General features: G+C 40.5%; 6 protein-coding genes and 1 pseudogene across 18 annotated transcripts; 3 read left to right on the top strand and 4 right to left on the bottom strand.

Annotated features, from left to right (window-relative positions):
- Positions 1-2,562: 2,562 nt before the first annotated feature.
- Positions 2,563-2,675, top strand: LOC122201499 (annotated as a pseudogene).
- An 885-nt stretch (positions 2,676-3,560) lies between these two features.
- LOC122200127 (membrane-spanning 4-domains subfamily A member 4D-like) lies at positions 3,561-9,754 on the top strand. 5 transcript variants are annotated; one of them, XM_042905586.1, is made up of 7 exons: positions 3,561-3,751; positions 6,439-6,608; positions 6,949-7,047; positions 7,264-7,320; positions 7,905-8,036; positions 9,070-9,171; positions 9,635-9,754. In XM_042905586.1, the coding sequence occupies exons 2-7, from the start codon at positions 6,489-6,491 to the stop codon at positions 9,722-9,724; spliced, it is 600 nt and encodes a 199-aa protein (XP_042761520.1). In that variant the 5' UTR covers positions 3,561-3,751; positions 6,439-6,488; the 3' UTR covers positions 9,725-9,754. The 5 variants fall into 5 exon arrangements, with proteins under 5 accessions (XP_042761520.1, XP_042761515.1, XP_042761519.1 ...); XM_042905581.1 differs by having other exon boundaries at positions 6,949-7,083; XM_042905585.1 differs by having other exon boundaries at positions 6,060-6,608; positions 6,949-7,083.
- Positions 9,755-13,044: 3,290 nt separating this feature from the next.
- LOC122200399 (membrane-spanning 4-domains subfamily A member 3-like) lies at positions 13,045-24,796 on the top strand. Its single transcript, XM_042905966.1, has 7 exons — positions 13,045-13,172; positions 15,389-15,545; positions 16,051-16,182; positions 17,183-17,239; positions 17,877-18,020; positions 19,390-19,491; positions 23,826-24,796. Exons 2-7 carry the CDS (start codon positions 15,390-15,392, stop codon positions 23,964-23,966), a joined length of 732 nt encoding a protein of 243 aa, XP_042761900.1. The 5' UTR covers positions 13,045-13,172; position 15,389; the 3' UTR covers positions 23,967-24,796.
- A 3,604-nt stretch (positions 24,797-28,400) lies between these two features.
- LOC122200295 (membrane-spanning 4-domains subfamily A member 4A-like) lies at positions 28,401-34,629 on the bottom strand. Of its 4 annotated transcripts, none has more exons than XM_042905829.1 (7): positions 34,387-34,629; positions 31,361-31,499; positions 30,506-30,754; positions 30,354-30,410; positions 29,851-29,967; positions 28,970-29,071; positions 28,401-28,589 (listed from the first exon to the last, which is right to left on the bottom strand). In XM_042905829.1, the coding sequence occupies exons 1-7, from the start codon at positions 34,455-34,457 to the stop codon at positions 28,503-28,505; spliced, it is 822 nt and encodes a 273-aa protein (XP_042761763.1). In that variant the 5' UTR covers positions 34,458-34,629; the 3' UTR covers positions 28,401-28,502. The 4 variants fall into 4 exon arrangements, with proteins under 4 accessions (XP_042761763.1, XP_042761762.1, XP_042761764.1 ...); XM_042905828.1 differs by having other exon boundaries at positions 31,361-31,470; XM_042905830.1 differs by having other exon boundaries at positions 30,620-30,754; positions 31,361-31,470.
- An 11,787-nt stretch (positions 34,630-46,416) lies between these two features.
- Positions 46,417-54,329, bottom strand: LOC122199840 (high affinity immunoglobulin epsilon receptor subunit beta-like). Its single transcript, XM_042905194.1, has 7 exons — positions 54,190-54,329; positions 53,012-53,135; positions 52,341-52,475; positions 50,230-50,286; positions 49,129-49,284; positions 48,685-48,783; positions 46,417-47,822 (listed from the first exon to the last, which is right to left on the bottom strand). Exons 1-7 carry the CDS (start codon positions 54,249-54,251, stop codon positions 47,724-47,726), a joined length of 732 nt encoding a protein of 243 aa, XP_042761128.1. The 5' UTR covers positions 54,252-54,329; the 3' UTR covers positions 46,417-47,723.
- A 9,849-nt stretch (positions 54,330-64,178) lies between these two features.
- MS4A3 (membrane spanning 4-domains A3) lies at positions 64,179-93,843 on the bottom strand. Of its 2 annotated transcripts, XM_042904463.1 has the most exons (8): positions 79,733-79,799; positions 78,236-78,738; positions 72,930-73,101; positions 72,149-72,283; positions 69,631-69,687; positions 67,572-67,730; positions 65,234-65,335; positions 64,179-64,610 (listed from the first exon to the last, which is right to left on the bottom strand). In XM_042904463.1, the coding sequence occupies exons 3-8, from the start codon at positions 73,083-73,085 to the stop codon at positions 64,581-64,583; spliced, it is 639 nt and encodes a 212-aa protein (XP_042760397.1). In that variant the 5' UTR covers positions 73,086-73,101; positions 78,236-78,738; positions 79,733-79,799; the 3' UTR covers positions 64,179-64,580. The 2 variants fall into 2 exon arrangements, with proteins under 2 accessions (XP_042760397.1, XP_042760398.1); XM_042904464.1 differs by lacking the exons at positions 78,236-78,738; positions 79,733-79,799 and adding an exon at positions 93,761-93,843.
- OOSP2 (oocyte secreted protein 2) lies at positions 73,055-133,462 on the bottom strand. 5 transcript variants are annotated; one of them, XM_042904466.1, is made up of 5 exons: positions 101,219-101,282; positions 96,801-96,979; positions 95,781-95,884; positions 93,761-93,965; positions 73,055-73,101 (listed from the first exon to the last, which is right to left on the bottom strand). In XM_042904466.1, the coding sequence occupies exons 1-4, from the start codon at positions 101,280-101,282 to the stop codon at positions 93,767-93,769; spliced, it is 546 nt and encodes a 181-aa protein (XP_042760400.1). In that variant the 3' UTR covers positions 73,055-73,101; positions 93,761-93,766. The 5 variants fall into 5 exon arrangements, 2 of the variants coding, with proteins under 2 accessions (XP_042760400.1, XP_042760399.1); XM_042904465.1 differs by lacking the exon at positions 73,055-73,101 and having other exon boundaries at positions 93,602-93,965; XR_006193499.1 differs by lacking the exons at positions 73,055-73,101; positions 95,781-95,884; positions 101,219-101,282 and having other exon boundaries at positions 93,879-93,965; positions 96,801-96,888.
- Positions 133,463-143,864: the final 10,402 nt, after the last annotated feature.

Here is a 143,864-nt window from a genome sequence, read left to right as displayed (position 1 = left end):
GAGGACATAGTCAAGATTACTATGAAGTTCAAAATGGTTGTTAAGATACTCCAAATTACATAAGCTTCAATAAAGCAATCTTTGCAAATCAACAGGCTTTCTTTCATGTTAGTGATGTCAGGAAAAACACGTAATAGGAGCTCGTGTCACTGTGTGAGTGTAACTACAAATTTGAGTGTCTGTATGATATAGTGGTTAATTATGCTGCATAGTCACTTAAGTTTGCTCTGTAGAGGAAGTCAGGGTGGGACATTTTGTCACCGATGAGAGTAGGTCAATCATTTATGAATGAGAGCAAGCACGGTCAATGGCAAAACTCATTTTGCTCAATCCTGTAAACTTTTTCTTCTTTTTAATGTTTTTTTTTTTAATTTATTTATTTTGAAAGACAGAGCACGAGCAGGGGAGGGGTGGGGAGAGAGGGAGAGAGAGAGAATCCCAAGCAGGCTCCACGCCATCAGCACAGAGCCCAATGCGGGGCTCAGAATCGTGAACCGTGAGATCATGACCTGAGCCGAAATCAAGAGTTGGACACTCAGCCGACTGAGCAACCCAGGTGCCCCCCGTAACCTTTTTCTATGCAGGATTTTAATTGGCAGGGGATTATTATTCTAAGGCTCATCCCCTTTGTGCTTGAACTTACCATCTGGGGGCCTCTGCATCTAGTTACCAGGGCTGTTGCTATGATGTGATCTCAGTGAAGATCTCAGTGAAGGTCTGTGGTCCAGAGACTTGGAATGTTTTCTGGGACATTCTCTGCCATTTTTATATTTACCTCATTGTTGTTAGCCATATAAAGCATATTAAAGTCCTGAGCCCCTGTGTCGTGTTACACATCTGTGTGAGAAGCCCCTCGTGTTCAGTTTTGCCCCTAGGATCCACGTGCATAAGATTAGACTGGGTACACATTGAGGAGGTGTCTAGGTAGGTGTAGGTGTTTGTATCAGAACAAGACAAAAGTAACCCCAAGAAGGATCCACAGGACATTGGGAGACCTAAGGCCACGGGCAAAAGACATACCATATGCTCCTCTGTTGTATGTCTTGATTTCTCCACAGATGGCAGTTGACTTGTCCTCCAGTGAGCATGGACCCTCTATAACATCTCCATATCATGATTATGATGATGTGGCTTCCCAACCCACTTAAGTTGTTTCATTTATCTCTTCAATGAGCAAGTCTTGGATTTGTTCTAGTTTGTGTTCTTGAAAATATATCCACGTCTCCATAGCAAAGAGGGCCTAAAGTGTCCTCAGAAATATGGGGGGTCACAGGTTTTTTAAAGCTGACTTTGTTACAGTCGCCTACTCTTTCCATCAGTGGATGACCATTGAACATAAAAAATTAAGTATACAATGTTTATGCCATCAGGACTGTCATCATGTCAGAGCCTTCTTAACAAGAAGAAAGAGACTGTTGGAAGTCTGTTGGAGATTTAAGACGCTGGTCTGCTCCTGCAGAGCATGTCTCAGGACCACTGATCCGTACAATTTCTGGAAAGTCATTCACTTCAGACCACACTGTGAATGCTATTTGGAATTATGCAATAGGCCATCTGTGCCACAGTGTGATTTTTCTGATGCTTTCTCCACAGAATATAAATAGCAATGAACTATAAATAATTAAAAATAAACCCTGTCCTTAACATCTTACCTTGTAGTAGGCTCCCCAGTTTCCTGGGTCTTTGGACTTGGACCCAAATTATACATTGGCTCTCTGGGCTCCAATTGGCCGATTGTGGAACTTGGGACTTCTCAGCTTCCATAATCACCCATGCCAAACCTTTGTAATAAATGCCATTGCCATATCAGTGCATCCTATTGGTTCTGCTTCTCTAGAGAACCCCGATTAATACAAATAGATCTGTATCATGAAAAGAAACTGAATTCGTAATTGAAAGGCTTGTCACACAGAGAAGACTGGGGGGAGATGGCTTTGCTCCTGAATTCTATCGAACGTTCAATGAAGAAATAATACCAATATTACACAAATCCTTTCTGAAAACAGAAGAGGAAGAAAACCTATAGAGCTTTTTAAAAAATGTTTATTTTTCAGAGGGAGAGAGAGCACACAAGTGGGGGAGTGGCAGAGAGGGGTGGGGGGACAGAGTATCTGAAACAGATTCTGTGCTGACAGCCCGATGTAGGGCTTGAACCCACAGACCATGAGATTGTGACCTTAGCCGAAGGCAGGCACTTTAGAGGTTATTTTTGAGGCAAGCAGTAACCAGCTCTCCCACCCCCCCCCCAAAAGGATTTAAAATATCATAGGAAAATAAAATATGGATATATTTACATGAGCTTAGACCCATATATCCTTACCAATATTAATAAATTAATCCCAGAAATATGTATAAAAAAAGATACTTCATAACCAAACTGGTTTATGCCAGGTGCATAAGATAGTTTTACACCTTTGAATACAGCATAAAGGAGAGAAACCGTATGGTCATTACAATAGGTGGAAAAAAAGCTGTTGAAAGAGGTGAACTCCTTTCATAATAGAGCTTTTCAGCAAATTAAGAATATATTGAAAAATCTTCAGGTTAAGAAAAGGCAGAGCAGGGCTCACTTCAGCAGCACAGGTACTAAAATTGAAACCATTTACAGAAGATTAGCATGACCACTGCACAAGAATGACATGCAAATTCACGAAGAAAAGGCAGAGCATTCCTTTTGATGGATTCAAAACAAAAGCTAACAAGAACAGTGACACTTAACTCTTTTATACAGCTGTTGCCAGACCCAAGGATAGGAAAAGAGCATCTTTTCTTCCCCTTAGAAGCTTTACCTCAAATGCTTATGCCTTGCAGGAAGCGGGGTGGTGGTGAGGAACAGTGAGATTCTCCATCATTCATGATGGGAACCCATGGGCAAGTCCCATGCAAGAACCCAGAGAAACCATAGAGTCAAAAGGATGCCATATTTCTTCTTTCTTTCTAAGTTAAAGGATAATTTAGCCAAGGCTATAGAATATGCAAAATCTCCCTTATATTTTTGGATAATATAATTCCAGAGATATGGGCATATAGCACATTACTCCCATCTCTGGGTTTCCTGGCTTAGGCTCTATAAATATTGAGTGCTATTTTCCCATAATGATTTGTCAGGCAGTAGAAATGGGAGTAAGAAAGCTAAAGTGACTATAGAAGAACTATCATTGTTAACCAAACATACAAAGTATAATCTGGAAGCAAAGAGGGTAAAAATCCCATATTTATGTAAAAATCTCATATTTTTTATCCAAGGTGAGGACTTCTATGGACAAATTAAGATTTAATTGTAAATCAAAATATCGCCCCAAACAGAGAGCACATGCTTCTTTCAAAAGGTCTTTGGGAGGGGGTGGGTAAATACGGATTGAGATTTGCCCTCACAATGAGAAAAGAGTGTGCAAAGCTTTGGCACTCAAAACTGTGGCTATCTGAACAGCAGAGATAAAGGATTATCTCTGTCAAAATGATGCAATTACCCCATCAGAGAAACCCATCTGCAAGAAATACAGCACAGAAAGACGCCTTTTAGGGTGAGGCTTCATTATCTCTTCATACAACAGGGAGTTATGTCTTGTTGAGGAAAACCTACGTATACCAAATTCCCACAGCTTATAGTCCCTGATAGGGACACAGATCATATACTGCTTGATGCTCTGGGGAACTTCCTTGGAAAGACTCTGAGACTGACTCTTTGGACTGATGTTTCCAGGTCCTGTACGGATATCTAGTTAAGACGCAATACAGTTTGGGGACAGAGGTATGTATTTTTCTTTTATTCTTATTTCAGTGGCTATTCCATCGGCCTGTAAGGGGGCACTAGTTATCTGAGAAGGACATAAACGTCTAAGGGGATTTTTTTCCCATAAAAAAAAAATGCTTGACTTTCTAGTAGCAAACTTAATGGTGCAATTTTATTTTTAATTTTTTTAATGTTTATTTTTGAGAGAGAGAACACAAGTGCATGTGAGGGGGAGGGGCAGAGAGAGAGGGGACAGAGGATCCAAAGTAGGTTCTGTGCTGAGAGCACAGAGCCTGATGTGGGAATCGAACTCACAAACCATGAGATCGTGACCTTGAGCTGAAGTCAGACACTTAACCGACTGAGGCACCTGGGGGTTCCTTAATGTTACAATTTTAAAGACCCATAGAACCTTTTCAGATTGTGCTTTGAAATTATCTCAGCCATGTAATCATTTTCAAAAGAGAGAAAACAAGTGGTCTAAAAATCATATTCTGTCTAGAATTTGCAATACAGAGTACTTTTCCAGTGTTCCCCAAGTCTAGCTAGCTAGTTCTTTTCATGCTGCATTATCCAATTTTTTGTAACAAATGATTACTTCTGATATTTTTTCTGAATAAAAGAACTTTGATCCAAAAAGAGATATTCTTGATCTGGAATGATCTTATAATCTTTACTCTTGCTGAGAAGAAGTATATGGCATTGAGTGGGCAATCAGTTCTAAAGACTGCTTTGTAAATCAGGAATCATTGAAAAAATATTTTTAAAAATGTTGACTTTACCATCATGAACAGTGAGTCACAGTCTGTTCAGAGAAACATGATATTTTTGCTTCAGATATGATTAGTAATAAGGAACAGGATTAAAGCTTTTGTAAAAAGCAAATTAGTGAAGACAGTATCATACTATTTATAATGTTACAAGATGTAAGAAAAAATACACATTTATTTCCATACTTAACATAGATACTCTGTTGGTAATAACAACAGAGATGATCAGTGTGAGAAGACAGTGTTCAGTAACTATCATTGAAACAAGGGTAGGAATAAAGTCAGAATGTCATGGAACAATTCTATATAAAAGATTATTGGTCTGCATTAAACACAAATACTTCTATTTCCACTTGGATCCTTAGGCAAATCTAGTGTCTAAATACTAGTTTTCTTTGTGCGTGGCTTTTCCCCATCCATTTTCCATTTGAAAGTAATTATTCGGGATGCCCCCCAATAGTAGAAAATCTCCCCAAACTCAACTGTTTAAAGCCTAGTGTTGAATGGAAGCCTTACCAATAACATAAACAGTCAATTAACAAATATATTTTATGTTACATGTACTACGTACTACATTCTTACAGTAAACTAAGGGAAATGTTACTAAGAAAATCGTAAGGGATAGAAAATACACTTACAGTAAATCCACATGTACTGTAAAAATCCACATTTAAGTGGATCTGTGTGGCTCAAAACTGTGTCATTCAAGAGTCAACTTTATAGTGTTTTTTTTTTTCTTGGTCAATCTCCTAAGAATACAAGGCATTAATTTCTGTAAAAGAACCATCAGATTTTATAGAACTTAATACAGGTAGCTGGAAGAAATATCGGTTTTATCACTACTGTTTTAATATATTTTCCTGATAAGTTTGAACATACCTGTACACCATGCAGCTAAAACTTTTTATAGTGAATTCTAGAGGTGACGTGAAATTGTGGCTGCATGGACCATATACCAAGATTCCCATGATCTCATTTCGAAAAGATCTGTACACAAGACAGAGTATCCATTGCCGTCATGATGAAGATAGCAAAGATGATACTATTTTTTGTTTATACTCAGGATGGTCCCTGTGTTCAAATAAAGAAAGATTTCTTGGTGTCAGAGAAGGAAAGCCTTCCGAACGTGAGCATTTTTGCTTAACATTTCTGTAAGCAGATCACGGGTGGAAAAGTGAGGATTTGGGCTTAGGCAGACACGGTTCCAAGCCACCTAGCTGGCTATGCCAGTGCGGAGCCATATGGTCCCTTCCGGACTTTCTGTGAGTTGTGCCTAGTTTGTATGGTGACTTAGAGGTAGGAAGAGGAAGCAAACTCGGAGTCTAAGAACACGCATGCTGCATTGTGGCTTCTTGAGTCAAATGCCGTTTGTTCTCAAACTTCAGAAAGAACTTCCTGAACCCAGAGACCAGGCAATAATAGCTCTGTCAGATACTACCTAGGAACAGAGGTGTAAATGAAAGAATTCTGCACAGCAAAATAAGGAATCAAAGTAACAAATATCGTCTCTCCATGGGGCCGGAATACCAGGACTAGTGGGCGATATGTATTTTCAGCTTCAGGGCTGAGATGGCCAACATTGTTTCAAGACAGAGGACCCATAAGACACACGCACCCAAGCTAAGATTCTCAGCTTCCTATAATGTAAGCGTACATTACTTACACAGCCTTCCTGAAACTCAATATAATAGAGAGTATGTCAATCTGAACCGCTTGAGGTACATCGTTAAATACTTAATAAGTGTCAGATTTCCCACCCTTGAGAACTGAAAAAATTACAAGTGTCCTAATTTCTTACATTTAGCACCGTACCTGTCTTTTACTTTAAAATATTTATGTGCGTTAACTATCGCATGGAATCAAAGAGACTAATCCTTTTACCTGATCTTTCTGGCCAACACATGCTCCACTTGTGTTGTGACTCAACACCCCCAGCGGGGTGAGCAACAGGGTTGTGAAGAACAACGGTACCAAGGGACACAACTATGGGTCTTCAACGAAGAGATCCAGCCATCTACCTGGGCCAGTCAGGGCCAATGCCTCTCCCTCAGGAGGCACAGAGCAATCTGCAGAATTTCCTAAAGGGGGAGCCAGTTATTCTTGGGGTAAGTACAATGAAGGTCATCTAAGGATTCTGAGGTGGCTCACATTCTCCTAAATTCGCTCTGGGCCAAAGCCACATGATTACCTAAAAGTGTGGAGTGGTCACAGTGATTCCTATATCGAGAGGACTATGGGACTTTTAAATAAGAGACCGCATATACCATTTAGCCAAATCACCGAAGTGTTTTATATTTGGGAACACTGAATGTAAATTTAGGTACTGATCATGGAATCCCCAAATGAAAGTAGTCCTGAGTCATTTACAACCTCAAAATGCGGGGCAAGTAATTCAAAGAGTAAAGCAAATTCCTCCTAACTCGAAGGTACTTTCTCACTTTCTAGGTGAGCCAGATCGTGATTGGCCTAATGAATATTTGCCTGTGGATCATGGTAAAGGTCTTTCTTTCATTCCACAAACTACATCTATTCCTAGAGAACACGGTATATACCTTCATTTTCCTTTTGGGACCAATCTTTGTAAGTAAATTGGAATCACTTTGATTTCTGTATTAGTTAGAGCTTACGTAAAATCCTTAATAGTTATCTATCAGCACAAAATTTAGGGGAAAGTATTGAGAAATATTTGGTGTTAGGAAAAAATACTATAGAATGAGAATACATTCACAGACTAACTCATTGAACTTTATCTTTGTACAGTTAATTATATCTGGAACTATGTCTATTGCGTCTGGAAAGAAAACAACAAAAAAAATGGTGCGTTTACCTACAATTTCAGAAAATTAAAAGAGGCATAGCATAAATCAGCCTTCATTTCCTGGGGTGCCTAGGTAGGTCAGTTGGTTAAGCATCCAACTTCAGCTCAGGTCATGATCTCAGGTTTGTGATTTTGAGCCCTGCATTGGGCTCTGTGCTGACAGCTCAGACAGAGCCTGGAGCCTGCTGCAGGGAGATTCTGTGTCTCCCTCTCTCTCTGCTCCTCCCACTCTCTCTGCCCCTCCCCTTCTCTGCTTATGCTCTCTTTCTCTCATTAATAAATAAACATTAAAAAAATGTTAAATCAACCTTTGTTTCCAGAATGATCAAGCTGTCTCAGACTCCCAGGTTTTTCTTTGCCTTGAGTTAAGATTCCAGAATGATTCCTTCCCTATTCCCCCATAGGTCATGCTGTCTCTGTCTGGCTCACATGAGAAATTATCCAATAGTGGGTAACAACCCTGGGCATAATTTTGATGAATTCCAATTTTACTTACATTTTAAATATAATGCATACATATGTACAATCATTTGCCAGAGTCAAGAGGGTAAGAACAGGGACTCCGTTTCTGATTCTCTTTCAGATCTGTAGCAGCCTTGGAACGAACACGCTGGCTGCCATATTGGCTGGAGTGTCGCTAATAATCCTTGCAATCAGAACGGAAGCCTCCAGTCACTTCTTATCAGAAACAGTCTTAGCTCGTTATTTCTTAATTGTAAGTATTGAAAGACCTAGTGGAAAAAATATCTCCTGATATCTATCCACATATATAAAATTCCTTGCAGATGTCATTTTCATCCCAAGGGAGCAAGGGGGGGAGGGGCGTGTGACGCCTGGGTGGCTCAGTCAGTTAAGTGTCTGACTTTGGCTCAGGTCATGATCCTATGGGTCGTGGGTTCCAGTCCCACGTTGGGTTCCTCACTGACAGTGTGTACCTGCTTGGAATTCTCTCTCTCTCTCTCTCTCTCTCCCTCTCCCTCTGGCCCTCCCCAACTCATGCTCTTTCTCTCAAAATAAATAATAAAATAAGCTTAACAAAATTTTGAAAACAAAAGCAAAAAACACAAGTGGGTAATAGGGCATAGCTTAAAACTGACAAATCACCTGAAGAAAGATGGTCAGGGCCTTGACCCTGAGTGAATAAATATCTCTGTACTACACATTATTGGTGATGTTAGGATCTAAGTACATCAGGTGAAGCTAAGTAAAACCCTTACTTTAGATAAAACCAGAATGGGTGCCAATGAATTCAGTCAATGATTGTGATTGCTGTCTTCATCAAGGTAAAGAGGAGTCTAGTTGTTGAGTCCATTCAGCACAATGACAGACAAAGTCCAGGATCCTTTCAAGAAAGTACGTTCAACAAAACCGACACTGATCTACTGATCATATGATGAAAATCACTATGAGCTACAAAGGGATCTTAAAACATTCCAATTTGTAGACACCTCAAGAAAGCATGGTTTGCAAATGAGCAGGCTTTTTATCAGTGGGTTATGTCAAGGAAGAAAGTGGATAACGGGATCTCACTTCATCTGTGTGAAAATTATAAAGGAATGAAATTGCAAATTTGGGAGTCTGTAAATTAGAGTCATTACGGGTATCTCTGCCCAGATTTTATCTGAAGGTGGGGCCAGACTGGGATATTTTCCTACCCTGGGTTATGAAGGAGAGTGTGCAGGGTCCACGGCAGGCCCTCTCTTTCTCAGGCCTTTAATCTTTTCTCTCCGCATGATTTTAATTTTCAGGGGATTATGATTATGAAACTGATCCTCATAATCCTGGGACTCATCGTCTCGGTGTTGCTGTCTGCATTTGGATGCAGTGCTGTCTGCTGTGATGTGACCTCAGTGAGTTTCTGTTATCCCGAGGACTCAGAATGTGTTTTAGGGTATTCTCCGCCATTTGTACATTTACCTCTTTAAGTTTTACTGAACAGTTCAAACCGTAAAAAACTCTTAAGCCCCTCTTTCATGTTCGGAGCCCCTCGCACTCTGTTTTGCCACTAAGAGCCGCCAGCGTTAAGATTGACCCAACACCTATACTGACAGGGCGGAGCTTGCCTGGGATTTTCATTCTGTCCCTCTCTCTCTCTCAAGATAAATGAATAAACTTAAAAAAAAGAAGAAGAGGAAGTAGATTGGACCAGGCATTAGTGGAAGGTTGCTTGGCTGGATGTAGACGTTCATGTCAGAAAGAGTGGCCCCAAAGAAGGTCTGCACGTTAGGAGAACTAGGACCAGGGGCAAGTGAAATGTCATATCATATCATGAAATGCCATCTACTGTGTTGTTGTTTTTTTTTTCCTCCACAGGTGGTTGTCGACTTATCCTCCAATGACTGTGGAGTTGCCGTAGCCTCTCTTTATCATTATTATGATGACGTGGCTTTGCAACATGCTTAGTTGTTGGAGATACCAACTTTTGAACCATTCCTGGACTTCCTCTAATTGTATCATTAAAAGTAAATCAGTAATCAGGTAGTAAATAGAGTCTTAAGTGTCTGGGACAGGGCGGGGGGGGGGGGGATCCAAGGTCATAGATTTGCTGATGTTGACTCTGCTGGGGCCCCCTACTCTATCCTCAATTATGATTCCATTTGGACATGATCAATGAAGTACGTGATCCCTCCGCATCGGCACTGGCATCGTCTCATACCGTTGGCGGTATGAAGAAAAGGAACACACCAGAAAGGTTGTAGGTATTTGGGGATTCTGGTCTGGCCTTGGAGGATGTGTGCCAGAACAGCTGATCCCCACAATTTCTGAGAAGCCCTTCACTTTGGACTATAATGCTAATGCTATACTGGGAGCTGTGCAATAGGCCAGCTAGGTAGATCATGTGCTTCCTGACACTTTCCCTAAAATGTACAATTTTCTATGACATAAATGAATTAAAATAAACCCTGCTTTTATCCTTTAACCTTGAAGTAGCCATAATTTTCCTTTATTTTCCATTTTGGTGTTCTCTGTCCCATTACGATTATACATCATGAAGTCAGTGATGGCCTTTTCAATTCAGGGTCCTGTAAAAGCAACCCAATGAGTAAACTGTGACTGATGTTTGAAAATAGGGAAATACACACACTTTCTGCACACAGGTTCTGCTTTTTCAGTGATTGAGCCCCTGCAGGTTCTTATTCTCCTTTGCGTCGTGGATCCTGACTCAGCCTGAAGTAACCCACACACTGTGTGCAAGGGAATAGTGATCATCACATTTCGACTTTTTGGAAAGGCCTGGAACACTATCAGTTTGTAATCTATAGTCAAAAGACACATGTGGCCTCTCTTAATATATGGCTAATCACAATTTAAGGAAGTGCTAGCAGATGGCTTAATGCAATTCTGCCTGTACCGCCTATAATAAGATCAGAAACTGGCAACTCACTGTGTGATTCTGGCTGAGCTGTTGCCACAGTCTGATAGCATTTCGTCAACTACAATATGTTACTGGCACTTAACACTGTCTTAAACACTAGACTAAGTCTATGGAAACAAACAAAAAAATGTAGAAAAAACATCCAAAGCAAACCTTATCTCTTCTTTTAATGCTTTTTCACAGAAAGGAAAGTCTGCTATACTCATTTACTAGTTCTAGATTTTTTAAAAGATTCTGTAGGATTTTCTACATAAACAACAATGTCTTCAATAGGGACATTTATATTTCTTACTTTCCGAACTTTAGGTCTTTCTTTTCTTGCCATATGACCCTGGCTATGACTTCCAGTAGATGTTGAACAGGAGTGGTGAGCACATATACGCTAGTATTGGGGAATAAGTAGTCAGTATCTCACTGCTGGGTATGTTGTAACTGTAGGTTTTTGTATATGACTTTTTCCAGATAATGGGAATCCACATCTTTTCCTAGTTTTTTGAGAGTTTTTTCTTTATCATGAATAAATAAATTTTGTCAGACACGTTTCCTGTATATTGAGAAGATCATGTGGGTTTTTGTATTTATTCTGTCAATATGATGAATTTTACACATTGATTTTTTTGTTAAACCACTGTTGCCTTCCTGAAATAAACTCTGTTGGCTGTGGTGTGGTATCTTTTGATACACTTTTGGATTTGATGTGATAACATTTTGCTGTGGATTTCTGGACCTATGTTGAGAGTTATTGCCACATAGTTCTTATATCTTTGTCTTGTTATGGTATTGGAGCAATGTTGACCTCATAACATAGAAGGGATTACATCCAACTTTTTTTCCCTTAAATATTTGGTAGAATTAGCAATATATGATGGAGTTGGTTTTGTTATTTTTGTTGTAATGGTTTTTGTCTAAACACTCAATTGTTTAATAGATATTAAACTAAGGAGATCATCTATTCCTGAGTCAATGTTCATAATTTGTGTCTTTCAAGTAATTATTCCATTTCCTTCAAGATGTCAAATTTACTTCCTAAATTTATTCACAGTATTTCTTTATTATCCTTTGAATATCTCTGGATTCTGCAGGGATGTCCCTTCTTTTATTCCTTACATTGATAATTTTTGTCTTCTCTCTTTTTCCCTTGGTCAAGCTGAAGAAAGTTTAATAATTTTTATTGATTTTTTGTTACTGTAATACAGTAATGTTACTGTAATACAGTTATATATTAATACTTTGCTTGGTATACTTGAGCCTGGCCATTGAAATAGATGATAGATAGGTAGATAGATAGATAGATATAGCTAGCTAGATATAAATTTAAGAGTCATTGGAAATATAATTATTTTTTGTTTTTGCTCATGTTTATGTTTATTTTATTTTAGTGAAGTTAGAGTTAATCAGGTGCTAACACAAAGACCAAGAAAAGTTTGTTGAAAATATGAATTTCCTAGAAATTGCTCCAAAGGAAAGAATTTTATTTAGTAAGTTAAAAGAAAAAATATAGTCTTTGTCAGATTAATGGAAAGAAATGCGAAGAAAGTGAGTGCAAAAAAAAACCTATAAATTGGTATTGAGGATTACGGTGCTAATGCTTGTAAAAAAATTTATTTATTTTTGAGAGAGAGACAGAACACGAGGAGGGGAGGGAAGGAGAGAGAGGGAGACACAGAATCTGAAGCAGGCTCCAGGCTCTGAGCTGTCAGCACAGAGCCCGACATGGGGCTCAAACCCATGAACTGTGAGATCATGAGCAAAGCCAAAGTCAGACACTTAATTGACTGGGCCACCAGGCACCCCACAGTGATAATGCTTCTAATTTTGAGCAACAAAACATGATTTATATCGATTTTATTGATGTACATCAAAACTGCTTATCTAGAGTTCTAGGTGTGGAAATATAGCAAATGAGGAAACACAGAGATCTGAGCATAGATTTCTCTCCCCTACATGTTGGCACAGTCTTTGATAGACATACAAGACACATAAGCTTAAGAAGACGACAGGCTCCCACATTTGTGTGGTGGAACAACACTAGGTAGGTAGAACTTTTTTTTCCCCCATTATCCAGAGCACCAGAAAGTACTTTTGTCTATGTTCTGAGAGGGAAAGCCGTGGAACCTGACAGAGACTGAACAGAATGTGGGCTCAAGGCAGAGACAGTTTTTCCTTTCTTTCCACTGGTAGATATTCAACGTCATATATTTTAGGAAATTTTTAAAGATAATGCAGAAAGTTTCAGTGACGTAGACACATCTGATCTTGTCTACATTCCTGCTTTCTGACTTTCTGATTATGCAAACAACTTTACCCATCAGCGGGTAGATAGTAAAGCTTAGCTTACCAAGGAAGTTTGTCTCCAGCCCTATTTTCTAGAAGGCCCAATGTGATACAGGGGAATACTTTGGTTAGAATTGTGACGCAGAAACTTTTCTGTCTACGATCTGCAAATGAAATTCAGAACATCAAGAATGGACATGGGTGAGTCAGCTAAGTTCATAATAATATTTTTAGAATCATGAGAGTTTTATAACTAAGCTGGTAGAGACACGACGAGGAGGATTAGGTAGGTCTGAAGCTATATTAACACATAAAGGGTCATTGGGCTTTGAAGTCAATACTTAAGGTGAGGACATCGTGGTAAACAAGACTAATTTTTGTATTGTTGAGTAACCAAGAAATACTGCAACGTCATTCTCTAAGTAGGCAACAGAGGTGGAGGGCAGCATTCGTTAGAAAGAGGACGGCTGTAAATGTGAAAGTCCTACTCAAAATACTGACTGTTTGGATGGTAGCTTCAAGGAGCACTAACAGGTTCAACTACAGGCTTACAATTTGATAGAATATTACAGATGATAATAACATAGCTGCAATAAAATATCATTAAAGGCATTAGTGAATAAAAATGTGCCCGGTATTATGGTCAGCATTTTTAATCTAAAAATACATACTTGTTGAGCGAATGGATGAATACATAGTGACATTTGCAGTGAGGCGTGATAGGGGATACTTTGGGGGGTCAATAGTGTGTTTCCCCCCCAAAAAAAAGTTACGTTGGGAGCAATGGCTCCCTCAAACACTCAAACCTGTTACGTGTGGGCTTCGGGAGGCTAAAAAAAGGATGTGTTAGTTTGAGGCAGGCTTCGCCTAAAGAGCAGATTTTTACTTATCAGACCCATAGCTCTTTGGTCCCACATCTATAAATATGTCTGAATTTGGGCAAGTTATTCACCATCTTTAGATATAAGGGTCACATTTTAAAAACATAGAACAACTGATTGATGAGATCCTCTCTATTTATGAAATATTAATGAACGAGATTCATCCACCAAAGAAATTGAAAAAAAAATCTCTCTCGTTTGCACTTCCAGTGTGATCATACAAAATAAATTCCTTGTTTCAGCTCTTTAATGAAAAGCAACTACTGGGAATAGAAACATCGAATACTTATGATTAATCTTAAGTGTCCCATAGGAGTTCCATGTCATGATATCTTAATCTTTTCATGGAGACTGCAAAGAAATTTACACACTCAAAGAGTGTTGGAACTGACATACACTAACTCTGTTTTTTTTTTAAAGACATTGAGCATGGATCTCAAGAGCCAGAAACTATGTTTCCACTTTGATTCAGGAAATCTAAACATAAATAGCTATATAAAGGGTCTAATCCCATATCATTAGCATAATAAGAGGAGAAAACATAAGAAGGAATTGTACAAATTGTAAGCAAAGCTAAACTGAAACCTAATAGGGAGAGTGATAGCATCACAAATACCAACGTAATAAGGAACAAAGTCTGCCCCTATTTCCCCAACTTAATTTAATGGTACAAAATAGTCCTAAAATTGATAGAGTAAATGATGATACAGAAATAAAAAGCGAATATTTGGTAAAAAAAAAAAAAAAGGTTCAAAATGAGTTAGTTTATGAAGGAAACCCCTCTTGGGTTTGTTCTACAATGGAAATCCATCATTGTTTTTGACGAGTACCAAAGCACACCCTACCTTCTTGAGAAGATAATACTAGAATTTATGCAACGTTACATCTCTGATGATACTAAAAAAATTGGATACATCATTTCCAGTGTCACACCTATGAAGCATAAGCATGATTATATTTTATGTTGACAAACCTAGGGTTTCAACTAAATACACCTCTCATTGCCACACAGTGATCAAAGTTAAGGTGGCTTTTACATAGTGTATCCCCAGGTCTCTCCTATAATTATGGATACCACTCCTATTCTCTTTCATTCCTAAGATTATCTTGGATGATAAGTTACATGATATATTTAATTCAATTAAAGGGAAATGTCTTTCATTCAAAACTCTTTGCGTTTAAATCTCAGGTGATTTTTACTCCACCAGGGATAAGGCTAAATAGATATATCACCATTCCCATTGGGGGTTCTTTATACAAGTCTGTGGCCACATGCAATGCTAAAAAGAAAAAAAAATCTTGGAGGCTATCTTACAGTTACATAGGATTTGGTATTTCTCAACCTCTGTCATGTCTCTCCATGCTGACCACATCAGTGATATCAGAGCAGCATGGACACATAAGCATCACTTGGCCAATGCCTTCCCTTCATACGATAAAGACTTCAGATAAAAGAAGCCCACTATCTACTTCCATTATAATAGCATTAACAGTATTGGGCATATGACGGTGCATATCTGATGCCATCTATTACAGAATGAGCAAAACTTCGGATTCTGATGGGAAGACTGTGGACATTCCTCCAAACCCAAACCAAAGTACCCCATTAGGAAAGACTGAAAATCCTGGTACCCTGAAACATTTGCTCGACAAGCTGCAGAAATTCCTGAAGGGGAATCTAAAAGCTCTGGGGGTAAGTAAGTAAACACTATAGAGAATTTTGAACCAGAAGCTGGGGCATATCATGAGGGTAGAGGGTTATTCTGGCTAATTATCCTGACATAGAGGCATCAGGTTATTATCCCTGTCGACCTTTCTGTGGTGTGGAAGAAAGACACTTCAATTAAAAGCAAAGGACCACATTTGTAGGAGGATGGGAGGGATGCATTAAGAGGAGACCGTAGAAGTCCTAATCTCTTAGATGAGCCTAATAGTGACTATATCTTATTGGAGCAAGGTTGACCCCCACGGGCAGACCTCCGGGAAAAAAGAAAAAGCAGACTTTCCAGGAACTGACTCTTCTTAGTAGATCTTTTCATAATATTCAAGGGATTCAAACCTTGAAAATGGGTGACCGTGATGTTTGGACCGAGGGCTTCTCTCTCTCCTGAGAAATGCTCACCATTGTCTTTAAGACATTGTTTTTGTTTTGTTAATTTGAATGGTTGGTAATTTGGTTTGTTTTGTCTCTTACCCAGGTGGCTCAGATTATGATTGGTGTGAAATGCATCTTTTATGGGATAATTGGATATTTTGCTTTCGATTCTGAAATGTACCCAACTATTTTCTTCTCAATTTACACAGGCTTCCCTTTATGGGGGGCATTGTCTGTGAGTATCTCACTTATATCTCAAATTATTATTATTTAATCCGTTATTCATTCATTCATCAACTCAACACACAATTTTTGTGACAACTTGCCAATTCTAGAGTACTTGCAATGACACTTAGTTAAGATTTAACTTTCAACCTGAACTTTATTTTACATTTTTTTATTTTTGAGAGAGAGAGAGAGAGAAACAAAGTGTGAGCAGGGGAGGGGCAGAGAGAGAAGGAGACACAGAATCTGAAGCAGGCTCCAGGCTCTGAGCTGTCAGCACAGAGCCTGTTGGGGGGGGGGGGGGGGCTCCAACTTGAAGACTTGACTGTGAGATCATGACCAGAGCTGAAGCCCGATGCTTAACTGACTGAGTCACCCAGGCGCCCCTCCCAACCTGAACTTTAATATATATTCTAATATAATAATACCCTTAAGTTCTATTCATTGCTGTATAGCCTGAAGCTATTCAGTAACGATCTTGCCATTTTGCTGAGAAGAAAATCCTGGGTTTGACACATGGGAGAAGCATCTCTGAAATGTAATAATATTTGGATTAGAGAATTTGCTGGGTGGGAAGGGTAAGCAGGTGTTACTCTTCTTAAGTCATCACCCTTCTTGGCCAAACACATTGAGAAAAGCGCCATGTAATTTGAGTTCACATGTTCCCTTTTCTGCACCCCAAAGTGTGTCTTTGGGTTATATTTATTTATTTTGTTCTCTCCACATTGAATAAGTCGTTTTGCCCTGTGGTTTTTACGTCCCCTTCTCTGATTTAGCTAAGGGAATTTTACTGGTCAGAAGAATAAATTATAACTGTGGTACTTTAATTGTGTGGTGCACACACTTTAATCATCTGCTTTCCTCTGAGTTCTGAAGGGATGGCCCTGGCAGGTGGGGGGTAGAGGGGGGAGGTACTAGGTATGAAGAAAGATATGCATCTGGCAACAGGGTGGAAAGGCGACTTGGAAGAAGCCACTGCTCTGTAGATACCTTTCTTATCTTCTAAACAGTTTATCGTGTCTGGATCTCTGACTGTTGTGTCTGCCAAGAAGCAAACAAAATCACTGGTAAGCTAACAACCTTCCCCTTCGTCATTCAGGGAGAAAATGAGCACTTACAACACTCTGAGTTTCCCACGTGAAGCCCAGTCACCCTGGGGATTCATTATTTTGTAGTACATTTCATCGTGTAACTGTCCCTTTGGCCCAATGAATCACGTGACCATCCTATGTCTAGACACAGACAGGCTGGATCTCCCTGGATTTTAGAATTCTGATCCCCATATCTCGTCACCATAAGAAGAGTGAGTAAAGATTTATGTAGCTATTCAAGCCTCGTTATGGTAATGGGGTGGGGCGACGTTTAATAAAGAGAAAAACATGGCTTAGGCTTGAGCAAGGCAGATTTTTATCTTTGGTGGAGGGAGGAGCTAATAGGAGGAGAAAACAAGAGATGCTGACAAAAACGCACGTAATATTTTTATCCTATCCACGGTATGTGTTCATGAAAGATCAATCTTCTCTAACTCTTCTTCTCGCAATTGTGATTTATCATTGAACCAAATTGGCACTATAAGGATGATGAATGCCTGTAGATCTCATGGATAAGTCAATGAAATCAGAATTCTCTCCCCAACATGTAGGGTCTAGAAACCCTTGGTCCTTAACTTATAAGCTAGTTATGTCTTTTTTTTTTTTTTTCCAGCTGAGGAAGAATATAGGTGCTAACACTCTTAGCACATTGGTCTCGATTGTTGGGATCTGTATTCTGTCATATAATTTAACAAAAAATTTCTGCTATGATTGCAAGGAGGAAACTCTCTGTTTGGGCATCAAATCAATTGCAATTGTAAGTATTATCCCCCTGAATTTGGAGAAGACTGAACACTTATCTGAGCATGATGAAGATGAAACCTGATCATTGGTATATTTCAAGAACATGACAAAAATTCTTGCTTCCAGAGTCCTTCCAAATGCCTCTCTACAGGTGCAACAATTAGAAAGAGAAAAAAACTATTTCTTTTCAATGGCAGAGAGCCCCAATTCTGTGGTCTAAATTTTATTTTTTCTGGAAAAACTAGAATGATATTAAAATCTGAGTCAAAGATTGGGGAAATTTTTACTTTATCCTTTATTTTTTAAAATTATTTTCTATTATAATATTCATTACTGCTAGGATTTTAAAAATAAGTTATTACCCAAAACTACCTGGAGAATGAATGTTTATTCTGACTTGCCACTATTTGAGCGTAATCCCTTTTTTTTTTTTTTTTTTTTTTTGCAATAAAGCCATGTGAAAGAAATGCAGACGAATGGTCTGAAATAGAGGAGAAAGAAATCAGGAAGAAACCAGTAAAAGAAACCAGGAACACTGGAGTGTGGGAAGACACATTTTACTTATGAGGACAATGACAAAAATTTTCACAACTGTTATTTAATTTTTACCCTAAAGCGTGTTCCGAATTTAGGAGACATTCTGGGTTTTTTTTTAAAAAAATTTTTTAATGTTTATTTCTTATTGAGAGACAGAGAGACACAAAGCATGAGCAGGGGAGGGGTAGAGAGACAGGGAGACACAGAATCCGAAGTAGGCTCCAGGCTCTGAGCTGTCAGCACAGAGCGCAACGCAGGGCTCGAACTCACAAACTGTGAGATCATGACCTGAGCCAAAGTCAGTCACCTAACCAACTGAGCCACCCAGGCACCCTGGAGACATTCTGGTTTTAATTAGAATTGAGTCCAGTGGAAAACTGGGAAATTTTAGTATTTCACTGGGGAGATCTGAACCCTTACCATTTCTGCCCTGTTTATTGAGAAAAGTCAGCTTTGCAAGCCTTGGCAACATTTCTGATCTCCATGACTGAGTAACAATAACTTCAATAGTAATATTACTAATAACCTACCCTACCACCAATAATAATAATAATAATAATTTTAATAAAAATCAAAAGTGGAGTAGTTATTGTGAATTCTGTAATGTTATCAAGTTTTACTTCCCATCTTGTATTAGTATGTTCAAGAATGTTTAATATCATCCCTAACTCTTGCTTTTCTGTAACAGCACATAGATTTCTGGGTTCAGACCCAACTTCATTGCACCATTTTGTATAATGTGATGTGTCCCCTTTTGACGGCCTGATGTGGGGCTCTGACATAAAACTTTCTAAACTATCATCAAAGTGGAAGGTAATGCATGACATTTTATTTTCTTTTAACAGGGACTTGTGATTGTCCTAATGATCCTAACTTGTCTGCAAATTTTAATTTCACTCCCTCTCTCCATGCTCGTCTATAATGTGGATGACAGGAATATTCACTGGGTATGTACAATTCTTAGAAGAAAGAGGATGATTTCAACTGTTTCGTTAAACAATGTGGTCGATGACTCTTTTCACCGTTGGTAAAATGAACAAAAGCATAAACTAGAAGTGATTCTGTGGACAACCTGGAAGCTACTAGCTGTGTGTTGAGCACACTTGGAATACACAGTGTGCAATTCTCTTTTCCGTACGGAAACTCTCACCCATGGGTATCTATCCATGACTTCAAACATCTGTCCATCCATCCATCCATCCATCCATCTATTAATTTACTATATGAAGTACACTCTTTAGTGTGATGAATATGCAACGTATATATCATCCAAAAACAATAAAATCAAGGTATAACTAATTTAAAAGCCTGAAAGAGATGAAATATATTATTGCAGGTATATAAAGTTGACAATACAGCTGACTGGAAACACAGATATAGTTAGAATTTTATGTTTTATTATTACAGGTAACAGACGTAGGTAACAGAGCTAGCAGCATACTTTTCTCAACCTCATTACCTGGTTCTTTTTTGTGCGTTGAAATTATTGCCACAACTGTGTGTCAGTTAGGGTTAATTCAGACAGAAAATGGAAAGGTTTCTGGTATTGAAATCCCCCTCATTTCAAGCGTATAACATTATCACAAGCAATTGGATTACATGAGTCTAAGGGCTGGTAAGCAAGTCTGAATTCCTCAGGGCAGGCAGTCAGGAAAGGAAGGCCATGGATGGGATGGACCCACGGGCACGGCAAAGGTAGATCAGAAGTCCCGGTGGACCTGAGTGGATTCTTTACTCAGAATCCAGTCATCTCATAAGGCTGAAGTCCATGTACTGGATGCCTGGACTCCCGGAAAGTCTGGGGATGGTCTGATAGTTCTCTGCTGTTGTTGGCAGAATCCAGCGGCCTGTGTTATGGAACTGGGATTGTTGGCCAGGAGTCATTCATCCTCAGCTCCTAGAAGCTGCTCTTGGATCTGTTCAAGAGGTTCCCTCCATTTCAGTAACAGAGAGCTTCCTCTTTGTCAAACAGTTCTCGTGCTTTGAATCACTCTGACTTCCTTTTCTACCATCCAGAGAACACTCTGCCTTGAAAGGACTCCTATACTTAGATTAGGCTCATCCGGATAACGTTTTGTTTTGTTTTGTTTTTCTGCCACATGATATAACACAATCACGGAAATGACACCATAATATTCTTCCCACCACAGAATACTTGTGCAGCACCCAATGAGAAAAGACACAGAGAAGGGGAAGACATATTTATTCTTGTAAGGCCATGGGTCTGAAGGAAAATGCGGATCTTCTCTCACATTACACTGGACAACATGTGTTGCATGACCACACTGAGCTGTAATGGAGGCCACAGAGTTCCATTAGGCTCAAATCTAGCTCAAATATACAGAATTTCTATTCTTAAAGGAAGATGAGGAACATTGTCAATCACATTCTTCTCTATAGGCACCAAATAGACACATCTACCTTCTTCCCCACACCTAAAATACAACTCACCAGCTCACGAAGGACAATAATCCAAACCATTTGTTGCTCTGGAGTTACTGTATCTTTGTCGTTCTCTACAACAAAAACAGAAGTAGTTCATTGCAGTGAGGGCTGAAAGACAAATTATTTGCCCTATTTCTACTTACATTATATAAATGTGGACTTGGCCAAAGACAATGATAAAACTTCAACCTGGAGATAAAAAGAGAAATGTGAAATCACTGATCTATGGCAATTACAATATGTTCTAAGGCAGGAATTATGGAGACACCCTGCCCCCCAAAAGCCATAAAATACTTAAGTTATGTCATAGTTCCCTTCTCGGGGAGGTATTAACTTATCCATTTTCCTCTCTGGCTCTTTGTATGCTAATTTTCATGGCCCTCGCTAGAGTAGACATTGGAGAGTATGCTCTTTTTAGGTATTCTTAGATATTTCTCAGTATTTGCATCTACTCTCTTCTAGTATACATGGCTTTTATATGTCAAATATTCTCTGGCTACTGTAAGTCAGGTTTTTGCCTTCTATGACAACATAGTTGCACCAAAAACAGGGATGGAAAGGTAGATTCTTTATTGTCAAAATGTGGCTTTCACCTCTGCATCCACGAAGGACCTCCTGCTATGACATCCACATCCCAATCAGCAGAAAGGAAAAGGGAAATGAGAATACATACCCTTCTTCTTAAGTGTGTAACTCCAAAGTAAGATTTACTACTTATTCTCACATTTTGTCGGCTAGTACTTAAATATTTTCCCATACTTAGCCGCAAGAGAGCCTAGGAAATATAGTCCCAATTTTATCTCCATTTTCCAGTTTAGAAACAGGTTATATTGTTAAGAGAAGAAGGGAAATGTCAGCAACAGCTCTATGGGTTAAGCATTATTTAAAAATTATGAAAACACAATAACCATCCTTTATTTATAAAACCTTATATTATTTTCTCTCATCAAATAATCGTTCATTATAAGAGACAGACATCAAATCACAAATACAAAATACAAAAATACTTAAAATTTTCTATGCGTAATCACACAAAACATGTTCAGACACTCAAAAACTTATGTTCTATTAGCAACTCATTATTTTCCAGCCCATCAGCAATGCATCACATGTAATGTCCCAATATTAGCTGGGTTGGCATTCTTTATACCAAAATGATTAAAGAAGGTCCTACTATCTCTCCCTATTTCTGTTGTTCAAGAATGATTTTAATGGATATGTTTATAGTTTCCTTTATCTTCCTCAAAACTAAATACTAGTAACCCAAGTAGATTGATACTCACCTGGCTTAATATCTGAAAAAAATTAACCATTGGGTAGGTTTTTTTTTTTCAAGTTTCATTAAATTATAGTTCATTAACATACAGTGTAATATCAGCTTCAGGTTAAAATATACAGTGATTCATTGGTAACATACAACACTCAGTGATCATCATGACAAGTACATTCCTTAATCCCCATCAACTATTCCACCCATCCTCCTTCGACCTTCCCTCTAGTAACCCTCAGTTTGTTCTCTATAGTTAAGAGTCTGTTCCTTGGTTTGCCTCTCTCTCTTTTTCCCTTGCTCATTTGTTTTGTTTCTTAAATTCCACATGTGAGTGAAATCATATGGTATTTGTCTTTCTCAGACTAACTTATTTCACTTAGCAAAATACTCTCCAGCTCCACCCACGTTTTTGCAAATGGCAAGATTCCATTCTTTTTTATGGCTGAGTAATATTCCATTGTGTATATATACCATACCTCCTTTATCCATTCATCAGTGGGTGGACACTTGAGCTGTTTCCACAATTTAGCTATTGTAGATAGTGCTGTTATAAACATTGGAATGCATGTGTCCCTTTGAATTCGTATTTTTGTATCCTGTGAGTAAATACCTACTAGTGCAACTGCTGGATTGTAAGGTAGTTCTATTTTTAACTTTTTGAGGAAACTCCATACTGTTTTGCAGAGTTACTGCACCAGTTTGCATTTCCACCAACAGTGCAGGAGGGTTCCTCTTTCTCCCCATCCTCATCAACACCTGTTGTTTCTTGTGTTGTTGATTTTAGCCATTCTGACTGGGGTAAGGTGATATCTCATTGTAGTTTTGATTTGCATTTCCCTGATGATCAGTGATGTTGAGCATCTTTTCATGTGTCTGTTGGCCATCTGGATACCTTCTTTGGAAAAATGCCTATTCAAGACTTCTTCCCATTTTTTAATTAGATTATTTATTTTTCGAGTGTTGAGTTTGATAAATTCTTTATAGATTTTGGATACTCTTTATCAGATATGTCGTTTGCAAATATCTTCTCCCATTCCATAGATTGCTTTTTAGTTTTGTTGATTGTTTCCTTCACTCAGAAGCTTTTTATTTTAGTAAAGTCCCAATAGTTTATTTTTGCTTTTGTTTCTCTTGCCTCAGGAGAAATATTTAGAAACAAATTGCTACAGACGATGTCAAAGAGGTTACTGCCTGTGTTCTCCTCCAGGATTTTTATGGTTTCATGCCTCATATTTAGGTCTTTTATCCATTTTGAATTTATTTTTGTGTGTGGTGTAAGAAAGTGGTCCAGGTTCATTCTTCTGCATGTTGATGTCCAGTTTTCCCAACACCATTTGTTGAATCATTGGGTAGTTTTAGTCATGATTGAAACTGAACTCACCCTCTACCTTTTTTGGAGAGCAACCATTAAGTTCCTCTGGCCCCAAATCCACACAATTAATCTTTAGAGTAAGAGAGCATATATTTGGAGACAAATCATTGAGGACTTAGATTATATTATTCTTTATGGCTTATTTTACAGACTTTACAGATTATTTTATGGATTATTCTTTGACTTCTTTACAGATTTCTGTATTTTTTTGCTGGAAATCACCTTCTGAAAGTCCTTATCAAGACTTGTTGCCTCAAACTTCAATCTATCAAGAACTTGAATGTAAAGAAGAAACACCTTCATGTTATCCCACAGATACTAGTAAACAAATATGAAGCTATACTTCTGTATTTTGGATCCACAGTGATAGCAAGAAGATCATACTGTGACCACTGAGGCATAAATATACACGTGTGAGAATACAACTGTGTGGTTCAAAGTCATAAAGACAGCAACTAGCATCTATAGCATCAAGAATTTGGTTGTCACTATTCTTTTGGTTGGATGTTATCACAGGCTAGGTGTATGCTCTGTAACAAAACTTAACTTTGAAATATTGGTGGCTTAACACATCAGAAGTTCATTTACTGCATACTTTACATGTTCATTGTTAGTTGGCTGTTTAGACCCACACTGATATGGGTTCTACAAAATAGAATAATATCTCAAAAAGTTTTTTTTATTTTGCCGAGGTAGGGAAAAAAAAGTTAGAAGTTGGACCTCTGGCAATGAGATACTGTGGTCGAGAAGCATGTGTCATTCTGGCCACAGCTCATTAAATGGTGACCTTCCCAGTGCTGTGTGGGAGACAGGAAATGTAGAGGGACAGAAAATATCAGTGAATAATATTATCTCCACCCCAGTGTTCTTCATCAGCCAGGATCTATTTTCTGAGATCACAATTCATTTTCCTTATTCATTCATTACTACATGTTAGAAAAAAATCTCAATTCCTCCAACTCTCAAATGTATGAACATAAAGCTCCATTCCTTTCTTAAAGCTCTGAAGTTTAACCTTTCTTTGATGAAGCACAGTGAAGTCAATGGAGACTTTCCTGGACCAGTCATGAACATTTTGCATGAAGTCTTTGGTCCATCATTTTTACACTCTGTGACTTTGGATGTGTTTCTTTCCTGACTAAACATCAGTTTCCTTATCTTTCAAATGGCCTCACTTGTGCTTACTCAGTTCTGATTGGGATATACATCAAGGAAAAGAGTAAATATACGCAAAAAATACTTTTAATCATACAAAATACTATAGATTATACTATTTCATTGGTCTAGTGTTAGGTTAATTAATTATATTGCATCATTCAGAGTACATTAGGCTTTTGTGATGATATTTTACATATGTAAGCTTATATATAAAAGCTTGGGTTGCTTCGTTGGCTCACTGACAATTAATCAAAGTGTTACCCATTCCCCTAGAATATACAACCAGAATGTTTCAAAGTCTAGTAAAATTAATAATGTGTCCATGAGATCCAACAATTCCATTCCTGTTCTATACAGTATCATAGCTACTACACATGTATGGCAATTAAAATTTAAGTTCTTTAAAATGAAAAAAAAGATTCAAAGCCTATTTTCTTAGCGTCACTATCCATGTTACAAGCGTTCAATGTCCACTTGTAGCTAGTCCAAAATATATGAGGGAAAGGGCTGATAAAACTAAAAGGAGAAATCGACAAATATCCTATTATATTTGGAGACCTCAACCCCTCTTTGACAGCTGATACATCACCCAGGTAGAGAAGCAGAAAGGATATAGATGACCTGAGCAGCAGTATCAATCAAGTTGACCTAATTGACACTTATAGACCTCTCCATCCAACAACAGAACATACATTGTTCTCCAATGTGCGTGGAATATTTGCCAATATTGGTCGCTTCATGTGTTAGGCAACACAGCTCAACAAATTTAAAACAATATAAATCATACAGTTGTCAGACAATAGCAGAATTGTGATAGGTGGAAAATTCAAAATTTTTGGAAATCAAACAACATATTTCGAAACGGTCCGTGAGCCACAAGAAAGTTTTTAAAACAGGTAGAAATATGGGGTTTCTTTTGCTTTTGGGGGACAATTCTTGTGATTTTTTTTCAAAGCCAGATGTGATACATCATATAATAGATGGCTAAAGATAGAAATATTTACAGATACGTGTATAAACATGGTGCAGTGGACTGTCTGTGTCTCCCCTTCCCAAATTCATATGTTGAAACTCTAGCCCTCAATATGATGGTATTTGGAGATGGGGCCTTTGGGAGGGAATGAGGTAGCAAGGGTGGATCTGTCATGATGGAATTAGTACCTTATAAGAAACAACATGAGGGAACTTACTTCCTCTCTTTGCTCTCTACTATGTGAGGATACAATGAGAAAATGGCTATCTGGAAGCCAGGGGGGAAAACTGAGCATGCTGACATCTGGATCTCAGATGTCCACCCTCCAGAATTGTGAGAAATAAATATTTTCTAAGTTACCCACTATATAGTGTCTTGTTAGAATAGCTCAACTAAGACACATGAATTAGTAGACAGATGTATGTTTTCCTCTGTTAGCTAAGAGAACCTAAAAGAAATGACATCCCAATAGTAACAAGCACGCCTAGAGCCCAGATCTTTATTTCTAGTATGGTTCTCCAATAAGAAGAAATGGGCTGCCTGATGAAATGGCTGATTCTAAGACGTGGGCAAGAAGTATGTAAGATGAGGGGCGCCTGGGTGGCTCAGTCGGTTGAGCATCTGACTTCGGCTCAGGTTATGGTCTCACAGTTCGTGAGTTCGAGCCCCGCGTTGGGCTCTGTGCTGACAGCTCAGAGCCTGGAGCCTGCTTCAGATTCTGTGTCTCCCTCTCTCTGCCCCTTCCCTGCTCATGCTCTGTCTCTCTCTCTCTGTCTCTCAAAAATGAATAAATGTTAAAAAAAAATTAAAAAAAAAAAGATGTAAGATGAACCTGAGAACATGGTCATGTCATAAAAAGAAGCAAGTGCCCCAAATGAGACACAATGATAGGGTCCATCAAAGGGACACAGGAGCCACTGAACAATCTCCCAGTGATCAAAACAGAAACAATTTGAGCAATAAGATAAATTGGTATTAGATTAAAACCCCAAGAATGTATAAGTATTCATAAATTCATACAAATACTTGAATGTATAAATAAGTGGGAGAAAATTGACAAAACCCCAGGGCAGAATATCAAATAACTTATGAGGTTACTCTACCCTCAAAGCAATAGATCTTAACTCCCTGACTCCTTGAGCCCAGGCTGCACACGGTGGCTGGATAGTGACATCCTTCTGAAGAGTACAGTATAAAAAGTCGGGGAAAAGCTAACTTTAGAGTGGAAAAAACTAAAAAACTGTACTCAGTGAGGTGATTAAAGCCAACGTCAACAGCGTAAGTCATGTTGATAATATGTACCCTTGATTGGATGTGATAAGGATCATATTGTACTTCTGACATCTTCCTCCCCAAACCTCAAAACACTAGTCTGATCATGAGAAAAATATCAGATAAGCTCCAGGTGAGGGACATTCTGCAAAATACTTGATCAGTATTCCACAAAACTATCAAGGTCATCAAAAACAAAGGAAGTCTCAGAAATAGTCACAGCCAAGAGGAGGCTAAGAAAACATGGAAGCTAAGTCTAACGTCGTGTCTTGGGTGGGGATCTTGAAAGAGGAAAAGGGCACTAACTAAAAACTAAAGACATCTGAATAATAATAATGCTGTAGTTAATGATAATGTATCAATATTGATTCATCCCATACTAAGGTAAGATGCCAACTGATTTGGGGTATATGGGAACTCTTTTAATATTTTCTCAATTTTTTAAAATAAGTCTAAAGCTGTCGTAAAAAGAAATAGTATTCAAATTATTGCAATGTGATACAAAGACATCAAAATGGTTAGAATGAAAATCACATGATATCAGGGTACAGATGTACAATACCTGGAATTCAGGCATGGCTAGAAGGCAGGTGCATATGCCATATGCACTTTGGACACGGCCCAGCAGTTCCACTGCTATACGTAGACCCGATGGAATTTTACACACGCACGTACCAAAATATACGGATACATTTTGCACGCACGGCATGATTCGTCCCAAATCGAAGCATCCCAAATATTCATCAATATTTACATATGTAATAGATTGTCCTGCAAGTCTTACAATAGAATATCTTGCAGCGGTATGAACATAGTATTACCACTGGCAATGGCGGGAACGAAGTTCACAAACATGCTAGAAGAAAGGAGCCATAGCCAGTGCATATATTTCACAAGACTCCATTTTATGAAATTCAAAGATGCAACTCATATTGGTGGTAAAAGTCAAGACAGCAGTTAAGCTGGGGATCTTAGTGAGTGAAAAGGGGAATTCACCATTGTCTGAAACTGGTAGTGTTTACTCATGGATTCGGATGCTGCTTACACGAGGATGTCCACCTTCTATATAACTAAAAATTGGGGGCACCCGGCTGGCTCAGTCAGTAGAACATGTGACTCTTGATCCCTAGGTTGTAAATGTGAGCCCCATGTTGGGGGTAGAGATTACTCAAAAATTAAGATCTTAAAAAATATTAGGCAGCTGTTACAACCATGATCTATTCAGTTTTCTGTATGTGTGGTATAGGGCCTTTACAAGTTATGAGAAATGACACTGTGCATCCTAGTCATTTGAGTGACAATAGGATGAAGTGGGAGATTGGGATGCAAAACCACAATCAGCAGCAATAGAGGAGAAAATGCACTTTATTTGGTTGTGTAATAACTATGCTCCTGTGCACAGATGAGAACACTTCCTGGCAGGCAAAGAGATACACAATGAATAATATTTTCAAAAGCAAGAATTATTCTATTCAAACTCCAGCTCCTCATAAATATGTTCATGGGGGGCTATTGCTGAAGACACCTTGTCATTGGTTGACTGGATAATCACCACCTGTGGATAGTGAGAATAATATATACCATTATTCACATCGTCTTTCAGCTAGAGGGATTCGCATTTATCCTGGTGATGCCTACCTTTTTTGTGTATTCTAGGACCTGAAAATTAAATGTCCCTTCCTTCAGGGCCTTACATCCCTCACTCGATAAAAATTGATATCCCGCAAGACCTATGAGGTTCCTGGAAACATACACCATAGCTCTATCCGTGTATTCCTCTGTCTCCTTCAGTTTCAAGGATGACTCATGTACATAACTATCTTTCCATCACTCTGCTTCCTTACCCTTCTCATTGGTCCAGAGAGGAGGAGAGAGACAGTGAGAGAAACAAAAACGTGACAAATTTGAACCCTCCATCAGGTCCTCAACACTCACCTGAGTGACAAAGCAGGTCACCTTGCACCCAAATACAGAGAGAGAGATAGCGATGCTGACTTCCAGCAGGGAGAGGACTAATATCACAATCTCAAACGTCCTCTAGAAAGGAGGAGCAGATTCCATGAGGAGAGAGAAGAGGAAAAGGAAAGGAATATTAATAACAGATGGATACTTCCCCTGGCCCTGGATCCTCTGATTCCAATCTGACTCCTTCTCCCCTACGGAAACAGGCAAATTCCCTCTCATAACAAACCAAAAAAAGAAAAATTGAAAAGCAAATGCTAAAATAGCGGAGGGGAGTTCTATTCTGGAACTTCATTAAGTGCAAGGAAATTCAGATGAAATCACATGTGTCTGCATAGTTTTCTGGGCTTAGAGATTCTCTGTGTTGTCCACTTCAGGTTATTTTCATCCCTGTATGAATTTATACCTTTTTCTCATCTAAAGAGCAGAGAACCTCCGGGTCTGTGAAAACGATATCATTGCCCTTTCCTTGTACATATACACACCCCCAGGGGCTCTGAGCATCTTGGCCTGGTGTCCTGACTCTCCTCAACCCACCCACAAATGACACAAAGCCTGCTGAGCCAGCCCAGCGGTCCACCCCCATCGTAACTTGACCCTGGAGACTAAAGAAAGAGCCTAATGATCAATTCTCTAACATAACTGCATTCAGAGAAGAATGAGAGAAAAAAAGGTAACTGTCCTGGTAGGTCCTAGCAGCAAGGGGCTGAAAATTCTCCCCGTGAGCTCAAAGTCCCAGATCTTACTTATGGTGATAAGCCAGGATTAACTGGGAGACAGTCATCTCACACTAGTATGCATTTAGATAATATAAATATAATTGCAGAAAATAAAAGCAGCTCAGAAACACTTACAAGAATAAGACACTTTTTCTCCGGTGCAAATAGGACAGTCAGTTCTATTATTAACACGATTATCCCTATCACTCCTGCAACAGCACTGAGCAAGTTCACTCCCAGGCTGCCTTTGATCTGGAAGAGAATGATCAGTGTCCCCTACAACCCTCTGTTTCTTCTCCTTCCTCCCTTCGGAGAACACAAAAACATTCATTCATTTGGAAGGGGTTGAAGACACATTCTCAAATAATTTTCCTAAGTCTGAGGGAGAAAAGAGAATACTGCTGAAGCATTGGATTCTATATTCACAGATTAATCCCAAGGATGGAGTTTCAGACAGTAGGGGCAAAAAACAAAAACAAAAACAAAAAGGTAAGTCAAACCCCAGTTTCCTTATGGAAGAATTTGCCATGACCCCCATAGAGCCCAGATGATTCAGAGAATCAGAGAGCATTTCTTCTGCCTTGAGATACAGCACTTCTGATTTTACTTGTTGCTTCTGGGCCCAGGGACATACTTACCAGGTTCAATGTCATTTTTCTTCCAGCTGCAATAGACACAGCTCCAGATAAGAAGAACTGAAAATGGAAGAAACCGCTCAGCCTGGTGAGCCCACACCTGTCCTTCCCCCTACCCTGGAGGTCATCAGAACCCCAGTCTTTAGGCCACATACTTTGCTCGAAGAAGTAAAATCCCAGGTCACATCATTGGTTTGTAAGAGGGAAGGCTGGAAGGAATGTTTGTGAATTCTACCGCGGAGGAAGCTGAGATATTCCAACATACTCACAAATAAGGATCCCCATACAGGATATCCTGAGACCATGGTAAGAGGATAACACCAGTAGGGAAAGTCAGAAGAATAAAAACACAGACCTATAACAAACAGGCACACTTTCATCAGACCAATCAGGATCTGAGTCACCTGGGGAGTGAAAAAGAAGATACGCTCAGAGTATGAAGCATGCGGGCTTCTAGGAAGACGATTTTGTGGTCTCTACACAGAACTCCCATCCCCTGGTTTTGAAAGGGTTCCCGGAATGAAATCCTTAGGAATCCATGGCGTTTTCTCAAGTTCAAGACTGTTTAGAAAGGTTTTATGGTGCGGTGCCTGGGTGGCTCAGTCAGTTAAGCATACAACTTCAGCTCAGGTCATGATCTCACTGTGAGTGAGTTCTGACAGCTCAGAGCCTGGAGCCTGCTTCGGGTTCTGTGTTTCCCTCTCTATCTGCCACTCACAGTCTGTCTGTCTGTCTGTCTGTCTCTCTCTCAAAAATAAATAAACATAATAATAATTTAAAAAAAAACTAAAGGTCTTATGGTAACCTTCTTCCCCACCCCCCTCACTAGGGAAACACATTTTCCTTTCAGATTCCGGATCTCTAGTTTTGAAAAAATCTATTTCCTGCCACTGGGAAGGTCAGTTTATGACACAGCTAATCACACCTCAGGAGCCACAAGGGACAACTCTTCCCCTCTCTGGAAATGGCTATTTCCCCAAATGCGACGCTTGGAGGTCAAGCTCACTCACCCCCAGTATTTGGGGCTCCCCCTTCAAGAAGATCTTCAGGTTGTCTGTCTCGTGTACTTGGATGATGTTGTCTTTCTGGAGAGGATTTGGGCCAAACCCTCCAGTTGTTCCTTTGGGTGTATCAACATAGTCTTTAGTGCTGTAAAATGTAAATATTTTACAGAGAACAGATCCACTCTCCAACCCCTTTATTCTAGGTATGAAGAACAGCCTTTGGAAAAATGGTATCATAAGGCAAGTTTGGTGTGACGGTAAGTTAAATTAAGTTATAATTTCACTCACACACTGTGTAAACTTGGGCAAGTCTTTTTTTACCATCTCCGTGCCCTAGGCTTGGAAACTATAAAAACGGTGTGCGTGGGGTACCCACCTCCTGTTGTTTGCCATACATCCATATGATTTCAAAAGATTCGTACATATACAATTAGAATTGGTATATTCTAGTATTTATTTATTTTTGAGAGACAGAGAGAGACAGAGCGCGAGCAGGGGAGGGGCACAGAGAGGAAGACACAGAATCCAAAGCAGGCTCCAGGCCCTGAGCTGTCAGCACAGAGCCCGTTGCAAGACTTGAACTCATGAACCGCGAGATCATGACATGAGCTGAAGTCGACGCTTAACCAGCTGAGCCACCCAGGTGCCCCAGAACTGGTATATTCTAAATAATTAACAGCGTCATTATTTTTCATGTATTATTATTAAATTTTAATGTAAACATTCATGCAGGATGCTTAAATTTATATCCTCGAGAAAAAAAAAATGACTGATGGAAAGTGAATCAATTGTTATAGAGAGTCCTGAAAGGGATATGTGTTATGCTTTTTGTTCACAAGCATACTATCCATTCATTCAGTCAGCAAATATTGATGAAATGTCTATCAATGAAATGTGCCAGACCCTGTTACAGGTTTTGTTGCTTAGGACCATAGCGACGAATAAAACACACACAATTCCTGTCCGTTGGAAGCCTACGATACAGTAAAAGAAAATAAGTATTTAATTTATATCATGAATTTATAAGTGCGTGTGAATAGAAACTACGTAAAATGAGAACCTTCACTTTCCATGTAAGAAAACTTAGTTTTAAGGGATTATATCACTTCTTCAATGTCAGTCAGCATTTCTGTGTTTGAAGCAAATGAGAATTCAATTTCCCTAGCACACTGGCCTTTGCTAATGTTCCCCTATACCACAAGCATAGTGCTGATCAACAAAAAGCTCTGATGAGCCAGAGCTGAGTCAACATGGTTTTCGGAGGTCCTTTTTTTTTTTTTAATGTTTCTGTAATGTTTTTATTGATTTTTGAGACAGAGACAGAACATGAGCAGGGGAGGGGCAGAGAGAGAGGGAGACACAGAATCCAAAGCAGGCTCCAGGCTCTGAGCTGTCAGCACAGAGCCCAACGCGGGGCTCAAACTCACAGACTGTGAGATCATGACCTGAGCCGAAGTCGGACGCTCAACCGACTGAGCCACCCAGGCGCCGCTCAGGGGTCCTTTTAATTGTCTTATACTCCCCTTGCAAATAGATTTGTTGCAGCGATAGCCCTTATTCTTTACCCTTCTCTGCATTCCTACAAGTGCCACATGACTTTACTGTCATATAAATATAGCTACTATCAAATAAATGTATTTCCTTCTCCCCTTAATTCTGATTTCAGCCATGTGACTCACTTTGGCCAGTGAGATATCAGCAAATGTTTTAAAAGCACAGGCTCTTGAACTCATGCCATGGCTAAGAAAACATAGCTGAGTCACCTTGCTTGAGGATACAAGACACTGAAAATGCAAGATGTCCTAACATTCATGTTGGCTGAAGTCATCCTCAATCAGATGGCAATTATTGACCTTCATTCTTATGAGTGATCCCAGAGGATTTCAGAAGAACCATGCACACCCATGTGCAGAGTTTTCAGCAATATACACGTTTATTGCTTTAAGCCATTAAGTTTCAGGAGGGTGTTTGTTATGCACCAGTGTGGTTTCTTTATATTTCCCAGAAACCAGTGTGGTTTCTTTATATTTCCCAGTTTCTTTCTCATTCTTTAGCCTTAAAGAAAAAAAGATTGGTCATTCCTGAATAGTTTCCCACAGGAACAGAGATAATTATAAATAGACTTGAGCAGTAACTTCACTACCTCTGTTGAGAAAAAAGATCACTGACAGAGCTTTGACAGCTCTCTGTTCAGGGATCAGGATCCAGGTCTAAGCAAAACATCCTGAAGACAAAACTTAAACTTGTGACCTTAGATGACATCAGCTCCCAGATCGTTTTTGTGTGTGATTAAGGCTCATAAATACGAGGCAATATCACAACATGCTATTATATGATCTTATGTGTCTCAAAAAAGAATAATAGCTTTTTAAATTTTTTTAAGTTATTTATTTTGAGAAAGAGGGAGAGCACAAGCGGAGGAGGGACAGAGAGAAAGAGAGACAGAATCCCAAGCAGGCTAAGCACCATCAATGCAGAGCCCAATGTGGGGCTTGAACTCACGAACTGTGAGATCATGACCTCAGAAAGAGTAATCTTTCTATCACAAGACAGAGAATAAAGAATGGACCACAAAAGTTTCCTTAGATGATCAACTTTCAGAGTTTCCCTCTCAAATCAGGTCAGGGAGAAGCCAGGGTGTGTTGAACTACCTTCTGCACATGAATATACACAACAGAGCCATTTACTAGGAAAGGAGGGCTCTGTCTGATACCTTCAGTCAGCCACTTCTTCCTTTTCCCTTCCTTCAATTTCTCTGGCTCAGATTCCATTTATTCTGGAAGTTAGTTGATGTTTTCCCTTTGAAGAAGATGTTGAAGGGGGCAAAATTCTGCAGCCTGAACATTCACTCCCACATAGATGAGAGCCTAGCCTTCTAAAGCCAGGTCAAGAGCAGGCTAACTTGTCCCAAAGTTCATTCACACCTCATCCTGTGCTAGATACTTTTGACCCACATTCCTACATATCACCTGCCAACAGCTCAACCCAGAACTCTTCCTAGAAGCTGAGAACAGAAGATGGGCTCTTCCTACCTTTGCATCCCTCTAGAACTGCACGAAGTGGGAGGTGCGAGCTCCTCCGGGCCATCATTCCGTAACACCATTTCCACTGAGGAGTCTGATCTGATCCGAAGAGTAATTGGGCAATCATCTTCGACTCTGTGTAGTCACCGTTATTTCCTGTGGGTCATCCTACCCAGCCCACCACAGTGAATAAACTGTGCTTGCATGAGATAGTGAAGCCACGGACAAACTAACAACAGAACTTGCTTTTAGATCTTGATGGCACTCCCAGGCTGTTTTCTTAAGTACCGTATTTAAGGCTTTTCATAGCAAAACCTCAGTCACAGGAGAACACGTGATTCTGACTTTTATCCAAGGGCCAAATAGCAGCTAAGAATAAACTTGAATTTGTGCAAATTAACATTTTGCTAACAAACATCAGGACAAAAATCACTAACCGCTACAATTGAGTATACTAATCATAGGTACCAACCAACCCTTTTGATAGCCCTTTTCTCTTGGCTACACTGGAAAACTCTTCCCCCTCTACCTTTATTGATTATGATTATGATTATGATTATGATCATGATTATGATTATGATTTTTCTTGAGATATAACACATGATGTTCCACCCTGGTCTTCCAAGATGGGTTTTCAAAAATTTACCCACAGCCCCTAGGTCCCATCAGTTGGTCTACAAAATCAGGAAAGGTATTCCATTTATTTTGTGGCTTGCTAATTACTTGATTTTTTTTTTTAATCAGAGAACCAATTGCTGCAGAAGATCAAGAGGTAGAAATCAGACCCCAAAAATTTGGTTTTTTACCGATACTATTTTTTTCTACAATATATAACATAAATAAAAATTATATTCTTCCCACATTGATTTTCCATGCCCTGCCCTTTGCATGTTTCACTGGATCTGAAAGTCTGCGAAAGGGAGGGCATTCTGTTAGGGCATGGGCAGACAAAAGTAGAGTTGTGCTGACAGTTCAGAACCTGGAGCCTGGTTCGAATTCTATATCTCCCTCTCTCTCTACCCTTCTTCTGCTTGTGCTCTGTCTCTCAAAAATAAAAGGGGAAAAAAAAAGAGATTAGAGTGGAAAAGAGCCAAAGCATAAGAGATTCTTAAAAATTGAGAACAAACTGAGGGTTGATGGGGGGTGGGAAGGAGGGGAGGGTGGGTGATGGGTATTGAGGAGGGCACCTTTTGGGATGAGCACTGGGTGTTGTATGGAAACCAATTTGACAATAAACTTCATATATTGAAAAAAAATAAAAGAAATAATAATTAAAAAAAAATAAATAAATACATGTAAAAAAAATTAAAAAACAAACAAACAAGAAACATAGTGATAGATTCTCTCTCTGTCTCTCTCCCTCTGCATCTCCCCCATGCATGTGCACATGTTCTCTCTCTCTCTCAAAATAAATAAATAAAAATTAAAAAAAAATTTAAACCAGTATTCAGTACCTAGAAAAGAATCATGCAGATGAAAAATAAAGGCCACCTACTTGGAGGTAATATTTGCAAGATATATAAATTGCACAAGATTAACACACACTAAAGGCTAAATGTTTGTGTACCCTCCCAAAAAGATGGCTAAACGTTTCAGCCTCCTGTGCTTTCAGCTGATGGTTCTGGGAGGTGTTTTACACACTTTTTCAAAGGTATTTGGGTAATCGAATCCCACTTTTGCAAAATGGTGGACCTAACCATCGTGTTTTGGCTTTCCTTCTCCCTTCCTGTCTACTCTCCCCACCCCTTCTCACAACTTTCTGAGCTGACCATCCAATAAACCCTCTGCACTCAAATCCTTGCTGCTTTTAGGGGAAGTGAGTAGAATAGAACCGGAAGTGGCTCTAGGAAGAAAATTTATTAGATTTTGGAAGTAAGTGTCTACACAATCAGATAATCATAAAGATTCCATATTAGGGGGAATTATAACGATGATCTCTAGCATGCTGTAACATCACTACTGAGACTCCAGACTGCAGTAGGTAGGAGTGAGGTCAGTGTAGAAGAGAAAGCTTTGAGTTAAGCAGTTTTAGTGCTTTGAACAATATGGGATAAGGATTGTGGCCGTGGCTGGTGATATTAACTGCATTAGAAATCTAGAGGAAAAGGAATAAAATTCTTAGGTCAGTTAAATATCAATGCAATACACACTATCGAAGTCATGAGGCTTCCCTTAAAACACTTATAAATATATATATTCTGCAGCCATAGAGCAGACTGTGTAAAAAACCAAGCACAAATTAAAAAATTTAAAGATAATACAACTGCAAAGGGCACCAGACACCTGTCTTTAATAAGGCTTTTATTGTATTGTCAGGGACCTCAGTTTTAGGGGAGCTGTGTGGCCACTGGTGGGGTTTTCTGCGACTTCCTACCATGGACAGCAGCAACCACATCTTAGTTTACTGGAAACAACTGTTATTTTCCAACTACGTCCCTTTCGTGCCCTTTGATACTCTTATCTGTCTCTTTTCTGATCTCCTCCATACCCCCACTCATGAAGCCTCAAAATTCAGGGTGCTACAGGAGAGAGGCAGTATCTTCCAAAATGATTGAATCCTTTTATGTTCCAGTTTCCCCACAATGATGCCAGCACTTGGTATGGCCAGTCTTTTTCATTCTACCACGCTAACAGATGTGAAGTAATCTCATTGTGATTTTAACTTGTGTTTTGAGCTCTTTTCATATCATCCTTTGTTTATTTGGTCAAGTGTCTGTTCAAATCTTTTGTCTCCTTTTAAACTGAATTGCTTTTTTTCTGGTTATTGAGTGAAATCTTTGTATATTCTGCATGCAAGACCTTTATCTGAAATATGATTTAAAACTCTTTACTCCCCACCTTTTCTCATCTTTTCATTCTACATCAACATCTTTCAAAGAACAGATGTTTTTAATTTGAATTCCAATTTGTATTTTTTTAAAGTGGATCATGCTTGCACTTCTCCAAGTTCATCAGCAAGAGCAAGAGAGATTTTTCTCTCTAGCAAGAAAGCCTCTGCCAGTTTACAGGGTAAAGGAAAACCTGGAAATTCAAATTTTTGAGTTTTCATGACCGTATCCCAATTCCAAAATCTCATCACCCCATTGTTTTTCACTGGGGTCCCTGACAATACAACTTGGCAGTTTCTTAAATGTAAAACATCTTTCGTAGGACTGAGCCTTTCCACTTCTAGGTGTTCACCTAAGGGAAATTAAAGCTTGCATCCATATAAAGTCTTGAACATGAATGTTCGCAGTAGCTTAATTTGTCATATACCAACCTGGACACAGTCCAAATGCTCATCGATAGGCAAATTGATAAACAAACTGTGGTGAATCCATACAATGGAATGCTACTGTGTACACACAAAAGCATGGATGACCACCAGTAGAAGGTTGCTGAGTAAAAGAAGCCCAACATAAAAGAGCACATGGTTGTCAAAAGAGATTACATATCTTATCACATTATGACTGGGAAAGGAAGAGAGGCAAGAAAGATAACGTTGTTTTTCAAAGAGGTTCCTCTTTCTGGAATAATCTACAAGGTCACCTTTTCCCACACAGGAAATGGAATTATCTTCAACACCATCACTGGGCACATTCATGTCACAATAACCACAAGGAAAGATTTTGTATTTAGTGAGTGAATCTACCCTCCAAGATGCAAAGGTTGGGCCACACATTATGCACCGCAATACAGACCCATAACCATGGTTGAACATTTTCACAGAGACATGGGAGAAAGACTGTCTTGAACCTATAGCTTACAGTCCTCACTTCCACACATACCAAAAACCCTCAGAGTTAGTAATGGCGAGTCATCTCTGGCAACAGACACCCGTGTCCATCCTGGCATCCCGTTCCATCCTAAATTTCTCTCTTCCTGGTAGAAAATATAAATTAACCCATACAGGAAAGGGAATATGCAAATAGGTCAACATCCAGCATTTGGTAAGATTATCTTAAATATGTATGTTGGATTTTTATAATGGAAACCGGTGGTGGCAGTGGGGGGCGCTTCTCATTCCATATCCTACTTTGTGTAAAAGGGGCTGGAAGACTGGGGTCAATACTTCCCAGATACCTTAGCTAGTGTTCTAGAGGCAATTTATACTCTGCCCATGATACATGCTAGAAGAAGATCTGGTAGGAGAAAGAGAGAAGTTACGTACTTTTTTCTAAAATGGCAGGAAAAGGGGTGGATGCATGTTTCAGCAAGCACGAGTTTTACCAGCAACATTGGTTTTCCTATCGGTCACTTGCCTCAGTGTTTTAGGGTAGCTGTCTGGCCACTGGTGGGGCTTTCTGCAACTTCCTTCCTATCATGGAACTTCCTATCATCCTATCATCTTAATATACTGGAAACAGCTGTAATTTTTTAAAAGGATAGGCAATGGCAGTGTCTTCCTGAATCTGGCTCCCCAATAATTTCCAACATTTTTAAAAATTTTTAATTATGGTAAAAAAAACACAACCAAAAATTTGCTATTTTAACCCTTTTTAAGTACAGTTTCAGCACTGTTAAATATATTCAGATACATGTGCAACAACACTTAGAACTATCTCTTGTTGGGGCGCCTGGGTGGCTCAGTCAGTTGAGCATCTGACTTCGGCTCAAGTCATGATCTCACAGTTCGTGGGTTCGAGCCCCGCATCGGGCTCTGTGCTGACAGCTCGGAGCCTGGAGTCTGCTTTGGATTCTACATCTCCCTCTCCCTCTGTTCCTCCTCTGCTCTCACTCTGTCTCTCTCTCTCAAAAATAAATAAAGATTAAAAAAATTGAAAAATAACTATGTCTTGTTGCAAAACTGAAACTATACCCACTGAACGACTCATTTCCTACCCCAATCCCTGGCAGCCACAAGTCTACTTTCTGTGTCTAAGAATCTGACTTCCTTAGATCCTTATAACAGTGGAATCAGAATCATACACCATTTGTTTTTTGTGATTGGCTTACATTACTTAGCATAATGTCCTCAAGGCTCAGCCATGGTGTACATTTGACAGGATTTCCTTCTCTTTTGAGGCTTAAAAACATTCCACTGTGTGTGTAGACCACGTTTTCTTTATTCATTGGTCTGTTGATGAACATGTGGGTTGTTTCCACCTCTTCTGTTATTGTGAGTAATGCTGCAGTGGGTGTGGGTGTGCAAATATTTTTTCCAGATCCTGCTCTCCATGTATCCCCCGAAGTGGAATTCCCAGATCAAATGGTAGTTCTATTTTTTCACTTTTTGACGAACCCCGTACTGGTTTCCGTAACCCATTTACATTCCCACCAACAGAGTGAAAGGGGGCTCTTTTCCTCACATCGTTCCCAATCCTTATTATTTATTGTTTTTGTTTGTTTTGAAAATGGCCATCCTAATCTACCACAGGGTTTTTGCTCTTTGGTTACGATGAGGCTTAGATGAAACATAGACAAACAGGTCATTTTAAGCTGATGGCAACTTAACTTTAATGGCATACCAAAGCTCCCCCCATTAACTACCCTTTACCCTTTTGATGTCACAATTTACCTTCTTGACATGCTGTATTCATTAATAAGTTATTGTGGCTATTGTGATTTTTAACACTATTTTTCTTAACATTTATACTATAGTTATTAGGTGGCTAACATGCCAACCCGTTACAGAATCGGTCTTCTAAACCCAAAGGCACATTGACCTTTACCAGTGTGTTGTGTACTTCCATGTCCTTAACTAACATCTTTCTATTCCAGCCCGAAGGTCTGCTTTCAGAGATTCTTGCCGGGCAGGTCTAATGGTGATCAACTCCTTCAGCTTTTGTTTGTCTGGAAAGATCTGTATTTCAGCTTCATGTCTGAAATAACTTTGCTGTATACAGTATTCTTGGTGGGCAATTTTTTTCTTTCAGCACTTTGAATATGTCATTCCACTATCTCTTGGACTGTAGGGTTTCTGCGGAGAAATCTATTAGCCTGATGGTTGTGTAGGGTTTCTTTGTAGGGTGGGCTTCTTGCTGGGGTCCTAAAAGCAGTCAGCAGGAACTACATCCCTTTCATGTTCTCTGGTACTCTTATCTGGCTCTTTCTTGATCTCCTCCATACTCCCAGTCATGGAGCCACAAAACTCAGGGTGTTACCAGAGAGAGACAGGTTTCTCCAGCAGTGAGCCGCACAGCTGTGGCAGCTGGCAATTCATGCGTTGCTCTCACTTTTCCCTGAGAGAGGTCACCGCCAACCACTTCAGCCCCCATGCTGTGGCTCCTCAAGGAAAGGGCACCACCGGAAGTTCCTCTAACACTCTCCAATGTGTCCAAACTTGGCATTTGTTTTGGTTTTGCTTTGTTCAGAGTGCTAGAGTCTTTCCTTGGCAAGATTGGACTTCTACAAAGTCTCTCTTGCCTATGAGTGTCTGCCCAGGTGAGCCCTCTCCTGGTTTTCCCCTACTGGAGGCCAAGGGGTCTGGGACCAGGTAGCAAGCTCCCACGGGTTCTGCAGCCCCTCCTGACATCTGTCTGCCTGACTCCAGATGCACAAGTCAGCAAAACTCTTCCTAGGTCCCTTGGTGTTTGGCGCTGAACCCCATAGCTCTTGTAGAGGTGCTTTTGTTCACAGATGGAAGAGTCAATGTTTAGTAAGGGGAACAAAGAAGAGAGATATCTTATGCTTCGTGATGTTGATGTCATTTCAATGCTCCACGTTTTCCACATCAGGAACAAATGAACAATCACTTAGAAGATGATAGAACTCATCTATTCTACACGTCTCATTACCAAGAGAGGTGGCAGAACCAAGTGGAAACAACATGGCTATTAAATCAAGCTGGCTTGGGTTTAAATCCCAACTCTGGAATCTACTGGCTAAATGGCCTTCGGTGAATTATTTTTATACTTGTGTAAAGAACCTTGCAGATTTTAAAGAGAGATATTGTTTACCTCTAAGTTTGTTTTAGGGATTAAAAGTGAACTAAAACAAGGCTTCCAGCAGAAGGCTAGAGACCTAGTGGAAATTCAATTAACTTTCGCTTTATTCCCTTGGGAGTTAGAATTCCAGTTCAGCTTTTTGAAATTTAGTTGATTTCCTATGGTAACTTCCCTGCTAAGGATATTGTTCCTCTTTGTTCTAATAGTGTCTCTATTCACCCAAATGAATCTTTCTTTTTCTCTCTCCCTATTTGAATATAAACTTCTGAAGGACAGGATTTGTAGCATATTTCTTACCTTCTGTGACAGAGTAAAGTATCTGGAATTCAACATGAGATCAGCCATCATTCTGTTCTATTGTCATATCCATAGAATCCCATTAGATAAAATATCTATGTTATTTACGAGTGGCAAAAATGTGGCCAGAGGCTGGAAGTGATAGTTGTCTATCCTACGATACTTGTTTCTTGAAACAAAAAAATATTGAAAACTACTACACCATGTAAAAGATGTTCCTAACTTTCTTACATAGACTAATTGCCAACACTCCTTCTGACTGGCTTAAATCTATCCTTGTGACCAAGTCCTTACAGAAGCATGGGCCAGAATCCAACCCAAAATGTTATCTGAGGCCACCAAAGAACAAGAACAGGAAATGAGCTGTTCTATCTGGGCACCTTTTTGCCACAGCTGAATGTTAGAGCCCAGAATCTCCCTTGATTATCCATCCCTCTCTTCCCTGTGTTTGTTTCAGATTGAGGCTTTTGCACTGTTTTCCTAGGAGTTCGTTCCTAATAGGTTAATAGTATGTGTTAAGATATTTCTCATCACCCAAGAGAAATGTTTTTATAAGTGGCCCTCCCAAGGCTCATCTGAAAGCATTTTTTTCTCTATAGCATCTCCCCACCTACTTCTCTGATGGTTTAGGGCTAAGACAATATCATCCTCTAATGTACATTTCATGCATTTCAATTTAGTTAGAAATATTCTATGTGAAGGCTGCTAATAATTACCTTCCCTGGTCCCTTCCAGGATCCCACACCCACTTTCTCCCACTAGAAATGACAAGGTATAGGTGAATTTTGTGAAGGACTTCTGAGAAGTTGGGATGGTGTGTCTCTTTTTGGGTTCAAGATTAGGCATCAATCTTTATGAATGCAGTATATCCTATTCACCATTCCAGGCACTTGGCTACATGATCTTTGGGCATGCATAATGAATTTGAAATAGTTATATTTCATATACCCATTTAAGAAATAAGAAAAATAACCTAAGATAAAATTCCCCAAGGTCAGAGAGTTGGTATCTAATGCAGCTACTGCAATTTGCTTCTGATTGTATTATATTCCCAAGTTCACATTCTAAACAATTCCTGTTCCTCGATATCATTCACCAAAACCCTAGGCAGGGCATCCCAGAGAGAAGCTGTTTGAGAGACATAAACTGAGCCCACTTGACCATTTGTGGAGTGAGTAGAGGTCTTCCGGGGCGGGGGGGGGGAAATACTCATGAAACATAGCAACTATCAATGGACTTTCACACTCTTGCATATATAAATTCACCTCAACACTCTACATAAATCTGAAATTATGGATACAGTACCTTATTTTATTAGTGTTTTTTGTAGGTAAACCCAACCTTCATAGAATTGAATAATCTGGGAAATTTTATTTCTAAGACAATTTTCAGAAAGAAATCTTAGGTGAGCTTTTTGTCAGAAGAGTTGAGAACAAATATTATTGTTGCAGACACCTTGCTAGGACACACGTTAAATAGCATCAGATAGCACTGATTGCTTCTGCCATCCCAACTACAAACTTAATAATTGTGATTTACCAAAAGCACAGAAATATCAGTTAGAAATCTTTTGTCACCTCTTCAACAATTTTCTGATCATTTTAGATGGAGAGCCCGAAGTCCACAAAAGGAAAAGACTGTTCCCAGTTCACATTGCATAGCAAATAAATAAGAGGACCAACTTGTAACACGAGATTCATTTTTTTTTAATGCTTATCTTTCAGAGAGAGAGAGACAGAGTGTGAGCGGGGCAGGGGCAGAGAGAGAAGGAGACACAGAATTTGAAGCAGGCTCCAAGCTCTGAGCTGTCAGCACAGAGCCCGATGCGGGGATCGATCTCATGAACTGCCAGATCATGACCTGAACCAAAGTTGGATGCCTAACCGACTGAGCCACCGAGACGCCCCAAAATGAGGTTCATGATAACAATTTCTTTAACCCTTTATCCCACCATTTATTGACAAGACATGGCTGACAATTGTTCTTACAACTGTTTTCTGTCCATAGGGTATTTATAGATTGTTCCATTTGATAAAACCTTGATTAAAAAAAGAGGACTCCACACCCTGTTCTTGGTCCCAGGCAATTGAATTGGTGCTTTGATTCTCTGTCATCCTTGGTCAGACCCTCACCCTCAAACACAAATACAAACACAGATAAGAAATAAACTGAAATTATTTCAATTTATTGCACAAATACTAGTAATTGAGGATACATCAGGAAGATCACAAGTACACTAACAATTATTGATCACATACCGCATCACAGGGTAAAGTGGTTATGAAGCAAAAAATGAAGGCTGGATGAATAGGTGTGCATTAGGCAGTCTTCATGGAGTAGATGACCTTCAAGTTGAAATTCTTAGAAAGATAATTTGAAGCAATGAATGTGTGAAGAAGGCCAGTTGCGTGCTCAGGGTATGCCTGAAGTGGGCATATGATAAAAGGCAGGCAGGGGGCAGGACAACTATCAGAATGGTCTTGAGACAAAAATTGTGTCATATACACAGGAAAGATATAGTCAATAACATGGTTAAAATATGAATTGAGTTAGAGAAAGAATGATAATGTACAATTGTAAAGGATCCATTTCTCTTTTTTTTCATTTTTTTGCATTTTTTAAGTTTATTTTCATTTATTTTGAGAAGTAGAGAGCAAACAGGGGCAGGGCAGAGAGAGAGAGAGAGAGAAAATCACAAGCAGGCTCCACACTGTCAGCACAGAGCCTGACACAGAGCTTGAACTCATGAACCATGAGATCATGACCTGAGTCAAAATCAAGAGTCAGATGCTTAACCGAGTGAGCCACTCAGGCGCCCCGGACTGAATCCATTTCTAGGGGTCCTGGTAGACCAGGCTTTGGAGTTTGGATGGGAATATATATGCCATGGAAGCGATGTGATCAAGAATGGTGATACAATGTAACAAGCAACACAGTGAAAGGGTATATTTTCATGTTGCTATCAAATTTTGAGAAACACAATTTTATTTCAGAAAAATGAAAGTAGAAAACCCGAGGTCCTAAGGCTAGATTAAGCATACCAAGTGTGTGGTTATGTGATCACTTTTATGGCCTGGGGATATTAATCTCTCCCTGTCACTTTTTAATTTTGGCAAAGTATATAAAACATAATTATTTTATTAATGACTTGTGAATAATGCCCCAAGATGACTCTTCTGACCCTCCACAGGACTCATCTGCTTAGGCTAAAGATGAGAATTATTTTTTCCTCCTCTTACTAACAAAAACATCCACAGCAATGTAATCATTTTGCTTATTTTTCTTTGTGATTTTTGATTCGCAATCTATTCTCTTACTTCTCATATCACATACACCTGCATTGTCTCTTTCTAAATGCTTCTGCAGATGTTCTGTTCACTTACTCACCACCAGCCCCTGGTTCAAATTTCTCTGCACCTCTGGCATTCATTCACCATTGCTACTTTCTCTCCCCATCTCTGTGCCTCACCTGGAGGCAGACTTCTCTCTTGCCTACCACACCCAGGACAAGACGTCTCTTGTAGACTTCTCTCTCACCCTGCCAGCAGATGCTGTCTGAGCTGGTGAGTTATTCTCTCTTTATCTGACCTCTCTCTACTTTGAACTACCTGCTGTCTACTGTTCCACAATGCACTTTTCTGACTAATTCTTGTATCTTCTACCCTAGAATTTTGTCCTTCCCATCACCCCTGTGATTATAGGCATGTGAAAGTTAACTTGGCTTCCCTTTTATCTCAAAATAATTCCCCCAGAGTATTAATCTGCTTCACTAATGATCTCTCCAATAATGACACCAAATTTCATTTTGACCAAAACTCTGTATTAGATGCCATCAGGCTCTCTCTACTGCATTTCTTTTTTGTCTCCTAAAAATAAAAGCCTAAGACTGAGCCTAATTTAGGTCTATAGGTGCTCCTCCCTCATCAATGCATACTTTTTTTGTGTGAGAGGGAGAGAGAGAGAGAAAGCATAAGTGGGGGAGGGGCAGAGGGCAAGGGAGAGAGAATTCTAAGCAGGCTCCACCAGTGAGGAGCCCAACTCGTGGCTCAATCTCACAACCATGAGATCATGACTTGAGCCAAAATCAAAAGTCAAACACTTAACTGACTAAGCCACCCAGGCACCCCTCATCAATTCATATTTCTGACTTCCTACATCAGATTCATCAATTCATATTTCTGACAATCCATGTTTCACACACACTTACCAGGTATTCTCCTTTGACCTTAGACCCAGTGACGGAATGTGTTTATCAACCAATCGCTTATCAAATCTTGTCTTTTAATTCAACTTGTTAACAACGTCTCCCAATTTCTCTTTCACTCCATGTTTTAGGTATGACCATTTCTCTCCATCCCCACTGACTCCATTTAATCTCAAGTCCTCATTCATTTATTCTTCTTTCATTTCAAATTCCTCATTAAATGATCTTTCCATTTATGGTTTTCCTGTTTTTTTACCCATCCATGTCACCAGATACTGAGTAACCTAGTAAAACTCCCCACTGCTCACTCATCATTCTGCAAACATTATTGAACAAAATTGTGTCCGTGAATGTGAAATATGAATGATTCAGAAAATATACAGATTTTTGTGAGACTTTGTGTCTTTGAAAAAAATGTATGATCATTAAGGGGATGTAAAGTATTTGCATATGGAGGGGCACCTGGGTGGTGGCTCAGTCAGTTAAGCATCTGACTCTTGATTTCTGCTCAGATTCATGAGTTTGAGCCCCATGTTGGGCTCTGTGCTGACAATGCAGAGCCTGCCTGGGATTCTCTCTCTCCCTCTCTCTATACTCCTTCCACTCTCTCTCTCTCTCTCACTCCCTCTCTCCCCAAAATAAATAAATAACCATTAAAAATATTTGCATGTGGAAGTTGTATATAGTGTAAGGTGTGTGTGTGTGAGAGTATTTGGTTTGAAAAAAAATTATCATTTAGAGAAAAGAACAATTTTGACTGGAAAACCTTAAAGAATGAGGAGGGACTTAAAGTAGGGATTGAAGAAAGAAGAAATTCAAGCAAGCACAGAAGAGATGACAGAACATTTCAAGTTGGGGTGCTGATGCGAGATGGTCAAACAGTGTATTTAAGAGAGAAAATTGAAGTGGAATTAGAGAGTGGGGCCATTTGAGTTAGTTTTAAGTGTGTGTGTGTGTGTGTGTTCCCACAATAGACCTTTAATCCTGGCAGGTAAATTATTCCTAATGTCTTAATTTTACATATGAGAAAAACCAGATTAAGTAAAAAAAAAAATTAAATAACTTCCCACAACCCACTCAACTAATAAGCAATAGGCCTGGGATTCCAATGCATTTTCTAAGATCTGTGATCCTTCTAAGATTCCATGTTGGACTCTCCACATAAGATCAAACATAAGCAGGAAGCATCCATTGCTAAGCTGATGTGATAAACATCCACCAAAATGATTAATAGAATAGCATTCTTTTCAAATTTCCATCTGACTATATTCCTATTGCTAATTATCTGCCAATTGGCCTCCTTCTCACCTCCAAATTCACCTTAAAGTAATTTCTTTCTTCTTCGCAACTCAACCTGGCACCTGACCCAGTGGTATATCTTCTCCGAATGTTCCCCCATCCACTCCATAAATACACTTTGAGCTCCCATGATATAGGAAACTGGGAAACATGAAGCGAAAGAGACAAGTGTGGAAAACTTAGAACACTTATTTGGTCCTCAGTATACATTTGCTGAATGGGCTTTGTCCTTTAGGTGCTTACAGTCCAGTAGGGGGACATATATCACGCACATCTGTAGCCCTTACGAACTCTGAAAAGGGCTAAGAACCAAACATGACCGAACTGTCAAAGTTTAACTCATCTCTCAACCAGACTTCCTCTTGTTTCCTCTATTTGCACCATTATAGGCACAGAGTAAATGCTAACTGATTATTTGTTGACTTCCCACAAAAGTAGGTACGAGACAGCAATAGAAAACAAGAAAAATAGGAGTCAATCATATCTAAAAATGGGTGAGGCAGGGGGAGTCTAGGTGAGCAGAAACAACAGATAGAGTATTACCATCTGGAGAATAAATCTTAATGTAAAACTGGCAGACCATAGAGAGAATTGAAATTTTGTCGGTAGCCCCTTAAACAAAGATCTTGGTTTTTTCTAGACCTTTTGCTGTGAGTCAGAATGTTCTGAACACACAATTCTTATGAATCAGCAGGAGAAGATGTCTCCCCTTTGTCTTCCAACTCACTGTAAATTGGCGAATATATGTTTAATTCTTCATAAAGACGATCTTCTGGAATCTGATGAGGGAAAAATGATTTAATATTAATCACCAGGAATTTTCCACCACTAGACGACTTGTTCGAGAGATCTATCTCATCTCTTTTGACTTCCTGAGTGTCACTCTCTTTCTCATTACACTGTAATTATTACTTCCATCTCCAATAAACCAAGCCAGACTGGCTGGCCAAGTGGGCCCAGGAGAAATTACATCAGTCAATAACAAGCTGGTGAGACTACTGTGTCTGAACTTTGGTATATCTGCTGTCTTATTTATCTTTGGAGGCAAGTGATCAAAACAAAAAAAGGCCACCAGACTTGAATGCTTTGGCAAATGGACAGATGAAGGGAGTGTGTATCATCTGGAAGATTTGAGTCAGTGCTTGTGCAAGTATTGGTGAGTTCTTTTCATACATCAAAGGTATAATGGATGGGTAAGGCAAGCAGAAATGTAGTTGGTAATCATGAATTAGGAAGGAAAGAAAATTGAGCCTTCAGAGCAAGTAAGAAGGTGAAAGCCAAGAAAAAAGAGAGAGTAGGAACACATATGAGGGACCTATTCTGGAAGAGAAAATAAGCCCAGATACCTGGGAGGTTCCATCACATGCTACTTTCACATTTGTCTCTCATGCTCAACCCACAGCCTTTTCTAAAATTATGAAAACTCTACTTTCCTCATGCTCAGTCATGAGGATATACCTGGAGATTGGGGCTTTTACAAGTGGAAAAATGTGATTTAAAATACGAGATTTGGGAACCAAAATACTGAAACATGAAGAAATAATTTTCTAGAAGAAACGTTCCCAGAGATCCAGGCCGTACTTTTAAGATGAAGCTCAAATTCTTCAGTTTGTCATTCAGGATTATCAGGCCTCTACCTACCTTCTTTTTCTGGAATACTTCTCCAAGGCCATAGATCATGAGTGACACAGCACTACAAAACCCCAGGACGGTGAGAAACAGGATCATTGCCATGATCTCCTGTTGAACAATAACCAACAAGATAAGTGGAGTCACAAGGTAGGTGCCCTGAAAATGTGCTCCATTATAGCAGCCCCTGATTTCATCACCCCGTCAACGTGATCAGTCCCAATGAAGTGACATACGCTTGGGGACACCACACGATGGTCATCCAGGCAGGTGACTCCAACCTCACAGAATTCAGCTGGGAAGGGGTCGGCAGCCAGCATCTCCATACATGCACCCCCAGAACACTACATTATGTGATAGAGGTTACAGCAGAGGATGGGGTTCATGGAAAAGGGAAAGAGAGCTCTTACTTGGATTGGGAGTCAGAATCTTAGCACTTCCACAAGAAATACATACGGTGGAAAACCAAGCCACAAAGCAGAAGTCATCTCCATGAGTTTCCTGGCAGTTGTAGATATGAGGCCAGCAACTCTTCAAGTTGATGGTCAGGATGAAGATTCCTATTCCTGCAACAATGCTGCTGACGGTGTTTGCTCCCAGGCTTCCCCACACCTGATGGTGAAGGACAACACTCAGACCTGGGCTTCCATCTGCCAGCGCATTCAGTAGACCTCCCTGCATTCTTACGGCTGGTTGCATCCAGTAAATTCTGCCTTGGTTCCAAATGTAAATTGAAAAAGGAATGGCAGATCCTCTTTGCCATTGTTCTCCTAGTCTTTATGAGGAAATGCTTCTCTCTAATCAACCGGGCCCCATGTTGCCTCCTCATCTACCAGGTTTTTCATGCCTCATGAATCCAAGTGGGGAAACTGTTCATACACCCAAATACTCTGGCTCAGAGTAGAGCCAGTTCTCTGGTTGATGTACTCATTGTTTACTAAGCATCTATAACCTTCTTGCTAGGACTGTAGTCAGGAAGGCCCTTGTGGACACACATCATCTCTCCTCAAGCAGTCTCCTTAATCAGAAACAAATCAGGGGCGCCTGGGTGGCTCAGTCAGTTAAGCCCCCGACTTCGGCTCAGGTCACGATCTTGCAGTTCGTGAGTTCGAGCCCCGCGTCGGGCTCTGTGCTGACGGCTCAGAGTCAGGAGCCTGCATCTGATTCTGTGTCTCCTTCCCTCTCGGCCCCTCCCCTGTTCACTCTCTGTCTCTTAATAATAAATAAACGTTAAAAAAAAAAAGGAAATAAAAAAAAAGAAACAAATCATCCATTTGATCATATGATTGTACTCACAAGGACAAGGCCCAGTGTGGGGATATTTCTTAAAACAAGTGTCAAGGTACTGATGTTTTACTGTCTTTTTAAGAAGACGATTGATATTGTAATGGTTATATTTTTAATGATTATACCCAACACAAAGTAGATTGGATAAAAAAAAAACCACATCCACATTCACTCATTATAGGGGAGATGATGGCACATCTCCTTCAAGACTCCTAAAATTCCATTTTTCTTATATTCTCACAGATGGATAAAGACAGAATCGCAACTCACCAGATATATGGCATATTTCTTTTCAGACAGAATTGGAAAAAATCCGGAAATAGCAAACTGTTCAAAAGGAAGGAAGGGAGAAATAAAGTGAGTCTCTGTCTGTCTTTACTTCCCCTTTCTCCCCTATCCTCCAAATGTAAGGTTAAGTTGTGGGTACTCTATAAAGCTATGTATTAATATTTCCCATAAGCTCATCATTGTTGAGTTCTTATGTCCTATAGGGTGCTTCTCAAAATTAAGTGTGCATATGAATCATGTGACAGTCTTGTTAAAATACAGGTTATTATTTTTTAATGTTTATTTATTTCTGAGAGAGAGAAAGAGCAGGGAAGGGGCAAAGAGAGGGGGACAGAGGATCTGAAGTGGGTTCTGTGCTAACAATGGGACTCTAACCCATGGACCACGAGATTATGACCTGAGGCGAAGTTGGACATTTAACTGACTGAGCCACCCAGGCATTCCCAGATTACTTTTTTTAATTGAAGTATATGTGACACACACACAATGATACATTAGTTTCAGGCATACAACATAGTGATTCGACAAGTCAATCCATTACGCTCTGGTCACCACAGGTATAGCTACCATCTGTCCCCGTGTGACGCTATTACAATACCACTGACTATACTCCCTGTGCTGTGCCTTTTATTCCCACGACTGATTCCTTCCATAACTGGAAGTCTTTATTGCCCACTCCCTTTCACTCATTGTGACCATCCTCCAACACCCCTCCCCTCTGGCAACCTCCAGTGTGTTGTCCGTATTCATGGGTCTGTTGCAAAATGCAGACTTTTATCCAGTAGGTCCTGGAGGGGGCATAAGATTCTTCATTTCTACCAGGCTCCCGAGTGATGCTTATCCTGACAATCCATGAGTTACTGTTGGAGTAGCAAGGTCCAGCAGACCTGGTACATGACTGTTGTAAAATGGCTCTCATTTTGTTGTAATTATCTGTTTGTATGAGCATCTTGTGTGTTAGAGTGTCAGCCCCTTTGGGCAAGAAGCATGTGTTTGTGGCATGCATATCTTGGGTCTCACGTAGGTCATGTAGACATAAAGTAATTATGAAGATGTACATGGGTAAAGATTTCTTGAAAATATAAATCAATAGCACAAATTAAAAACAATTTCAAAGGTTCAGAGTGTATGATGGGTAGAGAGACACCTAATAAGCAAAGTGTATGGGATGAAGGACAGTAGAGAGACGTGTCAAAATATGGCAAAGGTTCAAAAAGAGTCATGGAAGGGTGCCTGGGTGGCTCAGTCGGTTGAGCATCTGACTCTTGATGTTGGCTCAGGTCATGCATGATCCCAGGGTCATGAGCATGGAGCCTGCTTCAGATTCTCTCTCTTACTCTCTCTGTCCCTCTCCCCCACTTGTGCTCTCTATCTCTAAATAAATAAATAAATAAATAAATAAATATTTTTTTAAAAGGAGATACAATGAGAAAGCACCTAAAAGAGTTTCCAGGACATAGTATGAGTTTATCAGATGCCCTTGGCCTTGTTTGACCTTGTCCTCCTCACCTCCTCAGTCTCTTCCTCCTGCCGTCATGAAGATAACTTGACTGACAAATAGTGTGAGGGATATTTTTCTGGAATTGGATTCTGAACGTTTATTTATTTATTTATTTATTTTGATGTTGATCTCTATTTTTGAGAGAGAGAGGAGACAAGAGGGAAAGGTGCAGAGAGAGATTGGGAGACACAATCTGAATCAGGCTCCAGGCTCAGAGGTGTCTATGCAGAGCCCGATGTGGGGCTCAAACCCAGGAACCATGAGATCACGAGCTAAGCAGAAATCGTACGCTTAACCAACTGAGCCACCCAGGTGCCCCTGGATTCTGAAAGTTTCGATTCATTTTTTATTAGCTAAATGTCCCTTGGGCAATTCATTTCACTTTTATTAATCTCAGGTTTCTCATCTGATAAAAGAGTACTAATGTGCTTACCCCAAGTGCTTTGTAAACTGCAATACATATATATATATATATATATATATATATATATATACTCTAAATACTAGAATAAATAGTTGGTTAGATCTGATGTGGGCAAGAGAAAAGCTACATGCAGTGTTATCTCAGAGGCAATTGTAGATGTTTACTCACAAACATTGCTCCCCAGAATGGGTAGCCTGCTTTAAATGATGAAAAAAAATCTTCCTTAAATTCGGAAACATTGATCGCAAAGCAGACGATCATTCCAAAACATAGACATATCAAAGCAATCAGAATTTGTGTTACCTGTAGAAAAAGATGCATATGTTTTGTAAAATAAGAAGATATTTTTTCAAGACTGCATCAAAGTCCTTATGATGAAGGCCAAACATGAGAAATTCCTTGGGTGTCTTAAGCCATCCTGAGACAGAATTCAAATGCAATATTTTCTAGAATCATCAGGCCCCTCTAAGAATGGATACAGGCATGATCTGATGCAGGGATGGCCAATGCATTTCTCATGTGCCTCTATTTACGTAGTCATGGTAGACATCAATAATTGTTCTTTCCATCGAGGTGCAGACAACAATTATTAATTTGATATTCATGATATTAACCCACCAGCAACTGACCAGTGTTGGCAGATCCTCTTTGCCATTCTTCTCCTAGTCTTCATGAGGAAATGCTTCTCTCTACTCAACCGGGCCCCATGTTGCCTCCTCATCTACCAGGTTTTTCATGCCTCATGAATCCAAGTGGGGAAACTGTTCATAACACCCAAATACTCTGGCTCAGAGTAGAGCCAGTTCTACTCTGGTTGATGTGGGAAGATGTTCACTCACCCCCAGGAATTCCAGCTCCCTCCTCAAAAACCTCAGCCAGGTACGGCTTGGTGGGGCTGAGGCAGCCTCCTCCCGTAAGGCGTTATCATGGAGAGATACTTCTGAAAGTTCGATCTGGGGCACGCTGTATAGTTTAAGCAGAAATTCAGCCGTGAGAAAATTCTCTCTCTGTGAAGTTCTCAACTGACAGGAATGGGGGGGCGGGGATTGACTATTTTTTCAAAAACAATCTTTCAGTGAAAGTCTTCATTATAATGTATAAGAAACTGAGTCAAAGTTAGTGGCCAAGATCACTGTCTGGCTAGTGATTAGATGAACAAAATGGAACAAAAAATGAGCCAAGTCTTCTTATTCTTGGTGTGGGGTCACTACCAACTTCTTTCTCAGTGATCTATGCTGATAAATAAACATAAAAGCAAACAGACGCGTTTACCTATGTGTCTCTCAGTCTTTTTAACCCAGAAATGGACCTGAATATATTTTGCCAACGACACACTCACCTTCATGTGCACAAAGGAATGGCTTTTAAGGGTTGGTTAAATCTCTATTCTTGTTTTCAGCCTCAGAGGAGGCTAACCAGAGCTACTGTCCCTTCTAAAACTTTGGAATATACTTAACATTTTGCAATAATATTCAGTCCAATATTGATTCCCAAAGCTCTGTCATCAGCCTCTCCTAAAATCTTTAAAAGGAAAGTCTTAATAACATGCCCATCTTCAGTATTCAAAGGAAAACTGAATTATGCACCTTCCCCGCCACCCCCTGTTTTCTCTCTAAACAGTGGGACAGGATTCCGTGGAAGGAGATTCACAAAGATTAAACCAGGGATGAGCCCAGGGTTGTTTTGAAAACTTTCCCTCCCTGAACACACCTCAGATGCAGAGGCAAGAAATCTCAATCTTCGTTAGTACGAAACTCCCCTACCTCAACCCCACAATATAAGGTCCTTCTGTGAGGAAGTTCACATTACTCCCAGTGCCCAAGCTGAGCGAAAACCTTCCTCCCCATCACCCAGAGAGAACGAACTACTGGCAAAGTATAGCAGATAGCTTCTTTATACTCGATGTATTCATTAAACCAGATGGGTCTGTGCCTAAATCCGTGAATTGGCGTCTCCCCGGCACTGTCACTATCACTGGCCCACTGGGAACAGAAAGAAAACAGTAGCCTGTACCTACCTGGAGGGGCTTTGTGGCATTGGGAAAGCAAGACCTTCCCTGCTACTACTTTCTGTGTCCATTTTCTCATGAGCTGAGCGAGCCACCCGTGAAGAGTGCTGTTACGATGAGCCTTGGTGGGCTTCCTCTCGCCGTGTGCTCCAGATGGTCAGTGAGGATGGGTTGTCTCATGACCTTGATGACTATCTTCATACTCAAGGCATGTGTCCCACAGATAAGCTTCCCAGCTGATAAAGAGCAGTAGGTTTGTTTGTGGTTTTGTTATATCGAAGAACAAAACTGAGGGACTGAACAGGGACAAGTATGGAATGAGGAAATTTGAGACTCCTGGAGAATAGACCCGCCTGCGACCCGGACCATTTACAGAACCAGAAAGAACAAAAAACAAAAACAGTTGAGTGGAGACTGAGAAGGTGAGAGAGAACCACAGGACAGAAAGAGATGTTCTTCTCTTCTGGAGCTTTCTCTACTTGGCCGTTTCTGTGCCAGAAGATTTCCAAAGGTACCCTTGAGAAGCCTGTGTTCCCTGTTTATTTTTTTTAATTTTTTAAATGTTTATTTTTGAGAGAGAGAGAGACAGACAGAGAGGGGAGGGGCAGAGAGAGGAGACACAGAATCCGAAGCAGTCCCCAGGCTCTGAGCTGTCAGCACAGAGCCCGACACGGGGCTTGAACCCACAGGCTGTGAGATCACGACCTGAGCCAAAGTCAGGCGCTTAACCCACTGAGCCACCCAGGCACCCCGTCTTCCCTGTTTAAAGTGTACTTGCCTTCACGCACAATCAAAGGCTGAAACACTGTCTGCAAGTGTGTCTTAGCCTCTGGATCTCTGAATTGGTCTCTGACTTCAATATTTATTGTCTTTCTCTCTCTTCCTGACTTTTGGACACTATATGTATGAGTCTGCAGCAGACAGGCTCCAAGACTGGACAGGAAGAATGCTGTGAGCCTTTCCTGATAGAGTGTGGCAGCTAAGTGTTCACACGAAAGACTCCACGAGCTGCTAAACGTTACACTGACTCTGCTGCTTTGATTTCTGTGATGGTGAGGATGCGGCCATGGAGAAATGAGGGGCGTGAACTTGGTAATAAATCTTATAGGCCGATCGAAGCAGCATCGGACCGAGCAAGGTATCTAAATTAGGGTCCCAGCTGAATGAAGGTGCTCATTTTAATAGCATAACTAGCTAGACAAATGAATGCACAGGTTAAGATTCACAGATCTGGGATTGTTTCATTTGAGTTTAACTACAGACATAACCCAGAGTGACTCTTCCTTAAACTATGAGATACTACAAATTGCACCTCTAGTCAGTCACCTGCAAAGTGTCTCTGAGATGTGATAAAATCCCCCCTCATTCTCCAGGAAACTGAGATATGTGTGTGAACAGAGGACATTACATGATATACAAGCATAACTTTCATGACAGAAATTTACTAACCCATGTGCCATCTTCCCACTGTGCCTCTGGGAACCTGTGGACCTAACCAATGTCTTATTGGAATTAAGAAATAACACTCCTTCCATGTACCCCAATGTTTATAGCAGCACTTTCAACAATAGCCAAATTATGGAAAGAGCCTAAATGTCCATCAACTGAAGAATGGATAAAGAAGATGTGGTTTATATATACAATGGAATACTACTTGGCAATGAGAAAGCATGAAATCATGCCATTTGCAGCAACATGGATGGAACTGGAAGGTATTATGCTGAGTGAAATAAGTCAATCGGAGAAGGACAGATATCATGTTTTCACTCATATGTGGATCTTGAGAAATTCAACAGAATACCATGGGGGAAGGGAAGGGGAAAAACATAGTTACAAGCAGAGAGGGAGGGAGGCAAACCACAAGAGACTCTTAAATACAGAGAACAAACTGAGGGGGGATGGGGGAGGAGAAGGGAAAGTGGGTGATGGGCATTGAGGAGGGCACCTGTTGGGATGAGCACTGGGTGTTGTATGTAAGCCAATTTGACAATAAATTATATTCATAATAAAATAAAATTAAATTAAATTAAATTAAATTAAAATAATAAATGTTTTGCAAATGGAAAGAAAGAGAAAGAAAGGAAGAAAGAAAGAAAGAAAGAAAGAAAGAAAAGAAAGAACACTCGTTTACTTACATATTTATCCAAAAAGGACATCAGGCTCTGGGTCAGGCACTGCTCTGTCACTGAGCATGCAGGGGTGGATACCATGGTCCCAGTACTGGCCGCACTCACCCTCACAAGCTAGCAGAGTAGGACGTAGATAAATGAGATCAGGTCTCCAATATGTCAGATGCCGCTGGAAACACAGGAGATTGTAACAACTCTACCTGATAAGGGCTACGCAGCGTTCAAGGAAGAGATTCCCTGAGCCAAGTATCATTTGAGCCAGGATTTAAAATTGCTTGCCTCTCCCTCAGTGAAATGAGACCACATCTGCTGGCAAATTGCCTGAAGAAATGCCTGTTGATGGTGTTTCCTGGGAGCCCGGAATAGTGCGTGAGGCATGCAGCAAAAAATTAGAGACTAGGCTTGAGATTTAGACGGGAAATAAATGGAGGATGGTCTGTGGTGTTCGGACAGGATACTCGTTTGCAAGAATTTTCAATAGCAAAGTGCAGATCAGAAACGGAAGACATATCTTCGGGCTTCCAGACTGTTTCATATGTGGGTTTCACCAGCCCCCTCTTCCCACTGTTCTTGAGAGGCCTACCCTCTCCTGGACCCACATGTGGGTCTTTTCAGCACGCACTGTTGTCTTTCACAATCGTGAACATTGAAACCTAGGCCAACATGACTTTCCTGTTTTGGTGGAGGCAAAATCGTCCAGATGAGTTTTAATCATGCCTCTGCCTAAAAGGAAGAGATAATAGTTAAAGGTTTCCCGCAGGCCGTGCATTTCCTCCTCCGGGCAGTGTATTTGCAGGCACTTTCCATCCATGCGACATCTTTTCCACGAGCGAAGCTTCTTCTCCAGGTACACACTACACACTGGATTTGTCTTTCCAAACTCAGAAGAAATTTGCTTTCAGATCCCATCTGAACAACTGTTTTCTCAAACTGAATGCTCAGTTTCCTTGAGATAAGTAGGCACCAGTTTGCATGTTACAAATGGAAAGTTGCTATCTCTTAGCGGGTATTTTCTGATACTCCCAAAGGAATTATTACAGCCTTATTCTCTCTGTCTCCCCCTACCCACCCTCTGGTTTCTACAACCCAGAGTATGGGTTCAATAAATACAACAGAGGGATGCCTGGGTGGCTCAATAGGTTAAGCATCCAGCTTCGGGTCAGGTCATGATCTCATGGTTCGTGGGTTCGAGCCCCGTGTCGGACTCTGTGCTGACAGCTCAGAGCCCGGAACCTGCTTCGGATTCTGTGTCTCCCTCTCTCTCTGCCCCTCCCCCACTCACGCTCGGTCTCTCTTTCTTTCAAAAATAAACATTAAAAAAAATTTTTTTAAATAAATAAATAAATAAATAAATAAGGATGAGAGGCCCAGAGAGGCCACAACTGACACCAAACTCCAGGATTCCCTGGGAAACTGGGAAGGAAAGGAAGGAAGGAAATAAGAAAATATTATTCTTTTTAAATAAGAAAAACAGGCCAGGTGGCTCTAAAAAAAAAAGAAAACCTTTTTCTCTTCATTTACATGACTCCAGAAATGGGAAGAGAAAGATTGACACAGACTGCCTCAGGTGCTTAAAATCTCCTTGAACCCTTCTTTGAAATTGGAGCTTATCTGCCAGTCTGGGCCACTGAACTGCCAAGGTCCTGCACATGTTCATTCTTTATCTGCTCACACTCCTTCCAGCTCCCCAAATGGCACTTTCACAGGGAAAATCATACGCATGTAATATATTTGTTCTCTCGTGACCAAAAACATCTGCTTAGTGGGGAGAATATGAGACACCTAGAATCATGGGCAAGGGGCAGACATCAACTCGTATTCCTCGTATGGATGATGAGCTTGTGAGATTTCCTGAATCCTCTGCCTTTCCCGCTGCCCTCCTAAAATAACTATATTGGGATATTTGCTCAAATTCATTTTTTACTGTTTTCAGTATTATTCCAAACTTTTCACAATTTCCTATTCTTTATCGGCTTATTGGTGAAAATGTAATTTTTTTAATGTTTGTTTATTTTGAGGACAGGAGGGGCAGAGAGAGAGGGAGAGAGAGAGAATCCCAAAGCAGTTTCCGTGCTGTCAGTGCAGACCCCCACCTGGGGTTCAAGCTCATGACCCGGGAGATCATGACCTGAGCCAAAATCAAGAGTCGGATGCTTACCTGATGGAGCCACCCAGGTGCCCAGCAAACGTAATTTTATCTCCCAGTACCTTCCAAGTGTGGTATAAATTGCCTGTCAATCCTCTTTTTCCCATTGCTAACCCTGGAGAATAAGGTAGCACAGATTATTTCCTGGATCACCTGTCTGCCCTTGTTCCAGTCTGGACTGGTTGCCTCTAAGCATGTCCCACTGCGGTCATCGTAGTACTTTCCATTGCCCTGTCTGACACTGGGTTCCCTATTTCCTTGATCCCGTGTGTTTCTCTTGCTTAGTGTACCATTGCAGGTTGGTAGTGTTAACCTTAAAGAACAAAAACACCGAAAACAAAGACAAAACAACAGCCAGTTGTTCTAACAGCAAAATGAGTTTGCTCAGGAATAGCAAAGGAATTTGCAATTTGAGACAAGCAAAGTATGGCAACCTGCAGGCAAGTCCAAAAAGACCAGGGAAGCTCAGCTTTTATTAGAGTTCAGAAGGAAAATAAGGAGGATTATTCTGTACAAGAGTTCATTGGTGAAAAACAAGGATTTGAGGTTGTGGTGGCTTTTCACTGGCTGCAGGCAGAGGTGAGCGCATCGTTGCACGGACAAGGAGAAATCTTTCTTCTTTTTCTTAAAAGCAGAAAATAATTTTTATGTTTATTTTTGAAAGAGAGAGAGAGAGAGAGACAAAGTGTGAGTGGGGGAGGGGCAGAGAGAGAGGGAGACACAGAATCCGAAGCAGGCTCCAGGCTCTGAGCTGTCAGCACAGAGCCCGACGCGGGGCTCAAACCCACGAACTGTGAGATCGTGACCTGAGCCAAAGTAGGATACTTGACCGACTGAGCCAACCAGGCGCCCCAGAAGATAAAATTCTATGTGAAAATATCCTCTCTTGCTAAACTAATTCTTACCTTCCTTCCTCCTGCTGGTAAGGCAGGCTGGGGTGAGGAGGTGGGGGGTGGGGGGGGGGGGGGGAGTGGTGTGTGTGCGAGAGCGCCCCCTGCAGGGCTCCCTAGCTCCGTTTTCAATTTACTCATGGTCAGGGTAGAACACACTCTCCAGTTACGAGCTGGGAAAGGGTACCTGGGAGATAGGGTTTTTGGGATTTTGCTAGCCTGAACATTTCCTGTTTTACACCCTTGTACTTGATTGAATTCTAAAGAGGCATAGAGTTTGAACGGGAAAATATTCTTTTGCTCAGAATCATTCACTCTATTTTCTTCATCTATAGTTCATTTTAGCAATTCCAATGTAACTTTTAATTACAAATATTTGTATGTGCCATGTATTTTCTCTCTAGAGATTTGTATAATATCTCTTCACCCATAGAGGTGAAAATACATGATGTTTGGATTTAATGTAAATCTTACACATTAATTTTACTGGATAGTCAGGGGCCATTTTTGAACTGGAGACCCACCTGTGTACTTTGTTATAAAAAAAAAAAATTATCCATGTATTTTTTTTGATAACTTCCTCATTTAAAAAGCCTGTTTCTTTCATCTTTGTGGGCCGCTTATTAGGGAGATGGCAGACATCCAGAATTTGTCTCTATTTTCATGTCCTTCTCACATGTAGAATACACTCATTCCAGCCCAATGGCTTAACTCATTCCAGCATCAACTCAAAAATCTTAATGATGTGGAAAACCAAGGCAGAAGGAAAAAATTTTCCTCATAACTTACAGCCATTGACAAGTCCTTAAGAGAGGCAGAGTGACCTTTGCCTGGGAGCTCAGCTGTCTTAATGATGACACTTTGCTAAGGGAATCTCAGCTTAACATTATCCTGACCCCCAGGATCCCAAGTCTACTTTAACATATAAAAATGCCTTTGAGGGGCGCCTGGGTGGCTCTGTCGGTTGGGCGTCCGATTTCGGCTCAGGTCATGATCTTGCGGTCCGTGAGTTCGAGCCCCGCATCAGGCTCTGTGCTGACTGCTCAGAGCCTGAAGCCTGTTTGAAGTTCTGTGTCTCCCTCTCTCTCTGACCCTCCCCCGTCCATGCTCTGTCTCTCTCTGTCTCAAAAATAAACGTTAAAAAAAAAAATTTAAAAAATTAAAAAAAAATAAAAAAATAAAAATGCCTTTGAAAACTTCTTTATCTCTACCCCCTCCCAAGACATATTTTGGCAATCGTACTCCAAGCTTACGGTCCCCTGATAAACATCTGAAGTGTCTCATGACTGAGTTTTTACTAAACAGTAATAAATTATCTTTTCCTAACAATAGCTAGCCCCCTCAAGGTCCTGGAAACCTTGTTTCCAAAATTCCTTAGAGACTTAGGCTGCCCCTAACCCCTTCCCAACCTGAATGTATATAATCAGTCACCCGTCACAAACCCAGTACAGCTCTTCCTGCCCAAGGTCTTGTCCCCATGCTTTAATACAAACACCTTTTTGCACCAAAGACGTCTCAAGAATTCTTTCTTGGCCATCGACGCCGAATCCCAACACTTCAAGCCACATCATTAAGTCCCGAGTCTCAGCTAAGCAACATCTACATCAGATATGGTGAGACAATTCATCTAGAGGCAAACACTTTTATGGACGACTCCGGTTCATTTTTAATCAGTATCAAATTGTGACAGTTTATCTAACCCTTTCTTGGGTTGTGGCTTTATTTTAAACGTTTGACTTCATGAATTATTGTTCAATGGAAATAGGGACAAAATGAGTCTACAACTTATAATTTTATCTCTTAAGGTTTTTAAAAATTTATTTATTTACTTTGAGAGTGAGCAAGTCAGGGAGGGGCAGAGAGAGAGGGAGAGAGAGAGAGACTAAGGATCTATACTGATCTTTAAAAAGGAAAGAAAATTTCCCCTACTTGTAGATGCACATATAGTGAAAAATGAGCAAGATCTTGAAAGGAAAAATCATACAATTAAGGAGAATAACTGAAAACTATAAGACATTAATGAAAGAAATTGAAGAAGACAAAATTAATAGAAATATATTCCATGCTCATGGACTTAAAGAATTATACCGTCAAATGTCTGTACTACCCAAAAATAATTATACCGTGCAACTAAAACGTGGTATTTTCACAACAACAACAAAGTTCCTCAAAGAGGAAGTTCTGGATAGATGCTTGAATGTTTGTGTGCTACAATATAGTACATAAATTTCTAGAATTATTAGCTTTCTAAAAAGATGATGATGATGATGATGTCATTCTCTATAAAGTAAATTACAGATGTATTAAATCATCATGTCTCCATGGACTTGAGGTAAGGAAGGGTTTCTTGCACAAAACACGAAAGGCATAAATCATGATGATACGTTGAGTAAATACAACTACAACAAAAACGTGGGGTGGAAACGTAACAAGAGCTAACAAAAACATCAAAATAAAACAAAACAAAATCAGAATGGGAGAAGATATTTGCAACAAATGCTGTTGAACAATACAAACAATGTATGTGTTCCTGAGACTTGCAGTTCCAGAAATAGGCTAAATTTCAGAGGTGGTTGGGTGAGAGTTCCATTTCTATTTTCTGAAATTCTCTTACATCGCCTTCAGTTTAATACTGAGGTTAGTTTTTGCCACGACCACTAGTAGCTACTCGTTCCAGCTGCATCTTAATTCACAAATACGTTCCTCATATTTTACATTTGTCAACAAAGACTCCAACTTAATGATGATGGTTCCACAACTGAATCAAGCCTTGGTCCAGGAACATTTTATGGGCTGAGAGAGTCACAAATGGAAGTGTTCTGATGGATCTGGATCTATCATGGTGGAGCCCAGGGTGAGGTTCACTCCCCCAAAATCTCAAGGTTGCCATCAATCTGGGGATAGCTAGAATGAACGCTGGCTAGTCAATCACAATATCCACTACAGGATGTCAAAATCCTGTAGCGATCCCGTTTTGACCAAAATTTGTTAGCCGTTATCTTTGGCAAAATGCAAAGAAATGATTTATTTATTTATAACATATTAGAGGAGAAAAATAGAATTAAATAATGAAAATGTTGATACAAATGTTACTACAAATACCTTTCCTTCAACTGAAGTTTTTTGCCTTGTGTACTGTATCAGATTCCTAACCAACCTTTCCTCCACTAACTCCTTCCACAGGAGATCTCTAAATTTCAAGTAAGTGCATGGCTTGTCCATATTTATCCAGTGGTGTGCTGGTGGATATTCAACAACTGGCTTTCCAAAGCTAGAGGGTGGGGTGGGAACGTGACTTGTGGCTTCTACCAATCTCTGAGGTGTAAATACTACCACCATAGCCAATTGTCAGCTACCAAAAATATGTTAACTTGCGGTCCCTGCAAATTTAAAATCAGCTCTCACAAGTCGATATAAGCCCGCTCAACACCACTGCAGAAATTTTCAACTGCTTCTGAAGACTCCTAGAGTTGCTCTGTCTTATGGTCTCCTGTGAAGCGTGTGCTTTTTCTCTCTCCAGAGTTTTATCTTGCCATCTTTCCCACACACATCAAAGTTAGATACACTAAACTCTCCTGTTAGTTCCCTGGATATCCCCAATTCTCTTCAGCTGAAAGACATTTGCATGAATCCCCCTTCATCGTGCAAATTCTAGTAATCGTTAAGACCTCATTTTAGAAGAAAAGTCTTCTAAAAAAATGATATCCCCTCTAACCCAGGTTAGAAATTCTCCCTATGTCTTCCCAAGATTCCTATATTTTTCCTACCACAGCCCTTATTACTGCATGTTGTAATTACACATTTCCATTGGGTCTAAATCCCCCACTATGAGCAACCTGAGAGCAGAGACTATATATCATTCTCTATTGCACATCAAACTTTTCACACAGCGCATGCACATAGTAGACATTCCCTAAATATTGCTGAATGGATTAAAAAACATTAAAAAAATATATATATATATATGATATATATAATATTGGTCCAGGGACCAATATTATATAATGAGTGTGTGTGTGTGTGTGTGTGTGTGTGTGTGTGTGTGTGTTCTGAAGAAGAGAGGCAACAATTAGTAGAGAAGCGTATGAAAGAATTTTTGCCCATGTGGTAAACATGATGCTAAGAATAGCCTATGGGTATGAACTTACAGACATTATGAATGGCTCAGCTCAGTATCAAGAGAGGGGAATTAATTTCTAAATCTGAAACATAAGCGCTTCGGCAGAAGATAAATCGGGAACCAGATACATCAGGAGGAGACTTAACATCAAACTGCCACCTTAAAAAGACAGCCATTGATGTCACCAGGGGGATGGGAGGAGCCACAATGGAAGTGAGGGTTTCTGCCATCCTCCCTGCACATCTGACCACCGTCCCACCCCAGCCTTAACAGCAGTGGCGGCACCAACAACGGCCACTTAGGACTTGTGGTTCTACGTACCACTTACAAGGGCTGAAGCCTTATAACAACCGATGAGGTAGTCCATTGATATTACACCTATTTTATGGATGAGGAAAAACAGGTCAGGGAGCTTAAGTCACTTGCTCAACTTCACACAGGTAACAAGTGACGGTACCACAATTTAAACCCAGATCTGTAAGGATCTAAAGCCCTTATTCCTTACTTCTCCGTTTTACAGTTTCTCGCCATCCTTTGAAGAACAAATGTTGATTGATATTGCTCTCAAAGTCCCCGATCGACACCATCGTTTACGTATCAGGGCTTGTGGGAATCTCAGAAGCTGACCGAAATAAAACCTCTGAGACATGACCCTACCCCCCTCAAATGTGAGAAAAAAACGATCTTAACGATGATAATGATGATTTTTTTATTTGAGTTTTTACAATGCTGACGTCAGCTAAAGTCAAGAAGCATTTTTCTGCAATGCAAAAAACATCTGACTCGTTTTCCTTCTCAATGGGTGGTTGGGAGTTGGATTTAGAGAGAATTCATAAAACGGGAATTATTCTGCCTGCCTCCTTTAAACCTTGTAAGGCAATGGGGTAGGTGGGTAAGAAGAAAGAGCACTGATTATGGGAACAACTTTGGAGTGGTGAGCACAGAATTTACAAAAACAAAAAAGTTGAGTCAGAAATTCAAGTTTCTCTTGATTCGTGCCATAAAGAGAGGAGGCCCCTGTCTTCCTGAGGTCTTTGATGAAGCTCTGACTCCTTGGAGAGTTGAGGTTGAACTTCCTTGCTCTCAGATTTAGTTTCATCAGGAGGCATTTCTGCTTACACAGAATTACGAGGTGAGGAAATCGCCTGGAAAATAAAACATCAGTTTCCAAGAAAAGGATCATCATCTCCCTCTCCTTCCATCCCTTCCTTAATCATCATGATTATCGTCAATAATATGTGTTCACTGATTACTACTATGCTAAAGTTTTATATACATAGTCCTCACAACAAATGTCAGAAGACAATGAAAATGTTTTCATCTTATAGGTGAGTTACCTAAAATCTAGAAAGAATTCATGGTTTTTCCTGGGTATACAGTTAGAAACTGACAGGTTACATGGAAATTATTGAACTTAATTATATCTGTATAAAAATATGTTAAATATTATTATTATATTATTATATTGCAGTAACTGTATTATTATTGATATTGTCATTTATTATCACACTAATTATATTACTATAAGATCATACTGTGATGTTATAAATGTATTGAATATTATTTTAAATATATTGTTTCCGGTTAGATTTTCACATCAGAATCCTTTTCCAGCCTTCATTCCATCCCTCACTTTCACACCGTCTCTAACTCCAGGAACCCCACAAATCCTTACTACATAAAAGTATATCTTTTCAACTCTGGAAGTCGGAGAGAACCTTAAACCTTAGCAGACCATGTGAATTATTAGTCATGGAAACAAACTCACCTCTCTGGAATTACATTTGTTTTCTGCACACCACATGGCTGAAACAGAGATGTTGATGCATAATTCCAGCAAGGTAAGGATGAGCATTAGAGACATGATGCCCTAGGAGATATGATGCCTCATATGACACATAGTACAAACATTCAGAGGGAAAACATGTCATCAAGAAACCAAATATAACATCTCCCTCCCTTAAAACAGAACAAAGTGAACCATAGATTAGGTTTAAGACACAGGCACACACCAACACTCTTTAAGAGACACCTTATCAACCTAAAAACATAGAAACTGGGGCCTGGGGGGCTCAGTTGGTTAAGTGTCTGACTCTTGATTTTGGCTCAGGTCATGATCTCACGGTTCATGGGATCAAGCCCCATGTTGGGCTCCCTGCTGACAGCATTGCCCTGGTTGGGATTCTCTCTCTCCCTCTCTCTCTCTGCCTTTCCCATGCGTACCCTCTCTCTCTCTCTCAAAATAAATAAATAAACTTTAAAAATAAGTAAATAATGGGGCGCCTGAGTGGCTCAGTCCGTTGAGCGTCTGACTTCGGCCCAGGTCATGATCTCGCGGTCTGTGGGTTTGAGCCCCACATCGGGCTCTGTGCTGACAGCTCGGAGCCCGGAGCCTGTTCCAGATTCTGTGTCTCCCTCTCTCTCTGACCCTCCCCTGTTCATGCTCTGTCTCTCTCTGTCTCAAAAATAAATAAATGTTAAAAAAAATTTTTTTTAAATAAGTAAATAATAAATAGATAAATGGAAAAAATTTACCTGGAGAGAGAGATACATTGCATTTTTTATCAACCACGTGAAGTGGTCACAGCTGAAGAGGCTGTAAAGGCAAAATTCTGATATTCTTGCTAACGTCTAGGAATCTGAGTCATAGCCAACTAAAGAAACGAGTAGGTAGTTCAGAACAATGGACAAAAATGACCCCCCACCATTTCATTAATGGGATTTTATTAGAAGGTTTATGTGTCTATGCCATCCCTAGAGACTAAACACTAAACTGAAATATTAAACACAAAATTACTAGACTAGCGATCCTGCTATTATCACTGAGGCACCTCGAAGGAGAAGCAAACACAAGATTGTTCCAGAAGGAAAATACTACAAAACCCACCTGAAAAAAACAACAACAACAACAACAAAAAAAAACCCAGACCCATAGAAATATAAACTTAGATAATTAACAATACATTTCAGAAAGAAAAAAAATGAGGCACAAACTTCTTTGCCAGCAAACAGGAGGACTGGGAGTCAGGCAGTAAAAATAGGTCATCAAATAGGTCATCACGGAAAAAAAAAGGCAAATTTAAAGGAAAACCTTAATTCTAAATTGACCTCAGAAGAGGGAGAATATCTAATGCAAACAACAACATCATTTGAAAAGTTTCTTAGGGAGCTTCCCTTTAAAAATAATATACCCCCAAAATTCCAACGTGAAGTACCACATTCCAAACTTCGGTGACTCATGATTCAAAAATCCCAGGTCACAGAGAACACTGTAAATCTCCCAAGTCAGTTTTATTAAGTAAGATATGAAATTTTAAAAATTTCATTTAATCTCTCTGGGGAGTGTAATAGTAGCAGCAGCAATAAATACTAATATTATAACACAATGTGCACTGGGTTTTTTTTTATTTTTTTTAATGTTTACTTATCTTTGAGAGAGAGAGACAGAGTGCGAGCAGGGGAGGGGCAGAGAGAGAAAGAGACACAGAATCCGAAGCAGGCTCCAGGCTCCGAGCTGTCAGCACAGAGCCCGATGTGGGGCTCGAACTCATGGACCGCGAGATCATGACCTGAGCCGAAGTCGGACGCTCAACCGACTGAGCCACCCAGGCGCCCCAAGGTGCACTGTCTTAATTGCTCATCAAATATGAACTTGTTTAACCCTCACATCAACCCTGTGAGATTGATACTATTACCATCCTCATATCAAAGATGAGCAAATTGGGGCGCCCGGGTGGCTCGGTCTGTTAAGCATCCGACCTCAGCTCGGGTCACGATCTCACAGTTTGTGGGTTCAAGCTCCGCATCCGGCTCTGTGCTGACAGCTCAGAGCCTGGAGCCTGCTTCAGATTCTGTGTCTCCCTCTCTCTCTGCTCCTCCCCTACTCATACTCTCTCTCTCTCTCTCTCTCTCAAAAACTAAAAAAAAAAAAAAAAAAAAAAGATGAGCACATTGAAACACTATCTAATTTGCCCTTCATTGTAGAGCTAATAAGTGGCAAAGCCCGGATTCAAATCAAGGTAGCATGATACCCGATATGATATTCTTCTGTACATTTGAGATCATTTGGAATATTTTATAATTAAACATAATTTTTGAAAACATACGTTTGATAAGACGCCCATGCAAATGCATAAGTCCAGTGACTGTGAAGACAGACATCCCTTGAGAGAATACTTATTAACTGCTAAATTGATCGAGACAAAAACAAACCCAACTAGAGCGATGGTAGCGCTGGCAATATTCATTCCAAAATTGTGTTCCACCTAAAAAAAGAACAGGAGTTTTCAATTAATATAGGAAGCACATGCTTCCTTCCTTTGGTAGCAATTCATTTAAACCCCCATCTAAGACCTGCGGGTCTTAAGAAGAACTTTGGTTCTTACTCTGAGGAAAATATAGAGTCCCTGGAGGATTTTGAGCAAAGGGGCAATGCAGTTAGATTAATGGGAGCACTGAGGTCTCAAGCAGGACTAGTGTAGACAGGGCCAGCGGTAGAAGCAAGGAACCCGGTTAAGAAAGATTGTGTCTGACTGGATGAGAAACAGTCAAAGTCAGATTTAGCTTGAACATACGGCCAACAGGATGTGTGAATCAATTGGATTCAAGATTGTCAAAGAAAGAGAAGTCAGGGATAATCCTCAGGGATCTGGAAGGAGGGAGTGCCCATCAGCTGATATGGGGAGGAAATGGAGGGAGAAGGTTGGAGGAGGATTAGGATAGAGTTTGGGAGATTTTAGAACTCTTAAGTGGAAGCAATGAGATCCACCGGCCTGTTGCCCAGAGGGAGATCTAGGCTGGAAGTGTTTATTTCAGGGTTGTGGGCATGCAATGTCACTTGAAGCCAGGAGCATGGATGAGGTCACCAAAGGAGTGAGTAGGGCAGGTAACAAGGAATTGAGTTCTGGGGCACCCCAACTTTTGAAGGTCAGAGAGAAGCAAAGGAAAGGAGATTGAGAAGGGGACACTGAAAAGACAAGAGGAAACCAGCTAATGGAAGTGATCTAGAAGCTAAATGAAGAAATGATTGGAAGGAGGAATGAGTGATCCACTGCGTACTAAATGCTGCCCATGAATCAAGTTAGATGAGGACCGGGAATTGATCTCTGCGTTGCCAACAGAGAAATCAGTAGTGATCTTAAGGAGAGTGGTTACAAAGATGTAACAGGGAAGAAAATAAAGCCTTATTATAAAACAATGCCCTTCCTGGGTAGATTGGAAGTTCTTACTCGATAGGTAGGGAAGACAATAAAGCCTTATTGGAAAATAAAGCCCTTACTGGGTAGATTGGAACTGGAGACAGAGTGTAGATAATTCCTTTGAGGAGTTTAACTACAGAAGGAAAAGCAAATTGTGCCCATAGCTATCAGGAGAAAATAAGGTCAAGGTATTTTTTTTCTGCTTAGATTAGTAACTGGATGCTGATAGGCTGATTGAAAAAATCTAGCAGAAAGACATTTGGAGTGATGCACTCAGGTGGGAAAAAAAGGAACAGAATCTAGTATTCAAATAGGGATGACAGCTTTGAAGAAAATCAGAGTCACCTACGGTAAGAAGTTAGAATAAAAAACGAATCGGTTCAGACCTGTTCTGTGAAGTGGATGTTAGAGAGGGCATCTGAATGTTCTTTTCTAAGGGCTTGGGTTTCTCAGAATAGGGAGCAAGGTCATCAACAGAGAATAAAGGTAAAAGAAAAGGGATTGGTGTTCAAGGTGGCCATCCATGGAGAAGGCAGAGTGAATGAGCTAGGAAAGGCGTGTAGCTGGCAGAGAGATGATTTAGTGAGAACACATAACAGGGACTTATGAAGTGTATAAGGAATCACTAAAGGAATAGAACTTTTGGCTTTTGGGTGTGGACTTAGTGGTGGGAAAGGGTACACTCAAAGTAGTTAGAATTAGTCAAGTTTCACAACACGCAAAAATCAAGAAGCCTTTTTCTGAGCTTCAGATTCATCAAATATTCAAAGTAACCATCCCAGGAATCATTCACAATCTCCATGATTTTCTGATAATTTACCATCTGAATGCCTTAAGAGAATTTTCTTGTGCATTACACAAGACTCGGTGTCTCAGTTGAATTCACCAACCTCTACTCTCTTGTTATTAATGGGTAACTTATTTCTAGTTCCACAATCATAGGAATACAGGAAGAACTGCCACTTACCAACTTTCTTGTGGGTTTTCTCCCAGCTGCAACAGACAAGGATCCTGAAACAATAAACTGTTTAAACACAGGAAATGAAACAGATAAGAGAACATTAAGTCTCAACCATTTTCATTTTGTCCTCCGTCAATTAGTAGATATCTAGCAATGGTTGCATAAAATTTCTTTCTAAAATTCACACTCTATCACAGAGAATTATACTCGATGTTGCTCATCATTTCGTATGAATAAAATTTTAAATTAGTTAAAATTTTGAGCAAACATGTGATATTTTATTACATCTGTTTTTATACATTATATGAGCGTGCATACTTTAAAAACATAAGATAAAGACATATATGTAATGTGATATAATTATCTTTATGCTTATACTTATATTAAATGTAAATAATATTTATTTACATACACATGCATACATAACATCATTCTCATATTCTGACTCAAGCTTCAGATGAGGGTTTGATTTATTGGATTAGATGTTCTGAAAGAACTTCAGCAAGTCTGTCTACATCACTATACCCACTCATTTTAAATGATTATTTTGATAAGCTATTATTTTCATGACTCTAATTTTATAAAGTGAATTCTCTACAAGTTGATGGCTTTCTCAAAATTTCATGCTGTTTTATACCCCACAAATTCTTACAACAATTTGCAGAGCCACGCCTATGGTTTGAGGGCAAAGTTGCCAAAATCATGGAGAGCAAGAGCTGGCTCCATAGATTCAATTCTCGAATATTCTGCCTGAACACAAAGGAACAGGCTTCGGATTCCACGTCAAATAACAAGATGGTTATCACGAGAAAGTTCAGGGTCACTAGAGCTTTATGGTCGAGAACATATGCACCCTGACCCTATCTTCAGCTTGTATTCATTCAGTCACCTAGGCTCAGTTTTTGTCTACTTTCTTTTTCTGTAAAATAGAGATGTGCATATCCCCATGTTAATATTACTGACCTTATAGCTATATGGGGATGGAATGAAATGATACTTGATGAGGTCTTGGAAATTGGCCCGGCACACCTAAAGCACTTGTATTATTAACAATAGCTAAGGTTTTTATGTATTTTTTCCCCATTTAAAAATGGCCCAAAAAGAGGGCCCCCATGTTATTTCTACTATCTTACTGAAGAAACTAAAGGGTAAGAACTTAGATATTTTTCTCAAAGGTCAATAAGGATGGGTAAGAGGAAGATTGGTTCATATAAGGAAGCACACGGTCAATAAACAGCAGGGCCCGTATACAGAGGGAAGGGGAGGGAGACAGGGGTGTAGTTGCAGGTAAGGCCAGATAATGTCGTGGATCTTAGACTTTACTCCATCAGCGATAGACAGAGCTGGGGCAAAGCTTCCAGCGATGGGAATCCAATGGTCAGATTTGAACCTTCATGCTGAGGACGCTTTCAAAGAATGAGCTCTGGCTTCCTGACCACATTTTCCCAACATACTGACCCCAGCTTTCTGAGAAAAGAAAACTCTTTCCTGATGGAATAACTGAAACACTTCACCATCCTCTGTTATACAATATGGAAGTTTTCCATTTAGATAGTCAGGATTCATTATGCAGAGAAAATGTGTACTTCAGGTTTTCTAGAAAAATTCAGACTCCAAGTATTTCATCAAAATGATAGTAGGAACTACCCAAAAATTTCAGAAATGTTAAATCCAAATTACGTGTTTTATACTGCATCCAGAAACTGAATGTCATCTTTTGTCAGCATATGAGATTGTTGCCAAATTATGAGCAATTTTGTTTTAAAGAAGATCTGAAGGTCGATGATTCTGAAAAACTAAACTCACGAATAAATTAGAGCCCCAGATTTGCTATAAATTTATATCTTCTTCATTTGCCAATTACATGTTCCATTTACTATTTTCAACTAAACTTGCCCATCTTGGATTTCATGGTAGTCTGAGACCGAACACTTATAAATTCTCAAAGGTCTAACACCAGAATAGACAAGAAAAAACAAAGACAAAAAAATTAGTGTCTGGTTAGCAAATAGTTCCAACTAATTATCTTTTTAAAAAGAAAACATCAGGTAGTTGATAATCAAATAACAAATTTATTTATTCAAATAAATTTTAAAACCACCTAGAACCAAAGCCTATTTTATTGATTCCGTTTTGACTCAAATAGGGGAAATCAGTCTTCTGATTTCCAGACTGTAATCAGCAGGCAAATCTCTTATCTCCCAAACCAGGACTCTCTTGACTGCACAAGACAATTCACCAATACTCATTTTTCATTTGATTTTCTTAGCATCCATAAATGTAATAGCTGGATTTAATGCATGAATACATCAAGTTAATGTTTGAGACTTAATTTGTACTCAGCAAATGTGATTTCTCTTACTCAGGAAGGCACTTTGTTTTTAAAAGTTGTGTAAGGAATTACAAATCAAACCCACAGCATGCAATCTCCAAATAACCTAAAAACAACACTTTAATAATCTAACACATTTCTAGCAGTGGTATCTAAGAAATGATCTATGGTCAGGGGAACATGAATACGCACAAAAACAGCACCCCATAGTGGGTAGCCTGTGTAGAAGACCAAGAAAAACTGGCGGAAGGGACGAAATATGCTTTGTGAGGAACCTATAAAAACACCCAGAGCCAGAATTGTTGCTCCATTCAGGATCTGGACGGCCTATAAGAAGGAAAAAAGAAAAAAAAAAAAGCATAATGGTCATGTACTAGTGTCCATGGAGAAGAGACCATTTGAATTTTCTTCAGAAAGGAGATATCAGTGCTGGAAATGATGACAATGTCAAGCTTAACTGGGCAAGGCCTTATTCTGGGAGGTTTTTGTTCTATGCCATTCCCACCGATCCCAATGGCAGCCCTTCATCACCACGTCTCTCCCTCCTCCTGTCCATTCTCACAAACTCCTTCCAGACAGTGGTAGAAAACTAGAGGCAATATGGCTGGCAACACAGATGGGGTCAAATATCTTCCTAGCACACCTTGGGGCCATAGTATGATGAAGGCACTCAGACATTAAACAGCAGTTCATCCAAGCTTTCGTCAATCCAATTTTTAGATCTAAAATACGGAAGGCATTCATAAGAACTCAGCCTCCCGAGGTGGTGGTCAGACTGGAGTCCATTCTCCAATGCTGACAGGACAGTTCCTACACCCCAGGTCTAAAATGGGTCCCAGTCTGTTCTTAAAGAAGCAACATTATTGACTTAGTGATGAATAATTCAGAAATCTCTCCTGATGAGGACAAGGTTTTCCACATGCTATTTATTTTCTTCTGTCTTAAACCAATTTGTAAACTAAAGATGACCTACCCCAAGGGCCTGTAACTTCTCCTTCTGTTGATTTTGTGATCCATTAATGGGCTGGTAGACAGAGTTATTCACCACCTCTGGTTCCACCTGGCTCGCTGGGGTACCACCTGCTGAGGCTGCCTCCAGTTCTGCATTCTCATCTCCTCGGGAGGCCATCTGGGGTTATTGATGGCTATCACAGAAAAGAAATCCAAAGGTTTGATGTTTTCCCTTTCCCCACCAGCTACAATTTTTTGAGTGCAACAGAAGGGTTCATTTCCGTCCATACATCAAAATGACTCTCCACAAATGGAGCATCAATTTACATTGTTGAATTTCATTTTGTCTTGGAGTAGTAGACACCATCAAACTACTGTAGTAAGTCTGAGTGCCTCACATAACTTTGAAACAGTGAAGTGTGATTCCTTTCTCATTTTTATATGTATGTATACATTACATAGCCCCTCTTTCTTCAAATCAATCCTGGACAACCAGACAGATGGTTTCACTGAGAGTTGATCTCTTGGTTGAGGAAAATGACTTTGGTCACCTCCTTATAATAACAAAAAGTATAATTTATTGAGTTGCTACTACATGCCAGGTACTGTCTGGTTGCTGTGATCGTGTTAACATATTTAATCCTCCCAACAATCTATGTTGCGATATTATTATTCCGATTTTAAAGATGAAAAAATTGAGGCATAGAGAGGTCAGATAACTTACCCACACTTAACACAGCTCATAACTGAGTTCAGCTCTATTAGGGACGTTCTACTTTAAGGTCGAACATTTTTTAATCGTTATGCTATATAGTACTATATGGAAGATACCGTTCTAGGTCACCGTTCGGAACAGCGGAAAGAGTTTAAGCACCGTGGAAGAGACGAATCTAAATCCAAATTTGGCCACTTATTAGTTGTGTGATCTAGTAATGGGAGCCTCAGTGTTCACATATGTAAAATGAAAATAATTTTAATTTCATATTAACATGGCAAGAGGCAACTTTGATAAGGTCTGAAGTCCCTAACCTAATAGACAGTTGGTAAATGTTAACTTTAACTCATACTCTGCCTTGTGGCAAAAAAAAAAAAAAAAAAAAAAAAAAAGACTCAAAGTATTGTATATAAGGTTCACCAAACAACCACCTCAATCATTACACCTAAAAAAGATGTGTCGCTAAAATATACACTGGGGGCGCCTGAGTGGCTCAGTTGGTTAAATGTCTGACTCGGTTTCAGCTCAGATCACCATCTCATGGTTCATGAGTTCAAGCCCCACATCAAGCTCTGCACTTTCAGTGACTTGGGATTCTCTCTCTCTCTCTCTCTCTCTCTCTCTCTCTCTCAGAATAAATAAATAGGGGCACCTGGGTGGCGCAGTCGGTTAAGCGTCCGACTTCAGCCAGGTCACGATCTCGCGGTCCGTGAGTTCGAGCCCCGCGTCAGGCTCTGGGCTGATGGCTCGGAGCCTGGAGCCTGTTTCCGATTCTGTGTCTCCCTCTTTCTCTGCCCCTCCCCCGTTCATGCTCTGTCTCTCTCTGTCCCAAAAATAAATAAAAAACGTTGAAAAAAAATTTTTTTAAAAAAAAGAATAAATAAATAAACTAAACTAAATTAAAAAAAAATATATATATATATATATACACACACAGTATGTTCAATCTTGAGCAATATAACTTCCTAGTGGGAAAACTGATAAAGGGAAACTTGTTTCAGATGGAGTCAGGACGCCACAACAGGGGCTTCTCGTGCCCTGTCCCTCCTCCTCAGTTGTAGACCCAACAGGAAGAGAAGCACTTGGCATCTTCCAAGTCAATACCACTTTACTATCCCAGAGAAGAGCAGCCCAGCCAACAAGAGGCTGTCACAACTAAAAGCTACTCTATTTCCAAGTCCCAGTCTGCTGCAAGGGACTTTTTGTGTATAACAGTAACTCCTAATTCCCCTCTTTCCCTCTATAAAAAGAGCAGTTCCTTCTCTTTGTTGTCTGGACTCACATAAGATTTTGTGTTAGCTTGCTTGTCCCAAATTGCAATTCTCTACTCTTCCTGAATAAACCCATTTTTGCTAGTAAAATAACTGATAACAGGCTTCTCCAACACAAAGTGATTGCAAAATGCTTCTCTGCCTTTACAACTGATGAGGTGGACAGTAGGAGATTAACCACAGGGGCACCTGGGTGGCTCAGTCGGTTAAGCGTCTGACTCTTGATTTTGGCTCAGGTCACAACTCACAGTTTATGAGTTCAAGCCCCACATCGGGCTCTGTGCTGACAGTGCAGAGCCTGCTTGGGATTCTCTCTACCCCTACTCCACTTGCTCTCTGTCTCTCTCAAAATAAATAAATAAGCTTAAAAAAGCTTTTTTTTTTTTTTTAAAGAAAAAAGAGATTAACTACAAACCCATTATATACTGCTGAATTCTGCCAAAACTATTGACTTTGAGTTTAGAATGGTTTCTTAATTTCTACTGTTTGTTGCAAATTGCACGGCAGATCTATTTTTCTAATAATTTCACTCACTTTTATCAGATTAGATCCATGCTGCTTCCTTTCAGGATAAGGTTTACCTTTCCAGTTCTCTATCATAAAGGGTATGTGTCATGCTTATTTATTCACAAAGGCACTAAGAAGGTGAAAGTCAGAACACATTCTATCTTTAACTTTATCACATTGGAAATTGCTATTTTACCTCTCGTCGAAATGTCCTGCCAATACTGATTTCCATGCTAGCATTTAGGTACACGCTCTGTTTAAACACTGATAAATACAGAATGACAAGGAACCCTTACCTTCCATGTTCAATACTATGCACGGAATCCAAGAAGGAGGAAATATCAAAAAGTTGACAGCAAAGTCTATTTTAATAAATACCTAATGTAATCCTGGTCAGGATGTATAATAATAAGAATGGCCAAACAGGGCCACCTGGGTGGCTCAGTCGGTTAAGCGTCTGACTTCAGCTCAGGTCATGATCTCGAGATCCATGAGTTCGAGCCCCACATCAGGCTCTTGCTGACAACTCAGAGCCTGGAGCTTGCTTTGGATTCTGTGTCTTCCTCTCCCTCCGCCCCTCCCCTGCTCGTGCTCTGTCTCTCTCACTCTCAAAAATAAACAAACGTAAAACAAAATTTTTTTAATTCCCTCAAATCCCTCTCTCATCTCTGTTGAACATCACCTTGCAAAGCTCAGGCTTAACATTTATCCATTGGGAAATATGTATATATATACATTTTTTTAAAGATTTTATTCTTTTTTAAGTGATCTCCACACCCAACATGGGGCCCAGATTCACCACCTCAAGATCAAGAGTTGCATGCTTCACTGACAGCCAACCACATGCCCTGGGAAATACAACTATATTTTACATAAGATATCTACCTCGCTAAAATGTATTAATGTGGAGAGCGGTGCTCCTTCATGATCAGATACCTGCTTGCCTGTTAGTCTAGCTTCACGCCTCCCCCTCCCTATCTCACAGCTCTGTCCAGCCATGTTTTATTTCTTTTAATGCCCCCCAAGCATCAAGTTCTCAAAAGTCTTCAACTCTCCTTCTCAGTATTATTCCTCTCTTCCTGAAACACGTTTTCCCTCAAGCTCCACCTAGAAAATTTCTGCTCTTCTTCCAGACTGACTCTCAGTCCACATGCCACACTTTCCTGAGGGAAGCCATCTTGAGTCCCGGCCGGGTCTGGAGGAAGCCTCCCCTTTATTACCTCAGAACGCCCTGCCCTCTGCTTCCCTTTTCCTACTACTACGTGTCTGAACCTCAACTGACTGGATGTTCACCTGTATCTGATGTCTTCCCATCCTGGTAACCCCAGGGCCTAGATCTGTGTCTGTCACATGCTGCGCACTCAGCAAATACATGCTTAATAAATAAATGAACTTTTGGTCCAGCTTGATGTAGCCATGCCTTATGAATGATAATGTGAAATATGTTTGTGAGGATTGGAGCCTCTCATACAGAGAAACTCCCGAGTAGCTCTGGAAGGAGGAAATCTATCATTTATTTTTTAAGTTTATTTATTTATTTTTCTTGAGAGAGAGAGAAAGCTTGAGTAGGGGAGAATCAGAGAGAGAGGAGAGAGCAAGAATCCTATTTATTTATTTTGAAAGAGAGAGCACAAGCAGAGGAGAGACAGAGATGGGAGGGGCGGGAGGAGAGAATCCCAAGCAGGCTCGTGCTGTTTGCGCTAAGGCCAATGTGGGGCTTGAACTCATGAACCATGAAATCATGACCTAGGCTGAAACCAAGAGTCAGATGCTTAACCAACTCAGCCACCCAGGTACCTCTTGATTTTTTAAAATAACTATAAATGGGGTGCCTGTGTGGCTCAGTCGGTTAAGCCTCTGACTTCAGCTCAGGTCATGCTCTCATCGTTCATGGGTTCAAGCCCCGTGTTGTGCTCTGGGCTGACGGCCCAGAGCCTGGAGCCTGCTTCAGATCCTGTGTCTCAGTCTCTCTCTGCCCCTCCCCTGCTCACACTCTGTCTCTCTCTCTCTCTCTCTCTCTCTCTCTCAAAGGTAAATAAACATTAAAGAATAAATAAATAAAAATAAAATAACTATACATATCAGGGAGAATTTTCAGGCTTCAGGCAAAATAAACTATGTTCAATAATGTGGTCAATTGAGCTTTTCTTTTTTAATGGGAGAAGTGTAGATTTCCTGAGAACCCATTAAGTTCACCTATCTGGCTTTTAGTGTGTGTCAGGCATTGCACTAAATGTTTTACCCATTTAACCACCATATGTCTCACACATCCATATAAATAGGTACTGCTGCTATGATCCTTTCCATTTTGCAGGCAAGAAAGTGGAACACCAGAAGACTTAAGTAATTTGCCAAAACCCACAAGGCCAGCAATTTCAGGAGCTGGAGACCCGAACCTGGCAATCTGGCTTTCAGAGTATCGTTACCGTCCCTCTGAGCTCATGCAGAAACTCACTTACTAAATCTTTACTTCAGATGTGTCCAGACCATCTCTCATTCCCACAGCCGGCAGCCGAATTTGGCGGCAGCCACTTGGATTATATACATCTAAGAGGTGTGTGTGTGTGTGTGTGTGTGTGTGTGTGTGTAGGTGGTGTCCGCGCCCGTGTCTTTCCAAAGAAATAAGTAGACAATTATGTCTAACATTTTCAACACCAGAGGAACAATCAGACTCTAAGGGGAAGCCATGCTCACAGCTGAAAGTTCCAAATCTCTACGTGACAACCAACCAGAACACTCTGCAGACATCCTCACGGCCCACTGACTCTCCTGGGTGGCACCCAGGAGACAAGAAAAAAGGGGGCTTTCTCTGAAGAGCGAATCTGTAGGGTTTACCTTGGAGGCTTCAAGCGTTGGAAGACGTCCTGCCTCTGAAGCAGAGTAGGAGACGCTCAGTAATGATAGCGATGATGTCCTTTCTGGAAAACTGCAGCCTCTTCGGACTCAGGCTTAACGTACCTTTGCCTGAGGCAACACTCTAGAGGAGTCGGTGAAAATGTGGTGCTGGCTGACTGCAGAGTGTGCCAACCACACGGGCACCTGGGACCACTCTGCTTTCACTGTGCGTCCCCAAGGCTTGCCGTTGATTAGGAAACTGGCAGCAGGAGTAACCGTCTGCTGGCCCTGTGACATTGCTTAACATATGGTTGGACCAAGAAATGCAAGCAGGAAGTACAGGGAGATGGGTGGGAAAGCATTGTGGGATGGGGGGCGTCGAGCAGTCACTTGCCCAGTAAGAAAAGAATGAAGTCAGATAGTAAGAGCAGCGTCTGGAGGAGGGAGGGTGGTCACACGCATCCTTACGTTCAATTCTCACAGGCTTAGACAGGCTGGTTCGTCTGCCAACGTCAAAGATACAAAAATTAGGTAAATTGTAGTTTGATGGCATTGAATGATTGCTGCGTACCAGTCGTTGCTCTAAATGCCCTGCGCGCATTAACTCACTTCAGCCTCGCAATGACTCCAGGCCGAGGTACAACGGGTAACCCAATCTCACAGAAGAGAAAACTATGGCATAGAAACGTTAACCAGCTTTCCTAACCGGATCCGGTGCCCGGCCAAGCTGTGTGCAAACCTCAGGCTCTGGGTAGGGTGAAGTCAGTGTCATGCCTGCTACTTCCAGTGTGATTTGTAAATAATGATGCCTCCTGGGGTGCCTGGGTGGCTCAGTCGGATAAGCATCTGAGGTCAGCTCAGGTCATGATCTCATGGTTTGTGCGTTCGAGCCTCACGTCCGGCTCTGTGCTGACAATGCCGAGCCTGCTTGGGATTCTTTCTCTCTCTCTCTCTCTCTCTCCCTTTCTCTCTCTGCCCCTCCCTCACTTGCTCTCTCTCTCTCAAAATAAATAAAGTTGAAAATAAATAAAGAGGGGCACCTGGGTGGCTCTGTCAGTTAAGTGTCCGACTTCAGCTCGGGTCATGATCTTGAGGTTTGTGAGTTCGAGCCCCGCGTCGGGCTCTGTGCTGACAGCTCGGGGCCTGGAGCCAGCTTCGGATTGTGTCTCCCTCTCCCTCTCCCCCTCCCCCGCTCATTCTCTGTCTCTGTCTCTCAAAAATAAATATACATTTCCTTAAATTTAATAAACAAATTAATTAATTAATAAAGCCTCTCTTCACTTTCAAAAGTACCCCAGCTCAGAAGATACATTATTGGGAAAGTGAATAAAAAGAAACCTCATTTGTGAAAATGGTGTTGGGAAGCCAAAAGCAGGCAGCTCGCACACCCTACTGCTTCCCTGGGATGGCAGAGCCCACAGGAAGAGACCTCCCTTCTCAAGCCATACTATTTTGCCTTCTTTAATACCCAGCAGAAGACAGAAAGGTGTTTCTCACCTCACCACCCTCTCCTGGCAACAGCCCAGCCGATGAGAGACAGTCACACTCAGCCAACAAGGAGCCCCTACACTTAGAATTCCCTTTTTCCCCCAATGGACTTTTTGTTTCTAACAGCCCTCCCCAGCTCCACCCCTTTCTCGATAAAAGAGTGGTCCTCCCCTTCCTTTTGAGGATTTTCCTATGGTTTGCTGTAGCTTGCTTTTGTCACTTTGCAATTCCCTACTATTCCTGCACCAACCCATTTTTGCTGGTGAAATGACTGGCAGTTTTATTTTTAGGCTTAACATTCCACAATCATCTTAAATAAATAAAGTGCCCTTAAATAGATGATGGGAAGATCAGAGCCAAGAGGCAGTAGGGCAATAAATCACATGTGGAGATTCAAAATGCAATCTTTAGGAAGGTCACAGGACAGAGTCTGGAGGGGGCAGCCCATGACTGGGTGAGGTCCTCATTCTAGAAACTGGAGCAGAAGGGGAAACTCGGTCACAGAAAAGAGAAAAAGAGGCCGGATACCATGACCGAAGGAGCGCTCTGGGAGGGGACATGGTGAACTTGGACTCTGAATATGAAGTGAGCGGAGGCCTGGCAGCCAGGAAAATGTAATCGTGTGCAGGAGCTCTGTGACCAGGGCTGGTACCCGAGCCTGGAGTAGAGACTCTGGAGCTTTGGATGACAGAGAAACTCTAAACATAAGGAAATAGCTAACAGGATGGCCGCAAAAGGTATGTTCCTCATGTTTCACTTTAGCCAGAGCCATTGCAAATGGAATACTGATGAAACAGTAGGAGGAGAAGGGCGGGGGAGGGACAGGGGATGTGGAGGGGGGAGGAAGAGAGGGAGGAAGAGAAGAAGAGGAGGGGGAGGAGGGGGGAGGGACAGGGGATGTAGGGAGGGGGAGGAAGTGAGGGAGGAAGAAAAGGAGAAGGAGGAGGGAGAGGAGGAAGGAGAGGAGGAGGAGAAGGAAGAGGAAGAATAAGAAGGGAAAAGACAAGAAAGTGCTCTCAGGGAAGGAGAGGAAGAAATATGAGTAAGTGAGGAAAGGAGTAGTTCCTTTTAACATACTCGTTTTAAATTAAGAACTGTAGGAAAAAAAAAGAGCTCTGAAAGGAAGTTAATTAAACTCTAAGACTTCAGTTGTCTCGTTTGTAAATATAAGACCATAGTACCCACCTTAGAGAACAGCACGTATAAAGATTAAATGACAGAATGCATGTAGAGGTCTTAGCAACTAAGATCTTTACATGCATTGGAAATAAATGAATAAAAATGGGAAGGCTCTTCAGTTCCTTAGAGAGAGAGAGAGAGAGAGAGAGAGAATTATGAGAAACTGCTTTCACGATTTGCACAGATGACTTCTGCTGGTGTGCAATAGTCCCTAATTTCAAGAGAAAATGTTTTCAAGGATGCTGACTAGCTTTTGGTGCTGCAGTAACATAATGAATAATCAAGCTCAAAATTCAAGTTGTTAATTTCCAAAAGGAAAAAAAAATGAATCTTGATTTGAATGAAGTCAATATTCCAGCTGTTCATCCACATGGGACCCATTAAGACCTTGAAAAGTGATATTCTCAAGCGTTGTTTGTCTTAATCCAGTTACTAAGTACTGTTTGCATCCTTGCTTTTATCCCTACACCCAAGTGCACGCTAATGTGTGCACATACCTACTAAAATCATGCTCTTCTTGGGGCAGTACCTTTATATATCTTAGTAAGCATATGTATTCTTGTTAAGAAACAAAATTAGTTAACCATCTAAAATCTCTGACTTTGAAATATGTTCAATGTGTCTGGCTCATTGCTTACTAGTTTATAGCTTTGCAAGTTTCTAAGTCCCTGCTTGGAAACCATGCCCTGCCAGGTGTGACGTTACTTAGTATAACCATAAGACAATAAAAGGTTGTGGTAGACAAAGATTGCTGTTACTAGGGTCTGGAAATTGTGAGCCATCAAATAAAATGAAACCAATGATCGGAAACAAGCCTTATTCTTTCCTGTTTTAGCCTCATGCTATTTTTTTAGACAAGGCGGGGAAATACACTTGTACAGATCTAGTCTTAGACTTTGGAGGAAGGCATTGCATTTTTAGAGTTGCTCAGGAAACCAGGAAGAGTTATCATGATATTGTTGGCAAAAAGCGAAATAGCCTACATAGAAAACATTAGTATAGTGTTCCTCCTCAACTTCCAACTACCTCGTGGAATCATTTGGGTGAGCTTCGCTCACCAAAGAAGGACTGTCTCTATTCTCAGTTGTTCTCACTGTAGTAAAAGAGCACTGGAGATGGGTTTAAGAACTTGTTCAAGGGCCAAAGGGTTTAGGAGATACTCAAAGCTGAGCAGTCCTCAGATCCTAAGCCACAACTGGGGAATATCCTCAGAGTCAATGAGTGGGGTGATTCCCAAAAGGTAGCTAGGGGTCTGACTTGTCTAGGGGGTCTGGTGACTGAGGAATGGCCCCCTCACCACCAAGAATGATGTTTGATCAACTCAACACCCCTAAAACAAATAATACAGTGAAGAAATGGGCAGAAGAGACAAATAGACACCTTTCTAAAGAAGACATCCAGATGGCTAACAGACACATGAAAAGATGCTCATCTTCAGGGAAATACAACTCAAAACCACAATGAAATACCACCTCACACCTGTCAGAATGGCTAAAATGAACATATCAGGAAACAACAGATGTTGGTGAGGAAGTGCAGAAAGGGGAACCCTTTTGCACTGTTGGTGGGAATGCAAACCGGTGCAGCCACTCTGGAAAACAGTATGGAGGTTCCTCAAAAAAATTAAAAATAGAACTACCCTATGATCCAGCAATTACATTACTAGGTATTTATCCAAAGGATACAAAAATGCTGATTTGAAGGGGCACACGCTCCCCAATGTTTATAGCAGTGCTATCAACAATAGCCAAATTATGGGAAGAGCCCAAATGTCCATCAACTAATGAATGGATAAAGAAAATGTGATATATATATATATATATATATATATATATATATATATGTCATATATATATGTATATGTATACATATATATATACACATATTCAAATACTACTCAGCAATCAAAGAGAATGAAATCTTGCCATTTGCAACAATGTGGATGGAACTAGAGTGTATTATGCTAAACAAAATAAGTCAGGCAGAGAAAGACAAATATCATATGATTTCACTCATGTGGAATTTAAGAAACAACGGATGAACATAGGGGAAGGGAAGGAAAAATAAGATAAAAACAGAGAGGGAGGCAACCATAAGAAAATCTTAAATACAGAGAACAAACTGAGGGTTGTTGAAAATTAGGTGGGTAGAGGGATGGGCTAGATTGGTGATGGACATTAAGGAGGGCACCTGTGATGAGCACTGGGTGTTATGTGTAAGTGACGAATCACCAGGTTCTACTCCTGAAACCAACACTACACTGTATATTAAATAACTTGAATTTAAATAAATACATTTTTTAAAAAGTTTCCAAATTAAGAAAAAAAAAAAGAATTTTGTGTAGTCAATGTCCAGGACAGTCTTAAAGATCCGCATGCTGCTGACTGAAGGATCAAAGTGGTCTCACTGAATTAGCACTGGCAGGTGCCTGGTGGGAGCATAGCTGCTTCTCAAGTGTCAGATGCCCATGTGGAAGCTGGAGGGAGCAGCCTAGTCAGAAGGAGCCCAGATCTCTATCTTTCAGGCCCCAAGGAAGAGTAAAGGTCTAATTTCCATGCCAGTTGATGAGAGAGGGGACCCTAGGAGACACCAGTGAGGGGGGCATTGAGGAGAAGATCCAGGTTTAGGAGCCTCATATAAGCCACAGTGAATCCCTGCCCAGACCAGGGGCTTTGCATAAAACCTTGTGAGCAAGAACCCCTAGTCCTGCAACAGAAGGGATAGTGTTGTCTGAAGAATGCTATGGGTGGAAGATGAAGCACTTTATGTGGGGACTTTATCCCAGGAACAAGAGAAAGGGCAGGAAGGTCTACTGCACAAAGCCAAGTCCATAGCAGTCTCTGCATAGAAACCACGCCCATTGGAAACCAGCCCTGTCTTCATGGGCAGTGGGGACGCTGAGATGCAGGAAGGCATACCAGCTGCTGGCCTTGTCTGGAACAAGATCCTGGGTCTTAGACATGAACCTCTAATGTGGGGAAAAAAGTAGCAGAAGAAGGAGCTTCTCGCCTGGGTAGGGCCCATAAGTGAGTGACTACAGGCCTTTGGTCCAGCCTATTACATCAGCAGACACATGTTCAATCGATATTCAGGACTAATTGGAAGATGCATAGGCACCCACTTCTATTTCTAATCAGGATATGAATTTGGCAAGATGTAGTGCTAGCAAAGGGGTCACATGAAAACACAATCATTTTGATTATAGAGCCTGTATTTCTTCTACTCTTCCAACGTAGTAGTCCCAAATCAAAAGATCACATTGAATGAAATAGAATGAAAAATAGTGATATTTTAAAAGGTCTCCTCATAAATAGTGATCCTGAACTATGAAAAATATTGATATTCAAAAGGTCTCCCCATAAATAAAGAGTGATCTTGAACTATGAAAAATATTGATATTCAAAAGGTCTCCCCATAAATAAAGAGTGATCCTGAACTATGAAAAGTATTGATATTTAAAAGTCCTCCCCATAAATAAAGAGTGATCCTGCACTCTCTACAAGTCGGAGCGTTCTGTATTGTATATAAACATTAGAATTCCTTAGTGTCTACTGCTTTTCTTCTTTGGAGAAGACTGAAAAAGTATTTTAGGGTCAAAAGCTGTTTCTGAAGGAAATAGACCCTATGCTGTTCTAGTCAGATTATTCTGTTGACAACTCATAGGAAATAAAGTCCAAAGCTAGTAGAGAAATAAGAACCAACAGAGCAGTGATCATTAACTCACACTGCTAGAACACTGCTTTGCTCTGGCTGGATTCCTTGGGACCAGAGTTTCCAGATAAAATTCAAAAGTCCCAGTTAAATTTTAATTTCAGGAAAACAACAATTTAAAAATATATATAACTATGTTCCATATGATATTTGATTATTTAAATAAAGTCTCAAGTATTGCATGGAATATAATTATAACAATAATAATGTTACCAGAAATCCAAGTTTAACTGGGCATCCTGTATTCTGATCTGCTAAATATCCTACACCTTACTTAGGGCACAGATTCCACTCGATTCTCTTGGATTATTCCTATTGCCAGACATGTTGTAGGCTCTATGCTACCACTCTGCCTCTCAGCCCACCATGGTATTAGACTTCTGGTTTGTAAGTGGCTATGGGGCTCCTCAGAAAAGAGCAAAAGAGTTGGCAGCAAGCCCCAAGTGAAGCATATCTACAGGGATCCCACCCTGATGGATCTGCCCCAACTTATTGGCCAAGTAGACCTTCTGAGCATCTTCCAGTGGCTTCTTGGTAAGTCATTCTCTGAGTAAGCCATCAAGTTACTCTTGCCTCCTCACAGTCAGCCTGCAGATTTTTACTGGGTAGTTTGGGGGCCTTTTAATGGGCTATTTGGGGAACTCCCTGCAAGCTGTGATCAAGAGCTTACCTGGGTCCCTCCCTAGATGGGCTGTGATTGAACTACTCAAGTGTAAGATGTTGGGTGCCTCAGTCCAAATGTCTTTAGATCTGTACTGCTCTCCCCCCACTTCGTGTTTCCATCTCCTTTCCATCTTTCCACTAAAATCCCTATTGGCCTTCTCAATACTTTTTCTTTTAGGAGTATTTCATAGAACAATTTTAATTCTTTTTTTTTTTTAGTTTATTTGTTTATTTTGAGAGAGAGAGAGAGAGAGAGAGAGAGAGAGAGAGAGAGAGAGAGAGAGAAGGGGAGGGTCAGAGAAAGAGAAAGAGAGAGAGAGAGAGAGAGAAAATCCCAAGCAGGCTCCACAGTGTCAGCACAGAGTCCGAGGTGGGGCTCGAACTCACTAGCTGTGAGATCATGACCAGAGCCAAAACCGAGAATCAGACACTTAACCAACTCAGCCACCCAGGCACTCTGAACAATTTTCATTTTCTAATAAAACAATAAATTCCAGTCAAAAAGTCTAACTGATATACATTAAATGTATCTCCATGCAGTTGGGTTCATATGAGATGGAGGTATTGTGCCTTGTAGTCAGGCTAGCATATTTTCTATGTCAGGTTCATTGAACTGTAATTTATATACAGTAAATTTCCTCCTTTTTCAGGTGTATAGTCTTCTACATTTAGCTAACATTCATAGAAGCGTAAACACTACTGTAATCAAGCTAAAACAGCTACACATCTACTAATTCTTGGCATGTTGAACTTTTTTCTTTTTATCTACAATTGATCTGGAACTCAATCATGTCACTAAAACCTACTTCTCAAGAAAAAGAAGCCTTACTCTCACCTGTCCCTTGGCACTTCCCAAGGAAAGCAGGAATACATTTGCAAAAGGGAAATCGGCAGGTTTTAAGCATATGAGCTAATCAATACTAACTCTTTGACAGCTTTGCCTGGGGCCGAACTGAAAAACAAAGTACCTATTATTATATTGGCTTTGTAAATGTTCTGAAGCAGAGAATGAACATATACACAAAACCTTACATTGCTATGGAGACTCAGGGCAGGCTACCTGCTACAAATTTACAAGAGGAACATTTAACAACAGAGACATTCTTGTGATTTTATTTCCATTTTTTGATTTCCAAAAAGGACTGGCAATTATTTAAGGGACACCTTAACCAAAGAGTTATTTTGAGACTGTGCAATCTTTGCATGTTCGACTTTTCAACCCACCAGTTCTTGTGATATATTGCCCAACTTGAGAAACCCACAGTAGATTTTATACACATTCGCCTGCCTGAATGATGGTGAAAGCATCTGTACATAGGGTGAGGTCATAAAAGAGATACAGACTGAAATGTTGGGCTCCTGATGCCTGGGTGGGGGAGGGTCTTAAGACTCACAGTGGAGTTCACCTGAGTGAGAAATAAACTTTTGCTCATTTCAGCCAGTGACATTTGAGGTCAGATTCTGGTAGCAGAACCTAATCAATACTATCTGGTGCAGCGGAGAAACAAGCTTATACTGTTTTGTACAACTGGCAGTGTAAGACCTTAAATTTGCGTTCATTGACTCCTAGATTCGAACTGTTCAACAACAGTCAAGTTGCTCTCAACTATTATTCAAGAATAGTCTGGGGTTGATGATTTTCCTTAAATAACTTAAAAAAAAAAAAGAAGCACACAAGATTACATAAGCAAACAACAACAACAACAACAAAAATCCATAAGGCAGTGGTGGGGGCAGGGTGGAACAAAGGACTTGTTCCTATATTTTTAAATTAATTCTAGAAATATAGACTTGATTTAATAAGCTCTTATATATCTTGCGCACAATGAAAGAAGAAAATTAAATGGAATTTAATGGAATGCGGTTAAGAAAAGAGATCCCACAATCATATTCTACCCGTTGCTTTATTTTCTCAAATGGCATTCAAGGTGGTCTTCAACTAATCCAGTTAATGGTTACCTTGACATCTCAGCAAATGGGAAAAATGTCCTTCCGATCTTCAGTCTTCCCAATATTAGTATATATTATTACTATCTGTACAATTGCCTGAGCAAGGCATCTAGTTGTCATGCTTCATTATGATTTATTTCCAAACCTACTTTAAATCCATTTGGAAATTCTTTTTTCTATTTCCAAAACACATAGAAAATTAGTCCATATATTTTCCATTTCTACTGCCACAAAGGCATGATAACATCATCACTTGCCTTAATTACTTATAAAATTCTTATAATGCCTCTAAGCTACTGCTCTTATCCATTGTTCATAGGGTAATAAGATTGATTTTTAATAATTTGTTTTGAGAGAGGGCAAGTGGGGGAGGGGCAGAAAGAGGGGGACCGGATCTGAAGCGAGCTTTGTACTGATGGCAGAGAGCTCAATGTGGGAGAGCCCAATGTGGGGCTCGAGCTCATCAACCATGAAATCATGACCCGAAACAAGTTGGTTGCTCAACCAACTCAGCCACTGAGGTACCCCTGATTTTCAAATATAAATCAGATTACATCACTTCCCTGCTTACAATGCCTGCAGTGACTTATCACTTTACTAAGATAAACACAAAACAAAACAAACAACAACAACAACAACAACAAACAGTACATGTTCCTCCTGGTAGCCCAGACAGATTCCCCATGATAATATATTTCTGTGGACATGGGTATCTGTTTCTTATTTTGGTAAATGACTGAATAATAAAATCATTAAAGACAGTGCACAAAGCACAGTATAATTCTCACAATTAATGGATATTTTATTTACTTTTTGTAGAAGTGAAGCTAGGATGTATATAATTGTTAACAAAGCCTTAAGGGTAGCAGATTTATATATGATTTGATTTATATCTGACTTGTTTTACTCTTAAATATCTAATGTTCCCTGTTTTATTTGGCAGGAAGAGAGAGAATCTGAAATGAGTTCTAATAGAACCACATGAAATGGATGGTTTTATATGTCAAAATTACTTTCAAAAGTTTTTAAATAATACAGATACTACATATAAAATAGAAACAACCAGAGGTGCCTGGGTGGCTCAGTAGGTTAAGCATCTGACTTTTGATTTCGGCTTAGGTCATGATCTCATAGTTCGTGAGTTTGAGCCCCACATTGGGCTTTGTACTGACAGCACAGAGCCTGCTTGGGATTCTCTCTCCTCTGTCCTGACCCCACTTGCTCGCTCTCTCTCTCTCCCTCTCTCAAAATAAATAAACTTAAAAATACAATACAATACAAGCCATTCAATTCATGATCATTAAAGATGATGGGAGAGTTTGTGAAGGGCAGACTGGAACTGAATTTGTTCTGGCCTCATCGTTAAATGTTTGTGTGAATTGAAGAAAGATGCCTTCCCCTTTCTGACACTGCCTGGGGAATCAAGTGGCAGGACTGGAGGCCCTTCTAAAATCCAGCCACATCATCACCTTCATCTTGTAGCACAAAAATACTTTAAAAACTTGTTGCCTCACACCCAATAATTTCTTTTGCCCCAAGCAATTATTCATCCTCCTCTATATCCTCCTAAATCTGTTAGTATAAAATATTCTTATTTCCAGATGAGGAAAGGGCCCTCTCTGTTCATAGGTATGAACTCTTTTAGTTTTACTGAGGGCTGTGTAAACACTTTAGTGGTTTTCTAGAGAACTAAAGGTCATCAATTTAAAATGATTTGAGTGGGCATTGAGGCGGGCACTTGTTGGTATGAGCATTGGGTGTTGTATGTAAGCTAATGTGACAATAAATTATATTAAATAAATAATAAAATAAAACTATTTGAGGCAGCACGGGGTAGTGGCTAATGGCAGAAAGACCGAGATCCAGATCACCTACTTTTTGTTTTTATTGTTTTTTTTATTTTTCTAATTTTATATTTTATTTTTTCCAGCCTTTTTGAGGTATAATTAGCCAATAAAAAGATGTGTATATTTAAAGTATCCAATGTGATGTTTTGAAATACATCTATATTATGAAATAGCTTGACAATCAGGCTAATTTTAATATTAAATCCACCAACACACATAGTTACCTTTTTTTGTGAGGAGAATACTTTTTTTAATTTATTTATTTTGAGAGAGAGAGCAAGCAGGGGAGGGGCAGAGAGAGAAAGAGAGGGAGAGAGAGAATCCCAAGCAGGCCCTCCACTGTCAGCACAGAGCCCAACGTGGGGCTCAAATGCACGAACCGTGAGATCATGACCTGGGCCAAAAGCAAGAGTTGAACGCTTAACTGACTAACTCATTCAGGCACCCCTGTGATGAGAATTCTTAATATCTAGTCTCTTAGATGATTTCAAGTACACCATACATATTTACTACGGTCACCATGCTGTATATTGTTTCCAGAACTTATTCATCTTACAACTGAAAATTCATATGCTTTGACCAACATCTTCCCACTTCTTCCCCACTGTTTCTCTGTTTCTATGAGTTACATTATTTTAGATTTCACATGTGAGTGAAATCATGCAATACTTGTCTTTCTTTGTCTGACATTCTCACCATAATGCCCTTCAGGTTCATCCATGTTGTCACAAATGGCAAGATTTTCTTCTTTTCATGGCTGACTAATATCTATATTCATAATATATGCATAATATGTCATGTATAACACACACATTTTTATCCAGTTATCCCTCGATGGATGTTTAGCTTGTTTACATATCTTGGCTGTTGTGAATAGTGTTGCAGTGGACATGGGGGTGCAGATATGTCTTTGAGATGCTGATTTCACTTCCTTTGGATATATGCCCAGACATGGGAGTGCAGGATCATGTGGGAGACCCATTTCTAATTTTTTTGAGGAAGCTCCATATTGTTTTCCATAGCAGCTGTGCCAATGTAACACTTCCAGCAGCAGTGCATAAGGGTTTCTTTTTCTCCACACTCTAGCTAACGCTTGTTATTTTTTGATTTTTTGATAATAGCCTAGCAGATGTGAGGTGATATCTCGGGGTCTGGAGTTGCATTTCCCTTATGATCAGTGATGTTGAGCACCTTCCCACATACCTGTTAGCCCTTTGTATGTCTTATTTTGAGAAATGTCTGTTCAGGTCCTTTGCCCAATTTTTAATCTGGTTGTTTTCTTGCTATTGAGTTGTAGGAGTTCCTTATATATTTTGGATAGTAATCCCTTGTTAGATGTATGCTTTGCAAATATTTTCTCCCATTCCATAGGTTGCCTTTTATTTTGTTTCTTTTGCTGTGCAGAAACTTTTTAGTTTGAGGTAATCTACTTGTTCTTGCTTTTGTTGCCTGTGCATTTGGTGTTGTATCCAATTCATTGCCAAGACCAATGTCATGAAGCTTTCCTCCTATGTTTTCTTCTAGGAGTTTTACAGCCTCAAGTTTTTAATGTCTTTAATCCATTTTGTGTTAGTTTTTGGCTGTAAGGTAAGAATCCAATTTTGTTGTGTGTGTGTGTGTGTGTGTGTGCAAATCTAGTTTTCCAAAACCCATTTATTGAAGGGACTATACTCTCCCCATTGTGTATTTTTGGCAATGTAGGAGTGCCACCATCACTACTCCATCTTTGTTCTTCCATCTTGTTCATGCCTGAGCAATGACCTTCATTGGGGCTATGTGTTCCACATGGAGAGAAGGTTAATGTGTGCCCAGACTGGAATGCAAGAAGGCTTGTTTTGATGGTCCCTAAAGTGACATCCAGAAGGCTCCACTTTAGGTAACTAGTAGACAGGACTGGTATACAGAAAGTCTCACTTTAGGTAACTATCCTGTCATCTCACCACTTTGTCCCTCTTTCCATAAAAGCTGGGTCTGGCCTGGGCAGAGAATAGCAGCAGAGAACGGGGGTGGAGAATAGCTGTGTACTATCTGGATAACCACCTGCCTGCCCCCATCCTCCCTGTCGGTAAGTAACCCTGACTAAAACTCTATGTAAATAGCATAGACTGGCTTCCTTCATTTTTTGGTCTTGAAGTGCTCTCACAGGCTGGAGGATACTTTACTGACCCTCCTCCACCTTCTAATAAGCATCTTCATTGAAGATTAGTTGGTTATATAGGTGAGGGTTTATATCTGGGCTCTCTATACCATTCCATTGTTCTATAATATGTTTTTATGCCAGTACCATACTGTTTTGATTATTATAGCTTTGTGATGTAATTCAAAATTAGGAAGTGTGATGCCTCCAGCTTTGCTCTTAAGACTTCTTAAACTATTCAGCCTTTTTAGTTCAGCCATATGAATTTTAGGATTTTTTTTAACTTCTGTGAAAAATGTCATTGGAATTTTGATAGGGATTACGTTGAATCTGTAGATCCTTTTTGGGAGTTCGGATATCTTGACAGAATTCTTCTAGCTCATTGACTCAGGATATTATTTTGTGTTTTCTCCAATTCTTTTCATCAAGGTTTTATACTTTTCAGTGTGCAGATCTTTTACCTCCTTGTTTAAATGTATTCATACGTGTTTTGTTAATTTTGATATTATAAATGGGATTTTTTAGATTTTTTTTTCATACAGTTCCTTGTTTGTGTGTAGAAATGCAACTGGTTTCTGCATGTTGATTTTTTTTTATCCTGCAATTCTACTGAATTTGCTTATTACTCTAGCAGTTTTTCAGTGGAGTCTTTTTTGGTTTTATATATATTAGATTAGGTCATCTGCAAACAAATAATTTGACTTCTTCCTTTCCAATTCAGATGCCTTTTCTTTTTCTTGCCTAACTTTTCTGGCTAGGATTTCCAAAATTATGAATAGAAGTGGTGATGTTTGACAAAATTCAACATCTTTTCATGATTAAAACTGTCAACTGACTAGGTACAGAAGGATTTCCCCTTCACATAAAGCCTGTGTCAGACAAGCCCATAATGAACACAATACCCAATTGTGAGAAGCTGAAAGCTTTGTCTCTAGGACTAGGAAAAGATCACCAATTTTAAGAGAAGCTGGCAAATGATTTAACCTATGTTTCTTTTCTCCTCTGTAAAATTGGTACAATCGTCATACATAACTTTGGGGTTATTAGGATTAAATGTGCTGTTAGTATGTGCTAGTAACATTGTCTGACACGTGTTAAGCCTCACCGAAGTGTTACCTTTAGGCTTCATATGAACTGTCAAAGGTAGATGCCCACTGTGACAATCTTTAAATTCTTGGACAAGTAACCATAAGCAGCATTTTATTGTAAATGATGTAATAGCAGCACTTCAGGTTTTTTTAATTGAAATATCTTAGTGAAAAATACCTTGGCAAAATCAGATCCCAGACTCACGTAACATTCAAATACACATTTAATAAGCAATTGAATGGCACAACTCCATCCTCATAAACGATATAAGAAATATCCCAAAAGTCAGAAGAGACTTTTTTGTGCGTTGCATGGTAAAATTGCCTCCTTGGGGGAAAGAAGGGGTCACAGGTAGCTGTTGATAAATGGTTATAAGAGGATGATACTGTGATAGGATGATCCAACCTTTCACCACCTCAATAAGTCATTTCAAGTGTGGAAAAGTCACATCAGGGAGAGAACAGAAAATGTGACATCAAATTTCAGTTAAGAAAGTGGTTATTGAAATCCTAGAATATGAATCTAATTTCCTTCTGCAATAATTACTCAAATATGATATACATAGAATTATTTTTAGGAATTGACTTTACTAGTTAGGAATTATTTTTAGGAACTGACTCTACTAATTAGTAAAGCCCACACAAGTTAAAGTATCTTCACACAAAGGGACTTTGTCTTTCCTGAGAATATGTTAAATTTTAGACTCTGCACAAATTTACTCTCTGGCACATTTAGATACCTATCTCTATTCTTTATTTTTACTAAAAAAAATATTAAAAATTTTTTAATGTTTATTTACTTTTGAGAGAGAGCATGCACACACCAGTGGGGGAGGATCAGAGAGAGGGGGACAGAGGATCCGAAGCAGGCTCCACTCCATCAATAGCAGAGAGCCTGATGTAGGACTGGAACTCATAGACTGGGAGATCATGACCTGAGCTGAAGTCAGATTCTTAACCAATGGAGCCACCCAGGCGCCCCTACTAAAAAAAAAAAATATTTAGAACATATTTCTCGAAGGTTCATATCAATTGGATCAAATTACTGTCATTGAAGACATATTGTTCTACCATATAGAATAGAAAATAAAATTTTTGTGAGACAGAGACACAGAGAGAGAGCAAGCGAGGGAGCATGCATGGGGTGGGGCAGAGGGAGGGGCAGAGAGAATCTTAAGCAGGCTACACACCCAATGAGGAGCCCAATACAGGGCTCAGCCTCATGACTGTGAGATAATGACCTGAGCCGAAAACAAGAGTCATATGCTTAGACAATTGAGCCACCCAGGTGGCCCTAAAAAATAAAATTCAAATGGCTAGTATAAATTACCTATTAACATCAAATTAATCAGCTATACCCCTAATGAATAAAAAAATGAAAAATATACTTTCACTGAATCAGGACCTTTACTGAATTAGGGATGTTTAGGGGTAAGATATCTAAGAAAAGATTTATACTAACTTTTTTTTAATACAAAAAAACAGTTTTTCGAACAAAATTCATGATGCCAACTCCAAGTCTCCATTTCTCCTTAAGGAGGGAACCCGTCTGACTTGAACTTAGTAATCCTAGCTCTTCAGGTGTTGTCTCAAAGTCAGCAATAAAGGGACTGGGGTCCAATTTCATTTCATTATCTGCAGAACCTGGTGTGAGCCATACTGATTTCCTAAAAAACAAAACAAAAAAACAGAGGCAGATATTATTGGCATACTTGGTACCAGGTCATTCTGAGTCTACAGGTGGGGACAAAGTTATTTTTTTACCACTGTTTAACACAGTGGCCATTTCAGTATAATGATTTAGGGGTGTGGCACAGGCCTAGACCTTCTGCATAACTGATGATTTGTAATGCTTGCTTCAGTAAAGTACCAAAGTGCCCAGTGGAATGGATTTAGACAAGTGGATTCCTAAGAACAGTAAGTAAAAGCTGTCAAAAGCTTAATCTGACCCCATGCAGTGGTAGTAAAGGATGTGTGTGTGTGTGTGTGTGTGTGTGTGTGTGTGTGTGTGTGCAGCAGTAACATTTATGCACCAGTAACCTAATCATATATCTGTTGGCCTTGTTTTCATTTTTTTTCTAAGGAAGATAAGCTGCAAACAACGTCAAAATTACTATCGAAGTAGAAATGCTGTAGTCATCATAATTAATCTGGTGGCCTACGGAGAGGCAATAGCTCCAGGGCGTTATTTCAGAGTGTTTTATATTACTGGAAGCATCGGCTAATATATAGGAATGAAAATGTGTGTGTGTGTGTGTGTGTGTGTGTGTGTGTGTGTGTGTGTCTGTGTGTCTACAGAATCCAGTGTTAGTGTCAGCTACTCCCCAGAGTATTGCTAAATTCCTCAGCCGTCGATTTGCCTTATGAAAGTAAGTTAAAAGAAGATGAAAGTATTTAACAATAAGAATGTACGTAATGTACACTTAAAAATGGTTACAAATTTTCTATGCTAATTTGGATGTAAATTTTAAAAAATAAAATTAAAAAAATGGTTACAAATTTTATCTTATGTATATTTTACCACAATAAAAAATACCAATTCTCGGGCACCTGGGTGGCAGTCGGTTAAGCACCAGACTTCAGCTCAGGTCATGATCTCATTGTTCGTGGGTTCGAACCCTGCATTGGACTCTGTGCTGACAACTCAGAGCCTGGATCTTGTTTCGGATTCTGTGTCTCCCTCTATCTCTGCCCCTCCCCGACTTGCACTCTGTCTCTCAAAAACAAACAAAAAATGAAACATTAAAAAATTTAAAAAAAAATTCCCCCCCACAAAAAGGATTCTGATAACATTGTAAGATACTATACACTTGCTCTGAGCTCTACCTTCTTTTTTTATGTCAACTATTTCCATATATCAAACAAGGATGAAATCTTTTCCAATATTTGTAACTTGTAAAACTCAATGTGAATATTACAATGACATGGTAAAGTGTTTCAGTATTCACCATTCCACTTGGTCTCAAAGTTTATGTGGGGTCCCTTTGGGATTCAGCTTCTCAGTTCCACAAAACTGCAAGCAAAGTGCATCTAATGATTAGGCTGATAAACCTTTCCTTTCATGCATTTCCATGAGTTAGTATTAAAATGAAGGACTAGTTTTCTCTTTTTAGTCATTCACTGTATTCACATGGAATTAAACCATGAGATGTATTAGGGAATTATAAAGGAGAAGACATTAAAAAACAGCATCAGGTTTGATTCTTCCACTTATTAAGGCGACTGGGTATCTAATGATTCTGCTTTGCAGTTCAGTTACCGTAAAATAACCTAGTTACACTAGATTGCATATGTTTTGATCCTAAAATAGATATTACATTAAAAAATAAAAATACTCCATATTATTATAAATGTCAATTTCATGTTTGTTTGGAAATACGCTTACGGGTGAGTCAAATCTAAAGTCTATGCTTTGCAGAAGCATCTGATTAGGTAAAGGTAAGATGGATGCTTTCCAAAGGAGTCTGGTCTATTGGACTGACCTAGAGGCAGAACATTCCAAAGGGATTTTCTGGCTCTCACAATGCACAATCCTAGGGTTAAAGAACATCTCTGTTTGAAGAAGGAGGGTATCCTCCGAAACAACCTAGAGGAGCACAATATTTAAGCAGAAGGTACTTCTCGTAACAGGGGAGGCATACATACGTTTGTATTCTAGTTTAAGATTTATGCCTAGGGGCGCCTGGGTGGCTCAGTTGATTGAGTGTCAGACTTCAGCTCAGGCGTCTCAGGTCATGATCTCACAGCTCGTGGGTTCGAGCCCTGCGTTGGGCTCTGTGCTGATGGCTCAGAGCCTGGAGCCTGCTTCGGATTCTGTGTCTCCTTCTCTCTCTGCCCCTCCCCCAACATGTGCTCTGTCTCTCTCTGTAGTGAAAATACTTCTTCAGTGAAAATACTGCCTCAGGGCAGTTCAAATGATCCAATGAATAGGATAAACCTTCCCAGGATTTGTGCCTTTTCCCCTTTGGAGCATTGAATGAAACTTAAAACTGTCTGCTAAGCTTTGGTGAAATACAAGAGGAGCTGAAGGACAATTTAAAATCGGTTTCCTAACCAGTCAGGAAACCTGTGCTCTTGGGTCTTGTGCACATGGATGGCCCAATGTTCAGTGAATGATAAGGAAGGGACCATGTTGTCATCTGCCCATAAATAACGATAACTAGAAGCAAAATGTAATCCTTAAAACAAACAAACAAAAAAAGACAATAATTTTAGAGCCAGGTATAAAGATCTAAAAAACTACTTCAAAGTTATTTTTAGGGGCACCTGGGTAGTTTGGTTGGTTAAGCATCCAACTTCGGTTTAGGTCACGACCTCACGGTTCATAGGTTCGAGCTCCACATTGGGCTCTGTGATGACAGCTCAGAGCCTGGAGCCTGCTACAGATTCTGTGTCTCCCTCTCTCATTGCCCCTCCCCTGCCTGCACTTTATCTCTCAAAAATAAATAAATGTTAAAAAAAATTTTTTAAGAAGTTATTTTTATAAATAGTACTGTACTCACCTTTGTCCTGATCTCACGGTCATGTACAGGGTATATAAAATCATATGCAGAGGTCTGAATCTGAGTCACAGGGCAACCTGATCCCAGGTGCAATTCATCAGCAAATATATACAGGTCGCTGTTGTGCCCACATGGGCTAACCAAGATCATCACCCAGTCCATTGAACAACTTACTGTCACTACAGAAAGAATCATATAAGAAAGTGTCAGATGTATATTTACATCCAGGAAGAGCCCAAAGAATATTCAGCTCTGCCCTTCGTGGTAAATAAAAGGTATTTCTTTCTCCGGCAAAGGTAATCAAGGCTTACAGAATAACATATAAAGGGTTTTCACATTACTGGTTTTTCCAAAATATCTGCATATTATCCTCAAATAACTAGGCTTCATTTATCTCACAGGGAAGAAGATCAACACATAAGAAAATCATAATCTTCTAGTCCCCTGCCTCCTCTAAAAGAGATTATATTCTAAAGAGGGTGATGTATCTGGGACCACACAGAAGGTACAGAAGTAAATTGCAATGCATTCGAATAGGAGAGATGTATTCCCAGTAATGCTCTTTGGAGAGGGAGAAGGGGAAAGGGTGGGAGAGTAGAATCCTGATCTGGAACAGTCCCTACCAAAGACAGAGCCACAGAGGAAAGACTCTGAAGAGAGAAAATCCGCTGCCTGGGATGGCAGTTCTGTGAAGGTTTCCATGTAAAACCTATTCTTATCCTTTACATTGAAATCTTCAGTCAGTCAGGAATCATCACTATTTCTAATGGACTCATTTATCCCATGGAAGAAGTAAAGACGGACAGTAACCAGAGCTTCTCAGAGCGGTGATCAGAGTTGAACTGCATGGATCCTACTAATGTTCAGAAAGAAAACACAGATTTATTGGCTTTAAAGAGTCATGATTAGTGGTAGGGGGGAAAAACTAATGAAACAGGTTACAAAACTTCCAAAGTGGAGAACAAAAGAGAATGGAGAAAAACAAATTGAAACAATTTAGAAGAAGGCAAAAAAGCCTTAGGGGAAGAGACAAAACATCAAAGCAAACAAACAAACAAAAAAAAGGACAAAAATTAAGCCATAGGGAGATCCTGGGTGGCTCAGTCGGTTAAGTGTCTAACTCTTGCTTTTGACTAAGGTCATGATCTCACAGTTGTGAGTTCGAGCCCTACATTGGGCTCTACACTGACAGTGCACAGCCTGCTTGGGATTCTCTGTCTCCCTTTCTCTCTGCCCCTCCCATGTGCTCTTTCACTCTCTCTAAATAAAGAAAATAAACTAAAAAAAATAAATAAGCAATAAGATGATTGCAATAAATGAACTGCAAGAATATGTCAACAATAATAATAAATGTAAATGAACAAAATACTTCAGGCCAAATGACCAACAGCCAAATGAAGAAATTATAATGTATTTATATAATCAACTTCTAGGTAACATGGCAAATATAATTATAAAGTATCAATCTGAAAATAGTTATGAGAAAGAAGCAAGTCACAACACAAACCTTATATATCTAACGATACAAAGTTGAAATGACAGATAACCATTTTTTATGAAAGATTTTTTTCCAAACAGAGACTATTCTTCGGTAGCCAGTACCTGCCCCACACTTAAGGCATGAGACTCATAACCCAGAACATGGCCCCACATCTCATCTGATACAGCCTCCTCATGTTTTGCAAAAGTGGAAGTAACCGGGTTTAAATCTTATCTTCCTATTTCGACGCTAATATAAGTTGCTCTAACACAACCTGTCATCCAAGCTAGGATAAGTACTTTGAACTTGGATTTCATTTCGTAATTATCTTTATATTCACAGCTGCACAGAACCCAGGGAATGTTGAATATACATAGTTTGAATTGTAGTGCTTGTTGATAGTACCACCTGCACCCGGAACTGACAGATGAGCAGAAATTACAGAACCTCCCCCTTACTATTTAACAAAGGGAAGGGATGGGAGACAGTGAAAGTCTGACTGGCCATCCAACCTATAGGAAGGTAACCTTCTTACAGCTGGCTGGATAGGGCTTGAATTCTATAGCTACCAAATTATTAGATTTTGAAAAAACTGGTTAAAACTGCAATGCAATTTATTCACGAGTCAGTGAAGGCCACCGAATGGGAAGATTCACAGTCAGGATAAACAGAAGTTCTGGCAGTTTGACGGAGTGTACTCAGAGCCTCAGTCCAGTTAGTGGACTGGGCTGGACTGGTTCAAGTGAATGTGCACACAAGGTGGCAATTCTAGCCAGTAACTGGAAAGTTAAGCTACAGTGGTTTGGGATGACATGTAAGACAAATTTCCCATATTCCCGAGGTCTCCTGGGAGCTGTAGGTGTTCTAAACAGAGCCACAACCAAAGCACTTACATGCTTTGGAGCCTAACAGAACCTGGAAGTAAATAAAGTAGTGACCTCTTATTCCAGAAATAAGTAGTTCAGTCACTGCTGAAGTCCGATCAATGCCTCCTGTCCCCCACCAGCATCTCTCTAAAGGCAGAAGAAAAATAAAAAAAATTGGGGCACCTGGGTGGCTCAGTCGGTTAAGTGTCCAACTTCAGCTCAGGTCTGATCTCACAGATCATGGGTTCAAGCCCTGCATTGGGCTCTGTGCTGACAGCTCAGAGCCTGGAGCCTGCTTCGGATTCTGTGACTCCCTCTCTCTCTCTCTCTCTGTCCCTCCCCTGCTCATGCTCTGTCTCCCTCTGTCTCTCAAAAAATAAATAAACGTTAAAGAAAAAAATGTTTAAATAAAGTAAAGCAACAATAGGAGTATTCTCACTAATACTCAGGTGTGATAAGTGGCTATTGTCTCCTGCAGCAAGGACATAAAGTGATGAGTAAATTGATAAGGGCCTTATCGAAAGCCTTGCTTAAAGGCTGCCTTTGGAAGGCATATGTGAGCAGATCTGTGGTCAGGAAAATTGTTAGGAAGATTTTCCTTCCTAAAGCAATTAGGATCACCTGTCATGGGTGTTTTCCATTACTTATGCCGATCTCAATAATATACCACACGCCACATATGATAATGGCAGTCTGCACATCATCTAAAAATTAAATTACCTGTGCCGTGAAGCACAAAGCATACACCTGATTGACTTTGACCCTGTACTCTTCACAGATGTGCTGAGTAAACTTCCCCTCTATGGTAGCTGTAGAAATATTAAGAGCTGGAGGATGATCTTCCCACAGCAAAAGCTCATTAAATTACCTCCCAGATGACTCTTGCATCAATTTAGGAATTACAACAGGTAGTCGTTGGAAGAAATAGTCAAACAAACGACTTTAAAAATGACTATCTGCCATCAATATTTATTACTTCTCACTTCATACTTCTCACAAATAAGTCTACCATGACTCTGAGCAAGCCAGTCCTGTGTCAAGAGGCTAATTGTCTATTTATTATCTTCTTTCCTAAAGCACTGGTGCTTTCCCATTCCCCTTCCCATTACATTCCCATTACAAAGTAATAATAGAAAGTCGGATCACACAATGAAGAGAATGGCTAGAGGTTCAAACCTTGATGAGGAAAGCTCCCCCAAACAGTAATAGGGAGCAGTAGACCTTGGAATACATTCAGGATATTCTTAAACACTTTGGAGGACCTAAGTCTTCCCAGGGTGAAAAAATATTCATATGCAATGAGCAAGAGATTCCAACACTTCGTAAGCCAGTAAGTTCTGGCTCTTTACAGATAAACCATCAAGGAAGTAAGAAAATTCAGGGAGATGGTTTGTGGGGAAAGTGGCATTGGAGAAAGCAGGTGTTCTACATTAGTGACTGTCACCTCCAAATCGCTGCATGGGTTGGAAATATTATCCTACGGTCACCTAGATAAGAGTATCAGAAGGATCCTTCCTAGAGGAAAAAAGATTGCGACAGTTTAAAGATGGATTCAACAGGATAAGGGGATATGAACATACAGGGAGTCCAGGCTTCTGTTGCCACTTATTTTTCTCATACTAATCTTAGTCTGACATTATGAAGTCGTGCCTCTAGTATCTGAGAAATCTGAGGGAAAGCCCGAGGAACACATGTAGCTGCCACACAAATTGGCTGAAGTAGCTAGAATCTTCCTTGCACCTGAGCATCATAGATCCCAGCCAGGCCTCAATGCCCTGCTTCCTCACCCCAGATGACCCCAACGCCCTGTGCTCCCCACTCCAGGTGCCCCCAATGCCATGTGCCCCTCTATCCTAGATGGCCCCAATGCCCTGCATCCCCTTACCCCAGAGGGCCCTGACATCCTGAGTCCCCCACTCCAGATGGCCTCACTATATTGACTCAAGTCTCCTCGGCCCGAAAGCATTTCCCTTCCAGCTGCTTGTAAGATCTGAACTCTTTGGGAGGAGAGTTCCTGCATGGAAAGCGACCATAACTCCTCCAAGAAAGTGTTCTTTAGAACTGGCCTCTACCATAGATGCTCTCAGTGCAAGGCCAAATCAAGGCGGCAAGAAGCGACCAGACTCCTAAAGCCATAGAGACCTTCATCTGGACAGACCCCCAGCCAGGACTTCTCAGGAAACAGGAAGTGGTGCGGCCTTACGTGATTTTATGCGGCATCCCACACTCAGCTGTCTTCATTTTCCTACTGATTTAGATAGGGCACGCGACACCCTCTCAATGTCAACCACCTAAAAGCTGCAACTCTCCAGATTTCCCAAACACTGACTCTCCGAAAGGCATATCACACAAAAAGTGCTATTTGATAACAGACGGTGTCTGCATGAGGCCTGTTGAGACCATCTGGGAGGCTAGCATGGCACATGACATTTCCAGTACATGCTAAATAGTAGGCAATTATTGGCACCAGCTGATTTTTGGGTGTCCAGCTAATATGTGGAACAGCCTAAGTCATAGACGTTTGAAATCAAAAGATGATTATTTCTTCTTTTCTCTGACTTTGGCTGGAAGAATCAGCAGCAGGGATAATAAAGTGACTTGCCCAGAAACAAACATCCCCAGGAGGAGACAGGGACCTATAGAAAGCCATCTTTCATGGCATCAAGGAAATCTAAAAATCCGTCTTTATTGATATGTCCATAAATTAATGTTTTAGTTAGTTTAGCCAGGTCAAGCCTTAAAAGTATTTACTTATAACACAGGAGAATAATGTTTTTTTCATGCTGAGATTTCTTAGAAAAGAAACATTTATATTCATGTATTTTGTCCCCTTGTGCCATATATATAATTTTATGTATAATAAGTATATATATATATATATATATATATATATATATATATATATATTCATTCCAGTACTCAGAAGTTCCAGCTAAGCATTTTTTAAATAATTTTTTCCATCCTGTTTTTGTTTTGTTTTTTAGAGTTTATTTATTTTGAGAGAGAGAGAGAACGAGGGAGGGGCAGAGAGAGAGGGAGAGAGAGAATCCCAAGCAGGCGCCACACAGTCAGCACAAGCCTGATGTGGGGCTTGAACTCCCAAACGATGAGATCATGACCTGAGCCGAAGTCGGAGGCTTAGCCGACTGAGCCACCCATGCACCCGAAAGTTCCAGCTAAGCATTTTTTTTAATGTTTATTTATTTTTGAGACAGAGAGAAAGCATGAACGGGGGAGGGTCAGAGAGAGAGGGAGACAGAATCGGAAGCAGGCTCCAGGCTCTGAGCCATCAGCACAGAGCCCGACACGGGGTTCGAACCCATGAGCTGTGAGATCATGACCTGAGCCGAAGTCAGATGCTTAACCGACTAAGCCACCCAGGCACCCCATATGTTTATCTTTTAAATCATTCCAGTAGAAGCATCTAGTATTGTTCTAGAAGGCATCAGAGTCTACTGCTTAAGAGCTTCTACTGCTTAAGAGAGTTTCTCTGCTCTCAATTTACACAAGTTTGGGAAAATTAGTTAAACAAGCTAAGGCTCAGATTCATACTCTGTAAAAAGGAGGTAATAATACTATTTCCCTTGTAAGTTTATTGTGACTATTAAAAGGGATAACAAATGTAAGCAGTCTAGCCAAAGCTAATAGCATACAAAAAAAATATATATATATATATGTGTATGTATATATATATATATATATATATATATATATATATATAAACAAGGTACATAGTGTACAAAAGTACATATATTTTCCTCAAACCTGAGTGCAGTGAATTCAGGTTTTATATACTTTTCCAAGGAAGCCTTCCAGGCCAGGAAAGAGGCAGATGATATATTCAAAGTACTAAGTGAAAAAACTGTAGGTGTTCAGCATTTGTGACTCTCAAAGGACTTCTTAAATTCTTATCCTCAATTATTATTTTTAAAGATGCTGGATTCAATACCACAGTGTTTCAATACTATATATTTCTGAATCTGTTTCATAAACGATATTTTTCTAAGCATATGCATTCATACATGGGGCAACAGTTTGGGAATCTTTTTTTTTTTAAGACTTTAGGATTGCTTATGAAATGTGAGAATTTTCATCTGTGCACACTTAGAAAAACTTGCTTGTCATATATGCTACCCCAATAGCTTTTTACTTGTAAACGTGAGATGACTTCTAAGTCCTCTAATTGTCTCTTTAGACTTTCTGTCTCTTGAAAGCATCTGCTAACATTTTACTAAAGAAGTATTCATTGAAACCTCAAAAAACAAGAATTATTTATTTAATCTTCACTTTCAAATATACTGGCCTAAAATGGAAGTTTTCCATTTAGATAGTCAGGATTCATTATGCAGAGAAAATGTGTACTTCAGGTTTTCTAGAAAAATTCAGACTCCAAGTATTTCATCAAAATGATAGTAGGAACTATCTAAAAATTTCAGAAATGTTAAATCCAAATTACGTGTTTTATACTGCATCCAGAAACTGAATGTCATCTTTTGTCAGCATATGAGATTGTTGCCAAATTATGAGCAATTTTGTTTTAAAGAAGATCTGAAGGTCGATGATTCTGAAAAACTAAACTCACGAATAAATTAGAGCCCCAGATTTGCTATAAATTTATATCTTCTTCATTTGCCAATTACATGTTCCATTTACTATTTTCAACTAAACTTGCCCATCTTGGATTTCATGGTAGCCTGAGACCAAACACTTATAAATTCTCAAAGGTCTAACACCAGAATAGACAAGAAAAAACAAAGACAAAAAAATCAGTGTCTGATTAGCAAATAGTTCCAACTAATTATCTTTTTAAAAAGAAAACATCAGGTAGTTGATAATCAAATAACAAATTTATTTATTCAAATAAATTTTAAAACCACCTAGAACCAAAGCCTATTTTATTGATTCTGTTTTGACTCAAATAGGGGAAATCAGTCTTCTGATTTCCAGACTGTAATCAGCAGGCAAATCTCTTATCTCCCAAACCAGGACTCTCTTGACTGCACAAGACAATTCACCAATACTCATTTTTCATTTGATTTTCTTAGCATCCATAAATGTAATAGCTGGATTTAATGCATGAATACATCAAGTTAATGTTTGAGACTTAATTTGTACTCAGCAAATGTGATTTCTCTTACTCAGGAAGGCACTTTGTTTTTAAAAGTTGTGTAAGGAATTACAAATCAAACCCACAGCATGCAATCTCCAAATAACCTAAAAACAACACTTTAATAATCTAACACATTTCTAGCAGTGGTATCTAAGAAATGATCTATGGTCAGGGGAACATGAATACGCACAAAAATAGCACCCCATAGTGGGTAGCCTGTGCAGAAGACCAAGAAAAACGGGCAGAAGGGACGAAATATGCTTTGTAAGGAACTATAAAAACACCCAGAGCCAGAATTGTTGCTCCATTCAGGATCTGGACGGCCTATAAGAAGGAAAAAAGAAAAAAAAAAAAACATAATGGTCATGTACTAGTGTCCATGGAGAAGAGACCATTTGAATTTTCTTCAGAAAGGAGATATCAGTGCTGGAAATGATGACAATGTCAAGCTTAACTGAGACAGTGCATGTGTGTGGTGGGGAAGGCGGGGCGGGGGGGTGGGGCGGGTAGACAGAGAGAGAGGGAGGAAATGAGAGAATCCCAAGCAGGCTCCACACTCAACGCAGAGCCCCACGAGCGGCTAAATCTCATGGATCATGATCTGAGTCGAAATCAAGAGTCAGATGCTTAACAGACTGAGCCACCCAGGCATCCCAATAATGTGTGTCTTAATGAAAATATATTTCAGTTTTTGTCAGTATGGGCAGTAGGAATGCAAGATAGGATTTTTTCCTCTTTACTTACTGTATTTGAGGTTCTAGAAACCTCCAGACTTATTGAGGGTGATCATCTAATGTACAGGCCAATTTGAGGTTTCCCAGTTGTCCTCTGTATTGTCTTCTTATGGCTATATATTGCTATTTGCTTTATTCTGAGTACAATAAAGACTGATGCATTGGTTTTATTATCTCTCTTTAATCTTCTATCATACACTAAAATCTTACCCTCAGCTTTCTTTTTCAGTTTAAATTCTATTATTTTTTCCTTTTTAAAAATTAAGGCAAACTTGGGGTGCCTAGTGGCTCAGTCAGTTGAGCGTCCAACTTCGGCTCAGGTCACGGTTTCACGGTTCGTGGGTTGGAGCCCCGCATCGGGGTCTCTGCTCTCAGCAGAGAGCCCACTTCAGTTCCTCTGCCCCCCTCTCTCTGTCCCTCCCCTGCTCACGCACTCTCACTCTCAAAAATAGATAAACATTAAAAAAAAATAAGGCAAACTTTACAGACAATAAATTCCACTCTTTTTATATTACAGTTCCGTAAGTCTTGATAAATGTATACAGTCAGGTCACCACCACAACAATCAAGACATTGAACATTTCCATTACCCCAAAATGTTCTCATATACCTCTTTGCAGTCAGCTGATCTCCGAGACCCAGCCTCAGGCGACCACATATCTGTTTTCAGTCCCTATAATATTGTCCTCTCCAAAATGTCATTTAGGGGCACTTGGGTGGCTCAGTCGGTTGAGCGTCCAATTTCAGCTCAGGTCATGATCTTGTGGGTTCGTGGGTTTGAGCCCTGTATCAGGCTTTGTGCTGACAGCTCAGAGTCTGGACCCTGCTCCAGATTCTGTGTCTCCCTCTCTCTCTGCCCCTCCTCCGCTCATGCCCTGTCCCTCTCTCAAATAAATAAACATTAAAAAAAAAGTTTTAATCATTTAAATGGACTCATACAGTACACAGCCTTTGTGCCTGCTATATTTCTTTTAGCCTAACGCTTTTGAGATTCATTCGAGTTGTTAGCGGTAAGGGTACTTTGTTCCTCATTACAGCTGAGTAGTATTTCACTGTGTGGCTGTCCCACTAGTTGTTTAATTATTTATGAATTGATAGAGATTGAGGCTGTTTCCAGTTTGGGGCTATTATGAACAAAGCTACTATAAATATTTGTGTATATGTCCTTGTATAGACATATATAATAATTTTTCTTGGATAAATACTCAGAATTGGAATTTCTGGGTTGTATGGAAAATCTATGTTTCATTTTTTAAGAGGTTGCAAATCTTTTCCAAAATGATTGTGTCATTTTGAAATATCACCAGAAATTTAGATTTTTAATTGCTCACCCATACTTGGTGTTATGGGTCATTTTAATTTTTGCCCTCCTAGTAGGTGTGGCTCTCATTGTCCTTTAAATGTGCATTTTGCTAGTAATTAGTGACATTGCACAACTTTTTGTGTGCTTCCTTGCCATCTCTCTGTTCAAACATTTTGCTCATTCTTACTGAGTTTTCTTTTTATTGAGTTACCCCTCCTGAATCTTCTTTTTTATGAAGATTTCTTTTTAGAAGAGTCACAGCTAGCTGTCTTAATATGTTTCACAATATTCATTCAGAATATGTTTGATTATTTCCTCATAATTAGACTCAAGTTAAACCTTTTTGCAAGAGTGAATCATAGGTGATGTTGTCTCCTTGTAGTGAAGATCTCATAAAGTTAGGAACATTTACAGATCTTTCTCATTGCTCATTTTTCTAATTTCTTTTTCTGCATTATGTTGTAGATTTCTTTATGTATCAGGGAGATTATGCTTTTATCTGTGACGTAAGATGACAATATTTGCCTCCCAGGCAGTCATTTGTCTTTTGACTTCATTTGTGGTATTGTTGCCATTGAAATTTGTTTAAATTTTTTTTTTTTTTCAAATTGTATTTGGCTGCATTTTACTTACTGCTTCTGGAACAGGAGTCGTAATTAGAACAGATTCCCTCTACACTGTTCACAAAATAATTAACACAGCCGGCTAAGTCCACAGTGGGCTTTTCACAAGGACCAGGGGAAAATCAGTCCAGGGCCAAGGAATCATTTGCCTTTGTCATTTGTAGTTCACTGCCATTTGTGTTTTTGTATCCAGTGCGATCCCCAAGACACCTAACTGACTCACATTAACTCTCAGATAAGTAGCTAGTAACACTAAAACATTTCAGGTTTGTCCCATTAACACTTGCAGATGGAGAGAAGGGGGAGGGGAAAGGAGAGGAAGGAAGGGGAGTGGAGGGGAGGGAAGAAAGAAAGAAAAGGAAAGAAGAGAAAGAAGAGGAAGGAAGGGAGGAAGGAAAAAGAAAGAAAAGAAAAAAGAAGAAATCTCTCTAGCTATGCTGTCCACTGGCCCCACATACAGGCCTGGCTTCTGTCTAAGGGAAACAAGACACCTCGGTCTTACCCTCAGTCAGCTCTGGACCAGCTCAGCCAACCTCGTCTTTCAGAGCCTCTGAAAGGAACACTTCTATTCATGTCAAGAAACCCCTGTACATGTCTACAGCTTTTCCTTCTTGCTGCTTTGGGCTTAGAGTTCCATTTCTATTTGCCAGGCTTTTTCTTTCACATGAAGAATTATTTCTCTTGTAAAATTTACAGGATAAGGGATGACTCACAGCAGAGGGTCCCCAATATTCACACAGTTCTCTTAATTGCTCAGTAATTTTTTTTTTTACAGTATCTGTAGGTCAAAAGAAATACTAATGGCTTCATGTATGAAGTGGTTACATCAAAAATAATTTAGTATATATTTATGCCCTAACAACTTCATAGCCATTTGAAAACATTAGAACACATGCATTGAAAGAAAAATTAATGTGCTTACTTTATTGATTAAGTAACCACAATTACTTACTAACAGAATGTGTATGCCTGTTTGACAATACATAGCTTCTCAAATTTTGGAATCAGATTGGACATCAACATTCTATTTTTTGTTTCACCTTTCTTTTCCCACAGTGACTGCTTCTGCTTTTTACAGCAACCACAACACCACCAGCCCCACAACGACACGGCCTCACTGAAAGGAACATAGTGCCATCAGATGTCAGAACTATGGGTTACCTTGAACGAGCCATTTGTACAGCACCTGCCAGCTTTCAAGCATCATTGTGTCCCTGGAAATTTTAAAGTATTCTCTGGTAGCCCTGGAACTTCTCTGCAGTGCCTCTGGGCTCCCAGGACGCTGTATAAGAACCATGGAGTTAAGGCCAAGTTTTGCACATCTGTAGAAAAGTCTGACATGTTAATGGCCCTTTTAATGGCACAGTAAATTCTCACAAATAGGCTTCTTGTTAAATTACAGACAAGGGGCGCCTGGGTGGCTCAGTCAGTTAAGCGTCCAACACTTGATTTTGGCTCAGGTCACGATTTCACAGTTTGGGAGATTGAGCCCCACGTCAGGTTCCGTGCTGACAAGTCTGCTTAGGATTTTCTCTCTGCCTCTCCCCTGCTCTCTCTCTCAAAATAAATAAATAAACTCAAAAAAATGAATGAAGATAACCACATGTGGTATACTTTGTTTTATGTTTTTTCTTGTTGATCTATTCATTCAATTCTTCAGTAGATATCTATTGAGCACCTAATAGGACAGGTGCATGTCTCAGAGAAATGAAAGCTGATTTTCACACAAAAACCTATAGAATTGTTCCTAGCAGCTTTATTCACAATGACAACATACAGAAAAATACACAGATGGCAGAATGCCACAACAGCCCGTATGTCCTTCATTGAGTGAGCAGTCAAACAAACAGTGGTAACCTAGACCATGGAATATCATTGGGCAATAGAAAGAAACATTATTGGGGCGCCTGGGTGGCTCAGTCAGTTAAGCATCCGACTCTTGATTTTGGCTCAGGTCATGATCTCGTGGTTCGTGAGTTCAAGCCTGCATCAGGTTCTCTGCCGTCGGCACAGAGCCTGCTTGAAATTCTCTCTCCCTCTCTTTCTGTCAGTCCCCTTCTCTCTGTCTCTCTCAAAAATAAATCAATTTTTTTAAAAAATTTAAGAGATCTATTCACCTTCAGTGGTGATGGATCCTTAGAAAACAGGTAATATCATTACTCCCTTCATGAAGATAAATGGACACATCTTTCAGGGAAAATTTAACAGTAAATATTAATTACCTTTAAAGTGTTTGTACTTTATCACAGGGGCACCTGGGTGACACAGTTGGTTAAGCATCTGACTCTCGATCTCGGCTCAGGTCAGGGTCTCACGATTTGTGAGTTCCAGCCCCACATCAGGCTCTGCACTGATGGTGCAGAGCCTGCTTGGGATTCTGTCTCTCCTTCTCTCTGCCCCTCCCCCTGCTTGTGCTCTCTCTCTCAAAAAAAAAAAAAAAAAAAAAGAATAAAGTTTTACACATAGAGCATATATATTCACTATACTTATATATTATATCTGTACATGGTGCATACATATATATATATAGTAGGTATATATTTACCTACAGTACACACACACACACACACACACACACACACACACACATAGCTTTTCACAGGCCATAGGAATTTTGAAAATCTTCTGATTAAACAGACTCTGCAGGAGATACATATGGCTCACCCATGAGCGTCCATCAGTGCTAGTCTACCGCTGTGTCCCTCTGGAAATATGTCAAACCTGGTTTTACCAAAGGTTAGACTGTCTGGCCTCTAAGGAGAACAGTAAATCAAGATACTGGGACCCTGTCAAGGTTGATTTCTTACAAACAGAGAAGTAGTCAAGGTTAGACCTCCTGGCCTTGTTGACTTCTCCTTTCCATGTTGATAAAATCCAGCCCAGTCCCGCAGCTATTGGGGCAGCCCCTATTAGCACACAGAAAGAAAAGAAAAGAAAAGAAAAGAAAAGAAAAGAAAAGAAAAGAAAAGAAAAGAAAAGAAAAGAAAAGAAAAGAAGGAAGGAAAGAAGAAAAGAAAGAAAGAAAGAAAGAAAGAAAGAAAGAAAGAAAGTGAAAGAAACAGAGAGAAAGAGAAAAGAAAAAAGAAAGCACGCCATGAACTGTGGGGGTGGGGAAATGCTCCAGTGGTGGGGGATGAAATGCATCCTGGGGTCAGAGCTTTGTGGCATCCCTAACTCATCCCACAAAGTACCAGAAATTGGCCTACAAAGGTCCTAGCAAAGAGAGTCCTCCGGACACTGTGTAATGGTTGATTGGGCTCACTCTGTATATCACTGTGGATTTCCATACCCAAGTGATCGAGAGAGAGTGGGACGTCAGGATCTGGAGCTGACAACAGGTTACCGGCCTTCTCCCTCTTCTCTGAAGTGGCTTAATTGAACACATCTGAGTATGGCATCAGGTATAAAAACACTGCAGGCTCCCCCAGCCCCTCCCAGCTTCCTGTTGCCCGAGGAGCTCTCGACCCGGCATCCAGCATCATGAAGGCCTGTGTGGGTTTGGGAGGACGGCTGCTCCTACTTGCTTCTTTGATTTGGACGTGTTCTGGGCAAGAGCCAGGTATCAAAGGTGACCCCGAATGCTGGTGCCTTGAAGGGGGAGTTTCTCAACCACCACGAGCCGTGGGGCTTCTGGTGGCTTAGACTCGATTGCCCTTCCCCCCTCCAAAATTTAAGAACTCTGACTCCCCTGGCTCTGCACTTTATTTTCCCCTTGTGTCCAGCCGGATACTGCTGAATGAGTGAAGGAATATTGAACTCAAGGAGTTGTGTTTTCTGCAGGTTCTAGGAATTAGTCTCTCTTCTCCCACTTCTTCCACACGTCAGCTGCTGGAAATTCCCACCAAACCGTCCTTGGACCTTCTGCTCTGTCATGTGGCTTTCTCTCCCCTTTCCCAGCACCTCCTCTGTTCTTTCACTTTAAACCTTAGCCCCTTGATCACACATTAACTGGCCTGCCTCGTCGAACTGCCTCTCTTCCCATCCAGAGCATCACTGCACAAGATGCAATGCAAGTGCCTGTTTCTTAAGATGCGACTCTGACCAAACCCCTCCTTAAAAATTCTGGTGCTTCAGGGCGCCTGGGTGGCTCAGTCGGTTGAGTGTCCGGCTTCAGTTCAGGTCATGATCTCACGATTCATGAGTTTGAGCCCCGCGTCAGGCTCTGTGCTGACAGCTCAGAGCCTGGAGCCTGCTTTGGATTCTGTGTCTCAGTCTCTCTCTGCCCCTCCCCCGCTCGTGCTCTGTCTCTCTCTCAAAAGTAAATAAACATTAAAAAAAATTTTTTTTTAATTCCGATGCTTCCCAGCAGCCAGCTGGATGAAGCGTAAACTGGCCTTCAGCATGCCATAAAGCCTGACCTCAAGCCACCTTCTGATTCCGTGTGTCTGGTTCCTCCCCAAACAGGGGCTGTCAGACTGCTGTTTTCCCCCACAGGCACTGCAAGGTCCCACTCTGGCACCTACCTGGAGAAAATCTGGTGCAGAACCCCTCATAATATATTCAAGCCATGTAGATCACAGACATTGGGTCACATCAAAAGAAGCAGATGTTAATTTAAAAACTAAGAGATTTATAAACTGTTCTAAATGCTCAGAAGGGAAAGTTAGTCGGATTACAAGTGCATGTAACAAGCAGAATTGATGTGGTTCCCAGGGGACAGGAGAGCCTTCCTGAAGAAGTCCTATGTAAGGTAGGACCTTGGGGATGTCCTGTCTTTACTTGGGGTAGGACTGAGAACAGGGAATGACTCTCTGCTTTTCTGGCTTAAGTTAAAAAAGAGTTGGGCAAAATGTCTCTGTTTCTGAAGCGGTGATCCGTGTGTAGGCTGCTGGACTGTGACCAATGTGAACGGAACACAGGGAAGTGGAAAACGGTGACTTGAGTAGACAAGGGAGGGTAGAAAGGGCAGTGGGGGGGTCTGAGATGAGGGGGTGTGGATCGTAAGCAAGAAGGCCATCCTCTCTGCACAGGGCATGCTCTAAGAACAAGCCTTCCCCAGGCCTGGGGTGATGTGCTGGCCCAGCCATTCGTAGAGCGCTGAAGGACAATGTCCAAGTTGTAGGGAAGCCAGGGATAGAAGATTCTGTGATGGAAACATCAGGACTCAGGAGTGAGGCAGGGAGGAAGAAAAATCAAACATGACCCCAATCAAACAGGATCTGTCCCCACCCCATCTGGCCCTAGAACCTGAAAAACAGGGCCTGGCTTACTTCTGGGGCAGATGCCAGGTTAGGGCGGCTCATGTTAAGGACTTTGGTCTTTTTCCTACTCACTGTAGGAACCCCAACCAGGAGACCAGGGTCGGGTAATAAAGATGAGAATAATGTGCTGAGAACCGTTGCATTCGTTTGACTTAGGGTCTCGGCCACCCCACAACTGCTCTCAGCAGTCGCAAAACCAAGTCAGGCGGATGGCGGATTGTGGGACAGAATGGCTTCTCAACAAGTAATCCCTTGTAAACCAGTTGTGTGGCGTGGTGGAGCCCTGGCCTGACCGGGCTTGCCTGTCGAGATGACCCCTGACCAGCTCGTACACTCGGCCAGCCAGGCCCTTGAGTCCCTATTTGCAAGTCTGCCAAACACAGAGACGCCCATTCAGTTCCTCAAGGATATTAAGAAGTTCAAACTTAAAATAATATTAGAAATGTGATGGTCCAAGGAAAGAATGAATACGCAGGTGCTTTGTAAAGACAAATCACTCTCAAAGTTTTGGACCATGAAATTGAAACTGTGTGTGTGTCTGTCTGTGTCCCAGTGGTTGGAAATGCCTGGTAGCAAAGAGGCATATGAGGCTATTAGGACTTATTGTCATGGTCAAGTGTCTCTTGTACTTCAGAGCTGACAATGAGTAACTCTGTGCAATTTCTAGAGTGGTCCCCTCTTCTCTGTGGGGGATACATTCCAAGGCCCCCAGTGGCTGCCTGAAACCGTGGGTACTACCGAACCTTATGTATGCCATATTTCTTCCCGTACGCACATACCCACGATGAAGGTTAATTTATAAATTAGGCACAGTAAGCAATTAACAACAATGGCCGATAATAAAATAGAACAATTATAATAATATAGTGCGACAAAAGTTATCACTCTCTTTCAAAATACCTTATTATACCATAAGCACCCTTCTTCTTGTGATGATGTGAGATGATACAATGCCCACGTGTTGAGATGAAGGGAGGTGAATGACGCAGGTGTTGTGCTGTTCCACACCACCCCATTCGCTGCTACTGACCTTCTGAAGTCAGAAGGAGGATCATCTGGGCGCCCGGGTGGCTCAGTCAGTTAGGTGTCCGACTCATGATTTCAGTTCAGGTCATGATCTCATGGTTTGTGGGTTTGAGCCCCATGTTGGGCTCGGTGCTGTCGGTGCAGAGCCTGCTTGGGATTCTCTCTCTCTCTCTCTCTCTGCCCCTCCCATGCTCGCTCACGCATGCATGCTCTCTCTCTCTCTCTCTCTCAAAATAAACTTTAAAAAAAACAAAGAGGAGGATCATCTGCTTCCTGACCACAGTTGACTGCAGGAAACTGAAATTGCAGAAAGGGAAACCACGGATAAGCAAGGACTCCTGTGCCCTAACTAAGTTCACCTTTGATACTAAATCTTGCCCTCGTGCACTCAGGCTCCAGCAGCTTTATCTGGGCTACTTCCGTTACTATAGTAACATCACAATACTTCAGGTCCCCCACAAAGGTCTAGAGTCCGATCAAGCCCTTGCCTCCTTTCCTGAAAGTAAGGTCCATGTTATCCTTCTGTTTCTCCCCTCCTGGTATTTAGGACAGGCGGCACCAGAATGCTCAATTTCCGTCTAACATTTTTCCTTCCTTGCCTATTTACCTGCTGTGGGCCTGACTATTTCCAGCAGCAAAGGCATAGCAGTAAAGAGCTTCTATCTTTCTGGATAGTGACAGTGGTAGTTTGGGCCAGGGTCTTGGCCAATCCCAACACCCAGTCCAATACCAATTGGCCAATCTAATACCCAATCCAGGGTATTGGATTCACATGAATCCAAATTTTTTTAATGTTTATTTATCTTTGAGAGAGTCAGAGAACTAGAAAGGGAGGGGCAGAGAGAGAGGGAGACACAGAATCTGAAGCAGGCTCTAGGCTCTGAGTGGTCAGCACAGAGCGTTGTTGGCTCAAACTCATGAACCATGAGATCATGACCTGAGCTGAAGTCAGACATTTAACTGACTGAGCCACGAGGCACCCCAAGTGAGATAAATTTTGAAGGTAAAAGTGAGAAGACTCAGGAATAGACGAGATACAGGTATGAAGGACAAGGAGTTTGAAGAAATCCTAGCATTTCACAGCTTAGAAGTTGGATGGATTGTGGTGCTGTTGACCGAGGTGGAGAGCAAACCAGGAGTAGGGTCACTCAGAGCTTCTGGATTGTACACGTACCTTTGAGAGAACTATTTCAAATATCCACTCAGATGTCTAGCAGCTAATTATAGAGGTAACTCTCAAACTTGGGAGAGAGGTCTAGGTCAGGCATGACAATGGGATCCCCCAAGGTAATGTGATATAGTCCAAAGAGCAATGACCCAGTGTGATTTTTCAGTCCCAGCTCTGTATTCTGTGGCCCTGAAAAAGTCCCTTCATTCTCACCATATTTACTGCACACCTGCTACTGTGTGGCACACAGCCATGGGCAAAAGTTAAAACATGGGATCTATTTTCACCAAGTCAAAGTTTTCTAATACTAGGTGCTGGGGAACTCAGTTCCTAGCACGAATGCCCTAATAAAGATGCTGTCCTCTGCTCCTCCACCCAAGATGGAGGCTTGAAGACACATCACCACACTTCTTTCTCAGGTAAAAATTCTGAGTGCTGTGTGAATTCACTCTGGTCACCTGGGAGTGGCAGTCTGAGAGAGGTAGAGAGCCCCATGTAATGCCATGAAGGGAATCGTGTTTTCCACAGATCTCGAAGTTCCATTTCTTGTAGTTGAAGATGGTCTTCCTTCCTGGTACCTAATAGTTCTGCTCAAACTTCTTGGAGCTGTTCACTGAAACAGATTTGCTGACTGTCTGCTTTTTTTCTTTGCCTCCTTTAACAGTGTTGGTGGAATGCAGCCGTTTGAATTTTCTCGTTGTAGTTAAAAGAGCACTGTTTTACAGAGATGAATTGGTAGGCCCTGATGAGTTATTTCTGGGGACTGGCTGTCAGGCAATTCGAGTGTGGCCGGACAAACTTGAATTTGACTATCCTGTTAGTCTGTGCGGAATTACGACGCAGGTAAGAGAAGGAATCGTTTTCCAGGGTACCGTCTGTACAGTCTTTGGAAGCACTGCTTTATGTTTGTTCTTATATATTATTATTATAACAGGCTACTGGGCTTGATCATTGGTACCACAGACTGAGCAGATGCATAGAAAGAACCTGAAGAACATTTTGTTTTCATTCATTCACCAGAGACCTACTGTGCGTAGGACATGGACAGTGAATAAGAAACTCAAAGAGCTTTCTCTTAGGAAGTGTAGCATACCCATTATTACATGGATAGCATGATAGATTAGCCAGCATTTTCACCCAGTTTCTAATCCTCAGAATTCCACGGGGTTGATGTCATCTACACTTACGTAGATTAAGGAATTGAGGCACAGGGGCCGGTGATGTAACCAAACTCGGGAAGTCAGGGCCAGAAACCAGGTCTGCTGACACTGCTAATAAGCTCTTAGTTTTATTTTGTTTTCAGTTATGACTCTGGGATAAGCAACTCTAATTAGAGAATGTACGACAATGACTTTTTTTTTTAAGACCATGGGGATTTGGAGGAAAGGGAGATCTGGGAGGGTCTTGAACTAGCAATCTGCTTTACTTGTTCTTTTCCTCACAAGAGAGTACCAAAAATCTGAGTACCAACATCCTAATAAGGAAAGCTCTGGGAGGGTTTCGATGTAGGAGGTTTCTACCACACCAAAGGTAAGTATAATACATCCAATTTATCTCATCTTCATGGGCGTTGCTTTAAACATGGGGCTAAATATTTTCTGCCAGGAACCTGGCCTTCAAGTCACAGGCAAGGGAAAACTTGGACATGGGAGCATGAAGTTCCTTCACTGGACCCCCTTCCCGGACCCATAAGGATCGTGGTCTGAAAGCACAGTTCATGCTGGTCCAGCACCTTGCACCAGCCCTTATTCCCCCCACAATGCCATGCTAGTCACTTAGCTCTACTCCGCTACACCTGCCTTGGAGAGATCCAAAGGCATTTGAGATGCTTCTAGAGGTTCAAGGCACCTGCCACTCCTAGAGTCCTTGGCAACAGCCTAACGCAGTATTGATCAGGGATCAGGTATCAGTAAGCAGGGATTTTTTTTTGCCCCCCCACCCTGCCCCGTGGTCATTTGGAAATGTCTAGCACCAATTTTAGTTGTCAAAACTGGGCAGGTGGTAGGGTGCTACTGGCATTGAGTGAGTAGGGGCCACACGCGATGTTAGACACCCTACAGGACAGTCCCCACAACAAAGGATTATGTGGCCTGAAATGCCAACAGCATCGTAGTTGAACAACCTGGCCTAACCCATCACACTTGCCCTCTCCCCCACCTTTGTGCTCTGAGCAGCCTTTCGCTAAAGGAGCTTAGAACCGTGAGGGCAAACACAGCCTCAACTCTTAGCCTCATTGCTACATAAACCAGATGACAACACTTCACATTTCTAAAACTACTTTTTTCCTGTTTCACCCCTTCACTGGAATCACTGAACCAGACAAATCAAGAGACCCCAGGAAATATATGCTTCATCCATCTAATAGGATACTATGCAACTAATAAATTTATACAATAATCCAACAGCTTGAGAACCTCTCTATTGAAGTAGGGAAACGAGATCTGTAGACCTTTTTTTTTTTTTTAACTATATATATATATAGTATATGTTGACTATAAAAAAAAAAGGCGGGGAAAAAAGTTAGGTGGAAATACATGCAAATTGTTACAGAATGAAAACAGGCTGATCTGCTTATAGGAACTAAATCTCATTTGTTGAACACCAAATACACTTCAAAATTCCCTAAGAGGAGTACATGTTTTCCATTCAGAAAACTCAGTTGTTTAGCACAAATACATAATTTTCAGTTAGCTGTCTTCCTTTTGGTCTAAGAGTTTTTCAAGGATCTGGAGTCCAGAAGTAAAGAAAAAATACCACGTTTTAATACGGAGATCAGAGAAAGCATTTCAGATCCCCCGCGATAAGGGTCATCTTAAAAGTCCTCTTCTCGTGGAACAACTTTTCTCCCCAGCAGCTGTGGAAAATTTTTCCTCCCTAGAATCTTGATTTGAAGAGTCTAACACAAAACTTTCAGGGTCGAATGACCTTCAACCTCCAGTTCTATTCAAAAGCCCCTGCCACGCCTTCTCGTTCTGTTGTGTGATGCAGCTAAATGCCTCTGCTTTGCCAAAGAGAATTTAACTACCCTAACTGGGGTAAATGTCATGATCTCTGGAGACACTATGTGGCCAATTTCTTATTCAAATATATTAAAATATGTTGAGACAACTGAACACCTGTTTCAAGGGCTTCTTTTCCCACCAGGTCTTCTGTGATGGAGCGGTCTTCCATTCCTGGCTCACCTATGTACCAAAGAATCAATCCATTTCTGCTAAACTTCACCTGGAGTGTACAGTTCCCAGGTCAGTCCAAAAACTCCATTGGCTCCTTCCTTAAATACCGATAGCTCTTTGCTGAAATGCACTGCTATCTACTTGGAAACCTTGAAAATCGTGACTATTTTTATATAGCTTCTCAGGGTGTCTGTCAATGCTATTGAACCTCTACAGAAGCCCACTACTCAGAGCTCAAAGCTCGGGAAGTGAGTTACACAGAATTACAAAACCGGGAGTGGACTTCGCTTCTTAGTTTTAGACCCTTGGTTCCTTCTATTCCTTCTCCCACAGATCATGAAACTTGCTGCCAAACATAATTCACAGCACCAACACTTGACGCACAGCATCTATGGAGATTTCTAAGTCAGGAAGTTGAGGTTTGGGAAGGCAGAGCCATAATAATCCATTTCCCCTCCTGCATTCGAAATCCATTAATAAATCATAGGCTATGAAAGATGTCAATCAGAATGTAATTTGTAGTAAAGCCTCGGGCAAATGAAGCTTTAGCCCTACAACTGGAAAGCCTCATTCAAGTCCCCCTGAAATGAGTTTGCAGACCCAGGGGAAGGAAGAGCTGGAAAAATACAGGTGTCCCCCTTGCCTATATAAAGCTCTGCAAGTGCTTTTGGCAGAGGTTGGCCTCCTGGTTGTGGAGCAGACCAGAACACGGCCCTCTGAAGTCGACTCCACAAAGAGAATGGTGTTCTGCCTAAACTAAGCATGGCCAGTTCCTTCTCCCAAATTTGCCATCAGATAATACTTTCCTGCTTCCTTACAAAATTAAGGGACAGGACCTAGAGAAGTTAAGTTGTTTTTCCCATAGATTCCTGTCCTGGAAAGTAGTATAATATACACCTGTCTTCTCTGGAAATTTCAAAAAATTAGAAGAAAAATAGTACCAAACAGCTTATTAAAAAAAGAAAAAGAGGGGCCCCTGGGTGGCTCAGTCAGTTAAGCATCCGACTTCAGCTCAGGTCACGATCTCACAGTTTGTGGGTCCAAGCCCAACATCAGGCTCTGTGCTGACAGCTCAGAGCCTGGAGCCTGCTTTGGATTCTCTCTCTCTCTCTCTCTCTCTCTCTCTCTCTCTCTCTCTCTGCCCCTCCCCCACTCATGATCTCTCTCTCTCTCTCTCTCTCTCTCTCTCTCTCTCTGTCTCTGTCTCTCTCTCTCATAAATAAATAAATATTAAAAAAAATTAAAGGAAACTCTATGGTTTAAGCCATAAGTATACAATTTCTTCTAAGCCAGTTGGAATTGAATTGTGGGGACAGGATCAGAAAGTTTGTTAAGCATTGAGTCTATCAGGTCACAGCTTTTGAGTGAACATGCTATTGGATTTTCAAAGTCTTCTGCCATGTGTTTTTGTTCTGTTTTCTGAAAAGATTAAGTAACTCTGCTTTGCCAGAGAGAACTTTCATTACCTTAATTGCTAATAATGAACTTGTTTATTGAACACTTACTATGTGCCAGCCACAAGTTTAGAAGAACTTCAGGCATTTTAATCATCATTATCAACCCCATGGGTAAGGGGGTTTGTATTGTCCCTATTTAATGTTTGAGAAACTTGGGCACAGACACATTAAAGATTTGCAGCGTCACACAGCTAGAGACTCCTAAATTTAACTCTAGGTAGAATGGCTGGAAAACCACTGCCTTGTATCCCTAGGCACTGCAAGTCTGTATTGGTTAGCAAGCTCTTGTGTCAGCTTCCAACCTGACCAATGTTGTCCTTTCAAACAAAAAGAAGAGACCTTTATTCCATCTTGATTAACGTATTAATAAACTTCAAGACATTCTAGGAAAATCTTGCCTTAAACCCAGTACTGTCTTCCAGCAAAAATTACAGTGAATATATTCTTGAAATAGTTTTTCTTAATTTAACAGAGGATAGTTTCTGTGTCCTTAAGTTATTATCTAACAAGGAGGGATTTGGTGAGGGTCTAGGGAGTTGAACAAGGACATGATCATGCATTGTGCTTAAGACAAAATAAAAAGTTATAGCTGTTACAGCAAGGCCAGGCAAAAGCTGGGTCCAAAGTTCAATCCCAAAGTTCAGAATGATATCTTAAGTCTTTGTATTCCTTTTTAATTCCCTTTCCCCAACCTTTTGAAAGCTCCTGTGTCTCACCTGATGAGTCCTACAACAACACTGAAGTGAGCAATGGCTTCCTCCTATCCTCACCTGTTCAACACTGGTTCTTGATACAGTACAGATACTGCATGAGATGTGGCTATACCCACTGGAGAGAACACTGGGTAAGGATACTTGCAAAAGCCAACATTTAATGTGCCCAATCAGGTACTCTATGACGAAAAGAAAACCGCATTTGGGGCAAGTAACAACAGGTAAAGTCTAAATCCCCGGTGAAGTATAAGTGGCATACAATTCCGTAGTAGAGACATAGAGGTAGAGTCCCGTTGGGTTCTTTCTCTTGTGCTTGGAGCACACCATACTTGGTATTCATATGAGGAAGACCCTCTACCTTCCCGTCTTATAATTCTCTCCTCACCCTAGGATTTTTTTTTCTTGAACAGGAAGGGTTTCACTCTACAAATTTCATGCCTAAATATCTGAGTCCAAAACCAATGACTGTAAGAGAAGAAGGAGTTGATAAGTTTAGATGTTACCAGATTAGAGCATCTTTCTTATCTTTTATGGAGCAATTAAATATCTTAAGGTGGAAGAGGGCCCTTTAAAAGAACCAAATGAGCTAAGTCATTTGGGTTTTCCCACTGGGTCCAGTTCAAACAAAATTGTAAACATGTAGAAGACTCCCTAGAATTTTGTCTTCCTTTTTGCCTATAATCTCTAAGAATTAGGCTCTACATTGCTCCCAGTCTTAAAATCTATACTATCTCAAGACCATCTGGGATATAACTCCTATCTGAGAGTTAGAGGAAAATCATATCCTAAAGCTAATCTGATGTATTTTAGCTGTTTCCATGCCCATTTTAGCCCATGGATTTGAGCTCAGAGAGAATCTTCCCCCTCCTTTGAACAATATCCCATCTCATAAACACCAAATATCAGCTAATTATGGACCTTGTTTTTCCACAGTCCACACCTTTTTATGGACCACACAATTATTCACTTCAAGAGCATTTCTTCCATCCTTTCACCGATGACTTTTAGAAGCTTTTGCCCTTGGACATTCAGCAGCAACACGGAAGTAACCCAGCCCAGTCATGTGGCATTTTGTTTTTATATATTTACATGTTTTTAATTCATTTTGTAATCCCTTTCACGATGTCTTTGAGAAGAGGCCATTTGTATTTTTAACTTTCAATGTGGCCACAAACCCATGAATAAAAACTGACACATTTTATGGTATATCTGTGTTTACTGCATTTCTAATTTAGCACTCCATGCTATGGGGCTGAGTTACCAAGAAGGTGGGAGCCTGGGGGAAGGTTATGACCAGTATTGTTCTCAGTAGCTATTTAACACCCAGCTGTTGAACATGGGTGCTGGTTGTGTGCAGTAACATGGCTAGTAAGATCACATGGAAGAGAATGAATAGAAAGTGAGACCCTGGGTGGCTCGGTTGGTTGAGCGTCTGACTTTGACTCAGGTCATGATCTCACGGTTTGTGGGTTCGAGCCCCATGTCAGGCTCTGTGCCGACGGCTCAGAACCTGGATCCTGCTTTGGATTCTGTGTCTCCCCCTTTCTCTGCTATTCCCCCGTTAGTGCTCTGAATCTCTCTGTCTCTCAAAAATGAATAAAAACACTAAAAAGAAAAGTGATATTATATTTTCAATTTGCACATCCAATTAGTCTGAATTCATGCAAGAGAAAGCCCCTCTCTGAAGCTATCATGGTCCAGGCTCTTTCTACTGTCGTTTTCACAAGGAACCAGCTGCATTTCTCAGCGAAGGTACAGGACATCTTGATCTCAGTCCACCAGGGCAAGATCTAGATTCCGCAAACCTCCCTAGGTAGAGCTCAGGCATTAAGAAATTGGGTGTGGGAGCCTGCTTCCTTGCATTATTTCTTGTGACCACCTTTTTGCCTTGCAAGGAGAGCCATTTCCATTTCAAAAGTCTTCTTTTCCTTTGCTTTCTTCTCACTACCTCTGACTCCTCCCTCTGATTGTCTCTCCTGGGCTATGCCTGTATAGGATTGCAGGCTACAATGTCAGGGTTAAGTGCTTTCTTGGGCTCTGCAACATCGGCAACCCCTATAAAGAGATGCCCCTGCATAGCCCTCCCTATGTTCCCAGGGCTAAAGTTCCTGATACTTTACCAGCTAACTGTGAAACTCCACTTCCTAATATTACTCCCCACCATCTCCCCACCCTTACCATCTTCTCCTGCAACAATCCTTTATCTTATTTTTACAGCTCTTCCCAATGTAAATAAAAGCCATTCGAGGAGCAGTCCAAACCTCTGTATCCCCGCCCCCCAAATCTGCTGGGAATCATGCACGGAAGCCAAGATTCTAAAATAGACCTCCACCCACAAAAACGTGTGTGGCTGAATAGGTAGACAGACAAATACAAAAATGCATAATTTCTAGAACCTGTACATTTGAAGAGGCCCAGGCCAGGTATACTCCAAGAGTACTCTGTACTAACAATTGACTTCAGCTCCCAAAATGGGTATTTTTCTATACACAATTGTATTTGAAATAGAAACATCAGTGATTTGGCACTTGAGTTACAGTGCCACAATTCCATTCATTCAGTTAACAAGTATATATTAAGAGATTACTATGAGCAAAGTATTGTTTTATGCCTTAAGAACACATTAACTTTTTTAAAAAAAGACAAATTTCTTCCCTTCTTGACCTGACATCCTAATATATAAGAAAAACAAAATAGGTAAAATATATAGTATGTGTTTAGTGCTAAGAAGGAAAAAATAAAGAAGGGGGATATAAATGTTAATGTGTGAAATTTTAGGTAGGGTGGAGAGAAAAGGACTCACAGAAAGATAGCTGTGAATAAAGAGACAAGAAAGGGTACCTGGGTGGCTCAGTCAGTTGAGCATTCAACTTTGGCTCAGGTCATGATCTCATGGTTTGTGGGTTTAAGCCATGCATTGGGCTCTGTACTGACAGCCTGGAGCCTTCTTCAGATTCTGTGTGTCCCTCTATCTCTACCCCTCCCCTGCTCACACTCTGTCTCTCTCTCAAAAAATAAATAAACATTAAAAAAAAGAGAGAGACAAAGTAAGCAAGTAGCCAGCCATATGGATATCTAGACATAACAGGAAGGGTAAAGTCCTGAGACAGAATGAGGTATCTACAATAATGCCATTTAAAGTAATTAGGGATTTATGCAAACAAAACAGCCCACATTTCACACTGGACTCAAAAGATATTCATCCAATACATTAGAACAGTTAGCTTTGATGGAGGATTGATTGATTACATCGGTTAAATCAAGGGGGGGGGGGGGTCTTGCATCGGCCAATGATCACAATGTGTGATTAACTTGACCCTTGAAATCTCTTTAAAAAGTATAATCACCAAGTTAGATTTTGTCAAAAATTGGAAACAGAGGAAGCTAGGCCTCTCAGCTTTCCCAGGTGGATAGATACAACAGTGAATAATTAGTCCCTCAGCAGCTCAATCAGTGTGTTTAGTATTCCTAAAAATCATCGCACAGGGTAGCCCTCCACAAAGTAAAGAGGCTCTTGAACTTTATCATGAATCACAATCACCCGGGGAGCCTGTTAAAACACAGCAAGAATTTGCATGTGTAACAAGTTCCCAGGTGATGCTGATTCTGCCACTCCAGGGCCCACATTTTGGGAACCACTATATAAGGATGAAGGCTACCCTATGGACAACATCTTCAAAAGTCCTAATGATGGTCTAAAGATGACTCAAAATGCTTCCACTTCCTTGGTCTATACTCCAGGTCTCAGGAATATGGAGTTTCAAGTGTGTGGAGAGCTTTCTCTTTGTTCTCCAGATTAATGAAGCGATCATGTACATGTCAGTGTAGCATTATGCATGAACCGACTTCAGGCTTCTCAGCTCTATCAAATTCCAACTGCTTGAGAGGTTCTTAACCTGTGATCTAGCATAAGGAAGCCCTTTGTGGAGTTACCTTCTACATGTTTCCTTGATTTGGACATGTTCTGGGCAAGATTCAGGTGTAGGAGTACAGTTTAGCTGATAGTTTGAAAGGGTGGTTTCTCGATGACCATGAGTCATGGTAAAAGATGGCTTCACCTGCCTCCATTTTGACCTGAGCCTTTCTAGTTGTGTTCTTCATTCCAGCTTGTCTCTTGGCTCAGGCAGAAGACCCTAAGGGCAAAGCATCCCCTGATGGGAACCGAAACAACCCCCTCACACAATAAGGACTGAGCTGAGCCAGGGAGAAAACGCCTGTGATTGACTCCAAGACAGTGACCTATTTGACCTTCACTGCCCACTTGCACGTACCCACTGACCTTTGCCCCACATTTTCCTTATATAAACCTGGAAATATTTTTAGCACTTTGGAGATAGTCTTTGAGACCTTAGTCCGCTGTCTTCGCGGTGTTGGCCTCACTGAAATAAATGCTTTGTTGCTTCACGGCCACTCATTACTCTGCCTTTGGATTTTGTCAGCAGTGGGTGGCAAACCCAGCCTGTTTGGGACCCCTGGAGCCACACACTCTTGTACCCCTACACCCCAGCCACAACGGAACTCCTAGGCTAGTTGCTAAAAGCTGAGAATGAATGGTTCCAATTGGCCCTAGATACTATCTTTTCCTTGGGTCTGATTAATACTGTTGAACAATCGATGAACTCACATCATTATCTTCTCTCTCGAAAATATAGTCTGAGGGTTCTCAGAATTAACTGGTTTTGCCTCTTATCCCTCATTTCCTCCCATTTAGTCATCCATGGCCCATCTGCTCTCCCTTCCTGCAGATGGTACCTCCGTTGTTCTTTTACCTCTTCACACTAAGTCACATTGCAACACATCATCAACTACTGTCCCTTATCTGATTGTATCTCCTCCCCTCTACCCCCAGAACACTACTGTGGAACCTTAACTACTCCTTAGTTCAATTCTTTCTTTAAAATTCCAGAGCTTGCCTACAACCACCCTGGTGAAACAGACTCAAATTGTATTTCACCTTGCACATAAACCTCACTCAGAGCCCCCTGTCTGATGCCTGCTCATCTAAGGACTTCAGGGAAAAACATTCATGACTTTTTAATTCTGCTGTTTAAATAACCTGTCTCCAATACCATATACAGACCATACAGATTATACAGAAAAGGCACCTGATCTTTAGAGAAGAGACCAATGTTATGACATGACCATGCAGCTCATGGTGGTGAATTCTATCTTGACTGGAGAACAGGGTGTAAAGACATTTGGTTTATCATTCTTCTGGGTGTCTGTGAGGGTGTTTCTGGATGAGATTAACATTTGACTCTGTAGACTGAGCAAAGCACAACGCCCTGCCTAGTGTGGATAAGCCTCAACAGAACAGAGTCTGAGTAAGAGGAAACTCCTCCTGCCTCATTGCCTTCAGGTTGGGATACTGGTTTTTCCTGCCTTCAGACTCAAGCCAAAACTGGCTCTCTGGGTCTCAAGCTTTTGGACTAGAACCACACTGTTAGGTCTCCTGAGTCTCCAGCTTGCCAACTACAGATCTTGGGACTTATTAGCCTCCATAATCACATGAGACAATTCCTTATCATACATACAAACATACGTACCATTTGGTTCTACCTCACTGGAGAACCCTAATACACAACTACATAAATTTTGCTCAGTGCTAACAAACAATACATTTTACTCTAATCGCCTTATGAATCTTTAGTAATAATAAATGCTACATTTTAGGAGGTTTTATTTATAATAATGAGTAAAGGCTCTCTTCAAGCTGCGCCAAATGATGGATTATTGTGGACACCTGACAGGCTTCAGTTATAATAACACAAAGCAGCTGGTCCTCTCACAACTTCCTGTTCCCCAAACCGATGTTGCCTTGGGTGCTGGCCAGATGAAGGTTTTCCTGGCATTAGGAGGGCTGCACCTCCTTTATGCGGTGTTTTGGACTTGTTCTGGAGAACAGCCAGGTATTTATAGGGTAATAGAAAACATAGTGGGTAACTGATGATCAACGAGGAGGCTAATTCTTGCACTTTCCAAATCTGAATGTTTCAATCTGCTGTTACGTTGCTAATAACTAAGAGTCTATGCTAAGTGATCTGCTTTAGATGACTGAGCTTGGGATGCCTTGTCTCCCAGCTGGCTTTACCACAGGTAGCATCCTTTGCCCTGCAACACCCTTTCCCCCTTTAAGGATCCTTATCATACTATAAGGGAAATGGGGTTGGTTGATTAGATAGAAGAGGTTTCCAGTGTATCTGAGATGGAAACGTTATCTTGGCTTTAGCCATGGAGAAAGATGCCTGGACAGAACCCTGGAAAAGAGAAACACATTCACAGTATATGTATATGTATCAAATGCTTATCTCTGGATTCCTTAGCTATTTCAGAGGGACCTTTACTTTTTCCACTTGGTGAACCAAGATGCCAGTAATTGGAATTATTTATAGCAGAAATTTTGACAATGAGGCCAAGAGAGTTATATCCCAATACATTTTCAAGATACAGAGTCTAGTCTACCCCTAGAATCCAATTATTTGAAATACACATAAGGACTTTGGGATGGAGATTCTTAGTGCTATTTCTAGAGAAAAAAATAAATGATCTCTCACAGCTGCAGAGACTAATTCAAAATTCTGATAGACACAGATCCTGTATCCCACAGTACTTTTTTTTTAAGTTTTTTTTTTTTTTTTTTGAGACGGGAGGGGAGGGGCAGAGAGTGTGAGGGAGAGAGAGAATCCCAAGCAGGCTCCATGCTGTCAGTGCAAAGCCTGACACAGGACTTGATCTTACAAATCATGAGACCGTGCCCTCAACCAATGTCAAGAGTCGGATGCTTAACCAACTGAGCCACCCAGGTACCCCTCCCACGGTTGTTTTTTAAGACTTTTTATATAGGGAAAATCAGGGGGACATAAGAATGTAGACATTTGAGGCCCATTCCACATTCAAAGAATTGGCATTCTGAGAATTTTGCCAAGGAACTTGTTTTTTTAACAATCGCTGTAGTTGACTCCACAATAACATTTTAGTAAAGAGCCAGTGACTTTATAACTACCTGATTCTAACCACAATTGGGACTCAATGTGAAGTCACTTTATGTACATGTTCATAGTGGACAAAATTAACTCTCATAAAATTTGGCAAGATCCTTCAGTTCTTTCCTACCACATGAGTTCATTTTAATATCGTCCATATGCTAAGCTCTCTGAGATCTTCCCACTATTACTATTATCTCCCTTGAACTCTTCCAACTATCTATACAACATATTAACTTATATATACAATATTTATCTTTAAATTTTTAAGTCTAAAATGAAATGCACACATTTTTTTAAAATCTCAAACTTGCCTCTCTCCAGTTTTCCGCATCTTAGTTAATAGTAGTACCATCTATCCAGATTCCCTTAGAAGTCTCACTTTTCCTTCCCTAGCCCCACATGCACATGCATCCAAAATGTTTCTAGAATCCCACTGGTTCTGTCCATCTCTTCTACAAAAACTCAAGTCCAAGCTGCCAGCAACTAGTCCTGGTCTATTTGAATATCCTTGTAACTGTTCTCCCTGATGACACTCCATTCCAACAACCTCCTCTCCTTCTACCCACTAGAATGAAATTTTAAAATCATAAATCAGATCCTGCTTACCCCACAGTGTGCTCACCATGGTTCATTATGTTCTAACCACACTGATCTTTCTGTTCTTGGAAGTCACTAACCAGTGTCTTTACATTTCTTTGTGTTTTTTTTTTATTGACATATCATTAACATACAATGTTACATTAGTTTCAGGTGTACAACATTGTGATTCAACTTCTCTATATGTTATGCTATGCTCACCACAAGTGTAGATACCACCTGTCACCATACAACACTATTACAATATCACTGACCATATTCCCTAGGAAATCATCAACAAAACAAAAAGGCAACCAACCGAATGGGAGATGATATTTGCAAATGACTTATACAATAAGGGGTTAATATCCAAAATATATAAAGAACATAGACAACTTAAAACCAAAAAATTGAAATAATCTCACTGGCCAGAATGACAAATGACTTAATGCCTGAGTCACCCTCTGTTAAAAAGAGAATATCTAGTCTACCCACCATATATGAACCAAAAAGGGAGAATGGACAGGCCAATGGTTTTGTGTGAACTCACGTTTATGATTTTACTACTGAGATTCTCCAGTGGTTGGAAATGGCCAGCAGCTAAAGATGGCTTTAAGACTATGAACAATTTACTCCACTATACTATAACTATAACCTAACTATAGGTTAACTTTCCAGTGGTTCTATGCTTGCCTCCTGAAGAAAGCACATAATTCCTTTCTCAGATTTTCCAATTAATCCTCTAAATTATCAGCAGTCTCAAATTACTCTGGGATTTAACTACCAGATCTTATATTTCACCACCTATATTTCTTGACTGCTAGCGACCTTTAATGCTTCAACTAATAATATTATAGCATCAATTGTCTTTGGCTGATTGGGCGTAATACCTCTTGAAGTCACCAGCTCTTTCCAATCCTTTATCAGCAACATCCAGGCAACTTCATCTTTGGGGACCTCTCTTCACCACACGTCCTAAGTTCTACTTCCGTTTCAGTTCTCCCCAAACACAGCCCGTTGTGATCAGGGAGGGTCTGCACAATCTTCCCTCTTTCTCAGTAACAGGTAGTATTGTTCATGTATTCATTCAACAAATACATATTGAGAATTGATTGTGGGCTTGTTCTTGGCTCTAAGTAATACAACAGTAAACATAACCGACCAAAGCTTCATTCTTATGGAGCTTATATTCTTATGCAAAGAGGACAATATTTGAAACAATTATAATTACTAGATCCAATTAGTAGTAAGAGAAAAGTAGTATCAAAAAGTTACACCTGGTTAAGCTACAATCACTACGTTTCTATACCAATTTTGTTAGTTTTAGTTTGATCAAATAACTGTATTTGGTTCAGAAAATACCAAGATTAAATGTAGATATTAAGATTTAGAACATAGGCTTTGCTTTCTTGAACTTTAAATTGGAAATGAGGGTAGGCAGACCATTGCCAGTAATTACTAATATAAATGCCACAGTGGTAATGGCCTTTCACTTAGAACTGCACAAGGGGGCATCTACAGTCTTGTTTGGGTCAATTCTCATCCATGGATATGATCACCTGGACTCTTCTTGGTGGTAGTGTTTCAAGGGAGAAGGTAAGACTATGATCATCCCCTCTAAAATATATTCTCCCCGACCAACAGGGATGCCTTGTATACTGTTAACTGACTCTGAGCTTCCCTGACCTTCCATGGTACCACTATATCATCGGACACTTCTTCTTTTCTACCTCTCAACAGTGTATGTACGATGCAGCCCCTCTTTGTTCTTGGCCAGGGTTAAGTCAACTGCATTTCATAACGATCTACCTGTGGCCCCTGATGAAGTGTTTCTGGGAGATCGATGTCCTGTCACCTCAGTTCATCCAGGATTTTATGAGTTTCGATACCATCCCAAGGACTGCAACATCAGGATTGAGGTAATTAGGTATCTGGCTACTTAACTAAATCTCTTAAAGACTTTCAGCCTCACAAACTGCATGTTGTGGATTTTTCTTAGTTTTTCCCTACTAATAAGCTGAGCTGATTTTGCCAAATGTCACCTAGGCCCTGGGAAGTAAAAGAAGGGAAGAAGGAACGGTTTCTACTTGTCAGTCAGCAGTGACTAAACAAGACATAGAATTTGTCCTAAGCTTAGAGACAGGCTTAGAGACAGGCTTTTCTTCTCCCTCGTCTCCCTCCCTCGTCTCCCTCCCTCGTCTCCCTCCCTCGTCTCCCTCCCTCGTCTCCCTCCCTCGTCTCCCTCCCTCGTCTCCCTCCCTCGTCTCCCTCCCTCGTCTCCCTCCCTCGTCTCCCTCCCTCGTCTCCCTCCCTCGTCTCCCTCCCTCCCTCTCCCTCCCTCCCTCTCCCTCCCTCCCTCTCCCTCCCTCCGTCTCCGTCCCTCCGTCTCCCTCCCTCCGTCTCCCTCCCTCCGTCTCCCTCCCTCCGTCTCCCTCCCTCCGTCTCCCTCCCTCGTCTCCCTCCCTCCTTATATCAGGGGTTAGCAAATTATAGTCTAAAGGCCTGATCTGGCCCACTATCTACTTTTATGTGGTCTATGAGCTAAGAATAGATTTAAATTTAAATGATTAAAAAATAACAAAAGAAGCATAACACTTTGTGATAGGCAACAAGTATATGAAATTCACATTTCAGCATCCATACATTCAGTTGGAACATTCAGATGGAACATCGCCAGCTCAGCCTCTTTTCATTTGCTTACTATCTCTGGCTACTCTCGCACTATATCACTGGGACAGAGGTCACAGAGCCCACAAAGCCAAAATGATTTACTATCTGGTCCTTTAGAGAAGTTTGTCCATCCCTGCTCTGTAGTATAAAAGCTAACCAAGAGGCCTCAGATGCCTATACATTTTTATAGCCTTAAGACACAGCCAGTCTAGGGGCGCCTGGGTGGCTCGGTCAGTTGAGCGTCCAACTTCGGCTCAGGTCATGATCTCACAGTCTGTGAGTTTGAGCCCCGCGTCGGGCTCTGTGCTGACAGCTCAGAGCCTGGAGCCTGCTTCAGATTCTGTGTCTCCCTCTCACTCTGCCCCTCCCCTGCTCATGCTCTGTCTTTCTCTTTCTCAAAAATAAATAAAAACATTTAAAAAATTTTTTAATTAATTAATTAATTAATTTAAAAAAAAAAGACACAGCCAGTCTTTCCTGGCTGCAGGCAAATGGAGGAAAGGTGTGAGTGGTTGACACATTTGGTGTCTACAAATGACTGCCCAAGCCATCTCCTGATGTCTCAGCTCCCCCGAGAGAATCTGGCCCCCCACCTGGGGGAGGGGGCGGTCAGGATGGGCAGAACAAGAGCATCAGTCTAAGGAGGAGTGTGGAGAGTTGGAAAGCCTCATAGAAAACTTTGATGCCTTGCCACCACACATAACTCCTTTCATTCCACCCAACCCCTGTGAGAAACCCTGAGGGAATGTCCTCTCCTCCATTCAAAAACCAAGAAACTAAGACTTAGTGTCTTTTTAAAACAAATTTTGATATTATGTTCATGTTCTGACAAAAATCTGAGGATGTTGATGACAGTTAGTGGTGGGGCCAGGTAAGCTAATGGGAGAGTTTCAATTACGTTAAATGAATATTGAGAATCCATTTTTTTTTAATGCACAAATACTCATGCTGGCAATCTCTAGATGATGAGATTTAATCTTTATATTGTCCATACTACATTTTTCATATTTTCTTGAAAAAAGTTATTTCTTAAGAACCTATAAACCTATTTAAAGTACTCTTTAGGGGTACTTGGGTGGCTCAGTTGGTTAAGCATCCAACTTTGGCTCAGGTCATGATCTCACAGTTCATGAGTTCCAGCCCCACATTGGGCTCTGAGCCTGGAGCCTGCTTCAGATTCTGTGTCTCCCTCTCTTTCTGCTGCTCCCCTGCTCACACACACACGCACTCTCTCTCAAAAAAATAAATAAATAAACATTTTTAAAAACCTTTAAATACATAAAATGCTCTTTATAATTAGATGTATCTCTTCCTCATCTACTATTCACAAGTCATGCTCAGCAACTCAAAGCTTCTTAGAATCTAAAGAAAAGTTTCTCAAGAAGAGAGGTTATAAACCCTTTTTTTAATGTTTATTTATTTATTTTGAGAGAGAGGAAGCATGCGAGCAGGGGAGAGGCAAAGAGAGAGAGGGAGAGAGAGAATCCCAAGCAGGTTGTGCCCTGCCAGCACAGAGCCTGACATGGCTTGATCCCACCAACCGCAAGACCATGACCTGAGCCAAAATCAAGAGTTGGTTGCTCAACTGACTGACCCACCCAGGCGCCTCTATAAACCATTCCTTGATAATTATAGATAATAACTTTGAGGCAATATGGTTCAAATTCAAGTAGCAGGTGCTCCCGCCTCCTATGAGCCAAACCCTATACCAGGTGTTAACTCTTCTGGCCACTTAGGAAAGAGCCCTCTTCCCCATTGGGAAGATGCCTTTCTGCGTGCATGTGTCTGCTTTTTAGAGCTGTTGACTGAGCCGTGAATTCCTAACAAGATCTTTAAGCTGACTTACACTCTCTCTTTGTCTCTTTAGGTCCTCCCAGGAAAGCGTATCCTTTTTGTATCTGAAATCATCTTTAGGTCAAAGTTCTCAGATCTTGAAGCTTCCATACCTGTGGCCTGCATTGTCTTCCAGTAAGTCTAGAATGCCCAAGTGGTTTCAGGCTCTCTCAACTGCCTTTATCTGCTTAGGGGAGGCAGGGTGGGAGCACTGCAGCTGAGAGACCAAGTTACTATGACATGGTTGACCAGACCCTCGTGAGACTCTTACCCCCTTGATGCCCTCTTATTCTGTGCTCTTGACCTCCCAGCTGTGCTACTTGTTACCAGTGTGACTTTGGGGAAGTTACTTTATAACTCAGTGCCTCAGCCTCCTCGTCTTACAGGGAAGATTTAAAGAGACGACGCACATAGAGAGACTGGAAAAGCTCTTGCTCATAAGACGCACGCAGGACACAGTGGCTGGTGCCATCCCTGTGTCTGTTCATTCTCTACAGTGTGTGTAGAGCTGCGTGTAGGACTAGGTCTGACTTCACCATCTACCCGGAAGCTCTTAGACTGAGAAATCAATTTGTTCTCATTATACTTATAGTCCGAATTACAAACTATGTTATCTCTTAGCCAAGACCAACGGGGAATATTAGAGGTCCTGATTCACCCACAGGGGATGGGAGTACTGAACACTGATGGGCTGGGGAGAGAAGGGAAGCTTACTAGAATACTCGTTTTGACTTTAAATGTTAAATATTTCAAATGTCTCTGTGACCTGTGGGATAGGACTCCTATTGGCTCATTGAGACTCTACTTTTTACAATCATCTAAGATTGTTAAGTTTTGAATTAGTGATTATTCATCAGGTAATAGCAAATGTGGTGGCATATTTGGGAGGGCCCTCTTGTATATAAAGCTTACTAGGTCCAGTCCTTAAACTAATAATTTATTTTCTTTAAAAAAAAAAAAATGTTTACTTACTTTTGAGAGAGAGAGAGAATGTGAGCAGGGGAGAGGCAGAGAGAGAGGGAGACGGAAAAATCCCAAGCAGACTCCACAATGCCAGTGCAGAACTGATGAGGGGCTCGAACTCACAAACCATGAGATGACCTGAGCCAAAATCAAGAGTTGGACATTTAACCAACTGAGCCACCCAGTCGCCCCAATAATTCACTTTCTAAAACAGAACAGGATGTAAACATTTCATACTGTTTGGCCCATCAGGGGATAAGGGTACTGATGCCAAAGCAGGAAAAGTAAGGGTCAAGGGCCTGGCTTCAGGTTCTAAACCTCAGTCACCAGGACTTGCAAGGACCCTAATTCCATCCCTCTCTCTTTATCTGCTTTTCCCTTCTATAGCCGCCCAGCTCCTAGAGGAATAACCACAGGGAACGATGCAAATAAACAAGGTGGCCTCAAGAAAAGATCAGGAATAGCAAATTTATACATTGGAGAGACAGTCAACAGGAAAGGGAAGGTGAGCTTACTTAAAGCACATAGATTAATGCTGTCCACGGATATTTTGTAACCACAAACAATACGATTTTTACCGGGAAATTGTGTAAATGCCTGTGCTTCCAGTTCAGGAAGGGCTGGTTCATGCTTCCTTGCTTACTAGAGGTGTTGATCTTTCTGGCAGCCGCTGTCTGTCTGGCATTAACTGGCATCAGCCATGTGACTCATCCAAGCAGGATGAGGCAATGGAGGAAACATCCTTACCAAAATCAATATTAAGAGAATTTTAAATATACATGTTTTAAAATTAATACGAAAATCATAGAATGTGGAATTTAATGAGGTAATAATCCACGAGAATGTGCGCTCAGAAATATCTTAAGCTCGGACTCTGTCCTGAAAGGATTAAATGGCTGTCAGGGAGGACATTTCCTAAATTATACAGATTTTCCTTCCCAGACAGCAGAGGAGGAAAATCCTGAATATATACATTAGTATGTGTTACTAACCTGGGATGTAGCTCTCCATGAAGAGAAAAAGCTATAAGCTAGAGGTGGTGAGCACTTTTTAAAATTTGGGATAGGCACCCGGGTGGCTCAGTCAGTTAAGTGTCACGCTTCGGCTCAGGTCATGATCTCACGGTTCGTGAGCTCAAGCCCCGCATTGCACTCTCTGTTGTCAGCACTGAGCTGAGCCCATCGTGGATCCTCTGTCCCCCTCGCTCTCTGCCCCTCCCCCACACTCTCACGTGTGTGCTCTCTCTCTCACAAATAAACATTAAAAAAAATTTAATGGGATAGGTTACAGATGCTATTTTAAAAAAGATATATACCACATTTCTCTGATATATTCCACCGATAAAAAAAAGCAAAAATACTTACATCTTTAGACATATACAACTCCTATATTAATTTTTTTAGGACATGACCCCAAACATTACCGTTTTCTTCCTACCCTCACCATCCCTCCCTGTGACTCGGGAATGTTAGGCCTTTGGGGGCAAATGGTAGAGAATGACACTGGAGCAGATTCTGGCTCCTTTTCTCTTTGCAGAACCACCTTCATGTGCAGTTTTGCTGCTTAAAAAATCACACAGCTTGTCTCTCTCCACCCGAGAACTTGGAAGCAGATATAAATCCCTATAGCTGTGCCGGGGACACTGCGTGGGAGCGGCTGGAATCCTGTCTGAGGATCCTGTGTGTTCTCATACATTTTTAAATGTTTTAGAGGGCTTGGTTTTTAATGGAATGGCCCTTTGTTGTTTTACGATCCCTTATTTAGAAGGGTCTGCCTCTGCTTTTAACTTCAGAAGGAATCATAATAAAATGTGTTTTCTTTTCGTGGGTTAAGTATTATTTCTTAATCCACGGTGCTATGGTGCCTCATCATCCGTAAAACTTGTTACATGCAAGCTGAGTTTGCATTGGTTGTTCAGGGTCTGTAGTCGGTGGTTAATGCTAGTTAGGCTGAATAATAGAGCCTAGAAATCCAGCTAATCTATTTGGGACTCTTAGAGTAAATTAAAGAACTGCTGGAAACGAATGAAGTTAGTGTTGTGGGTGGAAAGTTTCCTACTTCAGCTCACATGACTCCATTCCAAAGAAAGGAGAGGAAAAACCATTGGAAGTGCTTTCATTTTACTAATGGGGCTCCTGGTGGCCAAGAAGGAGGAAGGTTTAGTCCTAGACTATCAAAGCCGGTGCTATCAGCTGGGTTGTTGACTACTGGTCCAACACGGCCAACAAGTCCACAATTAAACTAAAATCTTTCTAATGTTCTCTGAACAGAACTGGTTCTGAATTTAGGATATGCCCCATCGTACGTAGTATTTGGAACTCTTTCCAGAAATCATTTGTTCACTATAATATACATAGCTCCATTTCACCCATTCTCCAGGATTCCCCAAATCTTTCACTACCCCCCTGTTTAAATACTATGGATCAGGGGGCGCCTGAGTGGCTCAGTCAGTCAAGCATCTGACTCTTGGTTTCGGCTCAGGTCATGATCTCAGTTTCGTGAGTTCGAGCCCCACGTCAGACTCTGTGCTGACAGCGTGGAGCCTGCTTGAGATTCTCTCCCTCTCTCTCTCTCTCTCTCTCTGTCTCTCTCTCTCTCTCTGCTGTTCCCCCACTCACTCTGTCTCTCTCAAAATAGATAAACTTTAAATACATACATACATACATACATACATACATACTATGGATCAGAAAAGAAAGGGGAAAAAAAGATGTTTTGAGCCGTGGACATAATAATAGAGCCAAATATCCCAGAGCAGAGCAAATAATAGTCTCATACTTATTAGTTTGCTAGGACTTCCATGACAAAGTACCGTAGACTGGGTGGCTTAACCAACAGAAGTTTATGTTCTCATAATTCTAGAGGCTAAATGTCTGAGATCAAGGTGTGGGCGGGGTTGGTTTCTCCTGAGGCCCCTTTCCTTGTCCTGTAGATGGCTATTTTCACACATGCCCGTGTGTGTGTGTGTGTGTGTGTGTGTGTGTGTGTGTGTGTCCTAATCTCCTCCTCTTGTGAGGACACCAGCCATAGAGCATTGGGGCCATCCTAACAACCTCACTTAACCTTAATCACCTCTTTAAAACTCTATCTCCAAATACAGTCAAATATATGATTTGGGGGGAACCAGTTCAGGCTGTAACACTTCACCATGTGACCCCCAAAGTATATGTCCTTTTCACATGCAAAATACATTCACCCCAGCCCAACAGCCCCCCCCAAATCTTAAACCATTCAACCATCAACTCTAAGTACAAAATTGTATCTGACCATCATCTAAATCTGGTGTGGGTGAGACTTGAGGTACATTGATCCTGAAGCAAAATTCCTCTCCAGCTTCAAACCTGTGAAACCAGAAGAGTTATCTGCTTCCAGAACACAATAGTAGGGCAGGCATAGGATAGACCTTCTGCAATAATGTGATTAGAAGAATTATATATTTGGCCATTCAGATGACCAAAATATACTTCTCATATATATTTGAACTTCATCCACAGTTACCCACTCACGGCTCCCCAAACCTTTGGAATTTCCTGGACGATAAGGGCAATGGGAGCATCTTTTGTTATAATATTTGGTCTCTGGTCCTTGGGTTCTGAAATCCCTTCAGAGAAGGAAAGGTGGCATAGGTGTCTTGTTATTCATAAAAAAAAAACCCTAACCACCATACCTGGGTTCCTGTTAAAGAAGTGACTTGCAAAGCACCTAGGAATGTAGGCGTGTTGCCAGGGGAAACAATCATGATTATAGGATTGGGACTTGCAGTCCAACCTCCTGAATTCTGGGGAAGGGAGAGGGTCTGGAGGTTGAATCAATCACCAATGGTCAGGGAGTTAATCAATCATCCCTATGTAATGAAGCGTCCATAAAAAACTAAAGGGAGAGGGTTTAGAGAGCTACTGGGTTGAAGAACTAAAACGCTTCCCTGTTCCACCTCACTGAGCCGGGCTCTACAACAACAGAGGTCCTTTGTTCAGGACTTAGCCCTGTGTAGCTCTCCATCTGGCTGCTGATTTGAATCCTTTAATATTTCTGTAATAAATCAGTAACCTAGTGAGTAAACAGGTTCCCTGAGTTTTGAAAGCCATTCCAGCAAATTAATCAAACACAAGGAAGGGGTCGTTAGAGCCTCCAATTTGTAGCCAGTTGGTCAGAAACACTGGTACCCCGGGCTTGCAATTGGTACCTGAAATGGAGGACAGGCCTGTGGGACTGAGTCCTTTCTTTACCCGTGGAATCTGATTTTATCTCCAGTAGAGAATGTCAGAGTTGTGTTGAATTTTCAGACATCCTGGTGGTGTCCAAGAATTGCTTGTTGGCATGGAGAAGCCTATATACACACACTTATACACAGACAGGAATTGGCCCAAGGTACCTAATTTACATTCTTATTCCAAAAAGGAGAAATTGAAAAGAAGAAAGGGATCACAGGTCCCAAGCAAGTCCAAAACCTAGCAGGAAAAAAAATCCTTTTAGATTTTAAAGCCTAGGAATAATCCTCTTTGGCTCTATGCTCTGTACTCAGGGCCTACCAGGACAGTACCCCTGGCTCATTGGCCCTGGGCCCTGTCGTGGCAGTGTCAGCCCTGCCAAACTCCAAACCACCTTCAGGGTCATTTTTCCCTTTTCTTGAAGGGATAACACATGTTCACCACAGACAGCTCTATCGGCCTATCCTGTAGAATCCCAGAATTCGGGGGGCATGGGTTCATGATGTCGCAGTTCATGGGTTCGAGCCCCACATTGGGCTCACTGACATCGGTGCAGAGCCTGTTTCAGATCCCTTGTCTCCCTCTCTCTGACCCTCTCCCACTTGCACATGCTCTCTCTCTCTCTCTCTCTCTCTCTCTCTCTGAAAAATAAACATTAAAAAAAATTTTTTTTTTAATGAATCCCAGGGGTGCCTGGGTGGCTCAGTCGGTAGAGCGTCCGACTTCGGCTCATGTCATGATCTCGTGGTCTGTGAGTTCGAGCCCCGCATCGGGCTCTGTGCTGACAGCTCGGAGCCTGGAGCCTGCTTCGGATTCTGTGTCTCCCCCTCTCTCTGCCCCTCCCCAGCTCGCGCTCTGTCTCTCTCTCTCTCTGTCAAAAATAAATAAACATTAAAAAAATTTTTTTAATTAAAAAAAAAAAATGAATCCCAGAATTCTGACAACAAAGTGTCAGCAGGATTGGGTTTTTTTTTTTTTTTTTTGGAGGCCTCTCTCCTTGGCTTGCAATCTTCTCTGTGTGTTCACACATGGCCCTGCGTGTGTGTGTGTATGTTTGCGTCCTATTCTCCTTTTCATTTCAGATGCCAGTCATATTGGATTAGGGCCCATCCACATGACCTCATTTTCCATTAATTACCTCTTTAAAGACCCTATCTCCAAATACAACCACATTCTGAGATACTGGAGGTTAGGCCTTGAATATATGAATTTGGAAATGGCTCAATTCAGCCCGTAGCACATACCTAGATTTGTCATGTAATCCCAAAACTGGAAAATAAGGTTATCTTGTATGGCCAACAAGAACAAACGAGATTAATAAGCATTTGAGCAATCTCTGGCAAAGTAGAAGAGACAATTGTTAAACACTTTATAAGACAGAATAAGGGTTGACTACATTTTGAATTATTCATGACATGGTTTGATAAAATAGGTTTTAACTATTAGCACACCAATCAAAAATAAAATCTCATCCAATTTTCATCCTTGGATTTTATTTTAAAAATGTGTCTTGAGAATTTAATTCTCTAAAACATTTTTTTAATGTTTTGCAATTTAAACATTAAGTAAAAATAATCAGCATCAGGAACCAATACTTCTTTGACTTCTGAATTCAGAGCATTCTTTCCTGGCCTAATTTCTCAATTTGTGATGTCAAGCTTCATCCTTAACAGAAATATGCATGAAATAAGGAAAGATAGAAATCAGAGGTTGGCAGGGGCGCCTTGGTGACTCAGTCAGTTAGGTGGCCAACTTTGGCTCAGGTCATGATCTCACGGTTCGTGAGTTCAAGCCCCACATCGGGCTCTGTGCTGATGTCTCACAGTCTGGAGCCTGCTTCAGATTCTGTGTCTCCCTCTCACTCTGCCCCTCTCCCGCTCGTGTTCTGTCTGTCTCTCTCTCTCTCAAAAATAAATAAATGTCAAAAAAATTAAAAAATAAAAGACATCAGGGGTTGGCAATCTATATCCCATAAGTAAAATGTTATCAAAACACAGGCATGCCCATTCCTTTCCTTAATGGCTGCTTCCTGGAACTTCTACCATGTTTGTTTTTTTTGGATCAACTTTATAATCATGTTATTAGATTCCACCCCCCCCCCAAATCCTATTAGTATTTTGATTGGAATTGCACAAAATTTTCAGATTTGTTAAAGGAAAATTGGCATATTTACAGTTTCTTATCCAGTAGCAATGCATTCTCTCTTTAGTCAAGCCTTATGTTATATTCTACAGATTTTCAAGATTTCCTGATTAAAGGTGCAGCATATTTATTTTCCACTGTGTATTTGTTTGCTATTGTGACAAGAACTTCTGCTATTTGTAACTCCTGATAACAGGATATGTATTTATTATGTCTATGATTATTTTGTGTATTGGCATACTATATATAGTAAATATCATGCATATTGTGTATTTTGTCTAATATGTATCATAAATAAATGTTTGTGTTCCCCCAAAAGTCATATGTTGAAACCTAATCCCCAATATAATATTTGGAGGTGGGATCTTCGGGAGGTGATTAGGTAAATGAGGGTGGACCCCACGTAAATGGGGCTACTGCCCTTATAGAAGAGATTCAGAGAACTCCCTTCCCCCTTTCGCATGTGAAGACACTGTCAAAACACATTTGGGTCATCTGTGAACCAGGAATTGGACCGTCACCAAAGACCAATTCTGTCTGCACATTGACCTTGGTCTTGCCAGCCTTGGAACTGTAAGAAATCAATTTCTGTTATTTATAAGCCACCCACTCTATGGCATTTTGTTATGGCAGCCTGATTGGACTGACCATATGGATATATGTTAAATATATTAATTTTAGTGAGTTTTATTACTTTTAATAGGACAACTTATTGATTTCTCTTACTATTTTTAATTTAAATTTCTCTTACTTATTCAAAGCCAATTCCTTTGAAGGGTTCAGATATTAAGCCTACCACCAGAAAAAAATTATTTTGTCCCATCTTTTTAAATTTAAGAGAGACGTTATCTCAAATATTAGCTGATGGCTTCCTGTCACTAAACTCTTGTCAGCCAGTGTTTGGAGGGATTAGATACCTAAATCAGATGTTTCTGAAGTATGCCTGACTACATTTTTCCCTAAGTAATGCAATGTCCTTTATGAGCAAGCTACAAGCCAGAATGGCATGGGGGCTTCCAATCTCCTGGAAGATTCCAAAGGTGAGCCCTATCTGGAGTATGTAGAGTTCCTTATATGTATATTTGGGGTAATAGGTCAGGAAAAGTAAGCAAACCGAATTCCATCTCCATACGTCACCAATCTCTTAAAAGAATTATGCATCAGAAATTGCAAGGTACAATGTGAATGATTGGCAAGGGATGTGATGTTGTGTGTTACATGTTCTTTTAAGAAAGGTCATAGACTCCTAGAGCTCCTTAGGGAAATGGAATCTTCAAGATGCCCAATGAAGCCAACATTCCCAGAGTGGAGCTGAGTGTGGGGGAAAGTAGTGCAGATCAAAGATCAAAGGCTGGTGACCCACTGAGATTAACTTGGCTTGATCTGGATACTATTCCTTTTTTTTAATGTATTAATTAGTAGCCAACATTAAAAAGCAGGAAACTTCATGTTGAACTTGAAAACTTTTGCATTCTCTTGAAAACCAAAAGATCTACAACATTTGGGTTTGGGTCAAGTATGGAATATACCCTCAAAAACTACGTTAGGCTCTCCAGGATGACTCCATTTTCATCATTCCTTACTTACTGATTTATGTTACCTACCTAGACCCTACTTATTTATCAAAGTTGTATTCTTTTATAACACTGTCTTCCAAAAACTAAAAAATATGTAAGGAAATGTATAAGATTTAGACAACTTCCTGACAAAGCAGACCATTTGAGGAGGAAAAAAAAATCCACGGAAAAGCTTTTTTTTTTTTTCATTTTCATTTCAGGGTCACTACTGTCTGCCTCTGGTTCCCATTCAGGAGGTAGTGGGCTTTGGACTTTTAAAGAATGATGGAAATAGTAAGTAGAAATATTTTTTGTACAAAGGCAATGGATTCATCTCAAATGAATGCTAGATATGAGGGAGAGAAGATACAAACTATAACCACCTTTAGCCCTAGTAAATGCAAAATCCTTGCACGTCTTGTATATGAAAAACTGTAAGATGTGTACCAAAAAATCTATTAGAACGAATAAACACCTTCACAAATGTTGCATGGTAGAAGATAGTTTATAGAAATGCAATTGATTTTTGTGTAACTGAACAATCTGGGAATGAAAGTAAGAAAACAGCTCCATGTATAATAGCAAAAATGCTATCACAAGAACTAAAGATTCCAGATAGGGAGTACAGCACCTGCGTGCAACACAGAAATAAGAAGATGCATTTAAGAGAGTAGATAAGACAATATCACATTACCCCATTACCCACCCCATAAAGCCCATGCAGCCAGCACACAGGCACCCTCCCTTTGGGGAAGAGAGAGTGAAGTGAGAACCAGACTTCACCATGGACCCCAGCACCATGTCCGTACCACCACCAGGACAGCCCCCAAAGACCCAGCCTCCAAGATGGCTCCCAAGGACCCAGGCTCCCAGCCCACCCCAGTCTCCATACCAACCCCCTGAGACTCAGGCTCAAGCTCACCCCTGCAGGAAGTAGCATACGAATAGAAATAAAGGCACATAGAAGGAAGAAAGGATGATGTAACACTGTCTCTGTTTGCACATGACGTGATTTTTTATATGGAAAACCCTAAAGACTCCACCAAAAAACTGTTAGAATAAATAAATTCAGTAAAGTTGCAGAGTACAAATTCAACATGCAAAATTCAATTGTGTTTCTATACACTAACAACAAACTATCTGAAAGAGAAATTAAGAAGATAATTCCGGGGTGCCTAAGTGCCTCAGTCAGTTAAGCATCTTTTCATTTCGGCTCAGGTCATGATCCCAGGGTTGTGGGCTCTGTGCTGAGTGTGAAGCCTGTTGGGATTCTCACTCTGTCCCTCTCCTCTGCTCTCTCTCTCTCTCTCTCTCTCTCTGAAAGAAAGAAAAGAAGAGAAAAGGAAAGAGAATTCCATTTATAATGGCATCAAAATTGATAAAATACGCAGGGCCCCCAGGTGGCTCAGTTGGTTAAGTGTCTGACTTCAGCTCAGGTCATGATCTCATGGTTCATGAGTTTGAGCCCCACATTGGGCTCTCTGCTGTCAGCACAGAGCCTGCTTCAGATCCTCTGTCTGAATATATACATATAAAAAATAATAAAATACTCCAGTATTTCAGATTCAAAATACTCAGAGAAATCTAATCAGTAAGACAGAAAGATCTTTACACTGAAATCTATAAAATATTGATAAATCAAAGATGACATAAATAAATGGAAACATATCTCATGTTCATGGGTTGGAAGAATTGATATTATTTAAGTGTCCATACTAACCAAAGCAATCTACAGAATCCGTGCAATCTCCATAAAAATTCCAATGGTATCTCACAAAAATAGAAAAAGCTAACTAAAAATTCATATGGGATCAAAAAATACCATATGATATTGCTTTGTTGCCAAAGCAACAGAGATAACAAAGCTGGAAGTCAAACTATCTGATTTCAAAATATACTACAAAGCTACACTAATCAAAACAGCATGGTACCAGTATAAAAACAGGCCCATATAGACCAAAGGAACAGAATAGAGAACCCAAAAATAAATCCACCCACTTATAGTCAGTTGATTTTCCATGAAGTTGTCAAGAACATACACTTGAGAAAGGACAGTCTCCAGTAGTGTTGGGAAAACTGGTTTTCAACATAAAACATGAAGCTAGACCCTTATTTCACTCCATCTATAAAAGTCAACCCAAAATGTATTAGGAATCAAGACTTAAATGTAAGACCTGAAACAATGAAACCATAGAAGAAAACAGGGAAAAACTCCTTGACATTGGTCTGATCAATGATCTTTTGGATAGGACCCCTGAAGTACAAAGCAACAAAAGTAAAAGTACGTAAGTGGAACTACATCGAACTAAAAAGCTTCTGCACATTAAAGGAAACCATCAACAATAGAGTGCAGAGAAAACCTACAGAATGGGAGAAAATATTTGCAAAGCATGTATCTGATTAAGGTTAATATCCAACTATGTAAGGAACTCAATTCAATAGCAAGAAAACAAATAACTGATTAAAAATGGGTGGAGGACCTGATAAGACATTTCTCAGAAGACATACAGATGGCCAACAGGCATATGAAAAGGTGCTCAACATCACTAATCATCAGAGAAATGCATATCAAAACCACAATAAGATATCATCTAGCACCTGTTAGGATGGCCATTATCAAAAAAAAAAAAAAAAAAAAAACCCACAAAAGATAACAAGCATTTGTAAAAAGAAAGGGAACCCTGTGCCCTCTTGGTAGGAATGCAAATTGGTACACCTGCTATGGGAATCAGTATGGAGATTCCTCAAAATATTAAAAATACAACTACAATATGACCCAATCCCACTTCTGGGTACTTATCCGAAGGAAATGAAATCAATATCTTAAAGAGATAACTGCACTTATGTTTACTGCAGCATTATTTACAATTGCCAAGATTTAGAACCAACCCAGGTATCCATCAAGGGATGAATGGACAGAGAAGATGTGATATATGCATAAACACACACACACACACACACACACACACACACACACACACACACTAGAATATCATTCAGCCATAAAAAAGAAGGAAATCTTGCCATTCACAAGATGGATGGACTTTGAGCACTTAGTGTAACGCTATATGAGATAAGTCAGACAAAGGACAAGTCCTGTATGATCTCACTTGAGCATAGAACCTAAAATAACAACAGTGAACTCAAATGCAGAGAACAGATTGGTGGTTGCCAGAAGCAGGGGTAAGGAGAGTGAAATGGGTAGAAGTGGTCAAAAGCTACGAAATTCCAGTTATAAAATAAATGGGCCATAGGGATGTAATGCACAGCATGGTG

The sequence above is a fragment of the Panthera leo genome, chromosome D1, assembly GCF_018350215.1.
Source record: "Panthera leo isolate Ple1 chromosome D1, P.leo_Ple1_pat1.1, whole genome shotgun sequence".
NCBI classification, from domain to species: Eukaryota; Metazoa; Chordata; class Mammalia; order Carnivora; family Felidae; genus Panthera; species Panthera leo.
Note: the sequence above shows the minus strand (reverse complement) of the source record. Positions and strands in the feature narration are given on the sequence as shown.

Bases quoted from the DNA above. Each gene is read 5' to 3' on its own strand.
- LOC122200127 (XM_042905581.1), top strand. From the start codon at position 6,489: ATGGGTCTTCAACGAAGAGATCCAGCCATCTACCTGGGCCAGTCAGGG. The intron at 7,321-7,904 runs GTGCGTTTACCT...ATTCTCTTTCAG, and splicing joins AGAAAACAACAAAAAAAATG to ATCTGTAGCAGCCTTGGAAC. The intron at 9,172-9,634 runs GTGAGTTTCTGT...TTTCCTCCACAG, and splicing joins TCTGCTGTGATGTGACCTCA to GTGGTTGTCGACTTATCCTC.
- LOC122200399 (XM_042905966.1), top strand. From the start codon at position 15,390: ATGAGCAAAACTTCGGATTCTGATGGGAAGACTGTGGACATTCCTCCA. The intron at 15,546-16,050 runs GTAAGTAAGTAA...TCTCTTACCCAG, and splicing joins GGAATCTAAAAGCTCTGGGG to GTGGCTCAGATTATGATTGG. The intron at 18,021-19,389 runs GTAAGTATTATC...TTCTTTTAACAG, and splicing joins GCATCAAATCAATTGCAATT to GGACTTGTGATTGTCCTAAT.
- LOC122200295 (XM_042905828.1), bottom strand. From the start codon at position 34,504: ATGATTGCCCAATTACTCTTCGGATCAGATCAGACTCCTCAGTGGAAA. The intron at 31,471-34,386 runs GTAGGAAGAGCC...ATACACCCAAAG, and splicing joins AGTTCTAGAGGGATGCAAAG to GAACAACTGGAGGGTTTGGC. The intron at 30,411-30,505 runs GTATGTGGCCTA...TTCCATTTTCAG, and splicing joins ATTTTACTTCTTCGAGCAAA to TTCTTCTTATCTGGAGCTGT.
- LOC122199840 (XM_042905194.1), bottom strand. From the start codon at position 54,251: ATGGACACAGAAAGTAGTAGCAGGGAAGGTCTTGCTTTCCCAATGCCA. The intron at 52,476-53,011 runs GTGAGTGAACAT...CTTTTTCTACAG, and splicing joins GGGAGCTGGAATTCCTGGGG to GTAACACAAATTCTGATTGC. The intron at 48,784-49,128 runs GTATGTATTTCT...ATTGTTCAACAG, and splicing joins TTGTGGCTTGGTTTTCCACC to GAGATCATGGCAATGATCCT.
- MS4A3 (XM_042904464.1), bottom strand. From the start codon at position 73,085: ATGGCCTCCCGAGGAGATGAGAATGCAGAACTGGAGGCAGCCTCAGCA. The intron at 67,731-69,630 runs GTAAGTGGCAGT...TTCTTTTTTTAG, and splicing joins GAAAACCCACAAGAAAGTTG to GTGGAACACAATTTTGGAAT. The intron at 64,611-65,233 runs GTGAGTTTGTTT...TTTATTTTCCAG, and splicing joins ACAAATGTAATTCCAGAGAG to GCGATTTCCTCACCTCGTAA.
- OOSP2 (XM_042904466.1), bottom strand. From the start codon at position 101,282: ATGGCTTTAGGAGTCTGGTCGCTTCTTGCCGCCTTGATTTGGCCTTGC. The intron at 96,980-101,218 runs GTAGAGGCCAGT...TTCTTTCTGTAG, and splicing joins TTGCACTGAGAGCATCTATG to TGACAGTAAGTTGTTCAATG. The intron at 95,885-96,800 runs GTGAGTACAGTA...GTGCTCCTCTAG, and splicing joins ACCGTGAGATCAGGACAAAG to GTTGTTTCGGAGGATACCCT.